A 144,179-nucleotide genomic window follows, 5' to 3' on the forward strand; every position below is an offset into this window, starting at 1 on the left:
TAATTACAAGAACTAATTTCTTAACCAACAGAAAGAGCAGGAGGAATTTATTCCCAGCACACCCTTCCCACATATCCCAGACTTCCTTGTGTTGTGCGACCCAGTAACTAACCTCATACTAGCATGTAACATCAGTTGAGACCATGCCTGCTTCCATTTCCTTTCTCGTGACTGTCAAAAGCTTCTATCTGCCCACTATGCTTTATGTAATGGCTTACAGACCCCACAAGGTGATTCCAGACGTCAAATACGGTGGCTCTGAAATTACAGAACAGAAGATAAATTAGGCGAGCCTGTCTTTCCATTACAATTTATTAATGCTATTGAGTATGCAATGCCTGGCAGATTTACAGGTGGCAGAAATAAGAGATTAATTGTATGACTTTATTTATGCCTGGAATGTAACTGAGGACTAAGCAATTCAATTCCTATCAATAATCTGTTTCCGTTTGTTATTTCCCAACACCTGCCATTCTCGAGTTCATCCTCCTGCTTATGACGGTTAGGCACTTTTTTTTTACTCACTCAAGTGGTACTAATAACTTCTGAAACTTTCTCCTTCACCTTTAATTTCCCTGTAGTTGAAAAAGAAATACTTTCTGAAGACTTCAGTCTATAGCATCACTGTGTAAATTTTTCTTTCTTCAGTTATACAAAAAAAAAGGACTTTAGCCCTTTTCAGAGAAAAGCAAGCCAAGGGGAAAACACGCAGCAGTGAGTACCGTAAATACCACACCTCTTTCACCATCATCGGTAGGCTCAGACCTTGTCTAGAATTGTACACATCTGGTTTTTTTTTTCTTTTTTTTCTGTTTCTTATTTCACTCAGAGTGAGGAAAGCCAATGATGTCCATACATTTGTTCAGTTACTCAAATGGTACTCTAAATATGTTCACATTTATTTGTTTTATTTTCATTTTTTATTCCTTAAGTCTCTAATATTGAATAAACCTACCAAATATCAGTCAAGAAACTTACTAATCATGTTTATCCTGTGTCACCATTATGAAGAATATATTCTTCCATATTTGTAAAAGACAAGAAGTATATATTACATGCCTTTACTCAATGGCCACTCCTGTGCACCTACAATTTACTTGATAATCCTGGTATTCTCTGCAAGCACATGTTTTCACCAAATGATAAATATCCTGTAAGGACTCCTCAAACCCTCCCACTGTGAATTGCAGGACATGGCTATTTGTCTTTCTTTAGAAACATGACTACCCCCTATAGTCTTTCTCAGGCTCCAGCAGCATTTCCAGTTGAATGAATTAACAAAACAAAATACATAGCTACTGAGACCAGAGGCTCTCCTGGGTCCTGTATCCACCTTTCTTCTTCTCAGTTTTCTTTATGAATGTGTTGTCTATGTTCAGTCTTATTTTTGTTCTACTTCAGCTCATATTTAACTTTTAATCTTGGGATATGTGGTGGGAATTGAAGAGAGATAAAACCAAGCAGAAATTAGAGGATCACATCACAGAGTCTGGTTGATACAAGTTAGAACATTAGTCTAAGGTTAATTAATGAACAGAATTGTTTTGAAATAAATAATCAAATTGATGGTGTGGATAATATGTCAAACAATGGTAAAGATGGAGTTGAAGACAACAAAGGAAGCTGCAAGAAGTCTATAAACATGGATTGTTTGGAGATTTCAGACAATATGGAGTCATTATATTAGGAAAATAATGTGAACAGAGAGAAGTACATAGATTGTAACCATATTAAGTGCTGATCTGAACTGGTCAGTGGCCTCTGTGCCAGTGATGAATAGGAGATTGAGCAGGTGAGAATCATTAGTGACCTCCAGTAGTCTTTTCATGAAAGTTGCTCATTATGAAGAGTTCTAGTAATGTGTTAGGCTAGGGTGGGTTGGTTCAAGGTTTGGATATCAAATTATGGATGTCTAGAAGTTTATATCCATGGTAACAAATATTAAAAGATGTTAATTTAAGAAAGACAATTTCCAATTATTATCATTAAAGTCAAAGCATGATTAGTTGGATAAAGCAAGTGGGGGACTGTAGTGATCCTGTAATGATCACTGGAGCTGACCTTCCAGTTTGGCTTCTTTAATGAAAATAAGGTCATGCAGAAAATCCCCTTTAAAGTTTGGTTCCGTGACACTTTTGCTAGTAAAATTTATATGACAAAATATTTGTCCCCTTAAGTCAGAAGATTTTAATTACTAGTGTCGAACTTTCCGTATTCTCTCTCCTCTGCCATCATAGATGAACAAAGTTAGAGGCTCACTTGCTTTATTCACCTGAAGGAGGGAAAAGTAAATGAAATCCTCAGCTGGGCTGAGAGGCACATGCGATATGAACAAAAGGTAATGGCTGTTCTTTTCTTCTTTTTAAGGAAATTTTATCTGTCACTTGGATTATCTAGATTTCGTGATAACAGAGGGACAAAGAAGATAGATGTAGGATCTAATCTTAAAAAAAAGTTTCTTAGAAGTAACACACATCAGTAGAAAATTTACATAAAAGACAAGGTAAATATGTAGAAGTATGGGAAGAACCCACGAGGGGAAAATTGTACTCAAAAACCTCATAAGCCTACAGGTTCCCAGTTAAAAGGAGGAGGGGGTGAGATGTTCTCAGATGGCCAAACCTGCTGTGAGTCTAGTTAGAGTATAATATCCACAAAACATTAACTGAGGTGCAGTGAGGACGAAGGAAGATGAATCAGAGACCCAAATAGTGAACTGGGTCCCTTAAGAAGCCTAACTTTAGAATATGTGGCAGTTTTGGAATGTAGTAACTTTGAAAACAATTAGATTTTATTGTTTATGAGCAACTCCAGTCCATATTTGTAAGCAAAATAGAAAGATCAGTGCTCATACGTTACAGTGAAGAAAACCTGTGTTCCCTGGGAAAGAAAATACAGGTTCTAGAGAATAACAAAGTGGACAAAGGAGGTAATATTTGTCCTCTCTCTGAGAGGCTCTGCTCAGGGACACTAAACTATCATCCTCTCACAAAACCCTCTTACCCGAAATTTACCCTATAACCGAGACTGCATAATAACATAGACTAGGACGTTATCAACACAAGAAATGGAGAATAAAAATAAAGCTATAGTTTCTTACAATGGTGTTTAAAAACAGTATCATTATTCATCCAGTTATCACATGGAAAGATTGTTTGTTTTAGAGTCAGAGGCCTTGGTGTTGCGTTTGACCATTGTGGCAGTGGGGTTTGGGTTGCAGTTATGTTTACTTAAGATTGTACCCTAAACAGACAGATTTTCTTTAAATTTTTTGTTGATATAAAATGCCTATGTCTCACTGATTCTAAAGGAGTCTATGGATACAGTATTGAGTTTCTCTTTAGAAAATCATCACATTATAAACCTCATTACACTCAGTTCTCCTAAATACATTGCTCTGTTCTCTTGGAGTCATTTGTTATCTATAATTATACGTACATTGGAACCAATGTGCTGCATAAATAGTAAGGACATTTGGATTCTTTCATGTTTATTTACATTTAGTGTTTTAGTGATCATTGTCCTAATGCATTGTTTATAACTCTTCTAGATGAGAATTAATGAGCTTTGAGCAAAGGCTTGTGGATTTAAAAACTCATTTAATCGTTATTTTACAAGAGTATTCAGAATCAACAACTGATTTTTCTAAGGCTTCTCATACTGTAATTTTAATACATGGTCAGAAATTCTTTTTCTTTCAGACTCACTCTTCATATTACCTCAATATATTTAAATTTTTATATTTCAAGAATTCTAAGTCACTTTATCATTTTAAACTTCATGCAAAGTTTATTTAACAAGGGTCATTTTCTTATTGTTATTGCAGAACTGATTCAGCGCCACTAAAGTGACTTTGCTCTCCTAAATCAAAAGAAATAGTGCTACTTTTGTTAGAATAGAACATCATTCATCTGTAAAATGTTCTGTTTTATTCTGGAGGAATGGACATGGCACCATGGCAAAGACACCTTAGAAATATAAAACTGAAAAATAAAATGGGATCTGAATGTGAATCCCACTGCTTGGGAGGCAGAAGCCGGATGCTAATACTTTGAAGGTCAGCATTGACTACATAATAACACCATGTTTCACACAGTGAAAATCAATCAATCAATCAATCAGTCAATTAATCAATAATAAAATAAAAGAAAATAGAAGAAATAGCAGTGTAGCTTAGTACTGTAAATGTCAGGAATATTTCTCTAGATTTAGTTAACTATTCCCATTCAGCTTATAAACATAACTAAGATTCTTCTCAGAACAGTTTACTCTTGTATGATAACGTTTTTTGTGCTCTGACAAATAAAGCTTGCTAGGAGATCAGAGGGCAGAGTCAGCCACTAATTAACTAACCATAGAAGCTAAGCAGTTGTGCCACATGCCTTTAATCCCAGAACTGGGGAGGTAGAGACAGAAAGTGATAAAGTGTGGTGTAGACAGGATCTCAGCCCTTTTAAATGAGGAGACAGGTAGGAAGTAACTGGCAACTGCTCCCGGTTCTCTGGTCTTCCAGCATTTTACCCCAATATCTGACTCTTGGGTTATTATTGATAAGGATTAATTTGATTAACATTTCACTTTATGCTCACAGTGGGATTCTTGAGATGGTATAGAAAGGATTCTTGTTTTTGGAATGAATATTGGAGAATTTTGTTTTATGTTTCAAGCTATTATTATTATTGTTGTTGTTGTTGTTGTTGTTGTTATTGGCAGGGAATTAAACTCCCCAGCTAGTTCCTTGGGCAGCTGAGGAGAGGGAGCCGGAAAAGGCCAGATCCTATAGTCATACTGATGAATATCTTGCATATCACCATAGAACCTTTATCTGGCGATGGATGAAAATAGAGACAGAGCCACACATTGGTGCACCGGACTGAGCACCCAAGGCCCAAATGAGGAGCAGAAGGTGGGAGAACATGAGCAAGGAAGTCAGGACTGTAAGGGGTGCTCTCACCCACCAAGTTGGTGGGGCTGATCTAATGGGAGCTCACCAAGGCCAGCTGGACTGGGACTGAAAAAGCACGGGATAAAACCAGACTCCCTGAACATGGACAATGAGGGCTGCTGAGAAACCAAGGACAATGGCACTGGATTTGGCTCCTACTACACATACTGGCTTTGGGGGGGGGGCTAGCCAGATTGTATGCTCACCTTCCTAGATCTGGATGGGGGGAGGACTTGGACTTCCCATAGGGCAGGGAACCCTTATTGCTCTTCAGACAGGAGAGGGAGGGGAAGTGGAGGGGGGAGGAGGAGGTAAATGGGAGGCGGGGAGGAGGAGGAAATTTTTAATAAAGAAAATAAAAAAATTTAAAAAAATTAAAAGCTCTAGATCCGTGAATCAGCCTGTGTGTCTTTTTTCCCTCATTTCTGTCATTACTTTGAGAATTTTATACCTTGCAGTTTGATTATATGTGTGTCCTCCCCATACTCCTCTCTGACCCTTCCAACTGCTCATCTGTCCCCCCAAATTTGTGTTTGTTAGAGACCATCAAATATAATTTGTGCTGTCCACACGTCCTTGGATGCATGGCCTTCAGCGGATGGTGGTATCCCTACACAGGGCCCCACTTTTAAAGAAAACATTGTCACTCTTTTAAAGCTATCAACTGTCAGTAGATCCTTAGGGATAGAACTTCATGCTGGAATTTGTTTGGCCTGAGCCTGTGCAGGTCTTACGTATACTGTTTCAACTGCTATGAGTTCCTATGTGTCACTGCCGTGCTGTGCTCAGAGAACATCATTTCTCACAGTCATTCTCCCCTCTTTCCTTGTGGTCATCCCCCACTACATTTCTATTCTTCATGCGCACAATTCTGTCTTGATCACTGAGCCTTGGGGGAGAGGGTGTGATATAGATGTCACATTTAGGGTTGAGCATTCCACCTCTTATTCTCTGCACCCTGACCAATTGTGTATTGCTGTGTTAATCATGCCCTATTATAAAAGAAGCTTCTCTGGTGGGGGCTAAGTGATGCACTAATCTCTAAAGTTCTCTCTCATACTTATACGGAAGCTTGAAGTTGGTTCAAGACACTCCAACACCAAGTTCTCAGCACAAAGGAGATTTATTTGTCCCAGAGGGACAGAGGGCAGGGATAAGGGACAAAAATAGGAAACAGAGGAAGAGGTAGAATGGGAATGGAACAAGGCAAAGAGGAGAAAAGGGGTAAGGGAAAGAGGAATGGGTTATTTGTTTTAGGGGAGAGAGGGACAAAGGACTGCTTCTGGATAGAGGGGAGACAAAGATAGACATGACCCATAGACAAATGGAAGTTTATCGAGGTAAAAAGAAAACCCTGTGTTAGGATGAGGTGTTTAATTTTAATTGGGCATGTTAATTAGGTGAACAAAAGGGAGCTTTTGATTCCTGGGCTTCAATACGTTGATAGCTGAACCTTGGTAGTTAGTCTTGCGATGACGAATTAGCCAAATAAGGAAACATAGCTTGGTGTTTAGCTTTAGAAATGGAATCTAATGTTTTTTTTTTCAAGGCAGAGGGAATGAGGAGAAGGGTAAGTCATACCAGAGCCATATACATCAGGCCCAGGCTAGCTAGAGTTTCTTCAGTACTAAGAAATGATGTTTATAAGTCTATTGTCTTCAACTGTCTGAATCTTCTAGTAGTTTATTTCAGATTAATTTAGTTTGCGGAATCTTCCGTTACCACCTCCCAATTTTTTTCTTTATTCATTGATCTTAAATTACTATGTTTATACTACCAAATAATGGTTAAGTTGCTTATACAAACTAAGTTGAAAATAATTGAGAACAATTGCAGAGGGTATATCACTGGGTAGATAAATAACCATACTTCTTTTAAAAGAATAAAATAAACATTTCAGAAACACTGGGGAAGCTCTTCTTCTGGCACAGCTAAGCTAATTCCAACAAGACTCTTCCCTTCAAAAGCAAACTATAACCCCTGGACAACATGCGACACACCAATTTTCAGGCTCACTAGTCAGAATCGGCAGAGAACACATGTAGGGAGGATTTAACACTGGAGGTGAATGTTTGCATGTGAAAAACTTTCAGAGTGTTCTAACTTTAGCCAACCACAACCACTGCAATGTAGGAAATTTAGGAAGCAAAATAATTTCTGGAAAAGCTCTCAAATTCTCTGTATGCTCTGCCTTAGTCACCTTTTAGTCTCGATGCCACACAGGTGACATGGAACACAGTGTGAACAATCACACACTCACACAATACAAACAACACACACACAGAGACAGAGACAGAGACAGAGAGACAGAGGGAGAGAGAAAGAGAGAACAACAATTAAAGAAAATTTGAAATTTGAAAGACAGCAAGAGGATCTACATTTCCACATTGGAAGGGTCTGGAGGAAGGAAATGGAAGGAGGAAATGACATAATTTTATTATAACCTCAAAAATTAAAAATATATATGAAAAAGACATTCAGCGTCAGGCATTAGGTCGTTAGCAGCATAGCAATTATCACTTAACATTCCTGATGCTACTGTTAAAATTTCATAATTGCTTGACATGTTTCCCATACCCCCATCATAAAGTCAGCCCAAACATGCAGCCCTCCAGGTTCCTTTTTTAAAAATTATTTATTATTATCATTATTGTTCCTATTCTTATTGTGTGTATCTGTGTGTATGTGTGCAAGTGAAAGTCCGCGTATTTCCCTTCCACAGTGGGATTTGTATTTGAGCTACTATCATCATATGGACAAAAATAACTGTGTTCTGAGATTGCATGACACTATGTTTCTTTTTTAAAAAATTTATTTATTTATTATATATACAATATTCTGTCTGTGTGTATGCCTGCAGGCCAGAAGAGGGCACCAGGCCCCATTACAGATGGTTGTGAGCCACCATGTGGTTGCTGGGAATTGAACTCAGGACCTTTGGAAGAGCAGGCAGTGCTCTTAACCTCTGAGCCATCTCTCCAGCCCCTCTATGTTTCAATTTGTCATAATGATGATGGGGTTGGGGTGCAGTTGTGCTTTACTTAAGATTGTGCCCAGGGGGCTGGAGAGATGGCTCAGAGGTTAAGAGCACTGGCAGCTCTTCAGAGGCCCTGCATTCACTCCCCAGCAACCACGCGGTGGTTCCCAACCATGTATAATGAGATCTGGTGCCCTCTTCTGGCACGGAGGCAGAATACTGCATACATAATAAATAAATCTAAAAAAAAAAAAAAAAAAAAAAAAGAATGTGCCCTAAGTAGGGAGATTCCACTTATTTTTCTTGTTGATTTAAAATATCTGTGATTCACTGATCCTAAAGGAAGATATACACACAGCAACGGGTATTGGGGACCAAGTACTTTTATCTCCTGAGCCATCTTGTTGACTTTTATTCAGGTACCTTAAAGCATGTGGATACTGATGATGCTGTAAAGGTATGTGTTAGCATTTTCACCAATCTTATGAAAAGAAGAACTAAGAAGGAAGACCGATGAAGCTGTAAATTTAAAAAGGAATCTCTAGTTTACTTTATAACTTCAAGAAACTAAACCTTGGGGGCTGGAGAGATAGCTCAGAGGTTAAGAGCATTGCCTGCTCTTCCAAAGGTCTTGAGTTCAATTCCCAGTCAACCACATGGTGGCTCACAACCATCTGTAATGGGGTCTGGTGCCCTCTTCTGGCCTGCAGGCATACACACAGACAGAATATTGTATACATAATAAATAAATAAATATTAAAAAAAACTAAACCTTAAAAATGAGTAAAATAAGATGCATAAAATGAAGTGTCTTTTAGAACACGAATGAATCACTAATGAAACCGTATAAGTCTATTGTACTGTCAAAATAAGTACCTTGTGACTTTCTCCAAGACCATTCAGTGAAAGAATATATAAACTGTATATAAATGGATAGATTATTATATACATAATGTATATAAATATATAAAATATATATAATGTATATATAATGAATATATAAAATGTATATAAATGGTTAGTATATGTAGTAGCAGACTTTCTGTATGTATAAAGGCATAAATATTTGATTGACAGAAACATGAATGAAACGTAGGTCTTTTCTGAACAATAATTGTCAGAAACATGAAGAAAGAAAATTAAACAGAGTGTTCGTTACTTCTCCATGCCAAAAGAAGTACTGAGTCACATAATATAAGGAGTTAAGAAGTGGAAAAAATATGCAAGCATAAATGGGCTTCTGTTTTTATATTAGCTAATAGTTTTAGTGCTTGTATATAAAATGAAATTAGAATTATAATAATAAGTAATGGTCAAGAGTATTGTATAGTTTCTACAAGTGCTGCATTCCATGCTAGACTCAATGAACCACTTGAGCAAAGCCTATGGTCAACACTATCATGTCAAACTGACCATTATCTCCCCTGGGAGGAGGGAGGAGCAGGGAAAAATGCTTGTTGCCAAGGAAGCTCCATAAGAAAAGAAGATATGTTCTCTAGCAGGAGAGACAGATGAAAGCTAAACACACAATCTTTTGATATACAGTATTAGGAGGTATTCATTATGGCCAGAAATTCTGCTGAGGAATAATTAGAGAAAACAAGCAGACTACTGATGTTTATTATACCCATATTCCCCTACAGAAAGAAATTTTAGGAAAGTCATTGGTTCATATTAGAGTAATAATAATTCCTGCCTAATTTGATTAGGAAGTAGGGAGTAAGACATGATTAGGGCTGTGGATGTAGTTTTGCAATTGTGTTTGCCTATCATGTGTGAGGCTTTGGGAGTTTATCCTCTAGCACTGACATATAAAATGAAACAGAAATATATAAAGGATTCAGCTTGCATGAAAATTTACAGTTAATTTATGAGTTAATGAAGCATTTACTCTTGAGTGCTCACTGTATAGAAGTTGTTGAAATTCTCTGATACCAACAACAACCAATAAATGATTGATCAACTATCTGGTCTTTGCTTTGGCAAGCATGAGACATGACTATACAATTCTAGTTGATTAAAGCTTTTCTCATTACACCTGAATTAAACATGCCTCCCATGACCACATCCATTCTCTTAAAGATAGTTGAGAAAGTATTATATAACAAGCATGTAGGGCAAGGAAAACAAATTCATTTACTCTTCTTTTCTATTCCAAGGAAGCTAACAATTCATGACCTAGACTGATTAACTCTGAATGAATCATGCACCACAAACATTTGTACATCCATTTTTAACTCCCTGATAATAATTATCCAGAGAGTCATTAAAATGAAGACTCTAAAGGGCCAATTTTAATTCCTTTATTCAATACCTGTAGAATATAAGGACTTCAAATTTTCCTGAAAATTTTGATTGAACTATTCATTTGATAAAATTACTTTTTCTCTTAACATTCCACGCATTTTGATATGTGCAAAAATTACCAACATTTAGTTGTTCTATCCTAATACCACATTAAAAAGGGAAATTAACCACATTCAGAGAGCCCGGTTTGGTCCCCTGTTCCATCAGTTCCATTCCAACTGGACTTGGTGGTCTCCCGTTAGATCTGTCCCACCGTCTCAATGGGTAAACGCACTCCTCACGGTCCTGACTTCCTTGCTCATGATCTCCCTCTTTTTGCCCCTCATCGGGACCCTGGGAGCTCAGTCTGGTGCTCCTATGTGGGGCTCTGTCATTTTCTCCATTCAATGCGACCAAATCGGACTCTCTGAAAGTGGCTGATGGTGGAGGCTGACCGAGGAGCCAAGGACAATGGCGATGGGCTTGGTCTCTACAACATGTACGAGCTCTGTGTGAGCCTTGTCAGTTTGGTTGCTCACCTTCCTGGACCTGGAGGGAGTTGGGAGGTGTGGTACAGGAAGTGTGTCTGATGAGGATACTGTCTAAACCAAATCATTGAATTTCAGGAGTGGGACTTTATCTGTAGCGATGGCGGTGTTGGCTGTTATTATTTTCTCAGGGCACGGTCTAGCGTGCTTCAAGTTGTAGCAGCACAAAAGTGCACTCCTGCTTCACATAGCTTTGATCTCATCCTGTTTTTTCTTTTATAATAATTGCTGAGGAAACAGACAGCTATTTAATAGCCAATCAACTAAAAAAAATCTAGGTGTATGCAAATTGTCTAGTGCTGGGGAAGCTTTGATAATTATTTTTGGAGATAAACTATTATTAAAGGAAGGAAAAAATTAAATAATGAACTTCCATACTTTATGGAAATTAGTGTTGCTGGTAAATGAATACATTATTCATAAGAAAGGAAAGAAGCTCATTGCAGGTTCCTCATCTTGATAAATTTCATGTTATAAACAATTGAATTTAACGGAATTAATTCAGAGCAATGCTAGACCCAACCCAAGGTATACTATTTGGATATCATCTAAGTTTTCATAGAAAAATAAAAATAGCATTGGATGGAGAAAATAACCTTTATTATACATTACCAGTTCTGGCAGTGCCCATTCTCATTGTCACAATCCAATTATAGCTGAAACAGAATCATAAACTCCTAGGGACAGAAACCCAAATGGGTAGAAATTATGTTTCCTGAGTAGGGGCAGTAAACTTCAAAAAATTTCTTAAGGACCTGATTGTAAACCTCGTAAATAAACTCACACACACACATGCAAACACGCACACATCTACAGGCACACATAGATGCACACCTGCACACACATGCAAACATGTGCAAACATGCACACACACCCACACATGAAAACACACACACACACACATCCACAGACACACAACACATTTGGGAATAACTGGAATATCTAGAAGAGGAGACTATGCTAGCTTAATTTTGTCTTCCTTATTTTAGTTTTTAGCATAATCCATAACCACAAAAAAATAAAAAGTACTAATTTAGGAATATTTCCAGAAAAACACAAGAATAAAAACTGGAAGTCTATAGAGAACTTAGGAAATTTCATCACATATTTACATTTAAGTTTGCACACATATGCACGTGTGTGTATGGTACATGTAAGTATATATTTATAGGTGTCATTAGATAGTAAAATTTGCCTTAATTATAGCTTCTTATTTCTACTAAGTCTGGAAATAATCACCTCCTGCATTTATCTAAGGCAACTTGAGCCACATTTTTCTAATACATTTGTTGATTGTCAGGACTCACTGTCAGTGGTTGCTCAGAAGTGTGATTGTTATGAATGCCTTTCCTCCCTTTCCTTCATGGCAGGCAGAAGGTCTTCAAAAACTTATTACCTAAAATATCCTGATGCATGAATTTATTTCTGAGAAGTTCTCCATTTCTAGATTTTATACAGCTGTAATGTAGGCTAAAGGACAGAATGGAAGGATCTGAAATACAAAGTATGAATTTGGGGAACAGGAACATTTCATGTCAAGACCACAATAGACTTTGCTGCTACAGGAGGCAACCACTCAAGAGTTTGCAAAGAAGAGTTCTTTCTGCTATCTGTACCAAAATGTGAAATGCAGTAATCTCTTTTCAAAAACTCAGGAACTTTCAGAATTGGCTCAGGGCAGGATAAAAGCAGTGATTCTCTGGCACGTGCCAATGCCAATTGGATTTTATTTTCTTCACAAGAATTTTTCCCTTTTTGGGTAGAAAGTAAAGGAAATACTTTAAAATATATAAACAGGAATTAAAGTAAACTTTGCTGGAACATGTAAGGATAGGAAATATTTATTTTGAAAGGTAGATTTTTAAAACAAAATGTCAATGGAAGGCTTCCAATATTTATCAAAATACCTTAAGTAAATCTAAGATAGCTAAAATAATATTGGTATTATTTGTCAATTAGCTATCACAAATTTTAGTACATTAACTGAAATTATTTTTATTCAAGCAAACACAATTTGTAAATAGGACTGAAGCAAATTTTCAATCCCTATGTTAGAAGACTCAAACTGCCTGTAACTCCATCTCCAGGGAATATAATACCTTCTTCTAGCCTCTGCACACAACTCACACATGTATCACAGTCACATGGGCATGGACACACACACACACACACACACACACACACACACACACACACACTTTCTTAAAACAGTGAATTCCAAAGAGTAGCATTTTCCCCAGAGAATCATTTCTATGCATCACTAAAGGCCAAGCACAGAAATGAATAGCAATTTAGAATTATATAACAGTCGAAGCTGAGCCCAATGGCACTTGTGGAGAGGTAGTGAGACTCATAATGTGATGGAAGTCGGTTTGAGAATGATTCATGTGTGTCGATGGAACAATATATAGCAGGTGTGTTGGCAGTAAATGAAAAAGAGCTGAGTATGGTATTAGATACTGTTAACTGAACACTGGAGAATCGGACAGAAGCAGAAGGACCCCCAATTGGATTCCAGTCACAGGTACATGCTCATAAACACGTTTTGATGAGAAAAAAACAATACCTGCTCCTGCTCTTCCTAAACCAAGAATATAAACTCAAAAATATTACACTCAGTACAGTGGGTAAGGTTTCAGAGCAACATAATGCAGTCACTGGAACAGGTTTCCTCTTAATGAACTGCCTCATTTGGCCTGTACATGAGGGCTTTTGTCTTCTTTTGTTGTATCCTGAATTGTCATGTTTGGTGGTTGTTTCTTGAAGACATTATCTTTTCTGAAGAGAAATAGAGGAGGGGATGGATCTGGGGGAGCTTCTAGGAGTGGAAAGAGGGAAATTGTGGTCAGAATATATTGTATGAGAAAGAATCTATTGTCTTTTCAATTAAAAATGAAAAAATATAGGAATAAAATCCTCTGTTGTAGATAGGTCTGTTAAAGCTAGAGAAGAAGTCAAATGGATTATCTTCTAATATATTAAATTATCATATTCAAAAAATTCTTTTCATACTTTGTGGGATTACCTGGTAGGAAAGACCTTAACTATACAGATAGGTTTGTCTGTGATATCATTTGCTGAACTTATTGAATTTACAGTTCAATAGTTGCACACAAACTTCACAAGGTATCAAATAACAGTGCTTTACTTTTTTGTTTCATGTTATACTTTTTTCTATGAATTTTAATCGGATGTGTCCACATACTATGTTAAAAGATGCCAAAATTCTGACATTATTTCTAGATGATTCTAATGATGGTTTTATTGTTGTTATTTTCTATCTGTTTGGTTTTTTGTTTTGGTTTTTGTTTTAAAATCTTTTAATCAGTAACATTAATATTGTAATCACTAACCCTTTAACAGAGTTGCCTTAACCAATGTGGGTGAACCGTATTGTGATTTTAATAAGAATGGCTCCCATATGTTCGTCTGTTTGAATGTGTGATCCCTGGTTGATGGAACTGCTTGGGAAGCATTCAGAAATATTCAGACTTGTTGGAGAAGTGTGTCACTAGGGGTATGGCTTTGAAGTTTTAAAAAATTTATTTCATTCTTCCTGTCATTTCCAATGGACTCTCTCTAGCCTGTTTGTGAATAAAGACATAACATTTCTCTATTCCTGCTGCCATGACTTTGCTTTGCCATTATAGACTTTAATCCTTTGAAACCATAAGACAAATCAAATGCTTTTTTTCAAAGATTGCTTGGTCATTTTGTTTTACTGCTCTCTGGGGGCGGGCAGCTTCCAGAAGTGCAGAGCTTTGCTAGGAATCCACAGAATCGGTGAAACTCGACTTTTCTATTTGAGGGAGTTAAGAGGAAAAGGCACTTAAAAACTCTCTTTCTCAGAAAGTCAGGACCCTGAGAGGTGCGTTCACCCATGGAGACAGTGGGACAGAACTAATGGGAGATCACCAACTCCAGTTGGAATGGGACTGATGGATCATGCGACCAAACCGGACTCTCTGAATGTGGCCGACGGTGGGGGCTGACTGAGAAGCCAAGGACAATGGTGCTGGGCTTTGATTCTTATCCATGGATGGGCTCTGTGGGAGCCTTGTCAGCTTGGTTTATCATCTTCCTGGACCTGGGGGGAGTTGGGAGGACCTTGGTCTTAACATAGAGTAGGAAACCCTGATGGCTCCTTGGCCTGGAGAAGGAGGGAGGGGGGTATGGGTGGAGGGGAGGGGAGGGAAGGGGGAGGAGATGGAAATTTTTAAATATAAAAAAAACCATAAAAAACAAAAAAAAACTCTCTTGATGTTTTCCTTCTTTATTCTCTCTCTTTTTTCTATTTCATTCTCTGTCTTTATTCAATCTCTCTTTCCTCTCTTGTTGTTTTACAGCTTTTATGCCCCAACATAATCTGCCAGGAAGTATGAGTCAAAACAATTGCATTCCATTTCTCAATTGAATCATTATAGATAAAAACATGTTTTTCCATCTCTCTCACATGATTAAACACTTTATGTATTACAAGTGAAAAACAAATTATCCCAAGAACCCACATAAACTCATACCCAAGCAACTTGATAGAGATTATCTATGTGGGCAAGCAAGGTGTTCTTTTATTGGCAGATTTTTACTGGCAGGTTGCATTTTGCAGTTACAAAGAAAGGGCCAATTACCTCATTACTTACCTTGAAAGATAATCTTTTATGGAATCTTAAAAAAATCACTACCCTAAACTCTTATTATGAAAATGAATCAGTATAAGAAATTAATCATCACCTTTGGTCATCAACCAAACCTGGCAAGAAGAGTACGTCAGCCAGTACTAATTGGGTTGCTCTGTTCTTGTTCTCTGACCTTAAAGCGTTCTGCATTCAACCATGTGCCATTCTAAAACTTCAGATCGTCTTTTGTGTTTTTCACCTCAAAGTTATTTAACAAAAACACCTTAGTCTAACTGTTGTTTTCAAAGCTTTGTTTCAACTGTGATGCACTCCGAGACCTGTGAACACATCCCCCAACGTTAAAGTTAAAAGAATTTAAGCTAGCTGGGCTAAGCTTTGTATCAGCTGTGATGCACTCTGAGACCTGTGAACACATCTCCCAACATTAAGGTTTAAAGAATTTGAACTAGCTGGTGTACTGCTACTCAACTGTTAGTCATTAGCCTGAGCTACAATCCATGCAGCTCCTTAGGAGATAGTCAAAGGCCCTGGCTCTAAAACACATCCTTTTATTTATGTCTATTCATCAAAACTCTTTATAAGATATCATTATTATTATCAAATTAGACAGTACAGATTAGGGAGTGTCATCTTCTTGACATCCCACAGGTAAAAATGACCAGAAGAACAGGATGTTTTCAGAGATAAACACACCATATTACAGGCAGAGGAGATCTCATGTTCATTCACACCACACTAGATATCAGAGAAAGGGTTGCAGCAAACATGTTAAGGGCACAGCAGAAACAAAAGACATTCCGGGGCCTGCAGGTCTGCAGAACCATGACCTTGCCTAAACAAGATTGGTCATCAGGATTTCCTTCTGCTGGGCTGACAACTGGAACTTCAATAGCAGCTCGCTGCTCCTCTGTCATGGCCAACAGCAGTGTTTTGTCTCTGCAATATGAAAGTAACTAACAGAATTACTGATTCATTGGGTCACTGAGAAAAAGACTGAGGATGGGTGAGATTCATGTCTTCATGGGAGAAATTCATACACTTTTTCTGTCTTCATTGTAACCCAACCTTCTCAGGATTTCAGTCTCTGAATGAGTTCAGTCAGCCAGATTCCCATAGTCTCCATAGAGTAGAATTTTCATGCAATATATTCATATATTATTTCATGCAATAATTTAATATTATGGATTTATACTTGAGACAATTGCGAGGAATATAAAACACTTGTCTTCTTCACAGTGAACCTGTTTAGTGTTCCTCTTTTGAGAACTTTTTCATTTCTGGCTTCCTTGATATGTTTTTTTCACTTGTTAACTTTTGAAGTTATTTTTTATCCTATTTTACTAAGTGTTTTGGAATAAAAACTTCATAACACTACTTTTCAGAAACCTGTAAGTTTTAAAAATGGTAATTAAATATTTTTTATTTATTTACTTATTTGTGTTTGTGTGTGTGTGTGTGTGTGTGTTACTCTTGTCATAGCACATAGGTGGAGTTCAGAAGACAACTTTTTAGTGTGAGTTCTCTCTTTTTGCAATATAGGCCCCAGAGACAAAACTTAGAATGTAACTCTTGGCAGTGTGCACCATTGCCCACTTAACTTAGAACCCCACAATTCATTATACCTTTTCAGTACAATAGCATATACCCTTTTATAATTCCAGAACATTAGTTGTAAAAGTCTACCTGAAAATTGTTAGGAGTATATAAAAATTACCGTTTCTGTCTGTGTAGACCTATGTTGTTTGATAAGGTAGTCATTAGCAATATATAGCCATTCTTTTAAAAATCGAATTACATTCAATTAAAATGCAAGTTTCTCGGTCAAACTAAAAATGTTTCCTGTACCTAACGTACTGTAATTACAAATCTTTGAGACTTGTGGTCTTACCAGTTCTTGACTTTTGCAAACCTCTCTATGCAAAGATGTACTCTGGGTTTCATATTCCCTGACTCATTCAAGCTTTTTTCTTGAACACTATTGGCATAGGTTTTTTTGACTTGTGGAGACTTTGTTCATGTTACCCCTGATCTCACAAATTTAGGACTGGTCAACTTAACCTGGACAGCATTTTAAGGCACAGGGGAACATAAGAGCATCTCCTCTGCAGGAAGTGATACCTGCTATCCTTATGCCCCTAGGTGAGACAAGCTACATTAGACAGCACACTGCCTTGTCTGGTTATGAAGGACTGGCAATCCAGGCCTTCTACCTGCCCTTGAAGCAATAAAAGTTTCAGGCCACTACCCAGGCAATCTTGAGTAAGATTTTTGTTTGTGACAGGAACTTGACTGTCAACATGATATAAATTCGTTGTGGCAACATGGTAAAAGGAAATCCAGGTAAGACAAAATTAATTTTAGTTTGGCCACTTGGACCTTTTGTTAATTGGCATGATGCTGACCAGGGACCAGTCTCAGAAAAGAAACACGTCTTGAATCTGGGATGTCTGGAAGGCAAAATGAGTATGAACACAGGATTCTGATGCAAGCTGACAGGCTATCAGCTACAGGGAAAATTCTTTCTCTTCTTCTTTTACTTCTACTTCTTATTTCTTCTGCTCTGAGCTTCAAACCTCAGTCTTGTATTGTAAATTTTGCACAATGAAAATGATTCTTCTTTTCTTGCTACAGGTTAATCATTACCTGTGCAAAACAGTTCACAAGAAATATAAAGATTCTTTGAAATTAGAAGATCGTCATTCATTATAACATGTTCCAATGTCCCAAGCTCCATGCCAGCCACTAAATTCTCAATTCTTAGCTGAGTTAATCATAAAACAATTTCTGAGGCTTTCACCTCAGAGGCTAACTACTAGCATAAAGTTCAAACTATTTTTAAAGAATTCTTTATTCTTTAGCACTTTTGGAGTCTAATTATATATAAGATATTTGTTGAGTCCAACAGGAAAGGATTGAAAATGTACTATTTATGTAATTAAATAGTTCTAATTAAATAGTTCTTAACTTTATAATTTTCTTTTGATTTTAATAACAATAATTTACATTATAACACTGTAATTCCCAAACACCCATACAGTTACAATGAATTGAGAGGGATTTTTTAAATGATAATCTTACAGAAATATAATGTAAAAAATTGGCCTAGAATACACAGTAGTGCCAAAGAGAAATGTGTGCCTTCCAAAATATTCATCATATCATTTCAATAAGCATCCAATCTTGGTAATTCCACAAATTGAGTTGTCCTAATCCTTCTGTCCTTTCCAGATTCATAACAACTTTATAGAATATTAAGAAACAGAAATGTCAGCCAGTGACTTATTTTTCTGGTTTTTTTTTCTTTGTAGGGAACTTATATTATATTGGGACATAAATAGCTAATATTAATTACTTGATCCGGGAGGTCTAAGAAGTAAACAGAACGTCTTCACAGTTGGCAGTTCCGGAGAAGCATCTCTCCCGGTGTGAACCTGAAACTACGGGATCCACTCAGGTATTCTCGTAGTTTTCTCTTCTATCCTTTTACCTCATCATTTGCTTCTGGAGTTGTTTTTTCCACTTATATGCCAGTATTTGATACTGGTTTGAGCTCCAAGTGATGTGTCAACTTTCTCAGTTACATAGCTACAAGCATTGTCTACAAACTGAATCTCTAAATCTCAGCAATTTCAGTTCACTACTTATGCACCCTTGAGTACTAATAATACTGAATATTCTTTTATGAATGGTCTGAACCTCAATAACTATCAAAGTCAACAAGTCCACAAGACTGGATGTCTCAGTTTGTCTTTATTATATGCCAGAAACTGAAGATCTCCTCTTTGATAACAACAAAGGGACGAGCTTTCCAGAAAGATCAAGGTCAAGCAGGTAAAAGGCAAAAGATTCCATCTTCCTTGTCCTGTCATGAGATGGTGGGGTCCAGTTTAAAGATGAGTCTTCCAACCTCAAGTGATATGGATTTAAGGTGGATCTTCCTAACTTAAATGATTAATTAAGAAAAATCCCTCACAGTTTACCCAGTTGCTTGAAATTTAACCAACTCCAGATGTAGTCAAGGTGACAACCAAGACTAGTCATATGAGCACAAGTTAGTACCACAAACATCTACTCGACAGACACAATAAAGGAAGAAGAGAGAGCCATGAAGCTCATCAAGCGTGGATAGTGTCTTCTCCCAACACAAGGCAGGAGTCAAATAAATGTGATCATAAAAGAAGTGAAAAAAAATTTCTCTACTTCTCCATTATGTCCAAGTACCAAGCAATATCCATCTTGTTGGCTAATGAAAAGAGATGATAAAACTCTCCTTGTTTTCTGATCATCAGATACATCTACAGGAGAAACTTTGTGAACAGTGAGGAACAACTAGAAAAATGGAGAGAAATATCCCAAAGTTTCTAATTGTTACCTCAGTTAGTATCTGTTCTTCAAAGGTTGAGGAGAAAGTAGCAGGAGAAAGAGTATAAAGGAAAAAGTTGGGAAGCCTAACTGAGTCCCAAGTATTGCATTCTGCTGAGTAGTAAAATTAGTAAAACCTCATGTGGTTGGGAGAATTGGTAAAAACAAACACAGCTGTAAAAAAAATAGCCTCTCTCACTACTGTTTGAATCTCAGGAAAAATCTGATCATATTCACAAAATATTTTTGCCATTGACAAATAAATGCAACTAAAGCTACCAAGAAACCATTGCCCTATCCACAAATATGTAATGAAACTCCCTGTATCAATAGTACAAAAAAGAGATGTGTAAATATTTGGTAGTAAGCAGTATTTCTCTTTTGTTTACTGTGATTTGTAAACTGTATGTGAGGTGTGAGCAAATAATTGAGTCCTTGTAAAATTATAAATGTGAATATTGGTCGAGAAAAACATCAAATATGGCCTGAAAACAAGGCAAGCATCTAAAATAACCATGATGAATGAGTTAAAGAATTAATTAAATTATAAAGGATAGAAAACACACACAAATGAAGAGGAATATACATGCACAAAGGTAAAAATAAGTATTATAAATGTTGTGATAAAAAGATATTATTGCCATAGTCATCTAGAAGAAGAAATGGCATTCTAGACGTTCACAAATGCTAAAACATACTTTAAAACATATGTTACATGAAGACATTTTCTCAAATGCAAGTTGAATCCTTAAGTTCTGGAGTGCAAGAGACATGGCAACATGTCCTTCTAACTGAAAATGGTTGCTGCAAGAAGGATGTATGGATCTGCATGAAGAATAAAATTACACACACACACACACACACACACACGGCTTAAAAATGAGAATGTTTAGAAGAAAAACAAAATCATGAGATTATGGGAATTGAGGTAGGAAGTTGTGGCAAATGTGTTGTAAGTTTCATATTTTGCTTACTGTTCCCTGTCTTTTTGAAGTTCCCTGTTTTTTTGAAGTACCTGACGTAATGAACACTCATAGTTAATGATGGTAGCCCAAATAAAACACTGAAACACACTCTTTAGAGTTAACAACCATCAAAATTCTTACAGGGACACTAGTTTAATCTTAAAAGACAAAAATATAGAAGAGTAAGACTTACTGAAGTACCTCCAAATAACACATGAAGGAAAAAAATTGTCATGGAACCATACAGCATGTTTTAAAATAAAAAGCACAGCCAGATGACGAAAGTAATCGCTAACATATTGATACATGCTTGTGTTTATAAAACAAATGAACATCATGGGTTGATTGGCTAGACGAGTAAGGGCGGTTTTATTTTGCTTTGTGTTGCTGTGGTGAAACAGTAGCCAGGGCGTTTTGGGGAGGGAAAGCGTTATTTCCCTTATGGGCTAAAAAGTCATGAGCCTGGAGTTACTGAAGCAGAGACCACAGAAGAATGTTTATTGCCTTGTCTTGAGGTTCACTTTCAGCTATGTTTCTTATATAACTCAGAGCCATCTGCCCAAGGACGTCCCCACCCGCAGTCACCTTCATCCTCCGTCAATTAGCATTCAGGAAAATGTACCACAGACATACTCACACACATCTTCACATTGGATGAAGGCAATTTGTCTGTTGAGCATCTCTAGTCTCAGGCATCTCTAGTTTACATCGTTAGTAAAAGCCAACCAGCCTCAGCAACAAGTGAGTGTTGATCAAATTGAAGACAATTGCTACTAAAAATGTATTTAGCTCAACAGTTTAAGTAGAAAATACAATTATAAAAACTGTTATGTGTGAATCTGATAGAACTCATAAAGCTAAAATGTCATATTCTCCAGGGCTTGCGTAGTGTTTCTCAACTTGTGGGTCACGAAACTTTTGGAACCCAGATATTTGCATTATAATCCATAACAGTTGCAAAATTACAATTATGAAGTAACAATGAAAATAATTTTATGATTGGGTATCCCTACAACATGAGGAACTATGTTAAAGTATCACAGCATTAAGAAGGTTGAGAATTATTGGCCTTGAGGGATGGCACAGCAGTTAAGATCACTTGTTTCTCTTGCAGAAGACCTAGACTAACAAGAGCCTGTGACTCTGGTTCTGAAAAAGTTGTGCTCTCTTGGCCTCTGCAGATACTGCATGTACTTGGTAGGTAGACATATATGCAGGCAAAGCACCCATATATAGACCAAAATAAAAATTAATCTTAAAAATATAAATCAATTATTATGAGGCAAAATCAACACTAAGACAAATAGGTTGGCATTTTATGATGTAGTTTCTTATGATTTCTTAGCAAAAACGAATTTTATAGTGTAGTTTCTTAAGACTTCTTAGCATAAATGAATTTTAAAGAGTTGAAATAATGTTTAGTATCATAAGAGAGATAGCAAAATAATGCCGGTTTAAAATTAAGAAACAAAGTAAATGAATGAAAGTAAGGGAGAAAAAGTGATAGAAATTTAAAATAATACAGAATTTACATAATGACATTCTCTCATGTGTTGTAGATTTTCAAAACATTTCAATGTATATACTCAAATGTTGTGCTCAGTTAACATCTCATATGATCTTATATATTCCTGTAAAGACATTATTCTGCCCTTTGAGAAGGCTTGTTTTTCCACTTTGAACTTATAAAGACACTGCTTTAAACACATATTTATAATATTATTTTAAGCTATTCATTCTAATGTCTTACTGAATACTAAAAAATCATCTCAAGTTAAGAGAAGATTCAGTAGGTTTAATAATGCCTTCTGATTTCCAATTATCACATTTTTGAGTGATAATTTGCTTGAAGCCACTGGGAATCCACTAAGGTATAAGAAAAATGCAACCGTGTGAGATTCATCAGACTGGTGTCTTCTGTATTTTAGCCCAAGGATTGTTCACAGATATTTAGGAGACACTTGTTTAACAAGAATGGAGGTAGCTACTTTGTCAAGTAACTTAAGAAACTACATTAATACTCTAAATTCTGAACATCTCCTAGGAGTAAGTAGTGTTTCATTTGAATCCGGTGTTTCAGAAACTTATGTTGGAAGCGTTTGCATAAGTAATTACCTTAATTCAGCTTTCCTGTAGAAGGAGTTTTGATTGGCGAGAACCCTGAGACATAAAATAGAATTTTAAAGATGAAGTGATACAGAGTATCATATGTATTACAGCCCTCAAATAACTGGTCTAAATCTAGGCACCACCACACATAAGTTACACTTTACTCCAAAGTTTCACCCACTGCCTAAATGGACATTAGGAAGAAAAACAGTAGATTCCACTAGAGGTTTTTGGAGCTGGAACATCTGTACTGGATTCTAGTTTCACCACTGCCCAGGAACATAGCCTGGAACATAGTTCAAGATCTCATAGGCATTTCAGGTAATAACTCTAGAAGTCTATAGTGCTTTTATATTCATAAAGAGATCATAAATAATATGTTAGCAAACAAACAAAAAGTTTGCAAGTCAACAGTTCCTGCTATATCAGGGTTTATGAATTTTAGGAGGACTGGACAAGGTTTCATGAAAGGTTTAGAAGAATTCTTTGCATGGCTTGAACTCTACAAGAATCATTACTTCTCTTTCCCCTTTGCCACCATTTATTCTTTGCTTTTCAAAAATAAATCTTAATCGATTTTGGAGTTCTAAAGGTGAAGGATTATTATATTAGACGATGATTAATTTTAAAAAGATAGAGGCTTATATTTTTATTGAGCTCTACATTTTTCTCTGCTCCCTTCCCTGCTTCTCGCCTCCCCGCTTTAACCCTCCCCCAAGGTTCCCATGCTCCCGATTTACTCAGGGGATCTTGTCTTTTTCTACTTCCCATGTAGATTAAATCTATGTAAGCCTCTCTTAGTGTCCTCATTGTTATCTAAGTTCTCTGGGATTGTGCTTTGTAGGCTGGATTTCTTTGCATTATGTTTAAAAACCACCTATAAGTGAGTACGTGTGATAGTTGTCTTTCTGTGTCTGGGTTACCACACTCAAGAAAAAGAACCAAGTCAAAATGAAAGTGAAAGTTGGAAGCAGACTTACCAGACATTAATAGAAGATTGTGGAGAATCGTGTCACATGATAGTAGAAACCTTTTAATAACTTTCCGAGGCACCTAGAAAGGAAAGCAAAGCAGTGAACAAGGAGAATTACAACTTTTCCACTTCTGCGATATGCTTCAGGCTCAGTGAAATTTTCTTTTAGGAAATGATATAGAAGTCCAAAACAGATAAAATTATTAAGGCCGGTATCTGTATCCTAGGAACTAAATGTAGAAAATAACAAATTAATATTATCAACTACTATTTAACAGTTGCAGTAAATATGCTAGCAATATCTTTTCATCATTTTGGATTCTTAATTTTAAAATCATGTTTTTAAAATTAGATTAATTACAACAGATCTTTGTGAAAGTTAACTGAAAATAGACTAGATACATATTGTCCTTGTATGCATAGAATAACAGTTTTAGATTAACAATAGTCCTTTTAGTAGAATGTGGTAGTTTGAATGTATTTGCTCCCCATAATCTCATAGTGAGTGGCACAATTAGGAGATATAGATTTGTTGGGGTGTATATGGCCTTGCTGGAGAATGTGTGTCACTATGGGGGTGGGCTTTGAAGTTCCCTATGCTCAGGATATTGCCCAGTATCTTAAATCATTTCCTGATGCCTGCAAGATGTCAAACTTTCAGTTCCAGTACCACAAGAGCCTGCATGCTGTCATGTGGTCTCTGTCATGATGACAATGAACTTTAGTCTGAAACTGTTAGTGAGCCACCCCAATTAAATGTTTCTATACCAGAATAATAAAAAAGAATAGTTCCCTTAACCCACTGTCCTAGTAATAATTTCATATGATGAAGGTATGTCTAGTAAGTAAAAATATATAGTCTCTATGAAGAAAATATATAATAATCTTTTCTGGAACCAGGAGAACAAATTCAAATCTTCCGGAATCATTGTCAGCCATTAATCTTCATGCCTGTGAGAAAAGTGTTCTGACATATATTTGTTTTAAATACTTCTAAACATTGACTTACTGTCAACAGATCATTATATACATGAAAATTTTCAGCATGTTAAGATATGGATCAGTCTGGGCATGAATCATCAGAACAATGTTCCTTTTATAGTAGTTCTGTTTCTAATTGAAAGGAATAAAATGTAACTGGAAGCTTCTTGCCCTACCTGGTTCCGCAGCCACTTTTAGAATAAGCACTCAGAAGTTAAATATTAATTTCAAACTCTTCGACCTGTTAGCTCAGGTTTATTATTAACTAGCTCTTATATCTCAAATTAACCCATTTCTATTAGTTTATGTTTTATCACAAGGCTCATGGCTTGTTACCTCATGTCTTACTTCTCCAGCAGCTGCTTGCATCTCCCTCGAATCTGCCTTTTTTCTCCCTGTATTTAGTTTTGCTTTTCTGCCTTGCAATATTCAGTCCTGCTGTATGACATAGTCCAAAGCAGCTTCTTTATTAACCAGTGGTAATGAAACATATTCATAGCATGCAGAGTGTTCGAGCATCAGTAAATTCAAAAAATGTTTGAGAATACGTGCAGTAATTTTAATGGAGCACCATGTTTGGAAACTAAGGAAGGTTTTTAAAGATAATATTTGATAGGAAAAGCGTTAATAACAAGGACAGTGATAAAATAAAAATAGTGCTGTTTTTAATATTCAGTGTCTTCTATCAAACCTTTCACAATTTCCCTGCAAGTACCAAACTAAGCTTCATCACCATAAGACCCAAGCTCTTAATTTAAACATATAAATTAATTTCTGTTCTAAGTAAATTAAATTTTAGGCAGGAAATATTGCAATCATTACTTTAGTCTAATTAGAAATGATTTCCTTTAAAAGCAAACATGGATAGACAATACAGAAGTGGAAATTAATTTTCACATGCATATAACAGGTGTATCAAATTACATTGGGTTTAATGTGGGTGGAGAACTCATAGAAAGAAATGAAACATATATTTATTTGCAATCCCTAAAGCATTATCATAGGGCATCTGGGAACTAAACTGAGATTTTCCTAATCATTGAAATATATGAAAATACAGGCAGACTAGATTATCTTACTTCTGTGGTTATAATAAGTGGCAAGCATAGGTGGTATACTTTTATCCAGTGATCTGATGCCCTTACCAGCAAAAGCAATGATGCACCTTGCATTCATAGAACCAACATAAAAGCCATGTATGGCATCAATGTATGAAGCAGAGACCAATGGTGAAGATAATACTACATTGTCACAGAAGGTTCATGCATTGTTCTTTCATAGTTAAAATATGTTAACCATTTGTGGTAGTTTGAATAGGAATGTCCCTTATAGGATCATGTGTTTGAAGGCCTGATGCCAGATACTGAAATGGTTGGGAAAATTTAGGAGGTATGTCCTTGTTGGAAGTGGTGCATCACTGTGAGCAGGTTTTGAAATTTCAAAAGCCCATCCAAAGTCCAGTGTTTTTCTCTGCCTGCTGCCTTCCTATCATGTAAATGGAGACTCTGCTTTGGTTTTTCAGTTCAAGACTCTAATAATCACTCAGAGACTATTTTAATTACAACACTGTTTGGCCAACAGCTCAAGCATATTTCTAGCTAGCTCCTAAATCTTAAATTTACCTATTTCTATGAGTCTATGTATTGCCATGAGGTTGTGGTTTATTGGAACTGTTCTGACATCTTCCTCCTTCAGCAGATACATGAAGTCTCTCTGATGCTACCTTCTTTCCTCCTCTATCTCTGTTTGGATTTCTTGACTTGCTTTATTCTGACCTGCCCTAGTCCAAAGTAGCTTCTTTATTAATCAATGGTAATAAACATATTCATAGCATACATAGGGGAATCCTCTATCCTGTATTCACTAACAGAATATAAAGCTCTCAGTTATCACTCCATCAGCATGCCTGTCTGTTCTCTATAAATCTGAAAATAAGCCCCAATAAATGTTTTCTTCTGTGAGAGTTGCTTTGGTGTTTCTTCACAACAATAGAACAGTAACTAAATCACCACCATTTAAAGTGGTATCTTGTCTTTTAATTCAGGATGCCTGGTTCATTTCTAACTTTTCCAACAAAGACTAACTTAGGGGAGAAATAGTTTATTTTAGCCTGTAATCCAGCCCATCACTGGGAAGGTATTTGAAGCAACTGCTCATATCACATCTACACATAAATGCAGAAAAAATGGAATGAATGCATATTTGGTGCTCAGATAGATTGTGCCCAGCTTAATTTCTGTATTCTTGCATAGGGAATGATACCACCAAAACTGGGCTGGGTCTCCCTACATCAATTAATTTAAGTTAATCTTCCACAAACATGCCCATAGGCAAACCCAATATAGAAAATTCTTCATTGAGATTATAGTCCCAAGTTATTCTTGGTTATGTCAAATTGACAATTAAAGCTATTCATCAAAATACCTGGAGAAATTTCACTCTAATTTTATTGTTTGTTTATATATAATATATTAACCTAGTTCAATGCTTGCTAGAAAAATCAGTATTTTATGACTATTACAATGTTATTATTTCTAAATGTAAAATAAACAGAAACATTTTATTTTAAATAAACTTTTTTCATCAATACATATTGTATTTCTGGTTTTCCCTTCCCCACTTCCTTCCAGATTCTGGCCAGCTCCCTATTCCTCTTTAGAAAACAAACAGCAAATTAAACAGAAAACAAAACAGAATAATGAAAAGGAGGCAGAACAAGGAAAAAGCACAAGAAACACACACAACCCATAAAAACACAAAATGAGAAACCACAATAAAAAGGCAAAAGACCATTCAATAAAGGGGCTGAACAAAGCAATATAAAACAAAAAAGGAAGAAAATTAATGATATTTCCTTCTCTTGTTTTTAAATCAAGATATATTTATCAAAATTATGTTGTGCTGAGAGGAGACATAAAGGCACTAAATGTCCATGGAAGAAAATTGTCTAGTCATGAAGCTCTGGGCTGACCTGGGAAACTGTTTCCCTGGGTTGATGCTTGATGAGGTGTTAAGGAAGGAAAGATATCAGAAGAAGACAGAGCAGTAACATGAGGCATAATGAAGGTGATAATGCATGGGAAGCTATGGTGTTTGACACTAGGATAAGGAGAGAGGGATAGCATGTCTGATGACAAACAGGACTTTGCCTTGGGATCCTGTGTCCGCACACACTGAGGAAGTATGCTTTGGAGGACCACACAGACAACAGGTGGGGCATCCTCTATTAGCAGACCTGAGGCAGAATGAGAGGAGAAGGATATTCAGCAATGAGATAGAGCATGGGGCATCATTATTCTACCAGCAAAGAGGAAACAATGATACAGAAACTTTGTGTTATTTTCAGTTAACAAGCAAGGGTATCTGTGCTTCTCACTCTTTAAAATTAGTTGACAATGGAAACTTTCTAGAGGGTTTTCAGGGTGTTTCAAGAATAGCCTTCAGTTGTGTAGGGCTTGCTGAGAAAGCCCACCAAGTCTACACTGATTCTGGGGAATCCCACAGAGTCAATCAAATGCTAGCATTTTCTTTATTCTATAATATAAAAAAAATCTGTGCACCACACACACTGTCTGGTGCCTGAGGGGGGTTAGAAGAAGGCATCAGATCCTCTGAAACTGAAGTTACAGGTAGTTTTTAGCCACCATGAAGTTGTTGGGGATTGAACCTAAGTCCTCTGGAAGAGCAGCTAATGCTGTTAGCCACTGAGCTAATAATCAGCCAAGAAGCCATTATTTAAATAACAGTGAAGCTGACCTAGCTTCCAGATCTATCCCTTGCTCCTTCTTATGGTAACAAAAGCCCTTTAGCGGCCTTTGAGATGCTGACTACACTGCCATAGTCAACATCTGACAGGCTGTTCTCAACTGTGAGGTCCGAACTTGCCTTTTTCTGATGGCATTTGCTTTAGGAAGTCATACTGTAAACCTTTTCTCTGAGATGTAGAACATTGTAAAGATTCCTGATATATCACATTCTACAGACTCTCTGCAAAGCTAGGGACTTTTCCTTTGAGGTACACTTTTCAAGGAATTAGTGCCCCTTTCCTGAAACATAGATGAGGAGCTTCTTTCCAGGTAAACTCAGCATTCCCAAATGGCTTATGACTTCTCCACACTATTATCTTGAAAACCCAGCCTTTACTGTTCTAAAGTTTAGTTCAGAAAGATTCAGGTTTCAACCCCAACTTCCATGGAAAACCTTCCTTGCTTCCTTGCCATTGTTCAGTACGAAGATTGTGTGAACATTGAATTTGCCATTTTATTTTGCACCGCAAACTAAAATTTATTTTTCCTTGAGCTGGTGTTAAGAAGAGCCACATACACTAGATAGCCTGTAATGCACCCATATATGAGCTGTTGTGACCATGCTAGAGAAATAGCCTGTACTTTCATTTTCTTATTTTATCATTTAAGCATTATTTAATTTTGGAAAAAATATTCTTACATTATAACTCAGTTCACACAAAATGCTACCTGACCAATATCACTGAGTCTATATTTTTATTTCTTTTTGATGAGATCTTATCAGTATTGTAATATATGTACAGTTTCTCTTTATACAAAAAGTATAAAGCTCTAAAATCATTTCAATATCTATGTAGGAAAATTTAATATTCAATTTATAGGCTAACATAGTTCAGAAAAATAAGAAAGTGATAAAAATTTTGGTTTATCTTGTTTATGGAGATGGGGAGAGAAAAGTGTGAAGGGGAGTATGGGGAGAGCTTGGGGAAATGGGATGGTTGGGTTAAAGGAAGGGTGGATATGGGAGCAGGGAAGTATATATCTTAATTAAGGGAGCCATTTTAGGGTTGGCAAGAGACTTGACTCTAGAGGGGTTCGCAGGTGTCCAGGGAGATGCCCCCAGCTAGTGCCTTGGGCAGCTGAGGAGAGGGAGCCTGAAATGCCCCGATCCTATAGCCATACTAATGAATATCTTGCATATCACCGTAGAAGCTTCATCTGGCGATGGATGGAGATAGAGACAGAGCCCCACATTGGAGCACCGGACTGAGCTCCCAAGGTCCAAATGAGGAGCAGAAGGAGGGAGAACATGAGCAAGAAAGTCAGGGCCGCGAGGGGTGCACCCACCCACTGAGATGGTGGGGCTGATCTAATGGGAGCTCACCAAGGCCAGCTGGACTGGGACTGAAAAAGCATGGGACAAAACCGGACTCCCTGAACATGGCAGACAACGAGAGCTGCTGAGAAGCCAAGGACAATGGCACTGGGTTTTGATCCTACTGCACGTACTGGCTTTGGAGGGGCCTAGCCTGTTTGGATGCGCACCTTCCTAGACCTGGATGGAGGGGGGAGGGCTGTGGACTTCCCACAGAGCAGGGAACCCAGTACTGCTCTTCATACTGGAGAAGGAGGGGGAGGGGTGGGGATAGAGGGAGAGGGAGGAGGGTGGGGGAGAGGGAGGGAAATGGGAGGCTGGGAGGAGGCGGGGAAGAGGCAGAAATTTTTAATAAAAAAATAAACAAATACATAAATAGTAAAAAAATATTTTGGTTTATCAGGTCTTTTGAATTTTCTGTTATCTATTTTCAAAAGAAATTTGTTTTCTGTATGGAGTGATGCCATTCTATAGTAATCTTACAGCCCATTTTCCAGTCTATTCATTCATTTTCCTCATGAAAAACACATTTAATAGCAAAATAAAAAAGCACTTTAATTGTAGATGAATGTTATTTTTATGATGACACGGTCACTTGCCTAGCATGTTTTCTTTGAATGTTACTCTTCATTTTAACAAGTATATATTAATTTACAAAGATGTACAAATCATCAAAACACCCTACTAGGGCATAACAATGTGCTTCTGAAATGCTGTTTATCCATTTCACTGCTTTATTTATGTGAAGCAGCAGTGACTTTGGCAAGCCAGATGTAGTGATAACAGGTGTGCGTGCCCCCTGGCTATCCTCCGGATATAACCCTGCTAAGTGGTGGTCTAATCACCTGAGCTCCATGGCAGACTAAATTTAAATCAGATGTTAATTGCCTCCAGAGTTCAGTTGATCTTTGCATTCAATTATCTCCCCCAAAGTCAAGTGGAAATTTCGTTTGACTCAGGGAATAGTGTAAGAAATCCACAACTGCTCTAAGCTAAGCTTGCAAACCATGCCCTCCTCCCCAAAAACCTGTGTATTCCTAACTTTAATCTTTCTCCAATATCTTATCTGATGTTGGCTTTACCAAAGGATTTGTGTAATATCAAGAAAATCTCCAGTTTCTAACTCCATTTGTAACTGCAAGCCTGTTAACTAAAGAACACAATCTTTCATTTTATGCCTAGCACTGTATAGCTGATGTGGATGCCCTCATCTATGCCAGCAAAGCCAGAATCTTAATATCATCTCAGACCTTATCAGGCCATTGCTTCCCTTGGCTCTTAGTCCTCTGTGAACTGGTCTCCTAGCCTCGCTACCTCATCTTCCTCCTTCTTCCCACCCCCCCCCCCCCCGTAGACATTTCACAAGAGTGTTTCTTGCATCTCTTTTTTCACTAGACAATGTAATCAATATCCCACCTCATGCAGATGCTGCCATCTGACATTTATTAGTTCTCTCTTTTCCAAGCCCACGTCATCTGAATGAGAGCATCGCGGAGGAACACTGGGATTCCATCTTCAAGTATATTTTCATCTGGAATGACTTCTTTTCTGTAACCACTTCTTTCCACTACTATTTGAAGACACAGTCTTCCATCCCTGTTTACCTGAGTCTGGTCTCAAACTTAGAAGGTGCTTGTCTCAGGCTTTCAAGTTTTAGAGATATGTGACACAACATTTGGCTTGTTGTTATCTTAGGGTGCATTTGAAGTCAGAATTTCAGCATGATTTTGAATGACTTACTTTTTTCTTTTTTATTTTGTATTTTTAGTAGTATTAGTAGAGAGTGTGTATGTGTGTGCACATATGACGTATGTGTAAGTATTCATGTGTCACTGTGCATGTTTGGAGGCCAGAGTGTTGCCCTCAGGATAATACCTCTCCGCTCAAGAACAGACTCATCTTCTCACTGATTCAAAGAATGAAGTATCAGGAAAGATAAGGTCACAGAACACTCACAGTTTCACCGATAGGGAAAGCATCCACGCTCACACATACCGTACACAAGGCAGCAAAGTCCCCATTCTCTGTCTGCACAGAGGATTCTCAGAGTTTGGGGACACAATGTGGGCTCCTTTCCCTCTAAGAAATGGCTGGTGGCTTTAGCTATCGTGGGGATATTGGATAATTTGGTCACAATCAGGCAATGTGATTGTTTTCTGCCGAGGCATCCTGCTAGACATTTGAAAATTCTGAAAGAATAATATATGGAAATCTTCTACCTTAAAACTGATTGAACACGTTATAATTATAAATATATGTATGAATACCATAACAATGAATGGAGAAAGAGGCCATGAATTTGAAGGATATATGGAAGGTTTAGAGACAGGAAAGGGAAGGAAAAAATTGTGATTATTTTATTACCTTAGAAATAAAAACAAAAGTAATAATACAGAAGAAAGGATACATACTGTTTCGATGTAAAAAAAAAAAAAACCAAAACTATGATAAACTATGATTGAACATTTATCTGATTAGGCCCTTCTCCTTTCCATTCACCAGGAAGCTCTCTGACTTCTGTTATCCATAAGGGACAACTTTTAGAAGCCTCCCCTTTCTCTGGGTTCAGGGGGTCAAATTTAGGATGCCAGTCTTTGGAGGCCATTGTTTTACCTACTGAGCTATCTTTCCGGACTCATATTTGTTCTAAACCCACAACTCACCCACCTTACTAAACGTATTTCAGATTTCTAACTTATTTCTTCTGGTAAGATTTGTTATGGATGATATTCATGGATGTGTTACTAAGTGAAGAATTATTTGTTAAATTACATCTCCAGACACACTGAGCACATTGCCTTTTGTATGAAACATCTGGCAAGGATACATGTCCATCTAGATAGCACTGTGCCTAGGTTTGCATTTTTCTCTTGTTTTATAGTTAACAGAAAAAGAAAATTGACTAAAGTAATTTATACTTTTATTAAAAATAAATGGAATAAGCTAACATTTCAGTTCAGCAGTATTTTGAATTTAATTATTTTTCAAAAGCATCCTGCATTAAAAGTGTTAAATTTCTGGGCACAGCAAAGTAATTCCATACCATTGAAAGGATCTATTATAATTCTAGGGCAATAGGTAGGATTTACAAATATCCCAAAATTGAAACATCTATCAGGCCACTTATGAAGATAAAAATCATTTGATGATGTGGAATTGTCACTAACTTCATACCACACAGTGAGTCCTGGCTTACTTATGGAGCACAATTTTTGTGAAGGAGAAGAAAATATAATTAGTATAAACCCATCCAATTACAAAATACCTATCTCATGCTTTCATTTTCTATCATGAAATGCATGTCTATGAACCCGTGTCTTCATTTATTATTGCTATTGCTTTTTAAATCAGACAGTGGCTGACTTAAAGGAACTTGAATGTAATTGAAAACTGGAAACAGTAAGTTTCTTTAAACTTTCATAACATAAAACAGGCAAAGCCAATTTAGGAAATAAAAAGTTGTAGACTGCCTAGTTTAATCCTAGTGAATTTTATATCAGAACAATAAATCCCTGCAAATGCATGCTTCCAATAGAACCTTGTTTAATATTTAATCACAGGCACTAGGCCCATAACCATAAGCTCTGTTCCTTATTATTATTTATTTCAATAGTAACTTTTATTGTTTTTATGAAAGAGATCAAACGTGGAGGAATAATCACTCTTGCAAGCATATGTGTGCTTACCAATACCACTATGGCAATCTTGCTGCATATAGAGCTAGCTCTATAGGGACAGCATTTTAATAGGGATAACTTCTACCACAAAATGATGGCTATTTTAGCTATCTACCCTTACTAGATGTGCAAGTCTGTAGTAAAGGCAAACATGGCAGTTTCTTATTTCCTTATTTCTCTCTCTCTCTCTCTCTCTCTCTCTCTCTCTCTCTCTGTGTGTGTGTGTGTGTGTGTGTGTGTGTGTGTGTGTGTGTGTGTGTTATACATGTGTACATATGCACACTGGTTCATGAGTGAGCATGGGTGTATATGGGTATATGCCCACGTGAAGAACAAAAGTTGATGTTGGGAGACATCCTAAATTGCTCTTCCAATTTGTGTATTGACACATGGTCTCACAATTAAACCCAGAGCTAGCAGATATGTCTAGTTTCCTTAATTAGCAAGATTACTCTGGAAATCCCTTGTTTCTGTCTTCCAAGAGTTGAATTACTGGCTGACTGCATGTTCATGAATTCTGGGGATCTGAAATATGATCTTCACATCTGCGTGTCAATCATTTTAGTCACATAGCCATCTTCCCTAGCCCAATATTCCTTTAGATATATATTAAAATTAACCATGATATATCTAAATGCATCAATTTAATCTCAATATATGCAATCATCCATTGCAGGAACAGTGCACACACTGAAGCCAATGTTTATGCATCTTTCAGAATGTCGGTAAAATATTATCTCCTTCAGGATGCCTCCATTGACTCTCTAGAATTAGCCTACAACCACAGACATGTTTTAAAGAACACTGGACTTTTCTTTCATGACCTGAGTCTCAGTGATGAAATTCATCAAATAAGCTTATATATTCCATAAGAATAGAAATCATGATAATCTTAGATTTATAACCTACTGGCCATGACTGCATTCACATATGAGGTCCTCCACACAGGGGAGAAAAGATTGCAAAAATTGTTATTTGTATGAGAAATGCTGAAGAAAAAGAGACTTTGATCTCCAAAGTTTCTGTAAGTGGAAAGTAGGCTAGAAAACTACTTATTGGGAGGGAAATGGGAGGTGGGGAGGAGGTGGAAATTTTTAATTAAAAATAAATAAAAAAGTGCATGTTGAAAAAAAAACTACTTATAAGTAAAGAATCAAGAGGTTTTGTACGAATGATAAATGACATGAAAATCAATGCCACTCATTCCAGGATTGTGTTTTGAAAATATATATTAATATTTATAGTTATAAATAACAGTATTTTAAGGAACTTGCCATCACTACTTAAAATGCATTAGCAATTACTTTTATTTCTTTGTTTTAATTTCTAATATCATGGATATTGATGGTTACAGTATGAATCAAAAGATGCTTTGATTCACAATAATTTTCACTTATATAAAATGCTTTTAAACCACAATTAATTTGGCACTTTCTCTTCCAGATGCTCTGGAAAGCTGTTTGAGCCATTCAGAGGATGCAGCTGAGACCACAGAGACTGTAGAAGAGGTACAAACCTTCTCTTCTGGCTCTTGCTGAGTTCTCCCCTTAGAATCCAAACATATAAAGGATGATTGGAATTTGATGTACTCATTATGGGAGGCTTAATCCTCAGTGACAAGTATCTGAGACTCTGGTCATCATTCCTTGCTTTCCTTATGAATTCAAGATATTTCTCGAGCTTCTGTTAGGCAGAGTTTATATGGAATTTCCATATAAACATAGTAACAGCCTTCAATCACTCTTCCTATCCCTGTATGCCCCTGTGTCTAGGTATGTTCTTTATGTAAGGATTTATGTCTTTTAAGGATAAATTTGACATTATGAGGTCCTGGAAGAAAAATTTCAGGACCTGCCATCACCTTCAGGATGAAAAACACACTCTCTCAAGGTACAAATAAACTTCCCCTTATTTAACACCTGTGGTCCACTTGATTTTGTATTTCTCACCAACTCTTCTGTGAACTCGATGTTTTTTGTACTATCAATAGCTCCCGAAATTAACCAGAACCTCTCAAGTACCACATTGTATACTCACCTCTCCATCTCTTGCAGCCTGCTGGTGTTCAAGACCCTTTGAAGAAGAATCTTTTGGAAGAACATTTTATGCCAGAGGAATTAGTTAGCTTTCTTCCAGGAGTATTTATATTATTCCTGTTTATATCTTTGGGTTTTTTAAGCATTTATTAGAATATACAACTTATACTCTACTGAGAGCTCCATGAGAGAAGGAATTGCTCTCCACATTTGTGATTTTGAAATGCCATTATCTATCACAGTGATGAACATTCTTCTGTAGACTGAATAAAGGAATTGCTTTATATGCAGTATACAGAGGTATTTCAAATTACTGTAGCATTCTTTAGAAAAGTTATTATATTGTACACAGTTTCCAACTTAAAAGATTAGAAATTGTCTTTAAATAAGTCAATAATATTTTTAAAATAACATCATACCTAGACAGGGTAAAATTCTGTTAATAAGAAGACATAACTGATTTTATTACATTTGCTCAAGTGTTGAAGTCTATCTTTTTATTATTTTATATATGCTTAATGTAGCATTCCAGAATACATTAACACATTCATGCTTTAAAAGATATAAACCTACATAATGACAGACACTTAATTCCATGTTCAAATGTGCTTTTAAGTAAAATCTTCAGTCTTCAATTATTTACATAGCATTTTAGTTTACCTCAAAACAATTCATCTCCATATATTGCCAAATGAAAACCTCATCTGTCTTTAACAAAGTTTGTTTCTACTTGTAATGTAAAAAAATAAATAGATAGACACTTCGTAAGTAGAGAAAGTGTGATCCAACTAAATTTCTAGATTGCTGTGGCTGCAGTTTTGTATATGGATTACAAAGGGGAGGCTAATGAATATTGTTCATCTGCATTTCCCCGCACATTCCCCAGCCTTCTCTCTGCTGAGTTGGTTGGCTAAGTGGATGGCATTAACTGACTTCCTTTCCTCAAACTCCTAGTGGAGTGTGTCTAATAGAGGCATGTCTTGAACCTCTTCAGTACAGGTTCAGGATCTCTCTTCCTTATCAGCAGCTGACTATACAGAGTCTATGCATACTGCCCCGAGAAACTTCATAATCCAAGCCAAGCGCTGCTTCCTCCTTCCTTCCCTCCCTCTAATGTGAGAGGTCAACAGAACACAAAACATTCCTTTAAGTGTAAATGTGAGAGAGGTTCTTGTTACTTCATTAGTCTTCAGATAAAGGCAATTAGAATGTTGAGAAAATGTGTTTTTTTTTTTTGATATATTTAAGATTAATCTGGGTCCCTGAGAAGTTTCTTCAGAAATTAAAATGGATTGCCATTGGGGTTAGAGTGAGGGGAAACAAGAAATACGTATTCTTCTTTTGTGATTTCTTTTCTTTGCATTGTATTTTGCTCTTTCTGCTTTCTCCCTTGCATTCTCCATCTTTTCTATTACCACCCTTTGAATGAAGTTTCTACACCAAAGATTCATGAGTTTGAAGCTTAAAACCCCAGAATAACAATATTAAAAAAAATAATGGGACCTTTGAGTGAGAAGTCAATGTAGGTCAGTAGGGCTTCTAATCTTGGGAGAAACAGATAGGATTCTTGAGGGACTCTTATTAATATTCATGAAGAATTGGTATGGAATCTAGTATGAATTGCTCTTTCCTGATGCTTCTGCTTTTTTTTTCTTGCAATGCAATCTCTCCTTCTCACATATGTTTCTGCCATACTGCCACAACATTTTCTTAGCTAATACAGCTGGAGAGACCCACACCAGATTTAAAACTTCAGAACTAAATGGTTGGTTTGGACTTTTACCCTCTAGAAGTATAATCCATGAGTTAAACAGATATATTTCTTTTCATTTTTCTAAACAGAGTTTACTATACCAAATAGAGTGATCTCAAACTTACGATCCTCGTGAATTAGCTTCCCAACTCCCAATAGCTAGGACTACAGGAAGGTACCTTCAAGGCCAAACAAATCAATTTTCTTTAAAATTGCCCATCCTCAGCTATCTCATAATAGCATCAGAGAGTGAACTAAGACTCAAACTAAGCAGCATATATAATGATGAATATTAATTTACTTCTTGTTCCTAGTACTCTCAAAGAAAATGACAAAGGTATTGGTGGGAAGGGACATGGAAAACATCTAGATGTTGTAAAAGAATAAGGACTTTGTTTCTCTTCAACATTCTTGGTGGGACACAATAGATTACCTTTAGCTACATGATAATTACAAATGAAAGATGAGATAATTTATGCTCCCTGTAAGTAAGAAAAAACTTCATGTCTCTTCTCTTAGAGTATCTACTAAAGAAAACTTGCAACTTTATGTTTGTTCTCTTTCTTCAATGTATGTAAATCTTTTCTATGAGTCGGAGTAGCCTCTTGACAGCTCCCCTCAAAATATATCTTCTTTAAGGACATAGAAAGCCTCTCTTCAAAATGTCGTCCAGAAAGAACAATGCTATATTATCAGAATTCTATGAGCTGAAATAAGCCTGATATTAGTTAATATTTCACTAAAAGTTACAAAAGTCTTACTTCTCATAATGACAATGAGACATTTATTATTCCTTCATAAAGTACTAATTAACACAGATTTTTATCTCAGTTCCTGGGCGAATTCACAATGAGCTATTTCTGACAAGCAGTGTTGTCAAGAACTCATAATGAATGCTAGATATCATTTCTCTTGAGACTGTATACATAATGGTTGGATCTTCCTGATAATGTATAAGAAGATGAGATTTCTGTCTTTACAGTTTCTATGGAGATTGGTTATGATATACAACACCTTAAAGTTTAATGTTTATGTGGCTTATTTTCCTTTTACTACCTTAACTATCTCTTTAAAGGCTGTGATCTTATAAGTGTCTACACTCTTTTTCAAAGACTCTTTCCCTAGACTATCTACATTTTTTAAACACACTGTGTCTCATTTAGAGGTCTTTTATGTCTGAATCTTTCCTATTGTGTATCTCAAATCCTTTTCTGACCAGGAATGCCTTTTTTGTTTTTAATGCTAAGCAGGTGGTCATGGCTAGCACCAACTCCGTGGCCCTGCCTGTTGGCTCTGGCCATCCAACATGATGCAGTTATGTTCACCGCCTCTGCAAGCCATGCTCACTACCCCAGTTCCCCAGCGCTGGGCATGTAGTGGTTCTGTGTTGCCATTAAGTAACTAGTAGCACATTGGTCACAAACTCCATTTAAGTACAGGACCTTCCAAAAGAGCCAGAGTTCATGTTGACAGCATGAACCATCAAGCTGTCTCTCAAAGATGCCATGCAGTTTTTGCTGCTAATGCTGAGTCAGAAAGTCTTCTCTTAAAGGAGCTGCACCTCTACTCAACGCCAGCAAACAGAGCCTATCTTAAAAAAATCGAGGGTACCAAGACGCTATGCTTGGCTTCCATTTTTGTGGGTCTAGAAGCCTTTTTTTTTTTTTTTTTTTTTTTTTTTTTAGATTTTTAGGTCTTCTGTGGATCCATTTCCCAGAAGGTGAGCAACATTTTGTAACTGGAGATTGCTTGTTCATGTCCCAGCGGCCCAGACCCAAATAATCAAACAGAAACTATATTAATTACAACACTACTTGACCAATAGCTTAGGTGTATTCCTAGTTAGTTCTTACATCTTAAATTAACCTGCTTCTATTAAACTGTATATCATCATGAGGCTGTGGCCTACAGGTAAATTTCTGATGTCCTTCTCCTTCAGCAGAACTTTGCCTTAGAACACTTTTATGTAGACAAAAGTGGGAGGTGCTGTGGGAACTCCTGCAGCCAATAGCCTTTAAGATACTGGCCCACTTTGAGCATGGTCTCATGTACTATAAGTGCAGATGAAAAGCATGTGCAGGCCTCTTGGTTGCTGGATTTGGTTTCAGTTCCTAGAGCATGCAGATACTGTGAATTCTTACCCTGTCTCTGAGTTTATCCCCATATAAGTAAACCTTTGTTATACTCCATTCCAGGCTATTGTGGAACTCTTTTGTATGTCAACAAATACATCTATCTATCTGTCTATCTATCTATCTATCTATCTATCTATCTATCTATCTATCTATCATCTATCTATCATCTATCTATCTATCTATCTATTCAGAATAGAAATTCTTAACCTTAGTTATCATTATATAAAACAATAAAATTCCCAGAACTATTGAAGATTACTCACTTGACCCTAGATTTTAGCTCAATAGTTAAGCAAACTCAAAACTTCTGTCCCAGAATGTAGAAGTACCATCATATCTCAGTTAGTCATTGTTTCTTGAATATTTACAAAAATTTTTAGTATTCTTATTGTTTAAAATTTTGGTCCTCTGAATTCTTCTGAAGAGAGATATTCTCATTAAAATATACACTAGAGAGGGTCCTCTTATGTAAAGACACCTGAATGATTTTCCTTTGGGCCCGATATTCAACATGATCCATTTGGATATTATTTCTCTAATATCTCGTTTTATTGTTCTGCTATGGGTCCCTCTGGTGAGATCCAACTCTCCTGAGCAACCCTTGCAGAAGGAGACCTATAACATTAAATTCTGACTATTCCCACTTTAGCAGGCATGAAGACCTTAATGTACATTATGTTTTAATAAAGGTTTGGTTTCTAAAGTTCATTTATTCTGAGTGCAGATTTTCTTTCTTGCTGTGGAATATGCAGAAAGAAGAAAAGAGTCTATATCTTCTCTTTTCAGTGCTACCCTCCCAGTGCCAAGACCTTTGCCCATCACAATGGGGCACTTAATGAGAATGTGCCGAGTGAATGAATGGAATAGAGAAGACTGATGTTTTCTTTAAATGTGTCTTAATTTATACAGTAGCAATTCCAAATGAAGACAAGTACAACTTCAGTAGTTGCAGTAACCTAAAGGTTTAACAATTTGTGCAGAAGCAGTTTAGAGAAAAGTTGTACGTGGGGTTTGTGTGTTATGTAAACCAATCTCACTTCTAAATAAGAAAATAGTTCATGAGGTACTAAAGTCCATACACATACATACATGCATAACAATATACACACATGAACATTTAAAATCATGCTTTTCTATGTTCCTGGGACTCCTAAGACTTAAAACATTTTAGTGGAGTGGGTACTAAAGTTTCTACTTGCTTTTCTGAGAAAGCATGATCCAACCTTCATCAACATTATTACCTCACATTCTAAAGCTGTTTCCTTTATGACCACATAAATGTTATATAAAATGTTATATGTACAGAACTCCACAAAAGACAATAAAAATGGTACTTTTGACTTTTCAAGTCTTACAGAAAATGTGGAGAACTGGCAAATCTTGTATTTATTTTGTTCATACTCTAGATAAGGTCAATCTGAGCCCTATCAATTATCTAGAATTTTTAAAATGCAAGACAATTATTTTAAACAATACTACATAGTCTTAAATTATCTACCAATGTGTGAATAGTAGGATCCTAATCACAGTAAAACATAATGAAATCTTTTAGATAAATACAGTCCAACTGAAAGGGAAGAACATTTCAGTGATACATGGGCATGGATCCTGAAGCCAAACTGTTTGAGTTTCTGTCTCAGTTCTACCACCTAGAAAAAGTATACAAACATTATAAAATGCAGTGGTCTTCTCTTTGCTTTCTTTTTCACAAAGATAGTTATAGCGAAGAAGATCTAAGTATTATTTAAAGCACATGGATGTGAATTTATGGCATTTACCCTTTATAGTATATACCTCTCAGGAGGCAGAGAATGGACCTTTGTGAATTCAGTTATTCTGCTCTACATAGTGAATTACTGTTCAGCCAGGGCTGCACAGTGAAACTCTGTCTCAGAAAAGAAAAACAAACAAAAACCACTAAAATAAGACACACAGTACAAAGAAGTCAATGGCATATGTTTAGGATTCATTATTATGTTAGCAGAACAATATAGTAGCAGTTCTAATATGCCCATGACCCTTCTTGTCTTAGATTCTAAACCACTGTAGCTATGTCAAATGGATTCCATCTCATGATGTGGTCCTTAAATACAATAAAAAAGCTACCTATTCCCATACCATTCATGCCACTGTTACACCAGCATATCTTAGAGTTGAAAATAAACAATTTAGACAACATATTCTGATCTTGGATTCAACTCTTTCAACTCATCCCATATCCACCCATGTACCTATCCAAATCTATTCCTTTCTTCTCTCTCCCTTTAGAAAACAAGAAAACAAAACAAAAACAATAAAAACTAAGAAAAATAAAACAAAAGGCACAAGAAAGACATATAAATACAAACAAAACCCATAAAAAGACAAAATCAGAAATTATAATATGCAAGCAGAAGACTAGAAACACACACGTACACATATAACACACACACATAACACACACACACACACACACACACACACACACACACTGTCCAAAAGAGCAATGCGAGACAAAAGTCTGAAAAATTATATTGAATTCTTTTTATACTGGTCATCTACTGCCGCGCATGGGGCCTACCCTTACTGTGGTTAATATACCCAGTAGTGAGATTCCATTAGAGGAAAATAAATTTCTGTTTGCAAGTATATGCCAATTGGAGAAAGGTCCTCAGTTAGGGATCAGATCTCTTGTGCTGAGATCTTACATGGTTTGAACCTGTACATGCCCTTTGTATGCTACCATAATCTTAGTGAGTTTATAAAATCATTAATCCTTGGTGTTCTCCAACTCCTCTGGCTCTTATACTTTTTTTCTGCCTCCTCTTCCACAAAGTTCCCTGATCCTCAGTGGGGGGGATTTGCTGGAAACTTTGGAGACATTCTATTTAGGACTGGGTGTTCAAAAGTTTGCCGACCTGTACATTGTATGACTGCATTTGTGTATGTGATTTGTTTTGTTTGTTTTTTGTCTGACCAGTTTTATATTCATAGTTCTTTTTTGCTATTTTTGTTTCTGAGACACACAGAGAGAGACAAAGAGAAGAGAGGAGAGAAAGAATTAACATAAAGCCAGGTGGATTGAGAGGTGAGGAGGACCTGGGAAGAACAGAGGGATAAAAAAGATATGATCAAAATATACTATAAGCAGAAAATTTTTAATAAAATTTTTTAAAGGGGAATTAAAGAAAATGTCCAATATATTGTGTGGCACATGGGAAGCATTTAAGTATTATTCCCATGTGTTATAAGGCTAGACCTAAGATCACCTTGATGATTAATACTTGGAGTGAATTTCTGTTAGTTCTTTTGTACACCTCTTCAATAAAATCCCTGAGAGAAACAAACTAGGGGAAGAAAGATTTACTTCAGGTCACAGTTTCCTGGTGGGAAAAGCTGGCTGCTGCTGATACATGTGTGGTGATAGAGTCTACTACAGATCTATGACTGGGGTCTCAGAAAACTCAAGCCAAAACAGGCTGCTTCCTGTAGCTTCACTCCCTATGTCCCTGGGCCTGCTCCTGAACTCTACATTCAAAAGAGTCAACAGTCTCCCCGAACAGCACCAACAGCTGGGGACCAAGTGTTCAAATGCATGAACAGGTCTAAACATTTCCCAATCAAACTAATAATCGTTTACTTAAAATAAAAAAGGCCTTTAAATGGATGAATTTTTAAGATTATGGTAGAAGATACGAATATTCCCAGTGGTTATGTATGTATGTATGTGTATATGTGTGTGTGTGTATACATATATATGACTTTTATAAAACTTGTTGAAAACTCAGTTCTTTTAGTAGCTTTTTGCTATGACTCCCTCCAGTCTTTTGCTTCTTTGCTGCTGTTTTCAAGTTTAATTCTTTTGCTGAAATAAATCTCTAACTCACATGCGTGGTGACTATTAAATGAGACAATTGATTGCTGCTGTATGTTCCACTAATGAGGCGTAAGAAATTCTCTCTCCTGTCACTTTCCCACAGCTGACTTCATTCACGCCGCATAAATGAACACCTGAAAACAAGTCAGTGTCAGTTCAGATTAATATGTAGCAGCCTGCAGATTATAGTTATCACAACCAGAAATGTATCTGCTGGTGAAAAGTGAAGATTCAAAAATGACGAATTTCCAGGAATTGTATTTCAGTTTCAACCTCTCAGGGAAGCAAACATTGGAGATAGCCTGGTAAAGTGGAAGGAGCACAGAGGGAATCCACGTACTGGGCTCTGAATACCACTTCTATCCACTTTCAGTGTGTGTGAACGTGATGGAGTACTTAATCTCTCAGAGCTCAAAACAATGATCTGTAAGACAGACTTTGTTCTCAACTGCATCAGGCTTTTTGAGGAAATAAGCAGTCCCATTTTCAATACACTTTAGAATACAAATATTTTACTGAATGTAGGAATTAGACTGTCAAATTTCCAAATACTTGTAGGATGTAATGGACATAGAGGAGAAGACTGTATGACTTATATATACGCATTCCATGACAAAATTATGACCCAACCTTTAGAGATTCTTTTGTACTCACTACGACTGACTATTACTGCATGATGTCCCTTAGAAACTGAGACCTGGTGCTTCCCTGGTCTCCACTCAACTGGCACTTTGCTGTGTAAGGAAGAAGCACTGTCTCGGCACAACCTTATGTGCTACCTGCAGACATCTGAAGGTTTGAATATGATACACTAGACCTGAATTACCCCACTAGTGAAGGGAAGCAAGGCTCTACAAAGACTCTCAGCCTATAGACCTAACCCTTTTTAGAACAAGGCAAGTGTTCCAAGCTTTCCATACAATATTCATTTTGTTAAATATATATCTAAAGATGATTCTCAATGGGTCATTTCTCTGCATGTGCATTAGTATCTATGCTGGCCATAATATTCACCACCAATACATTGTTATGGTATAAGACAACAGAGCTTAAAAAGGGGAAAACAGGATAGAATCTGTCCTTGTCTCATGAATTGCTTTCTCTGAGGAAATCAAACAACTGTGTAAGAAGCCTTGTAAGAAATCAAGTGAAAACTCCCAAATTAGCTGTGTTGAATTATTGTACAAAGAAATGCTCACAATATCAGATTATGCACTCATGCACACACACACACACACACACACGGAGAGAGAGGAGAGAGAGAGAGAGAGAGAGAGAGAGAGAGAGAGAGACAGAGAGACAGAGAGAGACACAGAGAGACAGAGAGACACACACAGAGAGAGAATTAGGGCAGACCAGGTGTTGTGGTTTGGAAGAAAATGATGCCCAAAGGGAGTGGCACTGATAAGTGGTTTTGCCTTGATGGAGGAAACGTGTCACTGTGGGGATGGGCTTTGAGTGGGCTCTTTTTCTCAGGCTTCTCTCAGTGTGACACTCAGTTGACTTCCTGCTGCCTTCAAGATGTGGTAGCCTTTATCATGTCTGCTTGCATGCTATCATGCTCTCCATCATGATGATAATGGACATAATCTCTGAAATCATAAGCCTTCTCCTCAATTAAATATTTTCTTTGTAAGAGCTGCTGTGGTCATGATGTCCCTTCATAGAAAAAACAAAACAAAACAAAAACCTGAGGCTGTCTTCTAGCTCACTAATGATCCAAAGATGATTTTTATTTTTTTTAGGTAAACTACTCTTATCTATCTATCATCTGTTTGTTTATTTGCCTATCTGTCTGTCTATCTATCTATCTATCTATCTATCTATCTATCTATCTATCTATCTATCATCTATCTATCTGTATGTGTATATATATATATATATATATATATATATATAAAATCTATTTATCTGCTTTTTGTACTAAAAGTCTTAAAGCTTTCCCATCTCAGACTTTCAAATTCATAATGACAATGACACCCAAAGGAACAGATAATAATAGAACTGGGTAACAGAAAAGGAAAGAAGTGAAGTATAAACACCATCTGGCAAAGTCTGGAAGAATAGTTTAAGCCTGATTATGCATTTTGAATCATGCCCCAATGTTTGTCTTGGCTTAAAGCAAAGGAGGTAAGTCTTCATATTCTGCCCTGATTGTTATTAGTTGCTAAGGGTTTCCGGTTCAGGAGTAGTGGGAAGACAAGCTCCAAGAACTTGTAGCTTTAGAGTTAGCAGGTAGATCATCTCCTGCCCCAGCTATCCAAAGGAGGCTATGAATATGTTCCTTTGGAAAAAAAAGTAATAAATGGCTGCAAAAATGAAAATAGGTATAGTGCACAAGAAGAATTTAGTTGTATGGTGGATACAGTATCTACCATACCCCCAAATATGTGATAAAACATGAAGATATACACAAAACGACCTGTGCTGACACACCCTATCACCATAAGCTGTAGGAAAATAACAGCCCATAACATTTTATTTTTCTGTATTTTTCAAGTATTCCTAGAAAATCAGTATTACAAGAAAATATTTTCCCTCCACTCCTTCATCAAGTTTTCTAAAGCCACACTAAGACAAAGGGAAAATCATTGAAAACCTAACTATTGTTCACTTTCTATATTAGAATTGAGTCACTTAATGTTTGCAATAAAAGAGAGAGGCTATAGGTATGACTGTCAACAAGTTATCAGCCATTCCCATGGCAAAATAATGCATATTTACATAGCCAGATAAAATAATTTCTCCATTTAAACAGTAATTCAAACAAACATACAATTTAAATAATTAAAAATCATATCGACTTTGAATTAGCAAGTTTTTAGTCATGGCAAAATCATACCATGAAGAACTGTATTTTCAGATAGGAATCTCAAAAACAATTGCGTTGTTTGCTGTATGGAAAATCCATACTTAAGATTATCTTAGCTATGTCCGAGTTACAGAATGACATTGCCTCAGGTTACTGACACATGTGCAGCCATGCAAACTGAAGATGCAGATGTGGGAAAATAAAAGAGGTTTCTCTCTGTCTTTCAAGTTTCTTTTACTCAGTTGCAAAGTAAATGGAGAGAAGATCACACCAACAAGAGGAAACTTTCCCACACAAGGGTTATCTAAGCAGGTATACATGAGCGTCCTCCCACAACATGCAAGTAGAACAAAGGCCAGATGAGGGTTGATTCTGTCTCGAGTCACAAAACTGAAAGTAGAGGAGGACAGAGGTGGCATGACAAGCTAGTAGAGGCAAATTATGGAAATATGAAGGGGAGAAATACAAGGCAAACAAAGAATGTCCCACTGTTAGAGAAAAAAGTACCTCAGATGATGAGAGTTATTTGGAGTAACTCTTTTCCTAATAACATATATCTCTACAAATGAAATATTTTAGATATTTAGATATAAAAAGTCCCACTTTTTAGAGCTATACCTGCATTTTAAGTTTCTCAAATCAACCTACTCTAGGTACACCACAGAAGTTTATTTTGGGGTCACCTATTCTATTTCCCACTGTCGTGTTGTCAGAGCATGGCCCCACACAACTGTTGTGCTGAAAGGGATAGGTTTATTTGTCAGTTTGGCAGAGCCAAGAACCATCCAGGAAGAGAGGGCTAAGGGAGAGTGTCTATGCTCTGCATGGCCTGTGGGTATGTCTGTGGGAAACTGTCTTCATTTACATGGGAAGACCCAGCCCTGCGTGGGTGGTGCACGGGGGAACATGTATGCACCCATTTCCTTCTGGTCTTGACTGCCGATGATATGACCAGATGTCTCAAGCTCTGATGTTGTACCTGCCATGAAATAGTGGAAAATTACCTGAAATCGTGAACTAACATAAACATTCTGTCCCCTAAATTGCTTTTTCTTAGGGCACTTTCTTATAGCAATGGAAATTGAACTAGGAAACAGGCTAACACTGTTTTCATTTTGGAATTAGATTTGTACCCTGCACACCCACTTTACAAATAATACACTGCAGGTGTGCCATCTGCCTAGGTGTTTCGGTACCCTCACATTCACTGAGAATCAATTTCACTACAAGCCCAGCATGTGATCTGTAAGTCATCTAACAGCTGCGCATCACTCCACTGATGCTGCAGAGACACAGAAGGCTGAACTCATTATTACTTAACATTTTTGAGTCTCTCTTCAATTTCGCCAAATGACTCATGAAACACATGTGCCATTTTACTATTCAAGGTGAGGAGTGAAATGAGGGTACCTTTTAGGATAGGTATATTCAATATTTTTAGGTTTGATTAATATATATTGTTGTATAATACAATAAATTTATGTATAAAGTAAAAATATGAAGTATAAACACAAATCTATCCTTTTCTTTTTACACCTGAGTCATATTATCTTGGGTAACCTCCATAGCAGACATACTTGGCCTTTCTTTTTCCTCTCTTCCTTTTCTTGGTTCAATGCAAATTATTAGTAGACAAACAGTATCATCATCCCCACTTACTCCCAAGTCCTCTCTCCTGTATCTAGTGTCCTCTGTTCTTTGAATTCCCCTGGTCTCGATAGTTCATATTAGTGGAATAATATAATATTTGCTCTTTGGGAAATGGTCCTTATCACTGAAGTCTATCAAATTTTCCTCTGTTTCCCTGGAGGAATGCACCAGGTTACCTGTTGCAGAAGTCTTCCTTACCCCTGAAGGAGGTCCCACAATGGATACTTCTTCCTGCTGTAAGTCCCAATAGCCTCTTTAGACTTAACTCTCAGAGGATATTTGTTCTTCTTCCATGGAAGGGTGAGTCTGACATTTTTGTGATATATAAATCATTAACATATTTAAAATGCATATGGGAAAGCAAGTATAAGTAGAATGATTTAAAAAATCTATCTGAAAAATGCTATATTATTCTATTCATTATGAAGTAAATTAACTGGGAGGAAAAGTTTTTTGCTTATCATATTAATTAATAAGAAAGCACATTTTACTTAATTTTCATACCTTACTGGATGCTGAAACATGCCAATTGAACAAATGTCTTAATAGTCATTCACTGAACTACAGTGCACTGCACTTCATAAAGAATTAAGCTAACCTACTGACTATTCAATTCTTTTTAGTTCTGATGTGAATTTTACAAATCATACTAAATTACATTAAAATCATCATCATGTTGGGTAATCATAAACACATACAAGGCCACATATAATTCTAAAAGTTCTCTTACACTAAAATTCAGTAGTAATTTTATATACTTTAGTGAGAAAGAATAGAATTTCTTCTTTCTTTTCCAGGATATTTTTTAAAAATTAATTCTTTGATATACTTAGCTACTTAAAAATGCTAGGCAACCACTTTTTAATAAAATTACTATGTTATTCTTAAAATTTTGACTGAATTTTGATCATATATATTTATATATATATGATCATGGTATTTAATTCGATTTTTAAAAGTTAGAATTCTATGTCTTTAAAATCTTAAAAGGTTTTCTGGGTCTATGTTACTTACAGAGTATTCATATAGGGGGTGGAATCTCTCATTTGTCTTGACACTTTTGATAGTAATTTCCTTGACTGCTTCAGTATGACTTTTATTTCTTTTTTATAAATTAAATTATTATTTTATTTCATTTGTTTTACATAACAGTCAGTTTTCTTTCCTTCCTAATACCCACATTGTTCCCGCCTTCCCAAATCACTCGTTCTCTGTTTCTGTTTCAGAAAGGTCAGATGTCTCTATAAGTATCAACAAAACATAGCATATCAAGTTGCATTAAAGACTAAGCACCTCCCCATGTATTAAGGCTGGGCAAGGTGACCCAGTATGAGAAGTAGGGTTCTAAAATTCAGTAAAAGAATCAGAGACAATCCCTATTTGTACTTTTAGGACACCCACAATTGGACTGTGGCCCCCATAGCCCCATAGGGAGTGGTACAATTAAGAGATGCAGTTTTGATGAAGTAGATATGGCCTTATTGAAGGAAATGTGTCACTGTGAAGGTAGGCTTTGAGATTTCTTATGCTCAGAAAAACTCTAAGGGTCTCAGTTGACTTACTGTTGCCTATAAGATGTAGAACTTTCCTCCAGAAACGTGTTTGCCTGCAACCTGCCATGCTTTCTGCTATGACTGAACCTCTGAAGCTGTAGGGAAGTCCCTTAATTAAATGTTTTCCTCATAAGAGTGGCTGTGGTCATGGTGTCTTTTCACAGCAATGGAAACCCTAACTAAGACCAAAGTTGTTACCAGGACTGGAGTATTTTGATAAGCTTGACCATGTGTGTGTTTGGAGGAATTTGGTCTATGGTACTTTGAGTTGTGAAAGCAGTGGAATCCCTTTAAGCATTGCTCAATGGGCCAAACTAGTAGTAGCATGGAAGATAGAGGTGCTCAGAGATATTTGAACTGTTAGGAGTTCACTTAAGAGGTTTCAGAGGAGAAGAATTTTAATGTGTTGCCTAGAGATTTTTCTTGTGACATTTGATAGAGAAAGTGACTGCTTTTTGCCCTTGTCCAAACAGTCAGCCTGAGGCTAAAGTTGAGTTTTTTAGATTAATTTAGTTGACAGAGGAAATCTCAAAACATCCTAGTATAGACTCTGTTTAATGGTTATAACTGTTAACTCTAATGGAGATATTTAATGAAAAGGAGTACACTCTGTTGGGGAATTTAATACAGTTTCTGTATGATTATTTTGAGTCAGGGCTGTCAGGAAATGAACGTTCAGCCTCCCCCAACAATTTGACACCCAACATGGGCTCAAAACCACAACCCTGAGATTAAGAGTTTCTTGCAATGATATGGGAAGTCCTTCTGTATATGTGTTGCTTTTATTGGCTAATGAATAAATCTATTTTGGCCAGTGGCTTAGCATTATAGGACAAGGTGGGAGTTTGGAGCAGGTAGAGGAGGAGAGAATAGGTAGAGTCTAGGAGAAGTCATGTAGCCACCAGGGACATATGCCTTTGCTGGAGGTTGCTGAAATTTTGCCAGTAGGCCATGGCCTCGTGGCAATCCACAGATTAATGGAGACTGGTTAGTTTTGGATATAAGAGCTAGTTAATAAGAAGCTAGAGTTAATAGACCAGGCAGGAAGATACCTATTATTAGACCTCTTTCTGTACATTTATGTTTATATACAAACAAACTTCACAAACACATAAAGCAACTTTTAAAAAAATGTTTAAAATTAGTATTTTCTATTTAATTAAAAATCTATCCTCAGAAACTAGAGAGATAATCCTCAGTTAAAGCACTTACCACTTTAGCAAGGGACTAAACATTCAAATCTGCAGAACTGAGATTGTTGTTGTGACTCCAGTGTAATTCAGCCTCAGAAGGTAGCGATGGGATATGTATGTAGATCAGGCTGGTTGTGAAGACCAGCAGTGTCTATGAGCTCTGGAGTCAGGAGACCCTGAATCAATGAATAATTTGGAAGAGAGCTCAAGGAAGATTCCCAATATCCACCTCAGGCCCCCACATGCATGTATAGAAGTGCTCACCACCAACACATACATGCTCCTACATATGGCTTATATATACACTTGAATGCATACTACATGCAGTTACACATGAAAAGAAAAAGAAAAACCAGAATCCCCCAAATATTAGCATATTAATCTCTGATAATATATTTAACAGTCTGCATATTTAAAATACATTTATTAGTATTCAGAATTATATAGTATGCAAAATTGCCACTAGAATGATTCTGTTATCTAATATTTTCAAATAAAATATATAAAACAGAATTTCTCATCTAAGGCAATTTTTAAAAATACTTAATAAAAATATAAGTAATGTTTCTTCATAATTGATATATAGACCCAATTTCCATCTGCAGTGTTCTGTCTTCCTTCTCTAAATAAGTCCACCTAAGAACTCTGATTATTTTAATCTTCTCTCTAAAATTATTCTGCTTGGGAATGCCACGTGACTCTTACCTTCTTTATCATAGCAGTGACTCATAATACACTCACCAGACCAGCAGTCAACAAATCACTCCTGGGGGAGGTGATAGTGGAATGAACTACCCTGGGACTGGGATGAGTGACAGAAAAGAGTCTATCCAGAATGCATCCCTTTGAGAGATCCTAAACGATCATTGGAGGAGTAAATTCCTTTACAGATCCTCTTTAGAACAAAGGAGGACGCTTGGGCTTCTGGGAGAAGGTTTTGTTAAGATGAACAACTTCACTACTTTTGTTTTCGTTACAATCTATGGAGAATGAACATTGTGTGAACAGGTTAAACCTGACATCTGTTTGTTGGTTGAAAACGGATTTACACTGATTGCTTTCTCATAGTAGGCCAGGACCACTAACCCCAAGGCAGAGTGTCAAACCCAAACTTTTACAGTCAATTGCTGTAAATACAGTTTCCAAAATATGTCTGTCACTTAGAGCATCTCTCTTTTAAGTTAACCTAAAGGAAAACTCAGTCAACATTTGCTGACCATAGATGAGGTTGGCACTGTATTTCCCTAAGGTGGTAAATTGTTGCTGACCTTTGGAGCTCTTTGGTCAGAATTGCACCTCTGCAGAGTAGTGACTTACCCGGACACAATAACAGATCCTCAGATTCCATTTTACCTGCTGGAGGTACCTTAACACGGTCTTATCCTATGTGGTGACCTGGACTCTAGAAGTTCTGCCGGGAGACAAGTCAGCTCTCATGACTTCCTACTACAGAAGCCAGCTTCAGTGTGACTGCTCCTTCCTTGACTAGCTTTAAAGTTCTCACTGTATGATCTCAGAGATCATAACCTAAAGTGTGTTCACAGTCACTATTAAATGATAAAATGTAAGAGGGAATCATAAAAACATTCTTTGTGTCAATAATCAAAAAAAAAAAAAAACACCAGTTACCAATAGAGACAATTTTTCCCTCTCTACCTGCCCCACAGTAAACTTTAGCCTCTTCACCAAATAAACACTAAAGATTTAAAGTATGTTACTTTTTCTCGGTACCAAAGTATTAGCGATTTCATAGCTTGGAGTGCTGTTCAGACCTAAGATGCTAAGTCCAACTGTTAGTAGACAGGAAGCCTGAGGGCAGTGAGCTCTTTAGAGGCAGCCGCAACAGAGACATAAGACAAAATAAGTTGACCTAACAATTTTAGCCCAGGCAGTCTTATCTATAGTTTGACTTCAGTGACTAAGTTCAAGTAGTCCTTTTTGTTCCATGTTGTATTTTTTAAGAATTATGTTGGCCCTTCTGCTGTGAATGTATTTCTTCTGTGTAACTGCGTTAGCTGTCACACACACAGTGGTAAAAATCTCATAGTGTTTGAGTCTAGTTTTGTTGGTCTAAATGGCTCACTCGTTACTGTTTGCAGCAAGAAGCTGGGTTACTCTTGTCTGGTGTGTCAAAGGATGATGTCCAAGTTAAAAACTTTGGGTTAAAGGAACAAGGGGTAGTTTTATTCAGAATGAAGCATGAGACTTTGTGAGATAACAAAAAATGATCTGACAAAAGACACGTACAAGAACTTAGAATAGTCTGGCAGGAAATTAAATGCTTCCTCTAAGCTTATTTATCATGCATTCACCTTTAGCTCATGACATATTCCCAGTAAATGGTGACATTTGCAAACTAATTTAATTGCATTCCTTATTTAGGTATAATATTATATGACACATTTTAAATAACTTTATTAAACAGTCTATATGTATGTATGCTATCACATTAAAATAGTTTCTTGGTTAGTTGTATTTACAACAAAATATACCAAACATTTAAACATGTATGAAAATGTATATGTGAAAAAACAGAACCAAATCCCAAAGTCCAGATATGACAAATGAGAAAGAGAGGAACAATAGTTTTCTAAATCAATAACTGAAAGGTTTTGGGAGCAGTGAGACCCCAGATCCTGAATTTCTTGTAATCCTCTGATCTGAGTGCCTACAGCTGCTCTGAGCACGAGACCTTCAGGAGTTCCTGATTGCAGGAGAGTGGTTTCTGGTGGGTTTGGCTGGGGCGTGGCTATCTCTATATAATCTGCCCCTGAACACAATAAAGGGGGCATTCTTGGGGAATTCAAGGATGACAAGTGTTGTTGTCTCTCTGTATGTGTTTGTGTATTTTAACCTCCTGCCCCTTGCCCGAATCTCGCGAACTGGGTAAAAGCACACTGAACACAGACACGGGGGCGCGGTGTGTGGCAGAAAGGTTCAGAATTATTCCCAGAAGGCTTCCAATATGTTGTTGCTGTTTGAATAGAATTACCCCCATAGACCCATTGGGAGAGGCACTGTTAGAACGTGTGGCCTTATTGCAGTAGGTATGGTGTTGTTGGAGAAAGTCTATCACAAGGGGTGGCCCTAAGGTCTCAGAAGCTCAAGCAAGGCCTAGTATGTATCAGTCTCTTCCTGCAGTCTGCTGACCCACTTATAGAACACTTAGTTTCTTCTCCAGCACCATGTCTACTTGCATGTCAGCATGCTTCCTGCCATGATGATAATATACTAAACCTCTGAACTGTAAGTCAGCCCCAATTAAAGATTTGCCTTTATAATCATTGCCATGACAATGGTATCTCTTCACAGAAACAGAACCCTTAACTAAGATACCATATTTCTCATGGTTATAGAGGCCATACTGGGCCATGCCAGGGAATTTTAAAATCAGGCTAAAGAGATGTTGCCAACAGTGAACTTGGGTAGACAGAGAATTGAGAATACTTATTACTGATAAAGGAAGCACTCTCTTGTCCATTTGGAGTGCAGCTTGTCATTCTGGAAATACGTTTTGAAGGAAAGTTAACTATAACATTCTATCTTCCCTTTTTCTATCCTTGAGATGAGCAAGTACACTTGAGGCACTTAAGTGAAGACAAGAGCACCAAAATACCCATGGGAAACCCTTCCTTCTGCCTAGGGTTTTTCTCCAGCCAACTCCAGCAATCCCACCTCAACAACTGCTCCCAGGGCTAAGAGATCTATGTAGTACAATAGTGTTGATTTGGGCATCTGAAACTACAAAGAAAGCAACTTTCTGTGTAGAGTAAAGACAAAAGTGGTCTTTATATGAAAAAGAAGCAAAACAAATCATCACTCAAGACTATTGAAGGAATTTCTGTGATTATCGTCTCTATATTTCCTTCAGACATTTAAGCCATGGTGGTGTGTTCTGCATATGAAACCATGTAACAGTATGAAGGATTAAAATATTATTTTATCATCTATCTATCTATCTATCATCTATCTATCTATCTATCTATCTATCTATCTATCTATCTATCTATTTTTTCTATCTATCTGTCTGTCTGTCTGTCTGTCTATCCATTTGACTTGCAAGAGAAACTTGGAAAGGGGAACTTCGAGATCTTGTAATCTCATACCTGGAGAGGAGACAGACATCTTGTGTGAACTGTGCACACCTCTGGCCCATCCCAAGCCACATGCAGATGTGGAAAGCATCCAAGAAGCACAATAAATTTAGTGTTTGATTTATTTATTTGTATTGCTCATATAAATATTTATTTGTGAAAACTCAGAACTATATATATCATAAAGCATATTTTTTCATTCAAATTAAACACTATGTAAAGGGCGGAAATAGCTTTTGACTATTGCTTCTGTGTTATTAAAATAAGAAAGGTGACTTCTAAGCACTTAGTCATCATGTCCAAATGCCGGGCAGAACTGACCGCTTCGAACCTAACTTAATCATCAAGTCCAAATGCTGCTCAGAACTGACTGCTTCAAGCCGAAGCGATTTGCATGCTAAGCCTGAGACCCCAGTGTAGTACTTGATCTAGTGAAGCTATTAATACAATGTAAGGTTATGGGAAATAGTGTTGTTTCCGAGAGCAGAACGACTGTGGCTTTGAACCCTTAACACCTGGCCTCACTGAGGTTGGCGTACGGCTTGTGTCAGTGCTTTACTGCAAGCAAAGCACTGACATGCGAAAAGCTAAGTAATTTGGCTGTTCACAATGGAGGTTTCTGGGACATAATGTCAGGTTTAATTTCACTTTATACATTTCACTTTCACAAATGACCAAACAAATGGGCAAACAAACACTAGGAAGGGTTATTATAATTTTTGGTGGCATTTCCTAAAATTGCTCTGAAAACTTAAGTAGCAGATGTCATAGTGGGCCGTGCCTGCCCACTCAGTCTTCCTGGAACCATCCTGAACCAGGTTTGCAGCTGCAGGAAGCCGAAGGCAATCTCTTAGCGGGGAGTTTTCAGAGCTTGAAGAAGTGTGCTGTGACTAACACTGATCTCTCCCTAGGATAGGCTGTGTCAGATGAATGGTAAATGACGAAGTGAAAGGAGCTGCTCCCCTTGCCTAGAATAAGAACAAAGCGGAGAGGCTCTTGGGCTCTCTAGACCTCAGCATGGCTTCTGCCTCAGGTTGGTGGCAAGCACATCAGAGTTGAGTATCTTCCCTTTCCTTCTCTTCTGTTTGTTGAATGTCCCCTGATGCTGATTTCAAAAGTAATCCCCACTACATATCTTGCATGCAAATCTCCACATCAGAGTCGGTTCTCTGGAAGTCTGAAAGAGCTTTTGCCAGAAAGGGTTCAAGGAAATAGACTTTGAAAAAGCTACAGCCCGATGACTCTCTGACTGCCTGTCAACAAGCAATCCATCAGTGGTGGCACAAGGAGCTGAGCACTGGTGATTCCTAGACACAGAGGAGATGATTACAAAATCTTTAGAAACAGTGGAAATTTCACTGACAGGTGTTTCAGCTAAGAAAATATTCTCAAGGACTGAAGGATTGGATGGGTTATTCGACATTCTGGAAGGAAAAAAATACCAATAAAATTCTGAGGTTGATTACTCTCCAATTAAACTTTAAGTGTGAAAACCTTGGCAGCATATAAAGAGATTCTTATCTCCCACAAGGGGAGGTCTATGAAAGCTGAGAATGGAGCTCACATCTTAACCTTTTTATGAAGAATATATTAGAGAAGATTTAATTCTCAGTCCTGGAAGTTGTTCTGTGTGAAATGAGAGTCACAGCTAAGATGAGTGGGACCAGGGAGCTTAACATAGGGACATCTCTGTTTTTATGCAATTGAAACTTAATCTTCTAGATTGTTCTTTATGCCTTAACCTTCAGAAGCATCGTACATCACTCTGCTAAAGGTTATCAATCTCCCAGATCAAGGATGATGGCTATGATTTTTTTTTCCTTGCAAGAAAACATACTTCATCAAAATGAATTGTATAATGCTCTTCTGGCCAATACCATACGCTAATGTAAGATGGTTAGAAAAACACCTATTTTATTGTAACAGAAATTGACCTATTTCAGGGATACTATAGGAGTTTGCCAACACATATTAGTAAGAAGTTACAGATGAAGTACCAGGAGCCTCCTACAGAAGACTAAATGGGACTGGATTCTCAGATGGTTTGGAACAAGAAGGCACATCTCAAATATAAATTTTATTTTTTAAAAAACACTCAATATTAGAGCAATTGACCTTAGTAAAGATTCTGCCAGTGAGCACGAAAAAACAAACAAACAATGAAACAGAACCCCAGACCTTAGCACAACTGAAGAAATGATGGAAGGATCATTCTGGCCATGGAAGGCAGCACTTAGGCAGCACTACCTACCAAAACATAAATGAGTACATAATCCAGTAAAATTCACATAGCTCTGGGAAGGTTTCTAAACTTTGATCTATGGTTCTGGTTCTGGCTAACTTTTCTCTCTAACTGGAATATGTCAATCAAGAATGTGTTTTGCTTCTCTCTCTCTCTCTCTCTCTCTCTCTTTCTCTCTCTCCCCGTGTGTGTGTGTGTGTGTGTGTGTGTGTGTGTGTGTGTGTGTGTGTGTGTTTAAATGCCCATCTTGAGAAAGGCTCAGGATTGTCCTTAGGTCCTGAATACCCAGTGTAGTAACTGAGCGAACCCACATACAAGTGGTCTTTTCTGGTGGATAACTCATAATAACAAAAACTTGGTACAAGAATGGTTGTAAAGATACTGAAGAGAGTGGTACACATAAAATATGAAGACAAATGGGAGAGTTCTTGTGAAAAATAAAATAAAGAAGCTCAAAAGGCCCAGAGATTCACGCTGGAAGTATACACTGCATCAACTCATAAGGGAGGTTTGAGTTTTCTGAGTTCCCAGTGATGTTGTTTACGAGCGTACAAAGCAGTATGAAGTGCCTCAGTGATGCTCATTCTCCCTAAGTCAGAGATGATGGTGCTGTTGCAGACCTGACTTCATTCCCTTCCTTCAATATAGGGAGTCAAAAATAAATACAAAGTGGCAGTGCCTAATCATCAGAGGGAATGTATGCACAAGTTCTGTGATAGGTAGCAAAGTTGATGTCAACCAGGGTATCCTGCCCCATGAAAACCTATGGCATTTTGTGGGTAAACTAAACTAGTTGACAATGATCTTGTTTTAGATTGTAATGATAAAATAAATCAAGGATGGATTGCTTAAATTCAACAATGATATCTCAATAAAATTCCACACTAGCTTTCCTCTGTCCAAACCTAATTTCAGACTTGAAAACAGTTAGCATAAAGATAAGCTAGGTGCTAAAGAGAAAGGGCCCCATATCACAACTGTGAGTAGATATGATCTCATGATTTCCCTTGATTTCGTCCAATGGTTCACTAGTTTGTAGTCCTCTCAGGAGTTCCCTGTGCTCTGTTTAATGCTATGATGAAAGTCTTAGTAATGGTAAGTCTGAATCTCTTTTTTATTGAAGATTTATAATTTCATTTTATTTATATGTATGGGAGTGTCTGAGTGAGTGTGTAGCATGTGCATGTGTTTGTCCTAGGAAGACACAGAAAGATCATCAGAGCCCCTGGAGCTGGAGTCCCACACTGCTGTGAACTGCTCTTTATGAGAACTGGGTACTGAACTCAGGTTCTCTAAAAGTTCTGGTACTTAACAACAGGGCCAAATTTCTTGGCCTGAATTTGCTTTTAAAACACTGTAACAAAGAACAAGCACATGATAAGAACATTGGAGAAACATAGTTCATGTTTTCTCACATTCTGGTCATCCCATTTCCACAGCATTAAAATGTACCTTCGACATACAATTCAGCAGTCCCTGGAAGCAAGTGTGCTTCTGAAATTGGTTAAAGGTATATCCTCTCAATAAAATAAACAGATGTCGATTTCCAAATGAACTAGAATCTGTTCTAAATACAGAAAAAGAAGGAAAAAATGATCACATTCTATATATAAGAGTCCAAGGAACCCCATCATGGTCTCTCTCACGTTTGTTACCTGGCCATTTGCATCAGGTACTTAAACGGAAAATATGATGGAAGAAGAGAGAAAGCCATCTGAGGTGCTTTGCTTTGGTTATCTTTCCCTCATCAGTGGCCTGAAAGCGTATAGTAGAGTAACAGTGTCTTCATGTCAGGAAAGGAAGTAGAAATGATCAGCTAGTTTTATTGAACCTTGGCACTCTTGCAAAAAGAAGCATATTTTGTACCACTTCAAAAATACTAGCCTTTTGATGTTTAGTCATATGAGTTAAATGCTGCTATGTTTGTTTTTGAAATCATCATTGAATAATATAAAGAATAAATTTAAGGGTATTGTAAAAATAAAATCTATTATATTTTTCTTGAAAACATTAAAAATGGGTTTTGTTTGTTTTCATTCTATTTCTTTCTTTTTTAAAAAAATGTTGCAACAAGATTCTTATTACCTGGAGAAACAGAAATCTTAGTAAACTTCTCGCTACATTCAGTATATTCTCTTCTCAGGCATGTGTCTCTAACCCATAAACTCCAAGCAGTACGAAAACCTTCTAACTCTGAGGATGACGCAGAGAAGAGAAGGACCCTGCTGTGGAACTCACCTATGAATCATACACTACAGGGACATTGTTTCAAGTTGGCAATAGGTTCTCAAAACAGGATTGCAACCCACAGCATTCAGAATTAGCTATTATGAAGAATGGCAATGATTAAAAAATAATCAGCTTCAGCCGGGCGGTGGTGGCGCACGCCTTTAATCCCAGCACTCGGGAGGCAGAGGCAGGCGGATCTCTGTGAGTTCGAGGCCAGCCTGGTCTACAAGAGCTAGTTCTAGGACAGGCTCTAAAAAAAAAGCTGCAGAGAAACCCTGTCTCGAAAAACCAAAAAAAAAAAAAAAAAAAAAAAAAAAAAAAAAAAAAAAATCAGCTTCATGTAAATTCATGATCAGGAAAATGCGCTCTCCTAATTTTGTAGCACTATTTGTTCGGAAATCCCCACCAGGAACCCTTTTGTTTCGGATACATCGAGTAACACCTTCAATAGATAAGTTATGAATAGAATTGATCTACCAATAAGATGAGAAGTGTTTCAGACTCCAGTGTTAATCTCATGGAGGGGTACCTTTCCTTCTACTTACACCTGTATCCTCCTTGTGAGTGATGACTTATAGCCAGTGGATTCTCCGCAGTGATTCTTACCAAATGGTCCACAATGGAGCAACATAGCAATACTACCTGGGCTAATCATGATAACCATAGTAGTGTAGGACTGGTCAAGATGCCGACACTCAGCCATAAATGGATCACTCATATCATTCTCTCCAAGGCTGAAGGAACATTATAGGAGATATGGGAAGAATGTAACATGTAAATGATGATGAGAAGGTCATGAGATCCTGCCTTGTACACATGTACATGGCCCTGGCACTTGCCTGAATATGGTATGTGGAATAGTGAGCCATAAACATTCAGTCCATAGACTGGAAACAGGAAGCTGCAGCCCCACCTAAGGGAGCTAACAAAACTCAAGGGCCTCCAGGTGAGATGAAATCATTATATCCACTGATGTAGGCACCTGTCAGTTACCCACGCTGGGGTAGATAACTTCACACCCATCCCTGTGTAGGTGTTGCTGATTAAACCCAGTGAGTTGCAAAGCAAAACCGTAAACAAATCAAAGAGATAAGGAAGTGGGATGGGGATAGGTAAGAGGATGGAGTTGTGAGATCAGTAACAGTATAAAAAATGGTGAAGGGATAAGTATGATCAAAATGTAGTATATATGACCTGTCAAGCAGTACCAACACAAAACTCAGGAGGCTGGTAACATTGTACAGTGGGTAAGGCTGCTTGCTGCCAATACTAAGGACATGAATTTGATCCTCACAGCCCAGATTATGGAAGAAAAAACTTCCACATGCAATTCTTAGAACGTGTTATTTTTTTCTAACACATAAAGAGTAAAATATAATTTAACATTAAAATGCAATTAAACAAAAATAGTTCTAGATCTTCCTATTAGGCAAGAGTATTCAGTAGAGCTTCAGAAATGATGGGGATCTATAATGTAGCCTCAATATAATATACAGGGGTCTGTGCAAAGGTCTGTATCTTATCCACATCATTTTTGCTGATGATAATGGTGGGTAGTTTCATCATTATGTTCTACAGGGTTTGGTACATTAGAACCCTGAAGAGGTTCTGAGGACTAGGACACATGTGGAGCTGCACAATGCATACAACAAGTGGTCTATCATCCGGTGAGATGTTCATATTGAGTCTTGTACTCTTAGAGATGAATGTTCATTTTATTTTATTTTATTTTATTTTATTTAAACAGAAAACAAACTATCTTTTTTTTTTAATTTTATGTACCAATCCCAGTTTTCACTCTGTACCCTCCTCCCATTCCCTCCACTTACACCCCCACCCGACCCCCATCCACTCCTCAGAGAGGGCAAAGAACATTGCTTTAGGGAAGGTCCAAGGCCCTACCTACTATATCTAGGCTGAGCAAGGTATCCATCCAAAGAGAAGAGGTTCCAATAAAAGTGAGTGCAAGCAGTAGGGAAAAGTACTGGTGCCACTGCCAATGGCCCTGCAGTCTATCCCAGTAATAAACTACACCCTCATTCAGAGGGACTAGTTTGATCCTATGCTGTTTCCTTCCCTGTACAAGGACGTTTGTTCAACTATGTTCATAACATCTTTATTTTTAATAGCCAGAACCTGAAAAACCCTAGATGCCCCTCAGTGGAGGAATGGATAGAGAAAATGTGGCACATTTACATTTTAGAGTACTACTAGGTGGTAAAAAAACAATGAACAATGAAATTTGCATGCAAATGGATGAAACTAGGAAAAAATATTCTGAGTGAGGTAACCATGACCCAGAAAGATGAACATGGTATGTACTCACTCATAAATGGATACTACCTGTAAAGCAAAAGATATTGAGGCTATACTCATGATCTGAGAAAAGCTAAGTAACAAGGTAAACCCCAAGAAAAACATACATAGATCCACCTGGAAACGGAAAATAGAAAAGATAGCCTGACAAAATTGGGAGCAAGGGGGTGGGGCAGTAGGGAGGGCAGGAGGGGAGGATGAGTGGAAGAAGTGGAGTGGGGAGGAGAACTTGAGGGAATGGGATAGTTGAGATGGAGAAAGGACAGAGATGAGAGCAAGGAAAGAGATATTTTGATTGAGTGAGCCATTATGGGGTGAGCAAGAAACCTGGCACTAGAGAAGTTCCCAGTAATCCCCAAGGATGACCCCAGCTAAGACCCTAAGCAATAGAGGAGAGGGTGCCTGAACTGGTTTTGCCCTGTATTCAGACTGATGAATATCTGAAATATCACGATAGAACTTGTGGAAACAAGCAGAGACATGCTCTGGACTGAGCTCCCAAAGTCCAGTTGAAGAGTGGGAGGAGTGAGAATATGAGCAAAGAGGTCAAGACCATGATGGGTACACAAACTGAATGTTCACTTTTATGACTTACAGGAGTCTTGACATCGGAGAGTGCTTATCTGAGTTCCCTTCTAGTAATCTCCCTCAGCTGAAGACAGTAGTGTGTCTCGTAGGTCCAGTTGTCCTTCTATGAGCAGCAGTGGTATACTGGATGCCTACTCTAGGGGACAAAAATTTACTTTCTTTTGCTTGTTTTCAGATATTGATGAAGGAACATCTTACTAATGCACCCTCTTGCTTTCCACTGATAAATTTTTATAACTACACCCCTCTCTTTCAACTGTGCTTGTTCAGAAATCCTGCAAATTTTTTTTTTTTTATCATAAAGTCTCTTTCCTGGAAAATGTAACTTGTGGTTCTTCCTTTTCTACTACTGCAAATCTCAAACATTTCAGCAACATTGCAGTAACAATTTCAGCAACCCTGCAGGCCTGTAAATTGTTGATGCCTCCTCCACCCAGAGCTTTAATTTGAAACAATGCTTATCACTTATAAACATCTCAGACAATACACCAGCTAAACTAAATTACCACACAAATAAAATCTCTTCCTCATCAGTGATTTAACAGGATAAATAATCTGGGAGTTGAGGAGCACTCCATTTATAGGCAATGTAAATGACACCGAATAAAGAATATCATTCGTTTCTTTATGAGATGTCAAATTACAAAACTGATAGATGCATGAAATGAACTGAAACTAGATGGAGAAGAAAAAGCCACATAATCCTTGGTTGCTGGTCACATAAACATTATAGGGATTGTCTGGAGTAGGCATTATTTAACAAGCTAATCATAAGAAAGCAGAAATGGCTGAGCATTAATTCCAATGGCATTTGAAATTAGAAAAAAAAACAGAAAATAAAGGTGATCACATTAAATTAGATAAAGTCCATTTCCCTAGATTGTTGGCTTTTATTTCATTGCCCATGGCCACCAAACCATTAAAGTTTTTCTCTATGATTAATCCTATCGATGTTGCTCTGTTAGAGCCTTCTCCTTGGGGATGCTGTTTCTAAGTATGATCCTTAGTGTGGCACATTATTAAATCAGATATATGTCTATTCTTGGCCTGGCAGTTATCGCCTGAGATTACTTCAATTGGGTGTGTTTAATCATTTTATTGCAAGGTGATTTGTGATTCATTGTTTTCAGCTCTTGTTAGGAAACCTTTCTTGTAATTGCACCCTCTAATAGGCTTTCAACTGGGGTTTACCACCTCCTGGATATATGGAAGAACTTGCCCACTCAAGTAGAATGCCTCAACATACATGAACACAAATACAGTGCAGAAACTACTTTTCAATTTTTTCACAATTATATCAAATTACTTTCTCAACTTATTCCAAAATCAGACCCCTAAAATATTTGATGGCGAAAAGACTTTCTTAAAATAAATATTTAAATTGTTTATTTTGGCAGGTTATTTTCCCCTATTGCTCTCACAGAGATTTTCTTTCCCACATATGGGTGCCATAGGACCACCCATAATCTCACTTACTTGCTATTGAACTGTTTCTATTTTTAGGTCCATCCAGCGAAGGAGAAAATTCTAATCAATGGTCCATAGATCACTGCACCCTGCTGATAAAAGCACACAATGTTAGCAATTAGACAAGTTGTCAATCTGGCCTTTGGTCTTAGGCCTTTAGCAAGATTCTTTTATGGCCCATTACCTTGGAACTACTGCCTAAATACTTTTCTTGTTCTCTTGTTTCTTTTACTTAACATGTCTCTAAACAGTATAAAATACTGGTTTTCTTAATAGCGCGTCTTAGGAAAACAATGGCTAACCACCGAATCATGTTTTGAAATGTTTTGGTCTACTGATCCACAGAGAAAAAAAAAAGAAAAAAGAAAAAGAAAAGAACTTGTTCTTTGAAGATGTAGACTCTTTTTACATATCACTTATTTGGAATTATTGTAAAACAGGAAAAGATAGGCTACAAGTTCAATGGCAAGCACATTCTAGTGAGTAGCTTCTTCCATGGCCAGTGAGGCTTATGACTCCTAAGAGAATAGTAAATTATCATTTGAGATAAAATTGACCTAATAAACAATAATCTTTAAAAGATGATATTTGGTGTCTCAAGAAAATTGTTACCTTGGACTTTTTATTTCATCCAGTCTATTTGGTGTTCTGTAAGCTTCTTGTACCTTCATAGGCATATCCTTCTTTATGTTGGAAAATTTTCTTTTATGATTTTGTTAAACATATTATCTGTGCCTTTGAGCAGGAGTTCTACTTTTTCTAGCACTATTTTTCTTAGGTTTTGTCTAAGACACATTTAGGTAGTGTCTCAGATTTTCTTGATGTTTTGTGTTAAGAATTTGTTGTATTTAACATTTTATTATTATTATTATTAATTATTATTACAAAATTTCACCTCCTCCCCTCCTCCCATTAGACTCCCCCTCCCCCCATTTCCCCTTCCCCTCCCTCTCCAGTCCAAAGAGCAGTCAGGGTTCCCTGTCCTGTGGGAAGTCCAAGGTCCTTCCCCCTCCATCCAGGTCTAGGAAGGTAAGCATCCAAACAGACTAGGGTCCCACAAAGCCAGTACATGGAGTAGAATCAAAACCCAGTGCCATTGTCCTTGGCTTCTCAGTCACCGTGTGACATTTATTTGTAACAATTTTCTACATATTACACATATGTTTAAAGGATGTTCTGGAATTTCTGTCAACATCAGCAAACTTGGAAGACCCAGTGAAAAATTAAGCCACAGACAACTACTGCAGAATTACCAATTACGTATCCAGAAGAATAGAACTTTTAGAAGCAGAAAATACATTAGATGTTGCCAGAGATTGGGGACTGCTATTCAGCAGACATAAAATTACAATTACACAATGAGAATAAGTTTCAGAGATCTTTCATTCAAACACGATTTAGAGTTAATGAAGTATTCCCAACTTCAATTGTGGTAGAGCAAACATCGTTTTATGTGCTCCTACTGCAAAATGAAAAACAAGCAGCAACTAAATATAAATAAAGACAAAAGGTTGCAAAAAAACATTGGGAGGGGATGCATGCTTGCATTCCTGTTTTCTCTGAGGCTGTTATTTTGGGGATGAAACTGTGATATCCCAACAAGAAGAATATACCTTGAATGTTAAGGTTCACTTTGCAGTTAAGAGACTTAAGAATAAGTTTCTGTTTGTCCTATGTTAAGTCCTTGCAAGTTGAGATTTATGTTTGTAATTAAAGTTCTGTTTATTAGATGTGGTGTAAACTGTAAAACATGTTTTTCAAACTATACTAAATTTGGAGTTCCTGCAATAGCCTCATTGCCCATTGAATTGAGGGCTGAAAAGATTGAGTCTGGCCAACCTTCAAAATTACAGCCCTGAAGGAGTTAGGGAATCTCTCAGAGATTACCACCAGGTCTGATAGAAGAAAAGTGTTTTTTTTTTCTGTCTGTTTTTTTTTTTTTGTGTGTGTGTGTGGGGGGGGGATGCCTGTGTTTTCTGGTGTGTCCATAAATTTTGTTGCAAATAAGGATCCCAGACAGAAGTGGATCAGGCTCAGTAGCATGCATCAACAATAGCAAGTTTTATTTTTGACTGATCTCTTTGAGTGTGTAAGCCTTCTGTGTTTTGTGCTCCTTGTTTTTGTTTTGCCTTGCCGATGCCAGTCAGCATACCACTAACAGCTATCATCGAAGCTTTGATGGCCAGGTCTCAGAAACTATTTCTGATCTTTCTAGTAACTGAGTTCAGTTTAGCTGGGATTCAGATGTCTTTTGGGTGTGGGTAATGTTAGAGTTATTTTATGCTGTTCTACTTTATTGAAAACCTGGCTCTGTAATTGAGGTATGGCTCTCTCTTTTTTTTTTTTTTCTAGATCCAGGCTTGCTTTTGAACTATTCTCTATGTTCTATGCCTGAAGAGCCACCTGAATCATTTATCAATGAAGCATTTTTAGAACATGTTTTGTTTTGGATATGAGTGTGCAAATATGTGAAGAGAACAGTTAACCAAGAAAGGTATTACTATCTTAAACTTCTTTTCACAATACTCTGGGGCACCCAATTTTATTTATTAAAAATGTAGCAAAGTACTTAAAGATGCAGATTAAAATAGATCCATTAATGGTGGTTTCATTTTTACAATAGAAAGATCATCAGGAAAAAGAAAAACATAGGGATTAATTCAGATCATGCACTTACCATCTTCCTTGGGGAAAGGATAGGAAGGTACAACAGTGTCTAGTGAAAGGGATACAGCAGACTCGTTTATTTAGCAATGGGGAGAACCTTACATACCCTCCCAGCACACAGGTGTTCTGATCCATTGACATCATGTGGTTGCTTCTAATGGAGTAGGCATGATCAGGCCCATAACGGCATTGTAACCTAAAGGTGTATACCTTGGTGGTAACCAAAAGCTCTCTAATTGAACTTAAAAATTACTCAACATGTGTGAAACCAAGACTATACTGGGAAACTAGCAAATTTCCCCAGGCTTGTAAAGTCATGCCTCATCAAGGAAATTTCTCTTTGTAGCACACAAAATGTTACAGAAAATGACAACTAAGCAGAAAGCAAAGTAATAGGGCCTCGTCCCAATGGACAAATCTATAAAACGACTCCTTTGTCTAGCTACAGGGGCCATTGCAGAAGTGAGGTATGTTGTGGGAATTTGCTCTGTTAGCCAATGGTATTGAGGGGGCTTGTCCCAGTTAGTGTGGTCTTCTCTGGAGAAGAGCGACCCTATAAAAAGGTGGAAAGCTTGTGGCTCTCTTGGCCTGAGGAGGGCTCCCTGAATCTTTGTCTTAATGAGCTTCGCCATCCTCCCCACCACCCTTTGGAAGGAGAGAATCAGCAGTTCAAACAGCAGCAGTGTTACAGCCTCGTTCTGTACTGTGAGTGTACTTTATATTTAGCAACTCTTTTAATAAACCTGGCTTAACAATGGAGATTCCTCCCACTTTAGGGGTATGAAAGAGTATAAGAGCCAGAGGATCAGGGAATTTTCTGTGAGATTGTGATTGCTGGTAATGTCAGAAGCTACACAACTAAAATCCCACCAACATGACTGCCTAATCTCAATGTGAAGAAAGATGGCACCAACAGATACGCCAAAGTGGACGAAGAAAAAAACCACCAAGCCTCAGTCCTGAAGCCCAATTAATAAAAACTCAGAGATAAAAATTGGTGTTCAACCTGAAGATCTGAAAAGCAAAGCAGTCAGCCACTCACTCTTACCTTGATCTTAGTCTGAAATGGTGATTGGGCCTCCAGGAATCTCAGAACAAGACTGTGAGAAAGCTGATTCCTCCTGTTTTATAATCCTCTCTAGAGCTGCAGTTAAAGACTTGCACCACTGGGATTAAAGACATTCTGGGATTTCTGTCATCATCAGCAAACTTAGAAAACAAGTTTCTATGGCAAGCTAGTGTGGCTACTGGGAGTAAAGGTGTATGTTACCACTGCCTGGTCTGTAAGGCTGACAAGTGACAGGTGGGGCCGTTTTATTCTCTGATCTTCAGGCAAGCTTTTTTTTTATTAAAATACAAATGAAACACCATGACACACCCATTCACAGAAAACTACCTGCTATGAAGGAGTGCTGAAAAAGGGAGAAATAGTCTTACCCTGAGAAGAGCACAAAATTAGTCAACCAAACCCAAATACCTTAAATATACATACAAGTAACATTTAGAAAGATTCAGTAGGTTATATTTAGGGATATATATGTATGCATAGGTATGTTTTTATATTTAGAAATACATGCATGCCCAAATTTATGTATGTATATAACAAAATTAATGCAAAAAGAGGCCATGAATTTGGAAAAGAACATGAAAAAGTATAGGAGAGGATTTGGAGGGAGGGAAGGGAAGGTGGAAATGATGTAATATTTGTAATTTCAAAAGACAAAACAAATAATTACCCCCCAAAAAATATATTTCTGCTTTTTCAAAGGACCATTGTTTGGTTTCAAACACTCAGGCGGGAAACTCATGATCATAGTCCCATCCATGATAGAGACATCTAAGAAATCTCTCTGTGGGTCGTACAGATGAACTAGATGTGTTTTGCTCTGTGAGACAGACATGAAAGTTTGTGGGCCAAGTAGAGAATACTTTGGTTTTAAAGTGAGTTTCTCTCAAAAGCTCATGTTTTAGGTCTTGTTGCCAGTTGCTGGGATTTCAAAACTGTTGATTACAGAAGGACCTAATGTAATCATTGGATGCCTTGATGTGTTCATATCAGAACGACATTATTTAGAGAAAAGGCATAGGAGGGAAAGGGAGTCAGTGGTGTTACTCCTGGAAGGACAGACCTCGTTATTTGTCCTTTCCTATCTGTGTCCCCTGGCTGCCATGAGGTGGTCAGCTTTTGCTACACATCTGCAGTGTTCTAACGATATGTCTCATCTTAACACTTAAGCAATAGATAAGATTGATATTGGAGTGAAACTTTGGAAATTGGCCTACATAAATCTTTACACTTTCAAACCCTTTCTCTTTGGGGTATTTGTCACAGAGAAAAAAAAAAAACAGAACCACAAACGGAGTCACACAGACTGTGAACCCTTCCTTACTAGACTCCTTTGGCCATGCTCTAGCTTCACATTATAACCTGACATACCACAGTCCTCCTGCATTTAGACCTTTGTATGTATTGTGGAATTCATTCAGTGGGAAATTCTGCTATCCTCTAAGTAGTGCACACAACATATTTGGAAAGGATCAGACTATTTTTTTTTTCAGATCTTTGGACTCATTGATGGTCTAAATATTTTTAATTGATGAGTATTGTGATTGGAACTGAGTTATCCTCAAGATAGCTACACTCAGAAAAGGCTCTTCAAAATATCAATAACTTGGGTGATGCGGCGAAGATTGGAAATAACCAAAAATAGTCCTTTTATAATTATTCAAGTTTAATACAAAGGGAGATAAGGGAACTTACAGAACCAAGGGTCCAGCGGAGTGACCGCGGGGCAAACGAACGGGGTGCCTTCCGGCTCCCCAATCCTATTTAAGGGGCATGGCTACCCCGCTGGAGCAGCCACGCCCCTGAACGCAGGGATTGGGCCAGCTGCCCCAACATCTCCCCTTTTTTGTCTAAATAAGACAGATTCAGAAACCAAATACAACTATATACAATGGGAACTGATCATATAAAATTACAAAAAGTAAACAATATCAGGCGAGAAGTATATAACGAAGAATTTTTCTAATCACTCTACTTTGAGAAGTCTAAATAATCTAGAAGGTAGCTACCATTATCTAATCTTCAACCCCATCAAAGATCTGAGAAGGAGAGTAAAATTACCAAAGCAACCAGGAAGCACAAACGAGAAACTTCCAAAATGTGCAACAGAAGACAGAGACAATTGACTACCTGGGCAACCACACGAAGTCTTGATAGCAATGTTGAGGCAACCAACTTTGGCTGAGGCCTGAAAAAACCTGACATACCATTATACAATGGCAAGGAACCTTTAGTAGAACTATCCTATCCTGTCTTGGCAAGATAAGACAATTCTGTTTTATCCACTTATGGATATTTTGTACTTTAGTCAGTAATGGAGGTATGGGCTTTTCTTTGCCCCAAGGCCAGTTCTGCCAAGTAGAAGACAAACTCCCAGTGGAGTGTCTTTGGTGCTCAACGTTCTCTCGGGAGTAGAGCATTGTTGCCAGGAGTGATTGTGTCTCAAAAATACAAAACTGTAGGTTAGATTAAAGGCCATGTTCTACAGTTCTTCAAAGAGGTTGAAGATTATGCTATCTATACTAAATACAACCTCTATGTGTCTAAAAAACCTGATTGTCCTAAATATAAATATGACCAACATATAATTCTCAACACTTATGTAACTGTATGACTAATAGAATAGACGACTGTGCAAAAAATGAAGACAATGATTTCCAAATGTAAACAGGGTCCTTACATAAATAATATCTGAGGTAGAAATGTACAGTGCAATATGGTAAACAATGTCATTACATAAATAATATCAGAGGTAGAGATGTACATTGCAATATAGTAAACAATGTCAATATAACAATTGTTTCAAACAGAGGTGGTATCATACTCTCATATAATGTTCAATATATCAATATACAAGAATCAACACTCATATAGTTTTTTTTTTTAAAAAAAAGAAAAACAATAACTCACAAAAATCAATTATTCCTTCAGATCACCAGTTAATCCCTCCCTCCCCCCCCCTTTTTTTTAATACATATAGATATACAGATAAATTATACCCCTGAGTCCATATAAAGCCTTCCACAACCCGACCACCCTATACCAGCCACCAATTAGTGTCCCTAAATCTGAGGGTAAACTTTATTGGGAGGGGGGGGGCGTCGTCATCCAAGATTGCTTCCAGCTGACATAGGGGCGACTTTTCTTCCCAGGGGTTCCTGTGAAAGCAAATGATGGTAGAATACCCAGGGTAACATTTCGTCTAGGAAAAATGTGTCCAGCCTCTGAAATTTTTTTTTTTTTTTTTTTTTTTGAAAAATGAGGCCAGAACGTTGTCAAAAATGTGCACCATTCAAAAGTGTTCTGTGCAATTGGTACCAAAAAACAGGCCAAATATTAGCGCTACTAAAACATGACGTCATAATAACTAGTTGGAGTTGATGTTGCGGGGCCCCGTCTTCATCCTGGAAACTGCAAAGATTACTGAAGAAAAAAATTTTTGTCGTTTGTTGTGAGAGAGATAAGCATTATCTACAAGGACACATACAGACGTATACGTGCATATCTTCAATGAAAGGTGCATTAAAAACAACCATAGATATGAATGAAGGCAAAGAAGGCAAATATATTGGTACCATTATCAACATTATTGTTATTAATATTCTGTCTCATAATATTACTCCTAACCTGAGACAGAAACTCTGAGAAATCTCTTATAAACAAGGTTGGAATTGGAGAGGGACTGGGCCAGAGTCCAACTCCAAGAAACCAGCTCTGAATATCTATGAAGAAATGCATATTGACACACATACAAAAATTGTTTTCTATACTCACCGAGCTTACCCAATGTTAATGCTGATCCTTGTTGGGTTGCAATTGGCTCCAATTCATCAATATTCAAGGTATGCAGGGTCCCTCAGGTCCTTTGAAGGTGAGTGTCTTCCTGTGGGGATAAGAAAAAAAACCCTGCCCCCGTACTATATGTTTCTTACCATCAGTATGGTCACCATCCTTGTGCATGAATTGTTATTTTTCTTTTCCAAGGGGGTTCTCCTCTTCAAACCGAACCTTTATTAATTTTGATGGTATCCACGATTTTTCTTCTCCTGTGGAGACAAGAGCAAAACCCCTTCCCCAACGCAGCACATCCCCTGGCTTCCATTGTGAGGTTAGCACATCCTTGAAATAAACTGGTTGATTTAATTCAACAGACTTTTCCATTATCCAATGTCTCTCTGCAGCCGTTGTCCCCTTTTCATTAGCGTTGAGAAAATTCAAAGTTAGTAAAGCATTATGTAATCTATTTCTGGGGGTATTCTCCACCCCCTTTTGCTTGTTTAACATTTCCTTTATCGTCCTATTTGATCTTTCAATGACTGCTTGACCTGTAGGATTGTAGGGTATGCCTGTAACATGCTTAATATTGTAATAGGCAAAAAACCGTTTCATTTTTCTAGAGACATAAGCTGGACCATTATCCGTCTTTATTTGCGCAGGTATACCCATGATGGCCATGACTTCTAATAAGTGAGTGATTACTGAATCGGCCTTTTCTGAGCTTAAAGCAGTTGCCCATTGGAATCCTGAATAAGTGTCAATGGTATGATGTACATATTTTAATTTTCCAAATTCTGCAAAATGGAACACATCCATCTGCCAAATTTCATTCCTTTTGGTGCCCTTTGGATTAGTCCCTGCAGGCAGTGGTGCTTGGTTATAGAAAGAGCAAGTAGGGCATTTCTTTACAATCTCCTTAGCTTGTTGCCATGTAATAGAAAACTCTTTTTTCAAGCCTTTGCTATTGACATGATGCTTTTCATGAAATTCGGAAGCCTGCAGCACACTACCAATCAATAGCTGATCAATATCTTCATTGCCACGTGCTAAAGGACCTGGCAGACCCGTATGGGATCGGATGTGTGTTATATACATAGGGCAAAGTCTGTTCCTGATCATTTCTTGTACCTGGATAAACAATGAGGTTAGCTCAGTATCATCAGGTATGAATTCGGCAGTTTCAATATGTAAAATAACTCTTTCTGCATATTGTGAGTCAGTAACAATGTTAAGAGGTTCCTTAAAATCCCTTAGCACCATAAGAATGGCAAATAACTCTGCCTTTTGGACAGAATCATAAGGACTTTGTTCCACCTTACTCAAGTCTTCTGATTTGTAGCCTGCCTTCCCTGATTTATTAGCATCAGTATAAAACGTGCGGGCTCCAGTTATCGGAGCATCACGGACAATTCGAGGAAGAATCCAAGAAGTTCTCTTTATAAAGTTAAGCCTTTTGCTTTTTGGATAGTTGTTATTAATTTCTCCTAAAAATTAGCACAAGCTCTTTGCCATGGTTCATTATCTTCCCACAATTTTCGTATCTCATCAGCGGTGAAAGGCACTATGATTTCTGCTGGGTCTATGCCTGCTAGTTGGCGAAGTCTCAATTTACCTTTTATGATTAGTTCAGAAACCTTTTCCACATAGGTTTTTAATTTCTTACTTGGCTTATGAGGTAGAAAGAGCCACTCTAAAATAATATCATCTCTTTGCATTAGAATTCCTGTAGGAGAAATTTTTGATGGCAATATAACGAGAATACTACTGAGTTCTGGATTCACCCTATCCACATGTGCTTCTTGCAATCTTTCTTCAATCATTGTCAGTTCTTTTTCTGCTTCAGCTGTTAATTCTCTGGGACTGTTTAGGTCTCTTTCTCCATCTAAGGTTTTGTTTAAGTGAACTATCATATCAGGTGTTATCCCAACAGCCGGTCGAAGGCTGGAAATGTCTCCCAACAACCTTTGAAAGTCATTAAGAGTATGCAGCTGATCTCTCCTAATTTGTGCCTTTGTGTCTTAATTTTTTGCAAACCTATTCTATAACCTAGATAATCAACAGAATCTCCTCTCTGAATTTTCTCGGGAGCAATCTGTAATCCCCATTTAGGTAGAACTGTTTTTACCACTTCAAACAGTTTCTCTAAGGTATCCATGTCTGAGTCAGACAATAATATGTCGTCGACATAATGATAAACAACGGATTTGGGAAACATCTTGCGTATTATTTGTAATGGTTGATTCACAAAGTATTGGCACAGGGTAGGAGAGTTCAACATGCCCTGTGGGAGGACGGTCCACTGGTATCTCTTGGTAGGTTGAGAGTTATTATAAGTAGGTACAGTGAAGGCAAACTTTTCTCTATCCTTTTCTTGTAAAGGTATTGTGAAGAAACAGTCCTTCAAATCAATAACTATGAGAGGCCATCCTTTTGGTAATAGAGAAGGCAAAGGAAGTCCAGATTGCAGAGAGCCCATAGGTTGAATAATCCTGTTTATAGCTCTGAGATCCGTCACCATTCTCCATTTACCAGATTTTTTCTTAACCACAAATACAGGAGAATTCCAAGGGCTGGTAGATTCTTCTATATGTCGAGCATCCAATTGCTCTTGTACTAGCTGTTCTAAAGCTTGCAACTTTTCCTCAGATAAAGGCCATTGTTTTGTCCATATCGGTTTCTCAGTCAACCATTTTAGAGGTAGGGCCGTTGGTGGTTCTGGAGGGGCATCCATTGGTTTGTGTTCTTGTACAGCCCGAATGGCTGGTTTTCGCCATCTGTAATACCTTTTGATGTTTTCCTCAGAAATATATGCTCTAGAGGCAGCAGGAATGTTAATTTGAGTATTCCATTGCTGCAATAGGTCACGACCCCATAAATTTACTGCAATATTAGCTACATATGGCCTTAATTTTCCTATCTGTCCCTCAGGACCGATGCATTCGACCCATCTAGTGCTTTGCCTTACTCGAGATAGGGTCCCAATTCCCAAAAGTCGAACATTTACATCCTGTAGTGGCCAATACGGATGCCAAGATTCTGGAGTAATGATACTAACATCCGCTCCTGTGTCCAGCAGGCCAGTAATGAAAATGCCATTTACACACACTCTTAACTTTGGTCTTTGATCACTTATAGAAGTTTGCCAAAATACACGTAATTCATCTCTTGGGCTATTTTCGCTTCCAACAGCAGACATGGGGATTTCTAATTGTCCTGACAAGGCATGTTCTCCGTTGTAACGGGAAATGACTGGACCACATTCGCCATGGGGGCCTGCGAGAGGCCCCCCATGGCGTTTCCCGCCTGCAACGGATTTCCTTGCCTATCTCTTGATGATTTGCATTCGCTGTCCCAATGTCTGCCTTTCCCACATCTCCTACATAACCCTGAAGGCTGAGGCCTTCTATTCCTGTTATTCCTGGCAAAGGCATTATTATTATTATTATTTCTGTAAGTCCTTTGTCTGCAATTCCGTTTCATATGTCCTATTCTGCCACAATTAAAACATTTGGTATTCTGATATCTTCTTGTACCGTTGGCAATGGCATCTTCTACCCACTTATCGGCGTGATGGGCGTGATGGGCGTGATGGGCGTGAAGCTCATTCGATTCAATATTCATTGTATGTAAGACCCATTCCTCCAGGGGTGCTGATCTGATCTTTAGGGGCGTCAATACCCTTTTGCACTCTACATTGGCATTCTCATAAGCCAAGGACTCAATTATTACCTGCCTTGCCTCTGGGTCAGATATCCCTATGTGTACAGCTTTAGTTAGTCTATGTAAAAAGTCCACAAATGGTTCTCTCGGATCTTGTTTAACTCTGATATATGATTCCGTTCTCTGTCTTGGGTCTTGAACCCTGTCCCAAGCCTTCAAGGCTGCGGTAGTACATATGGATAGAGTGTGTTCATCATAATTAGCTTGTTCTAGAGGATCAGAATAAAGTCCTTCACCCATAATTTGATCTAGGGTGATGTCAACTCCCTTTGATCTTTCCTGCTGTTCTAAAAGCCTGGCCTCTTGTCTAAACATGCACTTCCAGCTCAACTGATGACCGTTCTCTAACACAGCTGAGACTAGGTCCAACCAGTCCCTAGGGGTTGGGTTAATTGTAAGGGACCAAGACTTTAGCATCTCCTTAACAAAGGAGCTATGCATCCCAAAATTCATAACAGCTTGTTTAATTTCTTTCAGATCATTCATACGGATAGGTTCCCATGTATATTCCTTGGTGATCTTAGGGTTTTTAGAACCAGTCACCTTTTCTGTAGTTATTACTGGGAAAATAGGTAGAGTTCTATTGAAGCTATCCCGGAGAGTTCTATTCGATGGGGTTGGGACTTTCTTTTGTACTATTCGCTCCTGTTCATGAGAGTCCATAAGTTCCTCGATCTTTTCAAATCTATTTACCATTGCCTTCTGCAATGCCTCAATCTCTTGCCCAGTATTATGTTCCAAGGCTTTCATAGAGGATTCAAGGGTATGAAGTTTGTCCAATACCGATAACGTCTCATCCTTGGACAGAATTTTCATGGCATGAATGGTGCCATCTTGTATTGAAATTCTGTCCAGCAATCTTTCATAGCTCTTTGATAAAGTCTTGTTAATACATTTAACGGTTCGAATCTCCTCAGATAATGTTTCAGCTCCTACCGACAGAGATTGTAACTTATGATTCAGATCCGTTGTTCCTGACTCCATACCTTGCATTTTTCTCTCGAGTGATAAAGCCATCTCAGAGAGAGATCTGTTATTTCTTTCCTCATGAAATTCAAACTTCTCCTCGAAAGTTCCAAATTTCTCAAGTAACAAAGCCATCTCAGAGGAAAGTCTCTTATCCCTTTCCTCGAGAGCTGCAACCATCTTTTCAAGCTGTTTATTAGTGTTTTCCAAACCATTTATGTCCTTGTTTAGTTTTTTAGCTCCTGCCTGTAAGGACTCTATCTCCTTTTTATTTTCCAACCACGTTGTAATGAAACAAACAAAAATAAAGAAGATACCAAACCCTGTAAATATCCAGCCAAGGGAAACCACATCTGTATCGCTCAAAAATTCAGTCATCGTGTAGTTGAACAAATTATAAAATCCGTTAATAGTGATATTGTCGGACATTGTTAATCCGAACGGTTTTTAATCAAATGAAAAATTACCTGTAATTACCGTTGTCTGCCACTAGATGAACCCACAGAAAGAGGACTGCTAAACTTGCCTAAAGGTGAGATGGTCTCTCAGGGTTCCTGATTCGTGAAAGAGTCTGCGAGACGTTCTGCAGGACACAGCAGAAAGTGACTGAACTGTCTTTGGAATTTTTCTGCTTCATGGAATTGTCTGCTGGATACTGTGGGCCTGAAGCCCGAAGATGGATGCCCCAACGGTACAGAGGAACTTTGGGTGACTGTCCAGGCAGCGAGTTGTCTCTGTCATTTCTAGAGTTTTATAAGTTACTTATTTCTTGTTTACTTAGGTAGCATTATATCCTTCTGGAGTCTTTGATGGCCCGTGAGACCGGGCAAACAGCTCCCGGGCTGCAGGCCTGGTTTCAGGCGCGGTTTCGTCTGGGAGGGAGGGGGGAGCGCGGGCTCCGGCCGGGCCGCGGGGCCAAAGCTAGTCGCGGTTTGACCCACGAGGTTTTTAAGTGGATTTAGCACCACGTTGGAGCGCCAGATGATGCGGCGAAGATTGGAAATAACCAAAAATAGTCCTTTTATAATTATTCAAGTTTAATACAAAGGGAGATAAGGGAACTTACAGAACCAAGGGTCCAGCGGAGTGACCGCGGGGCAAACGAACGGGGTGCCTTCCGGCTCCCCAATCCTATTTAAGGGGCATGGCTACCCCGCTGGAGCAGCCACGCCCCTGAACGCAGGGATTGGGCCAGCTGCCCCAACACTTGGGTTTATTGAATGTTTGGTACACTTCTATTTTTGCCCGCAGATTTCTGCATTTTCCTTTATTCATCAAGAATGTGGTAAGAAAAATCAAATCCATCTCTTAACTTTGTTGGGATTGTGATGTGGTTAACAAAGAAAATATTTCAGATGGCCACATACAAAAAGCATACAATAAAAGGTGGTGGTTGTAATTAGCTGCTGATATGGTAGTTAAATTTTTGGGTATCCCTTTAAGTGACATATTACCAAAGAAGCTGTCTGTATCAGTTAATAAAAAGTGTCTTGTTTATAACTTTCCAGTTCTAATTTTTTTATTTTTTGACAAAATAGTTTATATTGTATTTATTTCATGATAGTATATGGAATATAAACTCCATGAGAAAAAGACTGGTTTATTTTCCTTTCTAGTACTATCTCTAGTGCCTGTTAAAATATCTGACAGAGGATCAGTGATGATTTCATTTAAAGATAATCCTCTTTTTAGCCATGTGATACACTACCCACTTCTGTTTACACAACTAAAAATGTCACAAAGAAACATGTATTATATACAAATATTTATTGTTACATAATATATATGTATTCAATGTATATTTTAGATAAAGACAAATATTTTGCATACACATATGCATACACTAGCATGAGTTTGTGTAGACATACAATATGGTATGTAAAGTGTTCATGAGTTCAATGGTGAAAATATAGTTGGAAAGGGGGAATATAAAGTATTAAAGTATTAAAACAATTGTTAGATTAGACTTTTCAATCAGTTACTGGGTTTCACCTATACACTTTCTTGTTCCTAAATGTGAAGCCACTGAGGAAAATAGCTATAACATACTCTGTGTGAGAAGCCTGCCGAGCCGGTAGAAGATGAAGTGCTGAAGTCCTGAAGTAAGACTGTGCATGAAATATTGAAAAGCCAACAAAAATAATATCTGTGTTTCTTAGTACTACATTTTTTGCACATTCATTTCTAGTTTTAACTCTCAAATATGAAATAGAGATTCAGAAAAGCTACCTGTTTCTTAATAATTTAAAGTTAGTTTTCGTTCTATACTGCCACACAGTTTGTCAGAGTTTTATGATGGTGTGATTCAACATACTGCTCATTAGGTGACAGCTGCTTCTTCCACACCCACATGGCAACCAGTTTCTCCAAATATCTTTATATGTCCCCTTTAAAGGGCAAGGAGCTCATACCCAGTTTAGGACCTTGGGTAAGAGGCAAACAAGGTTAAAGTCAAAGTCATTCTCCTAATAACTAACGGTTAACTTAGACTCTACTTTTTCTAATGATCTTATTCATCATAATAAAATGATGATATATCTGCTTGTTAGTGGTCAGTTGATGTATAATTGATTGCCTCTGCTGTAAAATGATTCCCATCAGCTCTAATAATAACTCCTAACACTTTGACTAAAGAATGTTTATACTTTACATTATTTAACATTGCCTGTGTGCATGTAAAATTCAAAGCATGACACAAGGAAATTCTGACCAATTTTATGTAGTCTTAACATGAGAATATTTATAAAAAATGTATTAGATAAATAACTTTATTAAGGGTAATACAAGGAATTTTGTATTCAAGAATTTAAGAGAAATATATTAGATTTTTACCAATTTCCCAAATAAACCCCTCTCAATGAAAATAACTCAGAATGAGCATGCCTTAACTTCAGTGTTTCTATAACTTACAAGCCCCACAACCAGCAGCTAGAATGTTTCTTGTGTACTTTCTCCAGTAATGAATTTAACAGTTGACTTTGTGACATACTAACTTAAACATTCTTCAGATAAATGCCTAAGTAAAAATGTGCATCATTATAAACGAGGAGGCTCAATTTTTACAGTTGAAGCTAATGTCTACAAGAGTCCTTTGCCCTCAAAAGGCAGACAACCATTACACCTGTGTGTCATCCATCCCTAGATGATAAATGGATGTCATCATGGGGATGTTTCAATAGTGCAGTGAGGAAAAACAACGACTTTGTGTTTACTTGGGCATGATTTGGAAAAGGCAGTGCAGGGGCATTTGTCCAGAGCACTTCTCTCTCAGCTTATGGAGTAGAACCTCACGCTCTTCTTTATGTCTAGCTTGCATTGTCATCAGTCTTAAAGACATATCATAGTGCTCAAAAAATAAAGAATAAATAAAATTTTAAAAATCATGTTAGACTAGAAAATAGATGCAAGAGCTGCAGTTTACAGCACGAATTAGACTAACTTAAAATTCTTATTTATGGACCTAGGGACATATGTTAAAGCTCATGACAGTCGTGCATGCTTGTACCTCAGTACAAGGAGCAGTATGGCACAAAAACAGGTCGATCATGAAGACTTTCTGTCCTGCTAGTTTAGTCTAAATAGTGAGTTCAACACTTAATAAGAGGCCTTGTCTCAAAAATTCAAGATGCAGAAGCCAATGAGGAAAACACGGGGTGTTGACCTATTACTTCCATCCATGCACACACAAGTTATCATGCATGCCTACCTATATAAAAACATAAATACATGCACACATGTGCATTTCATAGGCATTCACCTAAACATATATGATTATAATAAAAAATCATGGAGTTAAATTAGAATTCTAATGGCGCTTAAACATTATATGTGTTCCAAAAATACATTTTATGCTTCTGATATTTATGTGAGAATGGCCATGGTGACCTATCATACATTAGTGCATAAAATAAAGTCATGAAGCACATAGTTTGTACCTTGAAAATAGTTTTGTCTTAAGCAGCATGATTGAGAAAGTTTCCACTTAAACTACTAGTTTTATGATGTCAGTATTATATGGGAGAAATTATCCTTCATCTGTTGCCTAAAATCAAGGTGATGTGCTAATTGCAAACATTCATGCATTTACACTGTCCCCCAAAGTGCACATATTTAAAAATTGTAATCATCTAACAACATTATTATCCTTTTGATAGTTCTCCAAAATTAAAAATTTAATACTTCAGTTGAAATTTCTTCTAATGATTTTTACTATGCAATATTTTATTGTTCACTTCTGGTTTCTTCATTGTTTCTTTCTTAGTAGCTGATAATTGTGAGAGAAAATACAGGTGAATAGGTTTCAACACAGGGGTGTCACCATAGAAGAATCCTTTCTTCATATGCTCAACCTTTGTACTTATATTTTAAGTAAAACCATTTCTCTGTTTTACTCTAAGCTTATGTATTAATAAAACAGGACATATTCTATGCAGATAGGGAAAAGAGACTAGAATTTTGAGTTCTGCTTGAGACCATTTTATGAGACACTGTGCACCCCAATGACTCTCAGAAACTCAAGAGTTTCACACAGGATAGTAAGTTCACATAAGATGCACAAGTGGATAACTAATTTTTAAGCAAGTGCAGCTTATAATATTATTACAATAAATGCAGTTATTACCACTGGGGTAAAGTACTTTTATAGTCTTTTTATTAAATTCTCTTCCCATTTCCTTAAGGTTTAACATCCTTATAAAGAAATGAAGGATATTGTGGGAACATATTATACATATGCTTGTATTATGACGTTGTCATAATAAAACATAATTGTTCATGTTAATTAACAGAAAGGAATTTAATCCCAGAAGCTTGGGGGCAGCCAATGAGTCATATTGTTTTTATTATTATTAATTAATTATTTTTCCAGGTGAGTCAACTTTCCCCTTCCTTCCTTCTTCCTTCTCTCCTCCCAGATCCCCCTCACAACCTCCTCTCTCCAACTAGCCCCAATCCCCCTATCCACTAGCCCTTCTTTCTCTTCAGAAAAGGGAAGGCCTTCCATGTATATCAGTCAGCCATGGTGTATCAAGTAGCAATAAGAACAGGAGCCTCCTCCATATCGAAGCTAGAAAAGGCAACCCAATAAGAAGAAATTATGGCTAAAAGCAGATCACAGAGTCAGAAATAGTCCCTGCTCCCACTCTTAACAGACCCATAAGAAGACCAAGCTACACAACTGTAACATATGTAGAGAGCCTACATCAATCCCACGCAAGTTCTCTAGTTGGTGGTTCAGTCTCTGTGAGTCATTATGAACTCAGGTTAGTTGATTATAGTCCTTCCTTCCCATCTTCCACAGGATTCCTGAGCTTCTGCCTGACGTTTGAGTCAGGGCGGGGGTCTCTGCATCTGTTTCCATCAGTTGCTTCCCAAATGACAATTGTGATAAGTGCCAATCTATGAGTAGTAGAAAATCATTAGGAATCATTCCTTCTTTTTTTTGTCAGTCATGTTCAGTTCCATCCTAGGTCTTGGTTGTCTTGACTACGGGTCCTGGCCTTCCTGGTGGTGGTAGAGTTGGACTCGCTCTCAGTGTATGTGTCTTAAGCTGGACCAGTTATGGTTTGGCCATTACCACAATTTCTGTGCCACCTTTACTCCAGCATATCTTGCAGGCAGGGCAAATTGTAAGGCTATTTAGCTGGGTTTTTGTACCAATGCCTCTGCTGAAGGTCTTGCCTGGTTACGGGAAATGGCTGATTCAGTTTCCATATCCCCCATTTCTAGGAGTCTTAGCTAGGGCCGCTCTCATGAATCCTTGGGAGTTTCCATTGCACTAGGTTTCTAGTTTATCCTAAAGGTACTCCCTGAAGCTCTCTCTTCCATTACTATTTCCCTCTATCTTTCCCCAAGCCAACCCTCCTGTTCCCACACCAATCCCTTCATCTAGCTCTTTCCCTCCGGAGCCTTATACTCAATGAAGATGCTTAGCAGAAGTAGTGGGCTTTTACAATTCTTGTACAATGTTTAAGTGCAGAGTATTCTTTAATATTAAAAGAATGCATAAAGTCAAAATTCTACTTCCTATGCCTCTATTTTCTTATTTTCCTAGTACTGTAGAATTAAAGTAAGCATGTGTTATTTAAATTAATAGAAAGAAGTATTTTACTTTTCTCTTGAGATCTTCAGGTGGTTGTAGATTATGTGCCTGTGTGAGTGTATGTGTAAGAAAGGGAGGGACGGGGAAGGGGGAAGGAGAGAGGGAAAGAGAGGATGGTTCTAATGTGCTCTGTAAAGTACTTGGGCAATAACACTGTGTTTTGACATTCCAAGAAGGTAATTTACCACGTGTTTTAGGAGGAGACAGATGAGTAGTCCTCAAATTTGGCATGAATGAAGCTGTCAAAACAATGAATGCGTCCAGAGGAAAGATTGCCTTCAAAACCGGACCAAAGAAAGAGATAAAGTAATGAGGTGTAACCGACATTTCATACCCAGATCCATCATGCTGTCAGTTCAACCATCAAAGATAACTTTCTCAGGTGGTGTTGGCAGTTGTGCAATCACTGGGGAACTCACCTCTATTTTTTTTTATCCTCAAGTAAACAAGAAGTACATGCATATTCGTCTATGTGATCCCATTTTTTTTTGTTTTTAACATTTTCTAAGCCGATCAAAGAACCCCTAATTTTAAATTCATCTTGAAATTTAAGTAGCCAAAAACAATGGATTTTGTTCAATATATTTAAGATAACAACTTGAACTCATCCATAAACACAGTAAAATTAATGATTGCTGTTTTATTATATATTCACCTGTTTCTATACCAGAGTCAATTTTATGAAAATGAGAAAAGAGAGACTCCAGCATGGTAGTACACAGCGGCGACAGCAACATATGGAGGCTAAGTCAAGAGGATCCACGGTTGGAAGGCAGCCTGTGGTACACGGTAAGATCTATCTTAGAAACACACCTAAAATAGCTCCAAGGTGACTTAAACTGAAACTAGGCATCTTATCAAGGGTCCTGAACTTAAGGTCAATATTGCCTTAAATGAGTTTTCCATAAAACTTGGAGTTTGTATTAATGTTCTCTAATGAATGTCAATAATATAAGTAACACAGCACATAAAGAAAAAAAGCAAACTGTTTTTGAAGACACTAAACCATCTTTTTTTATTATTGCATAATAATCCTAAAATTAATTCAACCTAACTTTAAAGTATCATCCAAATTTGTCGAAATATTAAGCTCTCAGAGACATTTTATTTTTGATAGAGTATTAGGCTTAGAGATAAGTTCTTTCAAGAAAGCATTGGCTTTGCACTGGATTTTCAAACAAGGCGGGGAATCAGTGTAATAATACTGTAGTGACTCTACTGTATTACAGGCAAAGAGAGGCAGGTAACACTTTAGTCACTGTCTAGAAAATAATTATTCATTACATTATTGCTTTCCTGATACTTTTCCTGTGTAGACATAACCTTTCTAGAAACTTTGCTTTTCAATTTCCAGTTCTGCAAGCATCAAGATAAAAACTGTGAATTTTTTACATCTCTATTTGTTCTGTATGTTTGTATGTATCTGAGTTTTTGTATGTGCGTATGCACATTCAAGTGCTTGCATGTGGTTGTGTGTATGTGAGAAAGGTCTGTGGATGTTAGTGTACAATCTGCTGTTTCGCTCTTTCCGCCCTGTAGGTCCAGAGATCACACTCAGGTTGTCAGCGTTGGCAGCAGGCACCGTTCCCTCCTGAACCAGCTCACTGCCCCAAAATCTGCAAAATCCAAAACAAAACAAAGCAAAAACCTAAAATAAAAAACAATAGAATTAAAATCCACTCAATATATGAAAATTCATTGCTGGACCTATAACCAATGATGAGAGTAACTAAACAAAGGCAACACCTCATATAGCCTGAGCTCCTATCATGTATTATCCCTGTACCACAGGTAAATAATAATTGAAGAAAAAGTGGAAATTTGAGATAGTTTTAGTCTCTAAAGGGAAATGCAGCATATATAAAGAAATATTTTTACAAGAGCTTTTCTGAATTATTATTAGATAATAGGCCACATACTGAGAGATATAATCTTTACTGAGGTACAAAAACAATGCTACAAATTATGGCAGTGATGTCACAGAGACGCATGCAAACCCAGTGGAGACTATCACACTTCCATCTTGTTTCCTGGAGGTCATTTGTACTAAGTTACTGCAAAATTAATTACTTAAAACAATTCATATTAAAGTTACAGACCATGTCAATTAGAAGTCCAAAAGAGTCATAGATGGGTTTGTCACACCTAGCTTCTTGGTATCAGAATTCTCAGATGTACACAGTGAGTATCTGGATGGATGGGGCTAGATCAGTTCAAAGTTCAGTCTGGCTCCCAAAAACAACAACTGGTCCATGATTAGAGGACATGCATGAACATTTAGTGTGGCTCACATTCTTTACAGCCTATTATCTTTAGGAGAATAAGACTTTTTTAAGCTTATAATTATATCATCTCTCCTTTCTGTTTTTTCATTCCAACACCCCCATACTGCTCTTTGCTCTCTTTCAACATTGTGGCCTCATAAAATGTGCTCATTCAACTCAAACATAGGGGCACAGAAAAGTCTATTGAACTATATTTTATAAACAATACTTTCTAGTTGTTCACCTTGTCTCTTTAGAACCTTGGAGGCCATCACAAAATTCTACATAATTTTCTCTGAAGGAGGCAAACTACATATATAAGGATAGATGATTCTCAGCTTGGTGATCACATGCACTTTGTTATAATTATACAGGTTTTCTATTTTATTTCTGGCATTTACAATTGGGAAAAATTGAAAAATGTGCTGTTTAAAGGAACATGGACTGAAGTATGAGAAACAAAACCTAATATATTCACCCACTGTAGGTAAAGTTTTCCAGAGAAAACTCAAAAGGTTTGCATGCAACATTTTGACTCAGTCCCAACACTTTCCTTCTTCAGCACACACTCCGATTTCAGTGCTCACTTAGGCAGGGAACTCTGTGACTTTATTACACCCACTATTATCTTTCACGATTGCTGCGCACCGGGCCCCGTGTCTGCGTTCGGTGCTCTGGCACCCAGTTCGCGAGATTCAAACCACATGAATCTCAAATAAATCCTTAGGCTCTCATTGTCTGTGGAGACAAAAACAGAACCTCCTTTCCAAAACATCAAATTCTTAAGCCCATATTTTAAAGTCAAGATACCTTTCTTAGCAGTTCCTAGAATCAAATGTCTTTCTCCAGTCCAAAACACAAAAGACAACACAATCAACATATCATACATCTGTACACATTTATCTTTTTAAGCTATATACATTCTAGCTTTTCCCAATATATATGTCCACTCCGGCCGGGGACACCCTGTTCGTTTACTCGTCTTTCTCGGTTGGATTTCCACTTGCTGCCAAACCGAGCGAAGGATGTCAGGTTTAACACAGATACCCCAATTCACCCTCACCTTCTGAGGGCGACCTCTCAGCATTACCTAGTTCCCGATATCTCAGCTGGGACATCCAATTGCCGAAATCTCGGTGCAGACCTCCAATTGCCACGCACCGCGTCCCCTGTGTCTGCGCTCTATGAGCAATTACCCAGTTCCCGAGCTTTGGGCAAGGGGCTGGAGGTTAAAATACACAAACACAGACAGACAGAAAGACAGCGACACAGTTCATCCTTAAATTCCCCAAGAATGCCCCCGTTATTGTTTTCAGAGGCAGATTATATAGAGATAGCCACGCCCCAGCCAAACCCACCAGAAACCACTCTCCTGCCATCAGGAACTCCTGAAGGTCTCCTGCTCAGAGCAGCTGTAGGCACTCAGATCAGGGGAAAACAAGTTGTTAACAAGAAATTCAGGATCTGGGGTGTCCTGCTCCCAACACACAATAGCCTCATAGTTCAATTTTCTTGCTTAATTATGGTTATATGACTAGAAAATAGTTCATGCAGTATAGTTTTATTCATTTAAAATTATCAGTTACGTCCAAAAATATTTTCAATTTCCTTTACAATTGTTATCAGTTAACAGTTGTGGTTCTGCATTTTTATCTCGATTTGCTTTTACCCTCTCATGAAAATGTCTTTTGTTATTCTTTGTTTCCCAAATGAGAAATATTTGTTGTAGTGAACTATTAAGGTAAATTTAGGATGTAAATAAGTCACAAATTAATGTTATTGCCTCAGTCAAACATTGTGGCGTTGCGGTGTTAGAAATAAGGACCTTCCTATGAGCTCTGAGGCAATTCCTTCATCTAGTAACATCTTGCCAGGACCAATGGTTTCCTTCTCTTTGTCACCTCGTCACATCCACGTTTCAACTTGGACAATAAATCGCAGTTTGGGGACTATGCAGTCAGGCTCCGACACAGCCTTACATGCTTAGGTCTTCAATCACACTTTCCTCTTGGTAACTGACCCGTTACTTCTCATCACACAGCAGTTAATCCCCATGTACTCCTGCAGTAACCTAGAGTCAAGAGCTCAGTCTTCCACTTGTGGAGATTTTATGGTGCTGCTGCGCAGTTTGTCTTCTTTATTTGTTACAGTTGCCACAAACCTGGGCTTTCACTGCCTTATCACTAGCTCAAAGCCAGCACTCATGAAATAAGCTGCATATGAATTTTCAGCCATGGGATAGTCAACCATGTTTCAGTACACTTAAGAGATCAAGTCTTTATTATCTTCAGAGCCTGCTAGGAGAAAACCATTAGTTGGCTTGTTTACCTCTTCAAATACAAAATGGGAAAACCTGTTTGAATGCAGCACATGAAGCTCATGGGTAAGTGGTAAGGCCCTGGGCCAGACATTCAAAAACAGATAGTTTTAGAGTGTGTAAATATGTAACTTTAACATGCAGCCATAATGGCCATAAAACCAATGCTTCAAAAATTATCCCAAGTGGTAAAAAGTAAATCTATAAGGATATTTCTTCCAACTAGTGATAGTAATAATGGAGTAGGCTATTTGATATCATTTAAAAAAAAAAAACCTCGTTTAGGAAAGAAGTTTAAATATGAAAAAGGATGACATCATGCCAGAAGACAAGGATAACCTGAGAGTTACCACAAAAATCACAAAAATGAATTATCTAATATAAAGGCGTCAGAGTGAGAAGTGAAAAAATTAACAGAAAGACTTAAAATTCTGGAGCAACAGCCTAAGAGATTGTCTTTTAGTTATGTAAGCAGAATGGGGAAAACATTAAAGAAAAAGGCAATATTTTATGAAAGATAAGGAGCTTGATTCATACTTATTGACTTAAGGGAGAGTAGTAAATAATATCCTATTAATAGCAATATATTTGGTGGGTTTTGACTGTTGGGTTGCAGACATACATAGCTTTCTTTACCAGAATTCTAGCAATGCATCACTATAGTTCTACATATCTTTTTCCTGTTCCCTTCTTACTTATTAATCTAGATACCATGATAAAAATTTTGAAGGTAGAATTATGTTTGCTCATCATTTGATTTTAAGAGAGTAATAACAGCCTAGATACTTAAGTTAGCTTAATGCAATTACATGAGCCAGCATCAGAAATGAAAGGTGAAAGAGTCAGGGAGATGCCAATGCAAAGAGTGGCTGAAATGTGTGAGAAAAGGCCTTGTTGGGAAAATTTAAAGCATTAAAATTATGTGGTTCACCATTTCTGACTTTAAATATAGAGGCCACATTCCAAGAAATAGGACAGGTGTTTAAACAATGAGCAACAGCCAGCAAAGAATTATGTAGCTCCATGTTCCAACAGTACAGAGCTGAATTCTGACAAGCAACCAAATGAACATGGAGAGGCATTGAGCTCAGAATGTCTGTACAGAAATAGTTATGCTGGCACAGTGAAAGGTAGAGTAAGGCTTCTGACCTCCAGAGCCCTGCAGAGACAAATATATGCTTCTCGAAGTCTCTAAATCTATGGGAATTTATTAAGGCAGAAACAGGAAACTAAAAGACTTGCTAACCTAAAAGTATTTCAACAAAGTGATTCAACAAAGATCACTAAGAATGTACCTGAATCACTAAGAGAGGCAGAAGAAGGCTTAGCTTAAAATTAAGCTTTGGAAACCCTAAAGTGAGAAGGCAAGAAAGGGGGATCAAGGAAACCAAGCAGGGCTAAGTTAGTGGAAGTCAAGAAATGACTGGTATAGGCAGTGATCAAAAAAGGCAATTACAAGAACTCTTCCAGGTCATGTAAATAAAATGAAATACTAACAGGAAAATGATTAAAACATTCACTTTCAGTGAAAAGTTAAGCCAAATGGGAATGGAGAAAAGGTCACAACTTGAAATGATTGAAACTTAAGGGTAGGGTGGGTTGGGGCAAGGGGAGATGGGGAGAGAAAAGCATGAAGGGGAGGATAGGGAGAGCTTGGGGGAATGGGATACTTGGGATATAGGAAGGGTGGATATGGGAGCAGGGAAGCATATATCCTAATTAAGAGAGCCATTTTAGGATTATTAAGAGACTTGACTCTACAGGGGTTCCCAGGTATCCAGGGAGATGCCCCCAGCTAGTTCCGTGGGCAGCTGAGGAGAGGGAGTCGGAAAAGGCCAGATCCTATAGCCATACTGATGATTATCTTGCATATCACCATAGAACCTTCATCTGGCAATGTATGGAGATAGAGACATCAGTATGTCTAAAACAAGTGATATGTGACCGACAATTTAGCATGTTCAAGAACATCCTCCTGTTTCTGTCCAGATGAGTCTCTCTTTGGTGATTGTATTTAAGCTCCTATAGCAATGAAAGGTCCTTTTTGTTATTTGTTTGCAGAATGATTGCTTTGAGAATTACCTTCCCCCAGCTCCTTGCTTGTTGTAATAGCCCAACATTCACTCCTTAATCTCCCAGTTACACTTATTGGCCTTGTTATACTGAGTGATGACCCCATTTCTATTGCTCACAGTATAATTGATGAGATAAAATACAAAAAAGAACAGGAAGACATTTAGAACCAAACAGATTAGGAAGCCAATAATAAAGCCAAACATACCAGCAAACATAATTAAAAAATGAATTATATTCTTGCTCAAAATATATAAACCCCTGTCCTCTGATACTATGTTTGGCTGTATGACGTTTTTTTTTACAATCATACAAATGATTAAATTAAAGTCTAACTCAAATGAGTCAGTCATTAAACCCAGTATCAGATTCTACTAGTAGTTTTAAGATAATCAAAGTACTGAAAAAAAAAAAAAGCAGAGAGACATCTGGCACATTCTGAGGTCCTTTATTCTCACATTCACTCTTGATCAAAATTAGGCATCAGCTATCTTTAAAACATAGTGTCTGCCTGTAATCCAAGATGGGTGATCTAACTCAAGCATCAGGTTTGCATTTCAGAGGAAAAAGGAAATAAGATAGGAAAAAAGTTTCTTCTTTCTGGAAGCATATTTCTTGGAAGCTGTTTGCTCCTTTTCCTTTGCATGATCAAAAGAAATTGCTATTTAGAGTTGGAAAACTGGGCTGTTTCTCCTTGGCTACAGGCATGCGTCCAGCTTGCTCAAGGAGATGAATTACTGAAAATGAAAGTCAGAATATAAAGGAGAAAAATTAGCTCCCTCAGGACATCACCTGTCTCTGAAGCTGTGGATCTCTTTCTAGTCTAAAGAGTAGGTTCATCAGAAAACTTCACTTAAATTATTTTGAGCTGAACATTAAAACATCTCAAATTACCTGATAAAATAGTAATAAAAGCTCTTAGAATAAAAATTTCAAACTAAATGGAGGTATGTATAGGTTATCTATCTATTCATTTCTTTATGTGCATGGTGTGCATGGTGTGTGTGTGTGTGTGTGTGTGTGTGTGTGTGTGTGTGCACATGTGTTCTGAAGAACATTTCAACATCTAGTGGACATCCATTGAACTATATCTTCTGAACAAACAACAACATAGAAATATGTAGTAGAGTTCTTTTCCTTACTTGGCATTCTGCACGTGGGATTCTTCACATTGTTGAGCAAACTTCAACAAAGGGTAAGTAAGAACAGCTTATTTGAAATAGTAAAGTTCAGTATAATAATAAGCTGATGGAGAATTTGGGTAATCTCGTCTTTCAATAAGTAGACCATCCACAGAAGGAGAAAAAAGGAAAGAAGACACAATAACATATAACACACACACAAAAATATGTCTTATTTTTTATAGAATTAGAGTCTGGTTGGAGTCTCTGGCATTAGCAGTTTGGGAAAGATACTAAAATATATAAGGTATGAATGATTCCTGCTACAGGGCAGCTTCTGTGATCTAATGCAACTCAACATGGAATAAATTCTATTTTCCTTTTTTAGCAACACACAAAATTGGCTATCTCACTCTTTATTGACTGGTTATAAATGATCACAAATGATCTTCACATTTAGTAGTGTACATTCCCACTTATGAGTGTACACTCAGTGAATTCAGCTTCATAGTTTGAGTGGGTTTGTTTTAATTTATATGAAGGTTATTTTTATTTTAAAGATAGTGATTTTTAAGCTATTTTTATTTATCATTATTTATTTAGTAAATTAGTTTCATTGTCCATTTTCAGTAGCAACACAAATATTTCTAGAATTCATTTATACAAATACTATTGAGTAATTTTAAAGAAACTTATTAAAAACTCTCGTGACAAGTAAATATGGCAAACGTATGAACTTACCAAACAAATGACTGACCTTTGTAAATCATGAAGGAAATATTCTTTATTCTCCTCAAGCAATTTGCCATGCATAGAACCCATACCAATAATATTTTTGGTGACTACTACAATGTAATTAGGTTGAATTGATGTTTTTGAAGGGTTCCATGTTAGAAGCAAAAATATACATTGTTAGCCAGTAAATTGTGAAGGAAACTATAACAAAACAGACTGGATGAAAGCCATCTATTTCACGTAGTGCATGCACATGGAATACCACAGCTTAATCTTAGTTTTCTTCAGTGTTTCATTCAGTGTCTGATAAAAGAGAAAAAGAAACAAGTTGCTCAAAGTAGAATTGCCATCCCCATACTGCTTCACATGTTGATCTGGATCACAGAAAATCTTAAATTGCTACCCACAAATTGTAACAAATTGTTTGCTGAACATTTATCAAAATGACTTCAGTCATTTGTTGAAAAGCCTTCTTCTTACAGAAGTCATTGCCCAGAGTTTTAATAGGTCCTCGTCATTATTCTTACATATTCACAAAAATTGTAATATTCTAATGCATTTCTGAATGTAGCTTACATTCAGAATCTGTCACCTTGGGAAGACCTCTTTAGTTTCTTTAATGAATGTGACATGGAATATTATACATCTGTTCTAAAACAAATCAATGAAAATGTTCAAACCATGAAAAATATCAGCAAACTCTGAAACACTATCATAACTACAGTGGAAAAGTAATTCTTTATGCCTGAGAACCTATCTCTTGTGGCCCCATTATTAAAGAAGGCCATCTTCTGGGTATCAGAATTGGATTAATTTCTTATCATATGAAACTCTGCCTGTGTGCTAGGAAAAAGTTCTTACATATTTTAATAAACACATTATAAGTATCTGTGGAGGAACTCTGCATGACCAGGGCATGGCAAACATGGCTCTGGCAGCCCTTGCCCTTCTTACCATTCCCTCTGCCTTGCTAAAAACTGTTATTTGTATTCCTAAAGCTAGCCAACAAGATCTGTTCCTTTTTTTGACCACTTTTTTACTCCTTAGGCTAACTTCCAAGGTCTAGCTATCAAAGTATTAAAGTCCAGCAATGGTATCTCCTTGGCTCACCTAATTAACACTGCAAATTAAAATCAAGCACTTCATCCTAACACAGGATTTCATACTTTATAAACTGCCATTATCCTATGGGCCTCATCTCTTTCCTCTCTAACTAAAGGTAGTCCCAGACAAATGCCTGTTTCCCGTCTCCCTTGTTCACTTCTCCTTATCTTCTACTCTTGTCTTTTATTCCTCATCCTGTGGTCCTTTGGCACAAATAAATCTCCTTTGTGCTGGGACTTTCATCATGGGGAGGGGGACCCGAGTTAATACCAATACCCTTATACTGGTTCCGGAACTTGGATATCATTCTACAGGATGCCCCCTTAAGCCAGTTCTTGCACAAACAGACCTTCAGGCAATGGCCTTCTTCATCTAAGTGTCTTAATTGTTCAGTTTTCCCTCTATAACTACCTAAATTTCTACAGTTCTGATTAGTACATTTCATTTAATCCAATAAGATTTCCTCTCAGACAGCCTTCAGACACAGTTCATTCTGAGATTCCTGGAGGCAGGATTAACATTTCACACTGAGGTAGAGGTAAGAGCCACTGACTGATTGGCTGTTTTGCTTTCCTGACCTTCAGGTTGAACCCAAATTTCTGTCTCTGGGTTTTTATTAATTGTGCTGCATCCTACTGTTTGGGTCCCTCTCACCCCCTCTTTCTCACTCATAGTCAGAATATACAGCCAGTCCCCCTCACCCCTCTAGACTTCTCCCTTAACTTGCTCCTTTAAAGGGCATCCCCCCCCCCAACATTTTCTCATGCTCTGTTTCCTTACTAAGAAACCAAGTCCTCCCTATCATATTCAAGAATACATTATGCTTTTTCCCGGAAACAGCTCCCAATAACTTCCCTGTGTCCCTCATCTTTTTTCCTCACTCTCCAAAATTTCCAAACCTCTCTTGCCATCTTTTCACTTCTTTAGTCCACCCTACTCTATGGGGCACCCTCTCCTTCCCTGACTGCACATCATGAGCTCCCATCTATCATAGTCAAAGACCCTTCTCCCCGCATTTTCAAATCCTAACACTCCCCACCATAACCATCCTCTGTCTAGACCTCAAGCCCGTTGTTTCTATACCTATACCTCACCTCTTCACCCTACAATAACCCCATATTAATAGTCAAAACCCTATTAGAGCCTTCCATCTACTTCAAAGCCTTCACCCCATTAATTATTGTCCCTTTACACCCTTACATCTCTAACACATATGATATCCTCTCCATTTTACCTGACAAGGAAACTCACTTTCAAGTTCTAAATCTTAAAGATACGTCCTTCTTCTCAATACTCTGAGGTGTTCACTCCCAAGACCTTTTTCGCCTTCATATAGATGGTGCCAGATACTCAACAATCCTGCCAACTGAGCTGGACTTTTCTTCCCCGGGATTCAGATCGTCCCCACTTTTTGTCCAGGAACTCACTCCAGACTTGCCCTGCCTTCTCCCGATTTCCTCTGTCCTGCTTCATTATGTAGATAAACTCCTTCATTGCTGTTTTTCCCTGTCTTATAGCCAATATAACACTGCCTCACCCCTCAGTTTCCTCAGCTCCAGAGGTTACCAGATCTCACCTTCCAAAACTCAACCTTTCTTATCTGCAAGTCACCTTCTTTAAATTCTCTCTCATGCCTACCCGCAGACACCTCACTTCAAATCACCTTGCCCATCTCTCTCCATATCTCTGCCCTCGTGGCCAATTTCCTCCTCTCATGGGTCCCTAGATACTTAAGCCTAGCACCTCTTTTATACCAAGCTGCCTCTGGACCACCTCCTCCCTCGCATTCATGAACAATTCCTTAAACTTATAATGTTCTCCTTTCTACTCCAGTCCTCCACATCTCAGATCTATACAAACCATTCCATTCTTCTGCTTCCAAAATGCACAAAAATGACATTTTCCCCTGTTGCCTACATCTCCAAAACTCTAGATAACACTGTCCACAGCTGACCATCTTGTCTATGCACACTTGTCAGAGTGCCTTTCTGCTCATCTCAATATCTAACAAACAATCTCCGGATTCCCCTCACAATCTAGTCTCCACCATTGCCATCAACTACTAAATCTCTTCTGCCATCTAGGATTCTATCTCTCTAACCCTCTCTTGTCAAAAACTCTTCACTCTGCCAACCCTAGAATGGCTCCCTTAATTAAGATATATAATTCCTTGTTCCCATATCCACCCTTCATATATCCCAACCATCCTATTCCCCCAAGCTCTTCCCATCCTCCACTTCACACTTTTCTCTCCCCATCCCCCATCCCTCTATCCCACATCACCCCCAAGTTCCGATTTTTTGGTCCGGCAATCTTGTCTACTTCCAATATCCAGGAGGATAACTATATGTTTTTCTTTGGATTCACCTTCTTATATAGCTTCTCTAGGATTTTTTACGAATTATAGACTCGATGTCCTTTATTTATGGGTAGAAACCAATTATGAGTAAGTACATCCCATGTTCATCTTTTTGGGCCTGGGTTACCTCAGTTAGAGGGGTTCCCAGGTGTCCAGGAAGACACCCCCAGCTAGTTCCTTGGGCAGCTGAAAGAGACGGTGCCAGAAATGTCCAGATCCTATTGCCATACTCATGAATATCTTGCATATCACTATAGAACCTTCACCTGGAATTGGATGGAGAAAATGACAGAGCCCCACATAGGAGCACCGGACTGAGCTCCCAAGGTCCTGATGAGGAGCAAAAGGAGGAAGATCATGAGCAAGGAAGTCAGGACCGTGAGGAGTGCTTTTACCCATTGAGACAGTGGGACAGATCTAACGGGAGACCACCAAGTCCAGTTGGAATGGGACTGATGGAACAGGGGACCAAACCGGACTCTCTGAATGTGGCTGACGGTGGAGGAGGACTGAGAAACCAAGGACAACGGCAATGAGCATGAACTCTAGAGCATGGACAGGCTCACTGTGAGCCTTGTCAGTTTGGTTGCTCACCTTCCTGGACTTAGGGGGAGCTGGGAGGACCTTGGACTTAACATAGTGAAGGGAACCCTGATGGCTCTTTGGCTTGGAGAGGGACGGAGTGGGGGTATGTGTGGAAGGGAGGGGAGGGAAGGGGGAGGAGGAGGGGAGGAGATGGAAATTTTTAATAAAAAAATGAGAAAAAACAACTTTTCACTCATATTCTCACTTGTCTTCCTATCATTCACTCTATTCTTATAAACATTCCCCAAACCCTACATACCATTATCCAAAACTCACAAAGACTGCTTCCTCCTTCCCTCTCTTACATGATACGGTCCTTTAACTACTTCTGCTTACAGTTTTTATATGGATGGCAGATCCTTCCTGTCAGATAAATACACTGGACCAACCCTTCCATTATAAGTAAAGACATTAATTCTGCCAACGTGACAGCCCACGATGCCATGCTCTAATCCCTTCCTCACCCACTTTCCTCTGGGCTACCTTGCCACAGAAGGCAGATAACATTCCTAACCCTCCTGTATCACAGGACGCTCTCTTACCTCCTGCTTTGCATATTCATACTCACCGACCTGTCTTATTCCTTCAAGTTTTTGTTTTCCCCATAAATCTCATCTATCTTCTCACACTCCTAGTTTTCCTCTCCCCAAATACTCACCACCAGCTGACTCCCCTAACTTCATTAACTGTCTAGATGTCCTCAGACACCAAACACTCTGAACAATCCTAATTACAAGACATAATTCAATGCAAACCATTTCCTCTCCAGCAGAAACACTCTCTAAGCTAAAACCTCATTAATGTCAATGTTATTCAACAACTCTTTCTCCTAATTTCACTGATACCTCCTTCAATTCATTCCACTGCTTTCCTTATTACTCTCCTCAAAGCCCTCTGCTAGCTGTGATGTTTTTCACTGCTGATACCCCAATTGCCAATGCTCTACCCCAATTACTGACTGCTTATCTCCTTGACCATCTAAGTCTGCCTTTGGAAGCCAAAGTCAAGTTCTCTCAACCTTTCCACAACAACCTTGAAACCATTGCCCTCACCATTTGCCAAGTGCCTTCCAAATCATCCATGTCCCTTAAATATTCCAATTTCAAAGTCACTTAAATACCCCAAGACTCTTCTGAAGTAACAAAACCATTTCAATTTTTTTCTCCCCAATAGACCAGACCTGCTTTCAGTTAACAGTCATTCCTCAGTTAATTATACACAGCCAAACTAAATTTTCTTGGCTTCTTGCATGGTGTCTCAAACAGACACCAGATAAGTACTGTCAACCAACTGCCTAAGTTTTCTTGTCTATTGCCTATTCTTAAGGGTGGAATATTTCCCCCTTTCCCTGATACTAGGACTTTTCTTCCAAACTACCAGAACCATCACCTAAAGTTCAAAGGCATATCCAAAATAAGACTTTTTTCCAAGATTGAAAAATTGTCTATCTTAGGGTCCTCATTGTTGTCTAGGTTCTCTTGTCATACCTTGTTCCGAGAGCCTTCTAGAAGCTTTATCTGCTTGTAGGTATTTATTTCCTAAGTCTATTAATTTCTCTAGAAAGTATAATAGAAAATTAAATCTGTTACTTTACAATTTGATAATCACTCAAAACAGCATAATGGACACAGAGGTGCACAGCGTAATGGACACAGTGGTGCACAGCATAATGCACACGGTGGTGCACAGCATAATGAACACAGTGGTGCACAGCGTAATAGACACAGTGGTGCACAGCAAATGTACATAGTGGTGCACAGCATAATACACACAGTGGTGCACAGCAAATGACATAGTGGTGCACAGCAAATGGACACAATGGTGCACAGCGTAATGGACACAGTGGTGCACAGCAAATGGACATAGTGGTGCACAGCATAATGGACACAGTGATGCACAGCACTATGGATACAGTGGTGCACATATTTAGCGCCAGCACTGAAGAATTAGAGGCAGGCAGATCTCACAGAGTGAACTTGAAAGGTCATCCTGGTCTGAATAGAGAGTTTCAGGTCAGCCACAACTATACAGTGCGACTCTGTCTTGAAACAAACAAATGAACAAACAAACAAACAAAAAAATCCTACTCAAAATATAAAAATATAAAAAATTAGGAGGGTGGGGGCAAAAAGGCACAGTGGAGTGACCATGACCAAACCATATGCATGCATAAAAATTTCACAATGAAACTGGGTGGTGGTGGTGCACACATTTAATCCCAGCACTGGGGAAGCAGAGGCAGGTAGATCTCTGTGAGTTCAAGCCAGTCTGGTCTACAAGAGCTAGTTCCAAGATAAGCTCCCAAGCTACAGAGAAACCCTGTCTCTAACAACAAAACAATAACAACAAAAACAAAAAAATCATAATGAAATCCATTATTGTGTATGATCAACATGTCAATAAAAACCATAAATATATTGTGTGTGAAAATGTGACCAATCATCTGTAGTTTAGATATGCATATCAGATAAAGCATTCAATATGCTGAAAAAACAACACACACAAAGAAACCTTTAACTGGAGTGGCTACTATTCAATCCAGATACTCATAGGACCCACAAACAATAAACTTACATGACAAACAGTTAAAAGTTACCTATGCAAATGACAGAAGCATATAGTATCTGCCCACTCACTAAGGGAGCAGGGTTTCCCTTTGACTTTGATTTCTCAATATTTGTCATGTTTACATAGCTGGCAACCTACAGCGAAACCTGGCTCGACAAGAAGTGCAAAGAGCCCATGGAGTTCAGTGGAAGAGTGTTTGTCAAGACCTTGAGGTTATTACCCAGTACCATTCCATACCAAATTCTGTAATTTGTAGACACTGATTCTATACCATATAAGTATTAATCATCATAAAACTCTGCAAGTTGACAATTTGACATACAAAATTAATGACCAAAATTCAATTTGTTCCAGGTGCTGGAAAGCTCATCCTGGGGTAATTGAGATGGCGTAGGGGATAAAAAATTTGGCTGCCAATCCTGAAGACCTGAGTTCAATTATCAGGTCCACATGGTGGAAGAACCAACTTCCACAAGTTGTCTTCTGACTGCCACATTCTCACCAAGGTATGAGTGTGCTTCTCACCACCAAACATAAATAATAATGTGATTTTTAAAGCAGTTCTTCTTTGAGGCTGGAGAGAAGGCTCAGCAGTTAAGAACATTTGCTGCTCTTCCAGAGGTCCTGGGTTCTGTTTCCAGCACCAACACTATTAGGCCAAACTGTAACACCAGCTCAGGAGGAATGGGATACCCTCTTCTGACCTCCATAGGCACTGCATGTACATGTATATAACCACATATACAAATACAAATAAATTTAAAATGTTATTTTCTGGGCTGGAGAGGTGGCTCAGAGGATAAGAGCACTGACTGCACTTTCAGAGGTCCTGCGTTTAATTCCCCGCAACCACACAGTGGCTCACAACTGTCTGTAATGGGATCTGGTGCCCTCTTCCCATCTGCAAGCACACATGCAGACAGACTTATCCTAACCCAAATGTCTTAGTTAGGGTTTCTATTGCAATGAAGAGATACATGATCATGGCACCTCTTAAAAATGAAAATATTTCATTGGGGCTGGCTTACAATTCCAGAGATTTGGTCCATTAGCATTATGGTGGGAAGCACGGTAATATGAAGGCAGACCTGGCTGCTGGGGTAGGAGTTGAGAATTTATATCTGGATCCATAGGCAGCAGGATACTGTCACACTAGGTCTAGCTTGTGCATATACGATCTCAAAGCCCATCTCCAAAGTTTTACACCTCCTTTAAGAAAGTCACTTGTACTCCAACAAGGCCACACCTCCTAAGATTTCCATGCCTTATGGACCAGGCATTCAAACACATGAGTCTACGGGAATCTTCTGTGGAATACTCCCTTTGTGTACTGTAGAGATATGGTTTTAATAAACAAGCTGCCTCACCAATAGCTGGACAGAATAAGATTAGGTGAGAAAGCCATACTGAAAATGTTGGGAAGAAAAAGGGTGGAGTCAGGCATCACCTGCCAGATGCAGAAGGAGCAAGAGATCAATACGCCATACTAATAAGAGTACCACCATGTGGCAGAGAATAAATAAGGAGTATTGGCTTAACTTAAAATGTGATAGCTAGTTAGTAAAAGCCTGAGTTATTGACCAAGAGTTTGTAATTAATATTAATCCTCTGAGTGATTATTTGGAAGTGACTGCTGAGTGTTTGGGAAGGTAGGTGTGAGAGAAACGTCTCTTTACAGGAACCATTCATATTCATACCACCGCACAGGGGTTTCCCTTCTTCCTTTATAAACCAATGTTCTCCCATTGGCATGCCTGTCTCCTCTCTATCCAGAAGCAGTTCTATGTTTCCCTCCATGATAAATATCCCCTCTCCCTTTCCCTTACTCCCTCCCCCTCTCCCTCATTCTTTATCTCCTGCCCTTGTGTTTTATCCTCAGCCCTCTGTCCCTCTGTGGCAAATGCATCACCTTTCTGCTGAGAACCTGAGGAGTCATGGGGCTCCTCTGCTGATAGCAAAACCCTTGTAGTCTGGCTTCACAACATGCATTGTGCTGTGTCTCACTTTTCAGCTCATCTAAGACCATCATAACAGAGTCCATGCTCAGTTTCAATAGCTTGGAGCGTCTTAGTATTAGCAAAATGGTTCCCCTCTTTGACAATTTGTAGGGACCTCAAAGAGTCATAGAAAACATGGCTCAAGACCCAGCTATGCTTTTCTTCCATTGTGAAAAGTCTACAATTCCTCTGGTGTCTTAGCAAAAGTAGCAAATAAGCCATTACTATTCTGTAAACCTATTTAGTTTCCAATATGAATGTGCTTTTTATTCTTTATGTTTTTCCACTCATTTATTATCTGTATTGTGATAATGGAAGTATGCAAATGTTTTATATAGGAAGTTTTGCAAATGTTTTAACACAACTTTGCAATGCATTTGTTATATCTATCATTATACTTTCTCCAGGCTCTTACTTTGGGCTTCTCTTGATTCTGGCCCTGTGTGATCTCTGTCAAAAGAATTCACAAAGAGTATTGCAGAAAATAAGAAGAGTTTAGTGGGCCAATAGCACCATTGCACCAATTTACATTTCAGCAGATTTTATACTACATGAAAAGTTTCTGAAACGAGCAGCTTTACTGGCCCATTTTTATTGACTCTTGGAGGAATGTGAGATATATCATTGTTCTTCTTCAGAATACCATTGTCTTAATAATCTACCAAGTAGTTCAAGATGTCTGTCTCTCTCAGGTCTATGGCTATGGAAAAAGGCAGTAATTAGAGTCCTGTGATTCCAGTCCTTGGTTTTACATATTTTTCAATATAATAAAGAGTAGAGCTATAATTTCCTCTGATCTCATTAATGTCTACCAAGACACCTTACTGTACCACATATAGATTGTAGACCCCCTAGAGGCTCAACTGTGCCCTTTGGGAGCAACCATCTCAAAGTAATGCTGGGCTCTTCTAAATCCCATGCTCTGCATTTCTGCCCCTAACAGAGTTTTAGTTTTTCCAGGAAGTCTGGAGGGCTGTTGAATTCAAGCATATAGCAAGGCAAAATTAGCAGAGGAATGACTATCCTAGTAATAGATTCTACCAGTGATTGATGGGTATTGTGTATAAATTGTTTTTATTTATTCATATAAAACCATGCCCTCTTAATTATGTCCTTAAGGACAAAATTAACACATTCTCATTTCATAATTCAGGATATTTACCACACTGCTTTGCTTAACAACATTGAGCTTAATCTCATGGATTAGTCAAGTTGATTTAAACATGTAGATATCTCTTTTTATAAACCTCATTTGGGCTACAATCTCCATTATTTTGGTATACCTAGCTTGAACCAACAGCCTTTGTTAAAACATAAAAGCTTGTTGAGAATATTAAAAATCATAACTGTACCTTTTGGTCTTGATATAATTAATATATTTTACATAAAAATCTACTTTTTGATTTTTTCCTCAGAGTATTAAGGCTTCCATGCTTTATTGGTATCCAATATGGTGATAAAAAATTTCAGTTGCTTTTTAGAGTGGAAAGATCCTACAGCATAAATGCCATATGTCTGTGACTAAATTTAGCTATGGCTTTGCATAGAGTTTTGCTTGGCATTTGTTTTATTGTGATGTTTTCTGTCACCTGCAGAACCTATTGTAGAATGAAATCACACACACACACACACACACACACACACACACACACAGATTACCCAGGATGCGTAGAGTTTTCTTTAACTCAGAAGCTAGTCACTTCTTGAATTTCCTTTACATTTACTTAATGAAAAGTAAGAGATATTTGTAATAGATTTGAGTAAGAAAAACCTTTCACTAGAGGTTTCTGCCTTCTCAGATTTGATTCCCATTATTTCTTCATTGCTGGTTAACTTATAGTCTACCCAAACAAAAGACCTTTTGACTGCCTAATATTTTATCTTTTCTATATGGATCTCAAGGAAAACTTAGTGAGTTTCATATTCATTCCATATCCAGTAATACCTAATAATAAGGTGAAATTTATCATATGCTGAACTGCCATAGGTAAATGTTGTTAGATCAAATTTCAAATAAAAATAAAAGGACTATCAGAAATTAATAAAAAAAATGGTAAGAAGCTAAAATATTCACAATATTCTTTTCAAAATTATAGCAAATTCTAACCCATTCCCTAAAAATCTGTATTTGATTCGAGGCCAGCCTGGTCTACAAGAGCTAGTTCCAGGACAGGCTCTAGAAACTACAGGGAAGCCCTGTCTCGAAAAACCAAAAAAAAAAAAAAATCTGTATTTGAAGGAATTCAATAGAAATATTAATTTTGAAAATTCTGTTTCTTAATCTAGGCTTCATAGTTTAATGCATAGTCATGTTGACGTAGAGAACAATGAATTAATTTTCTTGAAAAAATTCTAGAAGATGGATCTCGGTGATTTGCTGGAACACTGCCTCTACATTAAGTCAGTCTTCTTTCTCTATGTTTAAATATCACTAGTCTTGTTAACTGGGCAGTTTAAGATGGGTAGCCCTGATCACCCTGTCTTCCAGAGAACAGGCCCTAAACTTAACTAACTTTAGGAGAGCCACTCTACAGCAAATAAACACAATTTGGGTGTCAGTCATTCATAGCTGATAGATCCTCGGCCAGCTTTTCCAGAGAAGAAATAATGAATGGCCCCCATATTCTGGCATGACTCCATTTCATGGTATTTTTCTTATCCTCTTATTTCAACAGGCAGCAAATGTTTTCAACTCCTATTTGACGAAGCAGAGAAAGTAGTGTGTGAATTCTTTGTTTTGAACTCTCAAAAAAACTATGACCCTTGTCAAACATATTTCAAGAATTTTCACACCAAATTCTTCTAAACTGAGGTTAAAATGAGTGTATAATTGTAACTGCCTCCACAAGAGTTGAAATTATGAAGAGAGACATCTGTGGTTCTTATTTGGTTGTAGGATTGTTGACATGGTAGATTCTAAGGAATTGGGATTTCCCTGGGACTTCTCCTAGGTAAGGAAGACTTTGGGATCCTGGTGCCCCTGAGAGGGAGGCTTATTTCTTAAAAGAAAATTTGACACAGTGCTGATAAATTGTCAGGCTACTTTGAAGAGAGACCAGAACAAAGATGGGCAGGCAACAGCTTATCAAAACCATTTCGGTATGCTTAACTCTTGCCCTCTGTTACTTGTCAATGCTTCAAAAATAAACTGCTGTTTTTCAAAGTTTTTTTTTTTCTTTTTATTTAACATATACTCATTCAAGGAGCAGTGCACCTACAGAGATCAAAGACAACCTGGAGAAGGCTGTTCTATCCTTCCACCTCTTAGCTCCTGGGTGCCTAGGGTCTTTCCTCTGAGTTGGTGGTGAGGGTTAAGTGCAGGGAATTTTCTTAGGCAGGAAGGTAAAGAATTCAAAATCCCTTCCAGAAATCCCCCAAACTGATCATATTCTCTATCCCCCACCCCAAATAAAAACCAAGGGGCAGAGCCTCTGAGAACGCATCAGGTGCCTGGAAGAAACAGAAAACAGTCACTATGCCAGGAAACTGTTTAGACCAACTGGGTCTTTTGGAAAGGACTCTCAAACATGTTGAAATGCCAATAGGTGGTATAATGTACTTACTGCTCCAGGTTCTTAGTTTTGGTGACCTGCCACTCATGTATTGGTGGGCTTTGATGATACAGTTGTCTTTGAGTCATATCCGCTCTTGTAATTAACCCCTCACCCATACTCCTGTAACTCTATTCACCAAGTAGGACATTGGTGGTATCAGTACTTTGCTCTGTTATGGATTCCCTGTCTGGGGTAAGCAGACTTGTTGAGTCTCCCAGGAACAGTTTGGCTCATAGCAACAAGTACCTTAACTTCTGAGTGGTCTTGCTGGCCTACTGGAACTCTTGATTTATTCCTTTCCTGATGTAACAATGAATAAATTTTCTTTTTCTGTTTTTCATGTGTGTATGTGCACACACCACCACCACCACCACCACCACCACCACGACCACCACCACCACCACCACCCCCACACACAATTACTTAGTCATTCCAATTGAAGAGGACTTCCACATAGAAGGGGTTCCCTTCCAGATTGCGAATTAAGCACAAACCAAACCATACCCAAACACCTCTTTTCAATGAGAGATCCTTTATTAAGCAGGAAGAAAAGTTATAGTGGATTCTTTCTGACACAGGAAGAAAACATCATTCTTAAGAGAAGAAGAAGGGGAGTTCTGTGTTTCAATGAGCTAGGATACCATGGTAAATGAGATAGTGAATGTGGGAGAAGGGGAAGTGAATGAGGGAGAGGGGCCAGAGATATTTGTCCTAGAGGGATGAAGTACTGACTCTGGATAGAGAGGAAGCAGACATGATTTATAAAGGAAAAGGGGAAATCCCATGTTAGGATGAGGTGTTTCATCTTAATTGTTAATTAGATGAACCAAAGGGGGCTTCTGGTTACTGGACTTTGGTGGTCAGCCTTAGGAAGAAGAAGTGATCACATCAGGGAATAGTCTTTTGTGGGTAGTTTTAGGAATGTAATCTAACAGTTATTAGCAAGGATGCGGGAACTGGGAGAAGGATCAGGCCTGCCAGAGCCACATTCTCCAGTTAGTGGACTAGTATCTCTTCACATGTCCATTTCAAAACTGTTTTCTGAAACTTAGGATACTAAAGAGTGCACCCAAGTCTCTCACTTGGGATAAGCAAACCAAGTTTTAACATGGTATGCAAGTATTTATAATACCTATTATTATATGTCTCAAATCTGAAACAATACATGTTTATTATAGAATTGAAAAAATAACATTTAATAAGCTGTTATCTAATAAATCTTATCATTCCATATATTTTGTTATTCATGCCTACTAATGTTAGACTTTGCATTTCAAAACAGAAAATGTAATCTAACTTTGCAATGTTTTAATTAAGGGCAGAATATTCAGACTTGTATAACACCTGCTTCATAATAAGTAGAGTAATATTTCAAATGCCAGATGGAACAATTAAAATATTCTTTTAAATGATGCAAAACCTTTTGATGTAGGTAGCTGGGTTTTTTTTAAATCCAAATTTAAATATATACTACAAGAACATAAAATTATTTAAGTGTATGCTAATGAAATAACTGCAATTTTCTGGTGAAGAGAGTGCATAAAAGATTAAGTAGTTTTTTCATCTTAACTTTCCCAGGATATTCTTGTTCTCATATTTTGATTTCCTCAGTGTTTGAAGACGCAACTCTCTTAACTGTGGCTAATTGAAGTACCTCATATGAAAAATGAGCAATTACACCCCTCCGTTCAGATCAAAAATAAAAAAATATTTTAACCTGTAAAAAACTAATTCATACGTATGTGACAGAGCATACATTTTTATATTTCAGTACTAAATAAGTGGAATAATGATCAATGTGATGGAGTACATCTTATTAAAGGAACTTCATTCATAACAGAAGGAGATGAGTAAGAACATTTTGGTACTGAAAGTACGCTTAAAAGCTCTTAAACATTATCACACAACCAGAACTTTAGAGGATGTATAAAATAGGACAGTCAGTAGGTTGAAATATATCATACTGAAGACATTGTGAAATGATATAATTATAGGCTGATATTATCAGGGAAAAGAAAAGAATTGAAAGACTCACTTAAAAAGGACAAGCTATAAATTCATTGACTGCATTGTTTTATATAAATAAGGAATAATGGTAATGCTTTTTAAAACAAAATATATAATACATAATTCGTAGAGATAATTCATGAGGATGGGTCATATGAAAATTTATATTCTGGAGAGATTTAATGAATATACAAACACGATAATTAATATAATTTGGATTCTCAAAGATCTGACAATAGAAAGTAGGGGAAAGAAACTATGAATGCTTCTAGAAGAAATTTACTGGAAAATTTGCAGATCTTAATAAAGGTCTTGGTGTGGTTTTGGGTAATAGAATGATACATATTTTAATCCCTCATGATGAAAACTACTGGTATTTTTGCCAGAGAAAGTCATCTTTCAAAGGTAAGTTCTTCATTTTATAAAACATGAATTTGATAAAAATGGGAAATCTTAAGGGACATGGTACGAAAAGCTAAAATTACAGAGCTAGAGGTCAATACATGGTGATGCCTGAAAAAGAAAAAGGAAGATGGTGTATCAAGGAGAAGTCATTTGCAAACATTAGCATTTCACATCCCATCAAGACTGAAAAGCCATGCAGAATTTTGAAAACTAAGAATAAGAAGGAAGTATAAGTGAATAACACTCAAGAAATTCAACAATAAAGAAAATAAGTAATAGACAATATAGGTATCAATAAATGGAGATTTTTAAATGTTCTCTGTTCAAGCAAATTCTTATAAGTGAAGACAAAATTAATTTTTCATAATATCAAGATAAAATTCATTCTCAAGGTCTTATGTAGTAACCATATTAAGTTATTCTGCTTAATATAAGATTTGAAATTCACTGAGAAATGAATGTTCCCTGATATCTATGATTTAATTATAGAAAAATGAAAGATTGGGGAAAATTACAAATTTTTAAATTCCTTGAAAATGTGGACATATGACACTGCTACTGTGTGTTGCAACAATAACTTCAGAGTTGTGAGGACTTAGCAAAAAATGGAACTGAATATAACGCCAGGTAAGAGACAAGTAATATGATATTGGCATGTAGGTAAGGTCTTTTTGTTCCACCAGCTAGCTCCCAAAGTTACCACACAGGGAAATTATTAATTATAAATTATCAGTCATTAGCTTAGACTTATTACTAACTAGCTCTTATAACGTACATTAACTTGTATTTCTTATCAATGCTCTACCACTTAGTGGAAACTTTTTTCAGCACAGCAAGTTCACCTCTTGCTTCTTCTGCATCTGACTGTCGACGTCTCCTTACTCTACCCCTCTTTTCCCTGTGCTCTCATTTTGTCCCCAAGTCCCTCCTAACCAGTACCTGCCTAGCTCTTAGCCAGTCAGCTCTTTATTAAACATGAGAACAACATATCTTCACAGTGTACAAAAGTATCATTTCATAGCATTGTCCACATTTTATCTAATTAAAAAGGAAAGTTTAAATTTAACATAACAAAAATATATACAATAAAACAGTTATCAAGTCAGAATTAGAGCTACAATATCCAGTTAATTTGAATTTGGTAAAATCAGATAAGATATTCTATTATCTATTTTAATCTAAAATTTTATAACTAATTTATCATAATTAAGGAAAACTTTCTGTCTAATTGTTTAGTCTTTTAATCTATCAAAGACCCTAGAAGGGTCCAATATTACCTAACAACAGGGATATCTGGTTGCCTAGACAGTCATCCAAAGTTCTTCTGTAATGTTGGGGCATCTAACTTTGGTTTACAGACCTAGTATATCTGACAGACATTTTTGAGAAGCAGGGAATTTTGATGGACTGTTCTATCTTGCTTGAGAAACTTTGGCAGTCTCTTTTGTGTCCTTCTGGTCCAGTTTAGACAGCATACTGACAAAAATCAAGATAAGAGCAACAATATACCAAATGGCTAGTTTTCCCATAATGAAAGCAAAGTCCATACAGAGGTTCTTTGATGCCATCTTTTTTTTAAAAAAAAAAATAAATTGGTGCTCTTGGGAAAAGATGTGTCTCACTGTCACAAAAAGCCTACAATTATTAAATATCTTAAATGCCATATTCTGTAGGTCTTTGAAGTGTTTGAGGACCATCTATCTAAATTTGTATATTTAAGCACGAAAAATACCTAATATGCATACAAGTTTGATTATTGTAGATGTCTACTAACCTATATTTTTAATTATGTAACATATTTTTAGATGAACTATATAAGCACAATACCTCAAACAAGAGTAGACATATACATACAGGCTAATAAAAAATCTTTAATTTATATGAATAAACCAAAATCCATACCAATGTGAAATATTTTGAGATTAATAGTTGTTCTGGGAAATTAAAGAAGATTCAATAATCTTCAAAATCATATAATTAAATTCAATAAAATTAAAAAATCAAGGTATATATAGGTTGGTCTAATCCAGCATCTTCCCTAATCCAATGTCTCTTAGCAGTTATTGTTTATTTACCAGCAATCAAAAAAAAAATTAAAGGCAATACAATAACATACAGAATCTAGACTCCCTGTGTACTTACTATTATTACATGACTTTTTTCCTTTATACTACTTTACTCCTTTTTAAACTACTTTCTTATTTTTGAACTATTTTTTTCTATAATTGTCTATATCTATTCTCAAGCCTGTGTTAATTATTAAACAGACTATAACCTGTTTAGAGGATTCTTTCATTCTGATCTGGATTTATTGAGCATCTGTAGTGTTCTTTGGTAGCATGAGATAAATTTTAAATTTTTCTATCAGCCACTGGCATGGCTCAGCTTAGTATATGGTACTATCACATGGTGCTGGTGGCTGGTGGCTGGCTCAGTCCTGCTGGAAGGTGCTAGGAAACATATGTCTCTGTACATAGAGTAACACGAGACTGTGGACTAGGAAGCCATGCTTGCCCCATTTTAGTTTGTTTGGAACCTTTTTAAGCTTTCTCAGATTTTATGTGACTATACAAGGCCAGACTTTGGGTGCCATTTGTAGCTGTTTTTGTTGTTGTTGTTGTTGTTTTGTTTTGTTTTTGTCTTTTGGGGTTTTTTATCACTGGCTATCTCTTTCCCTCCAGCTGGCTCCCAAATAACCACACAGAACATATTAATAATTATAAATGTTCAGCTGATAGCTTAGGCTTATTACTAACTAGCTCTTACAACTTAAGTGAACCCATATTTCTTATCTACATTCTACCACATTATGGTGCCTTTTTTCAACACAGTATGTCCCTCTCTTGCTTCCCCTGTGTCTGGGTCTTGGCTCCTTCTGATTCTACCCATTTTCTTCCCCATGCTGTCTTTTTGTCCACAAGTCCTACCTAACCTCTACCTGCATAAATATATGCTAGTCAGCTCTTTATTAACAATGACAGCATTTTCACAGTATACAGAAGGATTATTCCACAGCATTGAAATGTTCAAAAGAAGTTCCTGAGGAAATCACTAATAACACTTCAGCTAAATGGGGCCCAATGAAACATGATCTCCTAAGTTTACATACCTAACTTAAAGAGAATTTCTCCATTTGATAGCAGTCTGGATCTTCACAAAACAAGTAATTTGTTTAACAGAATATAAAGGAAAATAGTGAAGAAAATGTATAGAGCAGAGGAGGAGTTCTAATGGGAGGGTGGGAATAAATAGGATCAAAATACTCTGAATGAATGAATAAATTCTGAAAGATTAAATAAACATTATATGTAAAAAGAATGCAGATAAAAAACTTGAAAGTTAGACGACTGATTATCCAATTTAGTTACCTAACTATAGAACTAAAGCATAGTAAGAGATTATAACAATTTTTAAAGGTACAGAGCATCTAAGATAGAACCTCAATGTATACCAACCATACAATCAATGAGCTCCACACATTCTGATTAGTTAATAACTAGTAAGTGAGATTAAAAAAACTCTAAATTTTCTAGTCATATTTTAGATTATAGTATTTCTGCAAATATGTGATGAAATTTGAGTCTTTTCATTTCTGTAATTAATTAAAAATTAAAATTCTCTTTTTTGTTTTATTGGGTGACAGATCCATAACAAAGAGAATATTTGGGAAATGTAATGGCATAAAATTAATTCTCATTGATATGATTCTAATTTAAAATTCAAGGACATATGAATAGTTGTTTTGAAAAGGTGTTAAAGGCCCTCTGGCTGTTTCTTTCATCAACTTTTTTTTTGCATTTTATTTTTCTACATTTTATCTAGCAGGTATGCTATAGCATGAGAAGCATTTTGAAAAATAAATGATTGCAGCTGTCAGTGCTTCCTCCTTAACTCTACATGTTCTTTCATGAGTATTTGGGCTGCTTTGCACTTTCTTTGGCCAAGCTGTTTCTGAAGAAGGCATGAGAACTCTTTCATGTAAATTAATTTTTACAGCTGTAAATTTTTACACTTTGCCTGGGGGTCTTCTTTGTGAGTTTTGCATTTATTTAAGCATTAGCATTTTGAAAGTTAAATTTTTTATTGAGTTTAATATTCATTGTAGATAGCTTAAAATTATTACAGGACCTTCATTTTTAAAACTATCAATTAATATGTCTGTCTTAAATAATTACTTGCTGGCAATTTTGCCTCTCTGATTTTCTTTACCATGGCAGGTTGCACTTAGGTCAGTGTCCTTCCCCGTATTTGCACGTGACCTTGTCACAACACATTCTCTTTGCTTCTGCATTAATAAAATTTTCATTACACACATCATCCACTCCAAATAAATGTTACTTATTGAGTTGTTTTGGGAATTCAACCTTTCAAAAATTGTGCTCATCTAGGACATTTTATTTTTGTCATATAAATTGTACTATATAATTGTAACATAACTTTCTGACTTGTATCTAAATTATCTCAAAAATGTAACCAATACCAATGATTTTAAAATCTAATATCTTGTTTACCAAAGAATAGAAATTATCAAAGTTACTTAATTTCATTTATCAATATTGTATAATCTTATTTTTTCCCAAATAACATTGCCTTGGTTCTAGTCCATTGCTGTGATAAGACACCATGGGCAAGGCAACTTATGAAAGAAAAGAGTTTATTTAGGCTTGTGGGTGAAGAGCAATAGGATACACAACAGCTTGGCAAATGCATGGTGGAAAGGGTTACATCTTGGCCCCAAAGTAGTTGTAGAACAGGAGTCATTTGGAATGGAACAAGTCTTGTTAAACCTCAAAGCTGATACCTAGGGACACACCTCCCCAACAGGGTCTACCTTATAATCATTCCCAAAACATCCCACCAACTGTGAACCACAAAATGAAATAGGAGTTCATGGGGGTTGGTCCACTTCCTGATCTATATGGACTTAAAGGTATATCAGAGCACAAAATACATTCAGTCCAACCTCAACAGTGCCCAAACCCTTTCAGTTTCCCCACAGTTTAAAAGTTCAAAATCTCTCGTGAGCCCCACAGCAGTCTCTTAACTATAACCACATGTAAAACCCAAAAGAAAAATGCAAACTGCATACTTGCAACATAAAATGGCATAGAACACACATTATCATTCCAAGGGGAAGTAATGAGGGACATGGTGGTGATATACTAGGTGAAAGCAAGAAGCGCAGCAGAGCAAAATCTAAATCCTTCATGTCTGATGTGAGAGGGCTTAGATGGTTCTTCCTATTCAGCTTGGCTACCACATACTTCCCTCTCTTGGGAAAGTTCATTCCCAGTCTGTAGTTCTTCTTGGCAGGTGTCTTGTCTAGCAATCTCGCTAACAGCTGCCCTAAGAATTGAAGAAGTTTTATTTACATTGACTTCACAAGCAGTCTTTCAGTGTTTTCACATCCACATAAATAAATCCTCAATGTGCTTATTAAAGAAGAAAATTCATGAGTTTGGAATGAAGGAGAAGTTGGAGAGAAGAGGGGTGGAAGTGACATAGAGGTGATCATCATGTATGAAACTCTAAAGTATCTTTCAGTGGTTTTGAAGGTTATTTTGTTTTGAATATTCTATGCTTTTGTATCTCTAAGTGCACATTTGTTAAATATATGTGTGTACGTGTGTGTGTGTGTGTGTGTGTGTGTGTGTGTGTGTATGTGTTTGTGATGTGATCTCTCAAACATTCCGTCCAGAAAAGTTTCACAATAATACCAAGTCAGAATTACTTGTGCTGTCAATCTCAGTGATATCTAGTGAATGGAGAGATGCTTGAAATGTCATTGTTAGACTAACTAGCTTGATCCTGATTGGCTGAACATCAAGTGTCTCTCTGCTAATGCCTTGTTAGAGGAAGTGCATCCCAGGGCACAGGCTTTGAGAGTTTATAATCTCATCCCACTTCCCACTCACTCTCTCTGTTTCAAGCTTGTGTTAAAGGACATAGGCTATCACTGCTCCAGCTGCTGTGCCTGAGACCAACAGCCATGCTGCCCAGGCCATTATAATCCTAAACTCTCTGGAAATGAAAGGCAAAATTAGTTGTTTTTAATAAACTGTCTTGGCCATGGTGTTCCTTTACAGAAACAGAAAAGTAATTAATGTTGACAGAGGTTTCTGTCCCATCCGGTCCAGCATTCATTCATTCCCAAAGAAATACACAGAGGTCTACATTAATCATAAACTGATTGGCCTAATATCTCAGGCTTCTTATTAACTCTTATAACTTATATTAGCCCGTAATACTTGTTTGTGTTAGCCACAGGGTTTGTTACCTTTTTTGGCAAAACAGTCACATCTTGCTTGCTCTGTGTCTGGCTTCCTCTGTGTCTGGGTGATAATTGTAGACTGAAACTTCCATCTTCCCAGAATTCTTTTTGCCCTGCCTCTACTTCCTGCCTGATTACCCTTCCTATAATTCCTGCCTGGCTATTGGCCAATCAGCATTTATTTAAAATGCAAGTGACAGGGTACAAACCACGGTCTCACAGCATAATGTAACATTCATATTTGCTGACCATTTGAATTTCTTATTATGTGTAATGTGTATTAACACATTTTTATTTTGTCTTGGGCTGCTTCTTTCTCACCATCTTTTATTGTTTAATAATCTTTGCAGACTAATTTTATGATTCAGATAATAACTCCCTTTTCTTTGGGTGGCAGCAACTTTCCTTCATATGTGTTGTTAGACTTTGACTCCATTAATGGCTTCCTTGGTGACAGTTTTCTAGCTGTAGGATGTATATATTACTGTCATACTGTGCAAAATGACAATAATGACTACCTCATTCAGTTCTGTGAATTAAATCATATCAGAGAAGTGCTTCTCTTAATTGACCAGTGCTATACACATTATGAGTAGTAGGGGAGACTTTCGACAAAGTGGAGTAGTCAAGAATTTTTTCTGTTTCACATATATTCTAAGTTTTAAATCTTGATCAAATAATTTTTCCTACCTTTGCATTATTTAAAAAGATCCAAAGTATTCTTCTAAGATTTACATTGATTTTGCTTTGTTTTGTTTTGTAACATACTCTCATGTAGCCCAGGTGGGCTGTGTCAAACTCACTATGATTCTGAGATTGATCTTGAATTCCTGATACTCTTGGATTCACCTCCGAGGGGAAACAAGTGAGGGCCACAAGTATTCATACAATTACTGGCTCATTGTCAGCTTTTGTTTAATACTTCTAATTCGAAATATGTTGCTCATTTGATTACTGCAGTCATATAAATATTAGTGACTTAATTTCTTTTAGGAGATTTGATTTCTTATAAACTGTAACTTTTTTTCTCTGTTCATTTGCCAAATTTAAATTTGTTTCAAAATTAAGTGCATGTATGCTATTTTTAAAAAAATGTCTACTGATTTCTTCCTATTCAATTTTTAACATTTATAGATATGAAGAACCAAACCTCATATTATATAGTGGCATATGGATATATATTTTAATATATACATATATATTACTTCCTGAGAACAATCAACATGTTAACCAAAATATAAAAATGAATATTTTAGTTGGGCAGTAGTGGTGCACACCTTTAATCTCAGCACTTGGGAGGCAGAGGCAGGCAGGTCTCTATGAGTTTGTGGCCAGCCTGGTCTACAAGAGCTAGTTCCAGGACAGGCTCAAAAGCTACATGAATAAAGCCTCTCTATTGATTTCTCCCTATTCAATTTTTAACATTTATATATATTATCATGCTACTTTGATGTTTCACAGTTTTATGCAATTTTCCTAATACTTAAATACCTCTACTTAAATAGATGTAATCTGTCATAGTTTTTAATTTTTAATATTTTGAAATTCACATTTTTTTCCAAGATTTTCCATGGTCATGGTGTCTATTCACTGACAGAACACTAGGGCACTTGCCTTGCTTACCTCTCCTGTACCACACTTGATTTCAACCTCTGATGTGATAGGGATCCCTGATTTAGCTACTTTCATGGAGCTAGATCAAAGAATGATGCCACTTTTATTTGGCTTGAAGGCCTTGAAGACTGTAACAGTAGTGCATGTCTATAAGAAAAGTTACTGGAGATGTTGTTGGGATCTTATACTTTGTTTCCTTTCTTTAGAATGCATTATATGGTATTTTTATAGACTGTAAGTACAAGTAAGATGTTGACTCAATAGCATAAAAGTAGAGTATCTACTAATAAAATTAAATTTCTTCAGAGGGACACTTTACAAATATTTCACCTCTAAGTTCAGTTTTGAAGCCAGACATAGTCTTCTGAAATATTTCTAAGTAGTAATCTTAGGTATTTATCTCAACTTAAAAAACTGAGTTTATAGATTGAAATATAGTTTTAATATTTTTTGGAAAGTCAACAAAACCTTCACTAAGAATTAGATTTTAAAACATTTTGAAACTAATAACTATAATTATGAATATTGCCATGGTAAACAATTTGTCTTTCCAAAGGAAGTTTTACTAAACTGGATATTATAGTCTAAATGTAAAGGATTTAATGAACATTAAAAATAATTTGTTAAAATTTCTTTCAAAATTCCATGGTGACAAAGTTTGAAGCAAGTACACCCAAATATACAATCCTTCACACAAATGTAGTTTTCTTCCTTTGCTCCATGCACATTGTGTTGTATGCTCCAGACTTATTTTACTTCAAATGAGAGTATTCATGTTAATATTTCAATTAGCAAGAATTTTCTCAATGTATATTTTTAGAGGTAATGATAAAATAAGATTCTAAACATATGCTTATCTTCTTTCTTGGCAAATTCAGCTTCTAAAAACTCCTAGGTATTAACATAAACAAAAATGTTGTGGGCATCATATTGGGATACTGTCATCCAATGTAGTGATATATTAAGTAAACTGTTATATAGCTTAACATATGCCAAACAAGATAAGATGCTTTGAGCTGTAAGCTAAATATGACTTCCAAGGGATCTGTAGGTGACAGATAATGAGCAATACAAAATTATATTTCAGAGAAGATACGTTTATTCTAAAACATTTGCTGAATATTACTATGTTCCAGGACCATCCCTGGAGCTCAGAAATCAAGCTGAAGTTTGGCTGTTTTTAGAAAATCTCACTGTTTAGTGACTGTGAGCGAGCAAACCAAAGTGTGGTGATAAATATTGAATTAGGAATCTGAAAGATGTAGTACAAGAGCTTTCCTCTGCATAGGGGAACAAACAAATGTCTTTTAAAGAGGTGATATTTGAACTGATGGTTGGGTGTGACATTGGGTAGGCTGTGAAATAGAAACCCCAGGGCATCTTGAGAAAGAGCACCATGCACTAAGGGATGGAGGACACACTTGCAAAGAGGGTGAGAGGAATTTTTTAGCACTTCACTGTGCTTCAACTCCAGGCTGTATATGGAAGACCAGTGGGAGATGAAGCAGAAGTATAAGGATCAAATTATCCAAGTTCTCACATGTCAAAACAAATATCTTGTCATAAAAGAACTGTATGAAAAGAACAAACAATAGTTATTAAGTATATTGGAGATATGGATACCTCATAAATTTTCATGCATGCTCAATCTGTTTATTTCACAAATAAAACCCAAACAGGTATTAAGTTGAATCATAGAACTAAGACCTATTTTCAAATAAAAATAAAAATTCCAAACATCATAGCCATTTAATAGAAGATCCAGGCTGTAACATTGTAAAAACAATGTTTTAAATTGCAAAACACCTTAATATTTGGTTTATTCTGATATTGAGGAAGTCAAGTAATCCATTGCCAACATGGAACGGCCATTCTGGCAGCAATAAGGTAAGTAGATTTTGCAGTTATAAGATGAGACAACAAAGTAATCTAACATCCTTTTTCAATGTACAGATTGCAACTCATGTTTTTGAACCAGATATAAAGGAGGAGAAAATGAAAGTGAATTCAAGAATTAGGACCATGATAAAAAAAAAAAAAAGCAGAAAACATATGGCACAGTGAAACCAGATGACTAGAGAAAGCTTTACAAGGGGAACTTTGCAAAGATGTGAAGAATGTTTAGAGAAAACTCAGAAAAATGGAATGATAAGGCTGAGCTAGAGCAACGAGAAACTACAAACACCAAAGTCAGCAAAGAATTAAGAAACAGACATTGTACAACTCTGTCCTACTGGGGAGAAACATTATCCACTGCAGGTCCTTTTCCAGGACAGCAGCAGATTGAAGATTCCTCCTGAGTGCTGCCTGGCCATGTCCAGAACATCAGCTCAAACCATCAGGTAACAGTGCTCACCAGTTCACTGGAGATCAGTCAGTCACCCTAGCACAAAGCAGGCTGAGTTGGGAACAAAAAGGAGATTTAGAAAGGCGAGTAGATGATAGTGTCAGGACAGAGCCTGGAGGTTGTCGTCACTAATTAAGAGAAGGTTAGAAAAAGATCAACTGTAAAAGAAAAAAAAATGTTTAAGAGGTGACCTCTAGTTTGAGAAGAACACCACATTTGGAAATGTAGGAGTTTCATTTCTGTGTTGTCCTAGTTTCACCTAGTACAATGTCCTCCAGATTTATTTATTTTGTTCCAAATGGCAAAATGGCGCGTTTCTACAACAAAAACAAAGCTAAGCAACATGCTTTTGGAAAGATAAGAGTTAGTATCTTTTCAGTAACCCATTCCTATGAGTCACAGAACCACAGGTTTCCCTGCATGGTGGTAATATTGCTTTCCTTCGACACTTACTCATCAGAAAATTGGCTGCAACAGCAAAAAAGTTGAGAAACTTTAATGCAGTTTTCCATGACTTTGTTAGTAGATATAGACAACAGCAATGTTTAGGTGCTTACAGTTCTCCGTATTAACAATAGTTGCTATTGACTTTTTTTTTTATCATAGGCAGTTTATTGGGTATAAGTTGACATCTCAAAAATGGCTCTGATTTACATGTTCATGATTCATGACAGTGACCACTTTTTCATATACACGTTATATAATTGTTCATCTTTGGAAGAAAAAGTCTGTTTGGGATGTTTGTCAATTCTTATTCACGCCTTTTAAATAAGGTATAAACTACTTCCTACTGAATTAATGGAACAATTGTGTTTTAGACATCAACCTTATAACAAGTATGTGGCTTGCAAAGAGTTTGTTAAATCTGGAGATTTCACTTCACTCTGTTACCTGCTTCTTTCCCAGCACAGAAACATTTGGGTTTGATGAAACCTAAGTATATTGTTTGCTTTTCTTGCTTAAGATTTAAGATTAACACTGGAAAGTCATAGTGAAACCCTACATTATGAAGAGCTTTCCTGGGTTTGGAGAGATGGCCCAACAATTAAGAGACTGGATGCTGATCCAGAAGACCCAATTTTGACTCTCGGAACTCAGATAATAACTAAATACCTTTATTTAACTCCAGTTCCAGGATATCTGCCACCCTTTCTGGTATCCATGGGCACCGCAGACCCACAGTGCACAGTCAAACAAGCTGTAAAAACGCCGTAAAATAAAAGAAAACTGAAAAAAGAGAAGCTGTCCTGTGTTTTTTCTTTAGCTGTTTTCCAGCTTCTGTTTAGTCCTTATTCTAAGTGGAGTTTCTTCTGTGGTGTAAGACAAGAACTCACTGTCAGCGTTCTGTTCGGGTTGGCCCAGTGTCTCTCACACGATCTGTCACAGAGATTACCTTCTGTCATTGTGTCTTCAGGCTGCCTATACCAAGGACCAGGTTAACATACAAGCATGGCCCCATGACTTTATTCCATCAGCTTCAGTGTCTGTTTCTGTGTTAATAATAGCCAATTCTGGGGCTGGAGAGATGACTCAGCAGTTAGGAGTACTGACTGCTCTTCCAGAGGCCTGGGTTCAATTGACAACACCTGCATGGCAGCTCACAACTACCCATAACTACAGGTCTAGGGAATCCAATGGACACACATACAGGCAAAGCACCAATGTGCATAAAATAAGAACAAATTATTCACAAAATAAAGAATGTGCTATGCTGATCACTTAAGCATTTCATGTATTTTAAAAACAAAAACTGAAACAATCAATCTTTTCTCCTATTCTCAAGTATTTTCACAATTTATGGTCTTTGCTGCTGCACGAATTTTTATAATGTGGATAACATCATTGTACTTTTGATCACAATGATTCTGTACATCACTTTTGATAGGGTAGACAGTAACAAAGATGAACTTTGGGGAAAACACGCAAAGTAAAATAAACCATACACACAAAAATTTTATATGCTCCATTAATCTTTAGGATTTAATACAGAAAATGGAATGCACAGAAATACAAGGCAGAATGGTAATTTCCAGGAGTAGAGCAAGAGAGAGCAGTGCCAACCTGCAGTTACCTAAGACAAGTGAGCAGAGACACATAAGAACAGCATGGAGACTGTAGGAAACATCTGTGTAGGGAGACAGAAACTCTTACCGTGTGTTTTAGTAAATTAGTACAGGACACCTCTCTGCAGTGAGAGGGAAACTTTTAGCATGGCCATTAGCAAATTAGAAAATGGAAGTGAACATTGGTGAGCAACCTAATTTTCTTCACTGTATGAAACATTTCTCTCTCTATAAAAACATACATTAAACATAGAATTGCTTATTAAAATAAAAGTTTATACGGGAGAGCTAGTGAATACATTTTGTACAATGAATCAATTTATTGATGTTCTAAAAATCTATTTTTAAAATTAATAGGAAAAAAGGATAAGGGCATAAAATATTGAACTTTCTTATGATAGCGTTATGGATGTCTTTGTTTTCTAACCACTTGGGGTCTCTGCTGTTCTGTGTGGAATTTAGGATTATTTTTTCCAGCTCTATGGAGAGTAGCATTATAGTTTGATGGTGAGTGATATTGAATCAGTGGCTCACTTTTGGTAACGGAGTCATTTTTTATTATTTCTGCTAATCCATGAGCATAGGCTGTCATTCCATTTTCTATGATAGCTCTCTCTGTATCTTAACGTATTCACTGTAGGAATCTTTCACTATTACATGCTGGGCTAATTTTATTTTAATGGCATTTTGTTTTGTTTTTCATTACTGTGAGGCCTGTGTTGTGGTTCATTGGATAAAGATATATTTCATTTTCCCAGTGACCTGAGACCTACAGAATCGAGGGAGGGAACCAATTCCTTTTCGTTGTCCTCCGACCTATACACACCAATACCACCACCACCATCATACGCTCATGCTCTACCAATAAATATAAATAAATCGAATGGAAAATTGAACTAAAATGACATCATTCACCCTTTTTCTCCTCCCCTAACCCATAACACAACTCCTCATTCTAATTCTCCCCACTACGTCTCAAATGACAGCCACTATTTCTTTAATTACTCTTGTAATTTCCACATACATCACAACACATTCTTTTATTTTTATTCTTATGTGTACATACACACATATACATAAACAAATTAATATTTTAAAATGTACATTTTCTGCAAGATAGAATGGTGGCTCAGCAGTTAAGAGCAATAGCTGCTTTTGCTCAGAACCAGGGCTCTGTTCCCAGCATATAAAGGATGACTCACAATCATCATTGACTTCAGTTTCACGGAATCTGATTCCCTCTTCTCTCTAAACACCAGGCACAAACATGCTCTACATATACAGAGATGAGGGCAGGCAATTATACACGTAAAATAAATAATAGAATTTTTAAATGTCATTTGATCTTCATAAAGTATAAATTATAATTTATTTTTGATTGATATCAACCTATTATTACCTATTTATAGAAAAATCATCATCCAGTGTGAAACGGTAAGTCAATTTGGGCTTGATATTTTCCCAAGATCACTGATGAGCCAAGTTAACGAACATGATAATTCTTGATCTTTTATCTTTCTGTCAGACCTCAGGAGAAAATGCCCTACACAGTCATCAGCTTTACTGCTTACATATTTTAAATAAATTTGATTATAGAAAGTGTACCATAGATTTTACTATTTTGAGATAAAAGCAAATACTCTTTCTGTGACTAAAAGCATTCTCAGTTCTGAGTTTTTGTTACAATTATTTTAAAGTATTTTAAACACACATAAAATATTCTAATACTAGATATGCAAAGTCATTTTCCAACAAATATTACTACCCCATAATAATAATAAATAGCACCTCCGAAGGCCAGCTGATGGCTTCTCTGGAGTTAAATGTAACTTGCTTCTGCCATTACCATAATTTTTATTGCTATATAAATAATGCAAGAAAAATATCATACCTGAATGAGATCATCATAAAACAGCCAAGACAAAATGTACAAATACCTAGTGAACAGCACATAATGTTTCAGAATAAAATGGGACATAAATACCTAAACACTGTCATAAAAAGTTAATTATTAGTTTCACAGAAATTACTTGTTTATATAATTAGAACAATTAATTTCATTAAAATAAAACACTTGTATCTTTTCTTCTTATAGGCATGCCCAAACAAATATGCAAATTAGAATAATTCTTGTTAGTGTAAGACTGCAGTTTTAATTTATGTCAGACAACACTCTTTGGATAAAAAGGAATGATCAATAATGTTAATGAATGCTCTACTTCAATTGGATCATATTTACTCTTTCTTCATAACATGCTGTTGAATTAGGGACATGTGTGTCTGAGTGTGTGTGTGTGTGTGTGTGTGTAGGGGGTGTTGGGAAAGAGAGATATTGTGTACAAACAGGGTATGGGGAAAGGAGACTGTCTTGTAGAGCCATTAGAAAGTGTGGTATTTTATAGTACCTAAATTGAGGTGTTGGGGATTTGAAAACAGGAAAATGCAAGCACCAGCATCCAAAGCTTGGACAGAGCGCACATTCTCTGTGAATATATTACATATTCTAAGTTGTAAGCAGCAGCCTAAGGGAACAAACAGCAAGAGATGGATTTGCTATAATTGAGAGCTTGGAAATAATTCCCCAATACTAGTGCTTAGACCACAGGAGAGAGGCAGGTCTAATCCCCAGTGTTCCTCCTGAGCAGCTCTGGTGACAACCATTTTGGAAACATTGAAGATTGTTAGGGTTTGGGACCAATGATGATGTTACAATAATCTTACATAGTAAAAGTTATTTTGTCCCTCTCCCTAGCTAGAATTAGCTTACATCCTTCCTTCCAAACTACAGGACACAGAGTTTCAATACAAGCATCTTTAGAAAATGCTAATATTCTGTAAATTTTTATGCCCATCGCTATCTTTTCTATCAGTTTGGTAATATAAAATTAAATTGTAAAATGTTTCCCAAATGCAATTTTTAATTAGTTGGCATGAACAAAATGAAACATGATAATAATAATATGTTCAAACGTACACACATGTAAATGTTTGTATTTAAGTACATTTTGCAATGACAAAATCATGCTACTTAACATACACGTTACCTCATACACTTATCATTTTCATATTAATAACATTTTAATAGTCTGCACTTTGTAAGTTTCAGAAATATGAAATATTATTATTAATTGTATTTGATATGAGGTGCAATAATAAATCTCTTGAACTCAGTTTTTCTTACTGAAATTTTGTTAGAATATATTAATATATATATTTAGATAATTTTATCTTGTTATTATGATATTACACACACTTTAATGAACAATTAAGAAATATTAACAGTTGTCTAACTTTGTCTCTGGTTACAAAGCCATGATTATTCTTTTAATTTCCATCTCCTATTTATTGCATGTTTCTGTTGACTTTAGCATTCTGAATTTATTATTTAATGGCATGACTCCAAATTTTTCACAAGTGACCCTAAATGCTTTGCTATTTGTCCCCTTTAAATTTTGCTTTTTTACTCATTCTTCTTACAAATGTACGTGGACTTCTTCTGTCCTATTTGCAATCTCTCAAATAACCACATGAGGGCATTATTAATTATGAAAGCTTACTCGATTGCTTAGGCTTGTTCTTACCTAGCTCTTATAACTTGAATTAACCCATTCCTACTAATCTATGTGTTGCCTGGAGGCATAATTACCTCATCTATGTACTGTCCAATCTACTTTCCTACTTCTTCTGCTTCTGGCTGTTGATTTTGCCTTCTTCCCAGTGTTCTCTTTGCCTTAAAAATCCTGCCTAGCTATTGGCCATTTCGCTTTTTATTAAACCAACCATGATGGCATATCTTCACACAGTGGAAAGGAATAGTACACAACACAAACTTCACAAAAGTGGGATTTTTTTCTTTTCTTTATAAATTTTAATTTTTATGGCAAAGAGATTATTTTCTCACATAATCGTTTCCTCCTCCTCCACTCCTTCTAGGTTTCTCCATCTCCCTTCTCTTCCAAATCCACTCTCCCTGTTTCCTCTTCAGAAAGGAGCAGGCCTCCAAGAAATGACAGCCAAACAAAACAAGATACAGTAAGACAAGAAAAAAAAAAAAAAAACCTCATATCAAGGTTTGACAAGGCAACCCGAGACTGTAAAAAGAGTCTCCAAAACCAATAGCATCAAAACCAAAGCAAACAAACAAAAGCTCCCTGTACCCTCCTAGGAAAGCCCACCAATTCATAAAATATATGCAGAGGACCTGGTGTAGAAGGTTTCATGCTTGCCACCTCAGTCTCTATGAGCCCATGTGACTCCGGGAGACTTTATATATTTGTCTCATTTAGTTTTCAGGAACCACTTTTAGGATAGACGTCACAAGATAAGAGCTTGACATGAATATCTTTATGCTTTCCTTAAGTCCAGAATTTCTAGCCCCTTCTCACATTGTCTTAGAAGGATTTATCTTTTCAAATCTCAGGAATGCAGTTAAGAAGTATATATTCACTTCTTATCACAGGATCTATTTAGTACAAAATTTGTTTTGATTTGTTGAACTCCATTTCGACGGTTACTGGTTTAGGTCAAGTTTGTCAAGAAATGCCTCATATACAGAAACAAAGTGCTGTGGGATAATGCTCTTGTACACCATAAAGACTTGTCATTCATATTATTAGTTTAAAAAATGGTAATTGGCCAGGATCCAGGCAGTAAGTATAGGTGGAGCAACCAGACTACTTGAATTCGGGACAGTGGAAAGGCAGAGATGCAGTCATCATCCAGAAGCAGCTGAAGCAAGAAGAGAATGCATTACTGAGAAAAGGTACCAAGCCATAAGAACTGTGGGCTAATTTAAATTGTAAGAGGTAGTTAGTAAAAAGCCTGAACAATAGGCCAAACAGTTTAAATTTAAAAAAGCCTCTGTGTGTTTCTTTGGGACTGACTAGCAATGAGACTGGGCAGGACAGAAACGTCTGTCTACACAGAAGATGAACAGAGTAGCATAGCTAAGTCTCATTTAGGATAACAGTTTAGTCAAGACTATTTCTTTAAATGCTACTTCTTGAAAACCATTCATCGGGAATTCAATTAATAACTGTCAAATGACATGGACTTTGTTCATTCATCCTCTGATACCTCCAATGTATTATCATTGGAATGTCCAATGATGTCTAACAGTTTCCACCAAGACTGAAACATCCCATCCTACAGAGAAACTCTTTAATTAAGAAGGCAAACAACTCTAAATAGGTCCAGGAAGTCCCTGAACATGAGCAGATTCAGTATACCTCCTTGCTTCCAGAGTAAGCAATAAAAGCTGAGAATTCCTCTCCAACACAAAGAAGCTGCACTACAAAGAAGACTTGCAAAATGGAAAAGCTGAAAAGATACTGGCGTAGCTGCATGGAAGAAGCAGAAACCAATTGAGCTGCTTGGAAGAGATTTACCACAGTCACTAGGAAAGGTCACTCTCCAACTTGATGAACTGCATACAGGCTGTGCTGTGTGCTCCAGGTTCTCAACTTTGTGACCTGTCAACCGTCCTGGGGTGAACTTTGCTAATGAAGCTGATTTTTGGTCAGTTCTACACCTGTAAACAACCATCGCCCATATTCCTTTGTGTAACAGCAATAAAACTCCTTGCTTCATCATGTTGGACTTTGGTTTATCTGTACTTTAATCTGTTTTGCGCTCCCTATCTGGGGTAAGGTGGTGTGTGTTTGTCACACAGCAGAGGAAAGCATGAGAACCAATGTGGAAAAATCTCAACCCTTTAAAATGTCTTGACCATAAACAAGAATGACAAATATGAAACGCTAAAAGTTAAGTAACAAGATTCCTGTAAATATTTGGACTTTAAGGATTAGGAGCAGCATATATTCTTTCTCCTTAACAGACCATGCATTAGAAATATTTAGCTTGAGGAAAAAGTCAAACTTTCTTCAGAAGCAAATGAGTAAATGACACCTAACATACAAGTGAGAAGTAAGATGTACTCTAGGACATCCTCACTATGAATGGAAGGCCTGTCCATTTCTGAATGGAGATGGAGAAGTATATGGGGAGGGCTGTAGGTGAGGAAGGGGAGAATACGGAAGGAGAGGAGGGAAGGAAAACTGATTGGTGTATAAAATAAATGAAAGAAATCTGCGTGTAAAACTCTGCAATGGTTTAATTGTGTAGAATAGATGTTCTTAACAGTTTCTTCTATATATAAACAATACAATCCTGTATGGAAGAAAACGGCAGCTCAGCTTAAAAACAGTCAAACAGGTACAAGTTAACATACATAGGGAATGAGATAAGTGAGTGGGGGGCATACTTTCTGCAGTTTCTATATGTTGCACCTACTACTTAGAAAGGCAATACTGTTTGATATTCTTTATACTTTAATGCTATGAACCCAGACATGCTCGTTGGCCTAAAGTTTTGACAATAAATAAATTTTACTTTTTTTTTTAAATTTTGACTACAGTGAGTAAATCAGAGGACTTGTGAGGTGGTTAATATTAAATAATTGCCAATAGGATTACTCTCATAGTTCCAGTCATATAAATAGTGAAACCAACATGTTATCTATTGAATGTAGAGACACACACACTTCAAAACATGATCCAACATAATGGGATTTGGGATAGAAGAAGAGGTACTTTAGCCAAATTGAAGCATGTTACAGAAATATCAAGTCATCTGCCCTCAACACTGTGTATTAATATAAGTTCCTATTCAGAGTTTTTCAGTAAAAGTTCCAAAGACATCTCTCTACCCTCATATAAAAAACACAACCAGATAATTATATATAAAAGAACCATAATCATAAAGATAGATACTACAACCCACAAATGTAATTTAATTTTAAATTATAAAGTTTAAATTCGGTCATTTCGTCATAATCATATCACTAATTTATAAAGCACTCACAATATATAGATTACAGGAGTGGTTTTGTTATTGTTCCTCTTGAGGAAAAAAAAATCTAGATTCACCAAGAGATTTGTGGTTCCTTTTATTCTACATATTGGTCATCAGACTTAATTATGTCACTTCCCATGCATATAGATCTTTATCTCCAGATAGTGTGCACACTTGCAAGACCTTTTGGTTTTTGAAATGAAAGATAAGAATAATAACTACACAATACACAACAGCAACGGTTGTTCACAGTGGACCCAGTAGAATATTTAGAGAAGACTTTAATTATGACATTAACTGCATAAATAAGAAGGTCCATTTATTTGACTAGAAGAATCAGTAGAGGTGATATTAAAGCATAGATTTGAATTTTAACATCCTACTTTCTCAAGGGCTTATAAAAGAATTTTCAATGCCTCTATTTTGAATCATATTTTATTGATAAAATCATATATTATTATTAGAAGTTAATGAGGTAGAGATATGAGTTTGAATATTCTCTCTGTTTCCAATTGCGGCAATGTTATCAAAACTTTATTTACTAATTTATTTTTAAAGAATAATGGTTTATTTTGCTTTGTAATTTTAATTTTTGTTATTTAAAACAAGTTTTAATTTTAAATATATTTTTACATATTCTTCCTTTTCTCTATGCCCTTCTAGATCCTCTCCCCCTCCTCACTAGCCACTCAAATTTAACTTTTTCAAAAACCCAATAAAATATCCCCAAAACCGCAGTGGTGGCGCACGCCTTTAATCCCAGCACTCGGAAGGTGGATCTCTGTGAGTTCGAGACCAGACTGGTCTACAAGAGCTAGTTCCAGGAAAGGCTCTAAAGCTGCAGAGAAACCCTGTCTCGAAAAACCAAAAAAAAAAAAAAAAATCCCCCAAACCAATAAAAAATAAAACAACCCCCCCAAACCCTACCAAACTGTAATCAAATAAAACTACATACTTGCACACACAACCGATACCAAAACCAAATCCAAAACAAAACCAAAAACAATTAAACTGTGGAGTCCATTATTTGTTGGTCAGTTACTCTTGAACTTGAGATCTGCCCTGAAGTAACTTAGATCCCTCCTTTGGGAAAGCTGATTGGCCCTCTCCCAGCACATATAAATGGCATTTCAGTTGTTAATCTTTAGCCCAGTGGCTAGGTTTTCATTCATTCATTCTTAAATATAAGAAAGTAATGTATAATAAGATAAAACAAAATTTATTACATGAAAATAGGAAAAATCAACAGAGAGAAAAGGGCCCAAGAGAAGACACAAGATTCTGAAATCAACTTGTTCACATATACCTAGGAACCACATAAAAGCATAAAACAGTAAGCTACAATATAAATGTACCAGCCTAATGTAGACCAGAATTTTAAAAGGCTTGAGTGTTTAGGAAAGACAGCAGGGTTAATTGTCTCCTGAGTTTGACACAGTTCTCTTCTGCTTTGTCTTCATACACTTGCCCGGTCTCTGCCTTCGGTCATGGTTCTCAGCACAATGGGCCCTTCCTTTCATTAGAAGCTGAGCACCATTCAACTGTAGTTCCCAACCTCCAGAAATGGGAAACCGAATAATCCTCAGTAATAAAAACCAGTTCTTGGGTCTTTAGTTATAGTGACAGCAAGTGAATTAAAACAAATTTTATTAATGTTGTTGTTGTTTCTAAGAAAACTAACAGAAAAAATAATGGATTTGTTCTTGTAATTTCCTAATGTGAGCAAGTTTTGAATTCAAATACACTAGAGTGCCTCAAAGCTGAAGGCACTTAAAAAACAGTGATTCAAAAGCAGGGTGACAAGTACAGGAACTGTAAGTGGTTTTCTCAGTGAAGTTTGCATGCTGAAAATACTTGAGAACAAGTTTAGAGTAGATACACACAGAAAAGTAAACCATATCAACAGGAAGTCAAATTCAAGGACCTGTCAGTACTCTGACAAAGTTGGAAGCAGGACGATATTCAGTAAATCCAGAAGATTGGTTTTGTCACAGGTACTGAAGGATCATGAGTTTTAAACCTGTAATAAACAGTTTTCTATTTGGAATGCTGACTGTATTCTCATACATACTGCTTTAAGACACAAAACTGTAGGGTGAGTCAAGAAGAACTTCAGAGAGAGATCAAGCTCATTCCACTAAGGAAAGAATAGTTTTATGGAATTCCTGATCAATGGTCTGGAACAAGTTGCTTACATATTCTTTGCTATTTTCACATCTTGGAAAAAAGACTTGGCAATTATGCCCTGGAGTCAGAATCATATTATGAGATGCTCAAGTTGGAATATGGCTTTTCATTTCTCAAATCCTGACTGAAAATTTGTGCACATTACAGCAATGCTAGATGTAGAGGCTCTAAGAGGAATTTAGAACCATTGTCCCTATTCTTTATTTTTGTAAGTGCCACAACATAAAATTCATAATTGTTGTATGAATAAATAGAAAAGGATAGTAATTCATCTTTGTATATGGAAACATATTTCAAGATGTTGTGCCGTTTAGACTCAATCTCAAAGCTTTTTACAATTGCTAGAATTGTTTGAAAAGTTTAGAAATAAAAGAAGATACAAAGACCAAACCCTGACTCTTAACATTAGATTTATAAAAGCCAGGAGGCAACAGATAATACTAAGAATTCCAACAACAATAACAAAAGAAAAAAATCTTTTAACTTTGAAATAATAGACTAAAAGTAAAGAAATACGGTTTCTAGAGTATGTACTCTGCATTTTATCTATTCATTGATTTTGTTCATTTGCCTAACAAATACTATCAGTATTATAGTGTGTCTGGAAGTACATTAGGAAGGAGAGCTAATGCAATGCAGAGGTGATAAACAAGATTTCTAGATCACTGGAGTTTGCATTCCAGTATGGATAGTTGGAGAAGAAGTAACATTGTAAATAGTCATAGTGGTTAATAAGATCAGAAATGCCACCTGCACGTGGAGCCATCTGTGATGGTGTTGCAGAGGAAGATGGCCCTGAAGTCCTTGGCTTCTTGAAATTACTGCAGTGAACAAAATAATTATAATCATTTTAGTTTCTGTGGTTTGATGGTTTGATCTGTCTATGTGTTACTTTCATTGGTTAATAAAGAAACTGCCTTGGCCCTTTAAAGGACAGAAAATTAAGTAGGCAGAGTAGACAGAACATAATTGTGGGAGAAGGAAAGCAGAGTCAGGCAGACACCTCAGGCAGACGCCATGCCTCTCCTCTCTGAGACGGACGCAGGCTAAGGTCCTTCCTGGTAAGCCATCACCTCATGGTGCTACACAGATTACTAAATATGGGTTAAAGCAAGATATGAGAATTAGCCAATAAGAGGCTGAAACTAATGGGCCAGGCAGTGTTTAAAAGAATACAGTTTCTGTGTAATTATTCCAGGTAAAGCTAGCCAGTGGCCAGGGCCGGGTGACAGGAAGTGGCACGCAGCTCCTCACTACAGTGGTTTCAAAGCCTGGCACGACTGTGATTGGTGGAGATAAAAAGGCAGGACCAAGGGCATGTCAGATCACATAGAATTCTTGGTATGCCTGTATCATGCCAAGGGTTTATGAATAAAGTCTGAGAAGTACTATTGCTTCAGTGTGATAAAAAAGGTTAAAAGGAAATTGAAAAAATAAGAAATTAATAAGCCTAAACATCAAAGACTTAGATGGAGAGAAATAAAGCATAATAAGGTGGAGTTAGGTATCATTCTTATATTTAAAGGGGAAGGCACAAACATTTAAATTTATTAACACTGAAGGGATTTGGAGAGGATAAGTATATTTAAATATTTCTCTTGGAATGGAATATATAATTTGAAGGTGTTTCAGAAATAATGCAATAATTGAATGAGGATGTTATAAGGTATTAGATATCTAAACTCATTCTAAACAATAGAAGTTCATTGAACACTGTCTTAATACTCACTGGGTCACAAAAACACTTTGAACTAGAATAGGGACTATTTGAGAAGAAGAAAGGAACTTACTGGAGAGGAAGGAGAACCAAAGAGAATAGTGGGGATAATTATGAATGAAATACATTCAATGCATTATAAAATCACCATAAGGAGACCCAAGTTATGTATAATAAATATATGTTCATACAAACTGAAAGAAAAATAGAGTAATCTTGAGTATCTCTAAGGATATTTATCAAGACTTAACATGTCACACAATGAACTCAAAACTGCACTTAACGGAGGAAATGAAAATGTATGTTCATTCTTTTCTATCCTTCAAGAGTCAAAGCACATTAAACAAGGTCCCTGATTTTTGTCGGCAGTGCTATTTGTTAAAGCACCATCAGCCGGCACTCACTTTTTCTTTGACAGAGGAAGAAATCATGGAGTCCAGACATATTATTCCTATTTATTTGTAGCAACCATTGAGAGAAAGTTGGAAGATTTTAAAAGAATCATAGTGACAGCATACAATTTCCTGATTAAAAACAAATAAATAACCCCTTTACTAAAATTCTGTCTACACTGCTGACAATATTTGGAAAATGAAACCTTTAATAGCTAAGAAGTAAGCCAGTAGGCCAATCAACGTGTTTACCCAGAATCCTGTGTGTATACAGACAAGAGGAGACTACAATGTTCCAACACATCAGAAAGATGCGCACTTCTGTGTGCTCTTGACTCATAAAAGGTCACCCATTTTGTCCACAATAGAATATTTTATAACTTGTATATACTTCTTCTAAATTTTAAAGTACTGATTTATCATAAAATTTTAATTTCATAATGTGATTTGGTACAAATTAAAAGAAATAAGGTATTTTAAAGTTGAAGGAATACAGTATATTCTAAACCATCCATAATGAAATTGGCTTTTATTCTATATCTGCAGGGAACATATGTCACAAAGTTTTGGAAATGATAAATTACAACTTAGTAGGAAATACTTTAGATTCTTACATAAAAATCATTCCATTCTTATGATTAAGTCAAAAGATATTTCATATGTAGTAGTCAAAAATGAAATAACAGATTGTTGCAAGAAGGTGAACTTTGAATTGATAGCAATGCACACATGATTACAGAAATAATTTATTGAGAAATCCAAATGAAACTAATGGCAATATATTAAAAGAAAATTCAAATTTTAAGAATTAGTCTGGTCTAAAAAAAATCAGGATTTCATTTTTCAGAGTGTTGTATACATATCTTGCTTTTATAATCAAGTTTATGTTAAGTGCCCTTGAGCAATACATTGTTTGGTTTTATCTGATTTTTTAAATAATGATTCAAATAGCCAGTTTTCTTTCAGTCCTTTATTTTAGTTAACAATATATTGGCAAAATACATATCATTGTGTAGTTTACTTATATTCAGACCTACAAACTGTTGAAATTAATATATCATACCATATATAATACCATAAATAATAATGTATCATTTATTAGTATACTTATTAATTTCATAAAAATAAAATTGAGAGAACTAATAATTGATATAATATGATTTTACATATATAATTTTATAAAATTAATATATCATACTATATCATATCATACATTGTAATTTATAAATTATTAGTTCTTTCAATTTTATTTGAATTGTGTGAAATATTCACTTGTTTCCAATTATGAAATAACAATCATCTGCATGTTTACTATGCAATAATCCCTTGATAATTAGGTGTGTGGGACTTTACTGTGGTGAGTTACATCAGGTAACAGCAATTTATTTCCCAAAATTTAGCTACCAAACCGCACTTCTACCTAAAATGTTTTTATGAGCAAACTCATCCACATCACAGCTCATCATTAAACCCAGTACAAGAACTTGAGCAGGGCAAGTACCTGTAGCTAGGTAACTAGAGAAGCCATAGAGGAGTGATGCTTTCTGGCTTGCTTAGTCTGCTTATAAAGCCCAGGAGTGATGTCCCAGGGATGGCACCAAGGACAGAGGGCTGTGCCCCAGTAAATCATTAATTACGACAGTGCTCTACAGCTCCGCTTTATGGAGGCACTTCCTTAGCTGAGGTTCCTTCCTCTCAAATGTTGCTATCTTTTGTCAAGTTGACATAAAGTATCTAGCACAAAATGATAAAGTGAATTAATATAATTAGCATTTATGAGCCTCTGCATCTATTTCTGTGTTTATGAGGCTTTGGTGTTTCTTTCATGAATGACTTGTTCATAATCCTTGTCAACGTTCCATTGCTATTTGTCTCTTAATTCTCTCAGTGCACATCAGATATATTTAGGTACAATGTGTTATAAGTGATTGGCATTCATGTAACAACTTCTAGATTTGGTCCTACTTTAAATTTGTTTTATGGTAAAATATGATGAAGAGGTTTTTTTTTTAATTTTAGATTTAAGCCATATATGTTACTTTTGGTGTGATGGCTCAGATATGTAATCACACAATCAAAGAGGTTGAAGCGGGATGATTTCCATTTGTGTAAAGCCAACTTGGAATACTTAGTGAGTTTCAGTACATGAGCAAGAAAACGAGACAGACTCAAGGTAAAAAAAAAGTTTAACATTATATATTCTTAGATAACTATATTAAAATATACTTGTGAGAAATTAAACAAAAGATGTCATGTGCCTTTCAACAGATGTTCCAATTGTATCAACGTGAAAAGCTGAGGGTTAGTGACATAAGGATTCATCATTCATTCCCAGCTATGGAATGATCCTTCACCTTATCCACAAATAGCCATACTGCCTTTCATTTCTTTCCTCATTCCTTAATATGTTATGTTACCCTGCTCTGTATGCTTGCAATTTCAGTTTTGAAATTTAAGTATATTACAAACCATGTAAAACTTAGATATTTTCTATTCTCATTCAAACTTAATTCTCTAGGCATTTATCTAGCCCAAAGTGTTTAATAAAGAATACTCCTTCTTGCTCTGCTTCTTGATACCAAAAGACAAAGCATGTCCCCTTTGCAAGATAATTGCATCACTTTATTTGTATCTAACATGAGTGAAATTGCTATAAACATTTCTGTACAAGTTTTATGTGGAAACATAAATGTCACTTGTTGGCAATAAATGTTCATTGATACAGTAACTAGATTAAATAGCAACAGAGAATTTAAATTTTAAAGAAACTATTAAAATATTTTCCCAAATCACTGCATCTAACAACATTACCAGAAACATATGATTAATGTCATTTCCCTACATCCCTATTGGTATTGCTACTACCATTTTTAGTTGTTTTGATGAGGAACAGTGATTATTCATTTTAGTTTTAATTTGCATTTCTGTAGTAGTTAACCAAATGAGAATCCTTTCACCTTATAATCTGTTACAAGAGAGTGATGTCTTTCACTATATAGTTAGGAGATTTTACTGTTGAAAATTTTAGAGTTTACTTGAGACATATTCTTTATATCAACTGCAGTTAACTATTATCTTCAGTTTGATGGGCTTGAATCTAGGCATGCAACTATGAAATCATCAACACCTTGAAAACAATAAATGTAGCCATCAATTACACTTGCAAAAAATTCTCCATTGTCTCTAGCCTTCCCAACTTTCTGTCTGTCTGTCTGTCTGTCTGTCTGTCTCTGTGTGTGTGTGTGTTTGTGTGTGTGTGTGTGTGTGTGTGTGTGTGTCTTTGAACAACATAACAGTCAAACCATAAGAATCAAGTGTACAATATGGTATTGCTAACTATGGCTACATAAAACCTTGTGTTATTATCATTCCATTCTCCATTTCCATGAGTTTGACTTTATTTCACCCTTTAAGGTAGACTATTTCCACTTTCTATAATAAACAGAGCCTGCACATTTGTTTCCCATTTACCCTGGTCCAAATAATCACTGTATTAAATACAACAATTAATTATTATAACGTTTGGCAGATGCCTCATGCATATTTCTAGCTAGCGCTTATATCTGAAATTAACCTATTTCTATTAATCATGGTACCACTACAAGGCAGTGGTTTACCAGGAAGTTTCTGGCATCTTTCTCCTTTAGCAGGTATATGACACCTCTCCGAATCCATCTTCTTTCTTTCTGCATTCAGTTTAATTTTCCCGACTACCTATATTTTTCCCTGTTATTGGCTAAAGTAGCTTCTTTATTAACCAATGGTAATAAAACATATTCATAGCATATGGAGGGGAATCCCACATCAATAGGTTCTTCAGATCAGTTCACGAAACACAAATTCTGGGATATTTTGCCCTTTTAAGGTTGAATTAGTCTTCTACCTTTGTTATTTTTTGTTACTAAAACAACATATTATTACAAAATCAGAAAGGGTAAAAGACTTAGTTTTAGTGCACAGTTCAAGGTGTTAAGGGCTTGAAGCAATTGATCACACTCAGCACTATCAAGACACAGAGCAGGATGAATGCATACTTTCTCCCGTATTTTATACAGTCTGGTATGCCCGGCCAAAAAATGGTCTCACCCATTGTTAGAAGTTTCTGTCCTGCCAGTTCCCACAATCATTAAGTCCCAGTGAAATCACACAGAGGTCTACATTAGTTATAAACTGATTGGTCCATTAGCTCAGACTTCTTATTAACTCTTATAACTTATAATAGCCCATTATTCTTGGCTATGCTAGCCACGTGGCTTGGTACCTTATTCAGCAAGACAGTCACATCTTACTTCTGTGGATGGGTTATGGCTGTGAGCCAAGCTTTTCTCTCCCCAGAATTCTCCTGTTCTTGTCACCCTGACTCTACTTCCTGCCTGGTTATCCCACTGATACTTTCTGCCTGGCTATTGGCTAATAAACATTTTATTAAAATACATTGACAGGGTACAAACCATTTTCCCACAGCAACCCATCACTAAGGTGGCTCTGCCTACATCGGTTTATCAAGAAAACTCCAAAGAATAATGAGAGAACTCTCTCCCAAGTAAGTCGAGAGCTCTTCAGATTAACTATTGACAGTAACCCTCACATAATTCTTCAGTACACCTTATTTCTTTAATCTATTCATCTGTCTATGAATATTTAGTTTTACAGATATGGGCTATTGTAAATACTACTACAACCAATGTGGGAACACAGGTATCTCTGAGATATTGAGTTCATGGTCATTTTACCCAGGATATGGTATTCAAAATGGAACTGCTAGATCTTAAGAGCTAATGTTCTTAATTTGTTAACTTTGTTTATCAGTTATTACCATTGTACTTTTGTACAATTCTGAATGAATATTCCAATTTTTTCATTTCTTATCAATTTTTTTTATTTTAGATCTGTGTAACAGGTATAAGGTAATATCTTCTGATGGCTTTGTCTTACATTTCATTAATGATTTTGTACGTTCTCTTCCATGTCCCTCTTGGTTACTGTGACTCTTTTATGGAAAAACATTTAATTAGACTAGATTTAAAAGCCTTAGTGTCTCATGAACTATATATCCTCACTTGACTGCTCATGCTATTTTTAGAAAAAAAATGCTTACTCTCTTTATACTTCTAAATATGCACTTTAAATTCTATGTAGGTTTGTGAGTTTTTAAGCTTTTAAGTTTTTAAATATATATGTAATACACACACATACATACACAGATATATATATATATATATATATATATATATAGAGAGAGAGAGAGAGAGAGAGAGAGAGAGATGATATTTTTGAGAACTGTCTTTTGATATTGTGCTCACAAATATGCTCTGCTAGATTTGTTGACTCCCCATAGGAAGCCTTACCTACTCTGAGGAGTGGATAAAAGGTAGGATGGGGTATGGGGGGAGGTAAAGGAAAAAGGAGGAGAGGTAGTAGGAAATGGATTTGGCATGCAAAATGAGAAATGATAGTTGTTTTAAAATAAATTTAAAAATATTTCTTTTAAATATTTCATTAGGTGTATTTTAAATATTTAAAATAATTTTATATATTTAGATATATTTCTTTATCCTCTTTTAAAAATTCATCTTTTAATATTACTTCTTTTTACTGGATGTTTTAGTTGAATATCTGTCTGTTTGATACATTTAGCTGTGATATCCATAGAGGTCAGAAGAGGGTATCAGATCCTCTGGAACTGGAGCCCCAGATAATTGTGGCAGCTTCATGTAGGTGGCAGGGTATCAAGTTTTGATCCTCTATATGACTAGCCAATTACCTTAACTACAGAGGCATCTCTCCAGCTCATATTGTCCTTTTCTTAAAGCCTTATATTATTCTGTACGCTTTCACTTAGCTGAATTTGTGAAAATTGTTACTATGAGAGCAAATAGTTTAATTTTTTTCTTCTAGCTTTTGGAAATTCCATGTCCCATATCTCCCCTGTATATTGCTGTGTGCTTAAAGATGTAGACCATTAAATCTTGTTGGACAGTTTAATATTTAATTATCCTTTTACTACCTTAAGTTCTGTTTTGTCTATTATTAATTTAATGTCTTTAATGTATTTTGCAACTTCATCTGTATCATGAGTTTCTTTTAAACACATAATTGTTATTTTTAAAATGCATACTGATTATATCTTACCTAAAGGATTTAATTCATATGTATTGTTGTGAATAGCAACTGCATACCTTATAATTTCATAATCTTATTGGTGGTTTGATGCATCCTGTTTTGTCAAATATTCTTTTTGTGTGTGTTTTCCCTTTTTAATATTAGGTAACATTATTGTAATCTTTCATTATATTTTCCATTTTACTTTGAAAATAAGCACACATATTTTCTGTATTCCAAGACTTTTTCTCATATGTATTTAACACAATATGCCTATTTTTAAGAAATACTTTACTTTTACTGAAAACCAGTACCCAAACCTGTGCAAGTGCTGAATATTTCCTCAGAATCTTTTGTCTGTATAATCATTGTTTAATAGACCTATTGATTCTGAATTTAAATACTATATTTTGAAGTCCTAGAAATATTGCTTGGTTTCTGCTTAAAAAGAGAAAGGCTCATTAGTATCCTCTGCTTTTGTATTACTATTTTATCAATTTAGTCATATTAAAATTATTTCACATTCTGCATCTGATTTATCTGATGTAGTCTATAGTTTCTTTGGAGTAGATATCCAATGATTTGTCTATTGTCTCAGTATTATTTACCATGGCTTATTAGCTCTTGGATGCTGTTTATGTCCTTTTAATTTATTGTGTAATCATTTTCTAGAACTAAATGTAACAGCTAATTTTCCTCTATTCGTTGTCTAAGAAGAATGAATATAGAAGATCTACTTACAGTTTCTACTTACAGCTTTAGACAACACAGTTTCTATGATGATTTCTGCAGAATGGCATAAGTATGTCTGGGGAGTTAGGAGTTTTCAACCTATAGTGTTGCAGGATATTTGATTACACTGTGTGAAGATGTCGCTGCTTCACCTCAACTGCCTATGGCACCTTCTGATTGGTTTAATAAAGAGCTGAATGGCCAATAGCTGGGCAGGAGAGGATAGGTGGGACTTCTGGAGAGACAAAAGAATTTGGGGGAAGAATGTGAAGGTTGGAGGTTTGCAATCCAGACTCAGAGGAAGGTGTTGTACTGTAATGGTGAGAGGTAACAGCCATGTGGCAGAACATAGATGAATGTAAATGACTTAATTTAAGGAGCTGTTGGGAATAAGCCTAAGCGAAGGCCAAGCTTTCATAAATATTAAGAAGTCTCCATGGCAGCATTTTTGGGAACTGGCAGTCCAAAGAGAGACTATAGCTTCTGACTTCTTCACCTCAACTTAATGCCTAGTCAGGCAGCTTCACTCTGTTCTGCATCCGAAGTGCATGGTTTCCATGACAACAGTTGCAGCAGTTGCTGTTGCATGCATTCACATTTAGTCACAGATCCCTGTCACTCATTCCAAAAGGAAAAATTAATAAATCAATCAGGAATAAATATAATAATTATTTTTATTAATTAGGACTGTTTATGAATCAAATTGTTACCTATAAAAATTCCAACTACATCTATTTATTCTACATTGCTGTTTTAAGTTTTATTTGAGTTAGAAATAAAACTACATATCCTTTTATTGTTTGTGCTAGTATTTTGCTATATTGGATTAAGCTTAGGAGTTTATATCATGCAAGCCCTCTACCATTAATCTGTATTATAGTCTTTATTATCACTGCATTATTGTTATTACTAATTATTTATGTTGAAACAGAGTCTTGGAAACTTTACAAGATACTTGTAAACTTGGAAACTTGACCTCTGTAAGTATAAACCATAATTGTTAAACCTGCTTTCTCAGCTTCCTAAACAGCTGATGCTATATACTTGTGTCACCAGCCCTGGTATTAAATTTTACTAATGAATTAAGATGTCTAGGTTAGAAATAACTTCAAGTTCCTATGTTTAGATTTATTCTCTCAATTATGAAAGTGTGGAATGAAATGCACTTGATAGTCTAAGCCATTAATCATCTCCATTTTCTGGTATATTTCCTAACACAGTATACACTTGCATGTTCCACTTGTCTTTCAGTTATAAGTAATAAAAGAAATGATTAAAAAGAGATGTTTCATACTATCAGTTCCATAGGCCCATTATACCACTTGTTATGATTTTAAAATATTTTTGTTAATACATTATGAATTTTATAAATTGTATTTCGATAATATGCATCCCATTACCCATTTTCTCTTCATGCACCCCTTTTTAATACCTACCAAATTTTATGTCTTAATCTATTTGTTGTTAAACCCATTGAATCAAATTGGTACTGTATCTATTCTCCTAAAATGTGACCATGCCCTGGATAGTGTTAAGACTTCCCTAAGTTTACCCTTTCTCCCATCATTCTCAGCCAGACTGAGCCCAAATCTGAATCAATCTGAAACACAGACTTCAGGTAATACTCCTGGCCTATCCCACAAATAGTCCACAATGACAAAGATGTTTTATTCCATCATATATTTTGGATATCAACAAAAATTTTTCACTCTCTACTAGGTGTCATTTTCAATAATAAAAATATGATGAGAGAGAGACTCTGAGCTTCTTTTCCACATTATAAAAGCCAGAAATTATCTTCCATTTAACATGGGAGTGTTCAGATTTCATATAAAAGGAATAAAGCATGGATTCTTCACTTCTAAATCATAAAACCTGACCAGAAGCACACAAATACACTGATAAAAAGTGATATAAAGTAACAGTCATGTAATATTAACACAAAGCATGAATGCTGGAAACAGGGTTTTAGGGTTTTATTTTTTTAACCATAACAAGAAGTTTTTCACAACTGGATGAAATTTTCAACTGTTATGCTGAGACATACATTATCTTATGAACATTTTGATAATAAAATTGAAAGACATCCGAGTTAACTGGTAGATTTACATTTGAGAGAGAAACACACTGAAGAATCAACCAGGAAGTTCTTCATCAAAGGCAGAAAACCAATAAAGCCCACTTATAGATGATTGTTTGATAAATTAATTGTGCACAACAAAGAAAAAAATGTAAATTGGGTGCAGTTGAATTGACTGTACTTATCTTACTGTGACAAACAGGCAATAGCTTTCCATTAAAATATATATAAAACAAAGGTCACAAGAAGTTTATGGCTGTAATGTTCCTTCATTATCCAATTTATTCACCTTCTTCTACTTTTTAAAAAGAGGTTTATTTTTTTTTATTTTAGAGCATATTCAGTTTTCATTCAGCTAAAAGAAACAGCAGGGCTCTCTTGAAACTGCCACCAATGATTTATTAAACTCATTTTCTATTCATTTGTTTATAGATCAAATGCAGAAAGGAAGGCTCAACAATATTGAGCATATTAAATAAAAAAAAAAAACACAAACACTAAGTATTTCAGCTTTCCATTGTGCTGGGTTAGATATTCTGGAAGAATGACAATAATTGTATGCTTTGATGCAACTCCTCAAATCAATATAGCCACTTAGTACAAGGTAGGCATTTCTGCATGCTTAACACTGGCATTCATTCCCACTATGACATTCAGGTGAATGTGTTTCATTGCAGACTTGAGAAAATAGATAAATTAGCTTTTTATTGACAGTTTGCTAGCTGTTATAAATGGGATGCTATTAATCTTCTGTTTGCTGTAACAGCAGTCTTCACATTGGCTGAACGTTTACTCTGTCAGTAAAATATGTTGTTTTGACTACTCTGTTTATGAATAACAAAATACATCTCTCACAACGTACATTACAAAATACATGAAAATCACAAAATAGCTATTTAAAATGAGTGGTAAACTCATGTCAAAAAGAGACATCCTGCCCTTTTCTTCCCATACTGTATGGATCACCTTTTCACCATATCTGCATATCATTTTGAAGAGTGGCATTCTATAAGCACTGTGTTCTTGAGGGTTTCAGCAAACAGTTGAAAACAACCACACATGGTCACAAACTAAAACATTACTGGATTCTGATGGATCTCTTCCCATTAGAAGGATTTCGTTAATATCTGTGTTCTATGAGTAGTATGGCCATATAATATTATTTCCTCAATCTAATATTATCACAGGGTGTACTAGACATTCCATATCATTTTATTTTTTAATAATTATATTGGTTTAAGGCAGAATGGTTTTCATAGGTTAATATATTCGCCTACTTGACCCCTTGCTGATGCAGCAACTTGGGAAGAATTAGGAGGTGTGTCACTATGGGCAGGCTTTGAGGTTTTAAGACTCTGCTCTATTATCTCTGCCTCATGGCTGTATCTGAATATGGAAGCTCTCAGCTACGACTACAGTAACATGCCTCCCTGCCGTTGACATGATGATCATGGGTTCTAACCCTCTGAAACTGTCAGCCGCAAATATAGTCTTTCACCTGTAAGTTGAATTGGTCAACTTTATCCCCACAGTAGACAAGTAACTAAAACAACAACATTCTTAAAAATTAGTTATTTGTTCCCAAAAGATATAACATATAGCAAGGGGCTGAACTCTAATTCCAATGTATCCGCAATTCATCAGATATAGGGTGACCATTACCATGTGATCTCACTTGTGTGCAGAAACTAAAACTGGGAAATTACCAGGATTAGTAGAATAGTTATTACCAGCGTCAGAGATTCAGGAGAAAGCATGAAGACAATGCACAATGTGAACAGAGTTTCAGGCAGATAAGAGGAATAAGCCTTTAATATCTACTGCACTGCATGTTGTTATTCATCATCATATGTTTGTGCTTCAAAGTTCTTCACAATATAAAATAAGTCATCACTAAAAGTAATGGGTAATTGAGATGATGGATATTCTAATTAGCTTGAATTAATCATTCCACACTGGGAGCACAGTAGTGTAACATAATACCATGAAAATATATTTGTGATTTATTACATGAAAATAATAATAGTTTCAAAATATTAATATTCAATGTATAGGTAAATAATTTCTAGCCTCTGTCATTTATAGAGCTTTGACTTTACTTTCAGTGGTCATAAATATCTCATTTCCTGAATAACCAATAGGGGCCATATGTTTCCACTTCCATAAACAATAATAACCAAATCATGTGGAGGGTTAAATTACAATGGAGGTATGCATAGCTAGCTTAGAAATTTTTAGTCACTATTTTTTAGTTAAAAACAGAATTGCATGATTCATTAATCCTACTACCAGGTATATCTCGAATGGAATTGAAATAAGTGTGTAAAAAGGATGTGTACAATCTCATAATCTGTCCAGAATTCATAATATGTAGAAAATGAAAACAACTAAGGATCTCTTGGATAAAGACTGGATAGAGAAAATAAAATAAAGATAATAAAATTCGAATCAGCCATAAAGAAGAATGAAATCCTATCATCTACGACAGTGTAAATAAATCTACAGATCATTTTACCTACCAAGCAAAATAAGCCAGGCATAGAAATACAAACCCTTTATAGAGTCAGTAATGCAGAGAAACCAAAGCACTTATTTTTTACAAAAGTTGACATTGAATCATGGCTACCCTAAGATAGAAGAGCAGGAGAGAAGGTTGGAGAGAGGTCACATAGGATCAAGTCACAAGTAAACAGAAGCAAGTGTTGGCATATTGATGTTACTATAAATAATATAATTATTTTCAAAAGACTATAAGAATGGATTTTGATAACTTTTACTATATATAAATGATAAATACATGAGGAAATAGATGTGTTTAATATGATTTCAGTTTACATATTTCATTTTCTTCTGTTATGCCTAACTGGTATTTACATTTATATTTTTATATATAAACTTAAATTAGAATCAGAATCACTAAAGCATTAGTTATCATAATAAGGATTTTTAGATGCTAGCCACATCGACACTAAAATCTTCCATAGTTTTACATTCCTAACATAATTTATATAACTGTAAAAGTGGGAAAATTTTAGCATTTCTTTTAGCTTTCTTGAAGGCAAGGATACTCAGAAGGTTAACATCATGCACCCATGAAGTTCACATAATAGAAAGATAGAACCCACTCAAAAAGTTGTTCACTGTTCTCCACTCTTGGGCTGTAGCATACTATGTGTATACACACATAAGTACACATGCACACACACACACACACATCAAGCAATAAATAAATGTAATTTAAAATGTCTGTAAAGATTTTTTTCAAACAACTGTCCTGTGTCAGAGTTTCACATTAACAGTCTGGCATATTTGTAGTAAAAACATGTTGCTTAATATGTATGCCATGTATATTCTAAAAAGGCTATAATGTATCTTTTGAATATTTGATAAATTACAATTGTCTGGGTAATTAGTATATACCTAGAATAAAGACTTTAGCCACACATAGCAAGATATGTAAGAAAAAGACATTCATTTATTTAAGAATTAATTTAACACACTGAAAAGCTAATCATAAAATGAAAGGAACATTGTATTTTATAACAATTTAAACTATATTCATCCTAATTTTTTATTGTGACCATTGGGCGTTGTTTCATGCAAGAAATGTTATTTCCCATGCAGACAAGTGCGGATTGCGTTGGGCACAGAAAGATGTGAGCGTTGAACTTCTATAGACAAAGTGAATGACAAACACACAATTTTCAAACACAAGATTTGATTACAAAATCATGTTATGTATTATACTTTTAAAAATGTCTAGAATCTTTTAACCTGAAAGTTTAATAAAGGATATGTCAATTTAATAAACTTTTTTGTCTTTATTACCAAGCAAAATGAAAGCAAAAATTGGATATATCTTATTGAAGATCCTGAAGAACAAATAGCAAGTCTGGACACTGCAAACATAATAAAATATTATGGTAGTTTGAATAAGAATACAACCCCAGAGGCTCATATATGTAAATGCTTAGTAATTAGAGGGTGCAAATCTCTGAAAGGATTAGGATGTGTGACCTTGTTGGAGAAAATAAGTATATTACCAGACCCCCCTCCCTCCCCTTCCCTCTTTTATACAGAGAAACAAAAAAAAAAAGAAAAGAAAAAGGAAAACCAATATACCATTATATATCTTCAATGCACAGCAAATATGGAGACATGAATATTAGGATCCTTCATAATTTGTTTAATTGTGATCTTTAGCTTGGTATAATTTTATACTTATATTTGTTTTGAATTGTTATTATATTACAGTATATTTCATAGAGACTCAGGGCGAGAGTTTCATCTTAATATTTCATGCCCATTGAATGTTAATGAAAAGTGGTCAGTCCTAAACACATATAAATACAAGCAACATTAAATGGACTTGAAAGTTTTTTAATGTACATGTGTATGTGTACATGAACTAAAATCAGTTATACATATGTATGTGTGAAATGATAATGTGTGCAATGGTAATGGTTGTGTATATATAATAATGATGATTATAATATGTGTGTAAAGATAATAATTATTGTTGGGCTGTGGTGGCACATGTATTAAATACAAGTTCTCAGGAAACAGAGACAGGCAGATCTCTGTAAGTTCAAGGACAGCCTGATCTACAATGTGAGTTCCAGGACAAGCTACAAATCTACAGAGAAACCCTGTCTCAAAAACCAAAAAATCTATTGTAATATGTGTGCATATAACAATAATATTGAAGAAGATGTCTTGTTCAGAGAAAGTTCTCTTCTGTGCCAATGAGTTTGAGGATGTTCCTTGCTCTCTTCTCTATCATTTATAGTGTATCAAATCTTATCTTAAGATCTTTGATCCATTTGGATTTTAGTTTTATGCAGAGTGAGAAAAAGGATTGAATTTCATAATTCTACATGTAGCTATCCGGGTTAATCAGCATCATTTATTGAAAATGCTCTTTTTTTTCTCCAGTTTGTCTTGTTAGCTATGTTGTCAAAATTCAGGGAGTAGTAGGAATTGTGGATATACTCTATTTGTCAATGAGTCATTTTATGTCAGTACCGTGCTGTTTTTATGACTTTATTTCTGTACTATAACATGGAAATATGGATGGTGATATTTTCAGTAGTTCTGTTGTACAGAATTCTTTGGTAAACAGATCCTGGGTCTGTTGTGTTTCCATATCAAATTTGATGTTTTTAAAATTGCTTTGGAGAATTGTACTGGGTTTTTATTGGCGTTGTGTTGACTCTTTAGACTGATTTCTGTAGGAAAGGATAGACAGTGCCACAATATTTACCCTACTAGCATATGAGTATAGGAGGGCTTTCCATCTTCTGGTATCTTCTTGAGTTAAGATGACAATGCATGTATTAAGACCAAAATTAATAAAAGGGATTTCATGAACCTCAATCGTTTATATGCTGTAAAAGGAGTTTCTATTTGTAGTAGATGATGAACAACACATAGATCACAATTGGCCAAGGTGCAGAGAAGAAGATATTGCAAAGTGATTAACCAAGAATGTAACATAGATCCTGTAACCCCTCTTCAAAAGCTCAGGGATCACTGCAGAAGAGAAGCTAGGAAGAGTGTAAGAACCAGGAGCAATAGATGTGACTACAAAAAAAAACAGTGTCTTCTGGCTACAGTACAATAGCTGAATGAATGGATATCAGAATGAGAAATTCTCATGAAACAATAAGTTTCAACTATAAATAATCAAAGGTAATACTATAGAAATTAAGATGCACATATATTACAAATCAGACATTATTTTGGAAAAAAATTATATATTTCTAATGATGACTATTTTCATCATGTTTAATCTTTACCCTTAATCTAAAGTTGAAGCACCTAACAAGTGTAAGAAAAGTGCTAGGCAATCTTTGTAGTTTTACATTTTGAAATTACAAGCAGGTTAAGAAGAATACCATTTAAATAGCATTATGACAGAAGCAGTGGATTCCCCCACGAAAAATGAACATTTTCAGGAAAGCCTGTGACAAGTGAGAAGCTGCCAGACTCCCTCCAGAGATGGTGCCTGTTGCCAGTCTCCGCAATCCATTTTGCATGGTCTCTCAATGTTTAATGTGCAGAACATTCACATTTGTTGACCCAGTGCTTTCAATTACCCCCCTTTGCTTGACCTGATATTTAACGTGCCACAGGACTGACAATGCAACATGAAAACACTCTCCCTCTCACTCCATTTATACCTAGTGCTATCACGTGTACTGCTCTTCTGGGAAGATCACAATCTGTGTTATAGTCTGCAATATATTCTTCTAAATGTGTTTCAGTACTTGGACTGAAATTCAGTATATATATGAGTATAGAATACAGACACACACACACACATACATACACACACACACACACACACACACACACACACACACACACACACACACTTCCTCCAAGGAGTTAACAGATCTTTATTTCTTATATTTGTGACTTGCACAAAATTTACTCATTGACGTTAAAAAAAAAAAAAAAACTGGAAGTTCCTAAGTGGTATAAATACTACACACAACGTTAACACCAAAAGTGATTCTATGAATTTGGGATATTCATATAGTAAAGAAGTGATTAAATGAAGCTACAAGTGCTAATTAGCTACATTAGTTATTTGCTTTTATTTATAGATGCATCAATAAGTGTTTTGTGTTTGTTTGATCTTTTAAAACAGAGACAAGTAACATTTCTGTTTAAGGTCAATATGTGATTGTAACTGTAGTGACATCTCTTTTATCAACATGACTGTCTTTGTGTTCAGTGCACAAGGTATAAAATTGCAATGTCTTCTTAGTAGACTTTTCCTTTAATTAGTATGTGGTTTCCATCCCTATGTCTTATGATTAGTTTTGATTTGAAGTTTATTTTGTCAGATATCAAAACAGCTATACAAACCTGCCTTTTAGGTCTTTTCATTAGAATATCGTTTTCCATTTTTTTTTTACCCTGAG

The sequence above is a fragment of the Arvicola amphibius genome, chromosome 7, assembly GCF_903992535.2.
Source record: "Arvicola amphibius chromosome 7, mArvAmp1.2, whole genome shotgun sequence".
Lineage (NCBI taxonomy): Eukaryota > Metazoa > Chordata > Mammalia > Rodentia > Cricetidae > Arvicola > Arvicola amphibius.